General features: G+C 38.5%; 4 protein-coding genes, 1 long non-coding RNA gene and 1 pseudogene across 10 annotated transcripts; 3 read left to right on the forward strand and 3 right to left on the reverse strand.

Annotated features, from left to right (window-relative positions):
- LOC109046906 overlaps window positions 1-25301 on the reverse strand; it is a 65320-nt pseudogene extending 40019 nt beyond the window's left edge.
- A 4826-nt stretch (window positions 25302-30127) lies between these two features.
- Window positions 30128-34689, reverse strand: LOC109061234 (unconventional SNARE in the ER 1 homolog (S. cerevisiae)). The gene is made up of 8 exons (XM_042712408.1): window positions 34530-34689; window positions 34237-34286; window positions 33951-34029; window positions 33709-33861; window positions 32733-32748; window positions 32610-32640; window positions 32364-32526; window positions 30128-31195 (listed from the first exon to the last, which is right to left on the reverse strand). Exons 1-8 carry the CDS (start codon window positions 34629-34631, stop codon window positions 31013-31015), a joined length of 777 nt encoding a protein of 258 aa, XP_042568342.1. The 5' UTR covers window positions 34632-34689; the 3' UTR covers window positions 30128-31012.
- Window positions 34690-38204: 3515 nt separating this feature from the next.
- On the forward strand, window positions 38205-39053 carry LOC109061195. Its single transcript, XR_006153256.1, has 3 exons — window positions 38205-38273; window positions 38503-38564; window positions 38761-39053. It is a non-coding gene; the product is annotated as an uncharacterized LOC109061195 (long non-coding RNA).
- A 9844-nt stretch (window positions 39054-48897) lies between these two features.
- On the forward strand, window positions 48898-60405 carry LOC109047222. Of its 3 annotated transcripts, none has more exons than XM_042712399.1 (5): window positions 48898-49498; window positions 49595-49927; window positions 59401-59535; window positions 59727-59818; window positions 60164-60405. In XM_042712399.1, the coding sequence occupies exons 1-5, from the start codon at window positions 49285-49287 to the stop codon at window positions 60269-60271; spliced, it is 882 nt and encodes a 293-aa protein (XP_042568333.1). In that variant the 5' UTR covers window positions 48898-49284; the 3' UTR covers window positions 60272-60405. The 3 variants fall into 3 exon arrangements, with proteins under 3 accessions (XP_042568333.1, XP_042568332.1, XP_042568334.1); XM_042712398.1 differs by lacking the exon at window positions 49595-49927 and adding an exon at window positions 58886-59218 and having other exon boundaries at window positions 48925-49498; XM_042712400.1 differs by lacking the exons at window positions 48898-49498; window positions 49595-49927 and adding exons at window positions 58697-58789; window positions 58886-59218.
- A 767-nt stretch (window positions 60406-61172) lies between these two features.
- LOC109047221 (renin receptor) lies at window positions 61173-68353 on the reverse strand. Of its 2 annotated transcripts, none has more exons than XM_019064921.2 (9): window positions 68197-68353; window positions 67219-67349; window positions 67004-67132; window positions 66582-66677; window positions 65809-65946; window positions 65396-65449; window positions 64922-65071; window positions 62624-62743; window positions 61173-62244 (listed from the first exon to the last, which is right to left on the reverse strand). In XM_019064921.2, the coding sequence occupies exons 1-9, from the start codon at window positions 68246-68248 to the stop codon at window positions 62050-62052; spliced, it is 1065 nt and encodes a 354-aa protein (XP_018920466.1). In that variant the 5' UTR covers window positions 68249-68353; the 3' UTR covers window positions 61173-62049. The 2 variants fall into 2 exon arrangements, with proteins under 2 accessions (XP_018920466.1, XP_042568331.1); XM_042712397.1 differs by lacking the exon at window positions 61173-62244 and adding an exon at window positions 62284-62521.
- Window positions 68354-72893: 4540 nt separating this feature from the next.
- LOC109047202 (BCL-6 corepressor-like) lies at window positions 72894-121472 on the forward strand. Of its 3 annotated transcripts, none has more exons than XM_042712377.1 (14): window positions 72894-74061; window positions 82315-82394; window positions 83203-86208; window positions 87399-87455; window positions 87846-88053; window positions 89868-90146; window positions 91176-91565; window positions 95020-95321; window positions 97681-97959; window positions 106480-106646; window positions 107520-107665; window positions 117030-117107; window positions 117817-117967; window positions 120108-121472. In XM_042712377.1, exons 2-14 carry the CDS (start codon window positions 82392-82394, stop codon window positions 120400-120402), a joined length of 5361 nt encoding a protein of 1786 aa, XP_042568311.1. In that variant the 5' UTR covers window positions 72894-74061; window positions 82315-82391; the 3' UTR covers window positions 120403-121472. The 3 variants fall into 3 exon arrangements, with proteins under 3 accessions (XP_042568311.1, XP_042568310.1, XP_042568312.1); XM_042712376.1 differs by having other exon boundaries at window positions 72895-74061; window positions 95017-95321; XM_042712378.1 differs by lacking the exon at window positions 87399-87455 and having other exon boundaries at window positions 72907-74061; window positions 95017-95321.
- The last annotated feature ends 22642 nt before the right edge of the window (window positions 121473-144114 follow it).

Consider the following 144114-nt stretch of genomic DNA (forward strand, 5'->3'; position numbering starts at 1 on the left):
ACCAATGCAGTTGTGATTTCACTCATAAGGGACGAACACATCACATACTTGCAACACCAAATGGTCACTAGCTAATCTGTATGTCAGTCTTAAAGCAACAGATCACCCAAAAATGACATCTGAGATGTAGAGGAGATTGTTTCTTCATTGGAAAAGATTTGGAGAATTGCATTACGTCACTTGCTCACCAATGGATCCTCTGCAGTGAATGGATGCAGTCAGAATGAGAGTCCAAACAGCTGATAAAAACATCACAATATTCCACAGGCAATCCACACCACTCCAGTCCATCAGTTAATGACTGGTTCTCAGACAATATATAACTGAAAAATGGTTATTTTTAATCAATGGGACCCGTTTTCTTCCATACTGTGAAAACCAATGGCTACCATCAACTGAATGTTCTTCAAAATATCTTCTTTTGTGTTCAACAGCATTTTTGTGACTCAGGTTTATAATAAGAGATGCTACAAAAATATCTAGTCTCAAGACAATGAAGTATTGCTAGAAATTAGTCTTTAGAGAGCTTAATGGCCCCAAAAAAAACAATCACAGTGTCGCTTAAATGTATAATCACCAACAAATTCAGCACAAATATATCATGGATATTCGAAATACGAAATAAGTAAATGTACTAGGGATGCACCGATATGAAAATTTTGTCCGATACCGATAACCGATAATTTTTTTTATTATTATTTGAAAGCTGATAACCGATATGTTGGCCGATAAATCTATATCCAAATTTTAACAAAAAAAGGTCTCATCATTAAAAGCCACATCCCAAACACTTCAACATAAGCAGCGTAGTTTGAACAGTGTTTTTAAAAATAGTTTTACTCTCCCATTACCAAATTTCATCATAAAAAGTCTTACAAATAAATTAAATAATGCATAAATAATGCAAACAAGTGATCTCAAGTCAAGTGTTTCTGAAGGAAATAATGCATTATTTATCACCTTTAAGATATCAGCCAAATTTTCGATACCGATAACAGAAAAATTTAGCATTTATCAGCCGAAACCGATATGGTGGCCGATATATCGTGCATCGCTAAAATGCACAACATACGCAACGTATTTCAACATCAGTTCACAAGTGACAAATTTAAACCATTTTGTTAACTGGAAAGCCTTTTTTTTTTAAAGAGCCTGACATAGACTTTTGTTTCTTTTTAATCAAAAATGTTCTTGATTCCCAAACAAGCTTGAAAAAAAAAAAATTTAAATACACCAATGCCTAATTTTCCAAGTAAATAAAAACAGACAATAATTGTTATGTTAAAAACCATCAACAGCAACATTGAAAGAAGAATAACCGTAACTTACTTCTTTGGCAATGGTTCTGGTTCCAGCAACGCTCGCCGAAATTGCCGTTGATGGTAGTCTGTCTGCAGGTTATCGTCCCCGTGATGGTACCACCGGGCAAATGTGTCAGAATTTCTGCTCGTTCTTGTTCGTCCTTGTTTGCCACAATGTAGTTGTCCTCCACCGAGTCTGAGATCTTGGACCAGTCGAGAGTGAACAAATAGCAGAGGTTGGGGTTCTTCTCGATGCGCACCGCTCCTCGCGTGATGTTGGTCAGGCTGTGGAGCCCGATTTCCTTCAGCTGGATCATTTCGAACATGACCAGGGCGTAGTTGAAGAAGAGGTTGTTGCCGCGGATGACGGTGAGGTTCGGGAAGAGGTCGCCCAGACTCTCCAGGCCGTAGACGCGGAAGAGGAGCAGGTAGTCGGTGATCACCGTCAGCTTCGGGAAGCTCAAGCCCTTGAAGTCCTCCAGTCTGGTTTTGAACATAAGCAGGATCTTCAGGTGGCCCTCGATCATACCGTGCAGGATGTCTCTGAGCGAAGCTGGCGCAGGTGGCGACTGCATTGTTGCGGATATCTGTGCTGGGGCAAACTACAATGACAGACAGAGGAAAGTTATTAGCAAAGTAATTGTTACATTCTTATTGGATTACATCTGAAAATAAACATTTTTGGGTACACTATCACTTTAAAATAGTTTTTAAAATTAAATTGTTAATTTTGTATGCTTTCATTTAATTGTCACTGTAAATTTGAATTAAACTATAAATCACAGAGTTAAACAGAGTTTCTGAAAACAAAATTTCTTAGGACTCTATTATTATAAACATTGTAGAAAATTATTAAAATAGTAAATTTTTTATTCAAATGATTAGACATGCTTATTATTAAAATTGTATTAAACTATTAAAACTCAAATGAAAAACACAAATTAAAATTGAATTTCTAAATATATAAACGTTCAATAATTTGTTCGTAAATTTTTTGTTCTTTTCGTTTTTTTGAAATTTCTTTTTTTTTGATAAAATTTAACCGTCAAAAAATAAAATAAATAAATATATAAAAATAAATTAGCAATTAAAAAATTTTAAATAGCAAATTTGAATTTTAGAAAAAATAAAACTGACTTCATAGGGCCCTTAAAATGTAGCAAAAATTAACTTTGGACAAAAACTATGGTAGGGGAGTCAATAGTACCACTAAACGATAAAAATTAATGAATAAATAAATAAATGAGAGAGAAAAAAATATGGAATATCCAAAATGTCTAACTGCCACTGTCTGTTATGCTGTTATGATATTAATAAAAAAAAATTAGTAAAACCTAAACATTTATAATAATAAATGACTACATTAATAAAAAATACACTAGTACAAAAATGACAAATGTCTAACTGCCACTTTTTGTTATAAATGACTACATTAATAAAAAATACACTTTTTTTAAACTTTAGCAATATTTGCAAACTACATCATTTCATTTTTGATATTCATTATAAAAAAGCCTTTGTGATGCTGAGACAAATGTATATTCAGCTGCACTTGATATGAACAAAAAATACAAGTGAATTGCAAAACCCACTATTATTTGTACGACAGCTGACCTCCCGCCACAATTTCATGACTGAGACAGCCCTAGCATAAACGAAGAGCGCGTAAGTGCACGTGAAGGCCGTCCTAACAGGAGCATGAAAGATTATCAACACTGAATAATGCTGCTTTTCTAAGTTCATTCATAATCCAAACCCGCACATGCTGAGACGAGGCCGAGAGAATTCATTAGCAAAGCGCTTCGCAACAAGAGAGCATCTGCTAATGGATAACATCAAGAAATCCTTTCAGAGCTGCTCCATTGATTCACCATCAAAAGAAATCTCTCAGGCCTTTTTCACGCTGGAAATCATTACGAAATATTCACCGCTGCCTATTCATCTGAAACGCAGAAGAGAACAGAAACGCCCATTTTAAGACATTACAAGACTAAATCATTAAAAAGAACGGAGGAACGTGCAATTTAGAGATGATGACCAAATCTCAAGTCAAAGGACATTGCTGAAAAACAAAGAGCTTTTCTGTCAATTGTGTTTCTCGAGGAGACAAAGACAGCGTGTGATTTGTGGTGTGAGCAGGTGTCAAAGTCTTTGAGACTCGGCTGATCTCAACGGACTGGGTTTTTCCTCTTTGTTTCTGCAGACGGCAGTTATCAGAGCTAATGCTTTTCACGTCTCAGCCTGAACTGGCGGTTTTACCTCATCTTATGATATGACGGCCTTTATATATAAAACCCAAATAAAACCACCAAGTTTCTGTTGAGGACGCACTTATGACAAATTCACTGAACAAAACTCAAGCTCATTGAGATTCAGGTGTTTCCTTCAAATACAGAATGCAAACGTTTTGGATGAATTTGCCAGGACATATTACACTACGAAAACAAAACAAAAAAACAGAAGAAATTTTGCATAATATCTATATATACACAGTGGTGTGAAAAAGTGTTGGCCCCCTTCCTGATTTTACACTGTTTGTCACACATGAATGTTTCAGATCATCAAACAAATTTAAATATTAGTCAAAGATAACACAAGTTTTTAGTTTGACAGAAATTAAGAACATTTTTAGGATTGTTTAGATCTGAATTTTGTGAACTGTTCTTGTTCTCATTACTGTAATGATAATTTTTAGGATTGTTTTTTTGTGATGAATGTCAATTTATTATTATTAATTTTTTTTTGTTTATTTTTTTTTATTATTATTAATCTTATTTCTTTATTTATTGGGATATGGTCTTTTTATGTTATTTGTGGGTTCCTGGTTTTCTCCTAAAAAAACTGACTCACATAGACACTAGATAAACTGACTGTGTTTCAGACTGACACACAGATCATTGATCTGGTAAAGGTCAGAAAAGCAACATTTGTACATCGGGACAAACTGAAGACCCCTCACCCTACAAGATCCTGACACGAGTTTCTTAGTCAAACTCTAATATTACCACACACACACAAGAAACGGTTACATCAGGTCCCTAAAGATAATTGAGCAAACACCATAAAACGGCAACATCTCTCCATAGCAACACATCCCAGCATGCAGCAACATAGAGCGTCTGCCAGACAAAAAGGCACTTCAGCCTGTTTACCTCTGAGGAAAAGTCTGGAGGGGAAAATAAAAATAACTGGAAAACACAAATAATATCTTGTAACAGTCTGGTGCCAAACGCTAATGGTTTGTGCATGCCAAAAGTGAAGCGATATTCACATCGTGTTATCACTCTAGATTACTCAGTGGATGTTTTTTGTGTCACTCGCGTAAATATTGCGTAATACTCTCCTCCATTTTCTGATACAACCGGAAGTGTGACTAAGCTCTTCGCTGAATCGTAACGGTGTGTGCACTCCAAAAGCTAACTAGATTAATCACGCAAGTAGATAACATACAAAGTTAATGCAAAGATGCCAATTCACGCCAAGCGACACGATTGCTGCGGATGTGCGCTATACATCTCAAACGCATCTTTCGCGAAGTTGAAAATTTTCAACTCCAGCAGAAAATTTGCATGACTCGTTGTCGCACCAATCAGTGGAGAGCTTATTGACACACGTCTGGTTGAATTAGAAAATGGAGGAGAGTAATACACAATGTTTTTATTCACGTGAGTGACATGAAAACATCCCGCGAGTAATCTAGAGCGATAACACGAAGCGAATATTCCAGAAAACAGTCCCAAACAAATTTGCTGAAATATTCCACATTTTCCACAAACAGGGTCAGTTTATTAGGGTAAATTATACTTTTTAATAAAATCAGGATAATTAAGGATTTTAATTAATTTTTTAGTTTCTATTATTTGTACTTTGGGAACTTTTAGAAAATATTCAGTTTTTTTCTTTTTGCAACCCTAAAATATTCAGTAAATTTCAAAACATTCCAGAAATTTTGGAAATTTTCCAGGCTTTTTTGGAATCTTCCAGGGATTTTTGGAACGTTTCCGGAAATTTTCCACCCCTTTGCAACCCTAGTTGTACTACCTTTAATTTATACTAATTTAAAAAAAATTTAAAAAAAAAATATTTTGCATTTATTTTTTTATTATTTTTAATTTGTGTGAGAATCACATAAATCACAACCCTGTTCCCCAATTTGGAAAATGTTAAAAAATATATATTTATAAAACACATTATTTTCTAGCAAAAAACATTAAATTATACAGTTTAATTTGAATAAAAAAAAGTTTAAATATAAAAGTTAGTATGAAGTAATATTTTCCACAAATAACAGTAAATAATGAATGAAGACAAGGAGTCAGAAATGCATTCAATCGAGGAAACATAGTTTTGGATAAGCTTTTTGTTGTGAAGTAATGAATTAGATAGTTTGGTGTTTCTTAAGAAGTCTTCTTTAAAAAATATTTTGTTGTTTATTCAGAAGTTTTTGTGATTTTTGGAGCCTGAGACGAATTTAACTATTTTTTTTTAAGAAAGTTTTACTTAGAAAACTAAATAGAAGTTGAGACATCAATCAAAAACATTTTCAAAACAAATATCAAGGAAGTAATTTTCTTTCACTATTTACAGTATATCTGCAGGATTTTCAGGATCAAATTTAGGGCTTTTTATGACATGCATTACATGCATTTATGTTTGCTGCAAAAAAAACAAGGGTTGATTTCCCCCTCAGGACAGACATGGTCGAAAGTGGACAAGAGAGACCGATTAAAACAGCAAGTGTGAACGGGAATGTGTCTCACCAGTCTATACTTGTGATCCGATCGACCAAAACACATCTTAATACCAGGTGTAAACAGGACCTAACAGAGATCAGAAATTTACATCATCACTTTAAGTTTCCGGATTCTGATTGGTTAAAGCATACAGACAAACTTGGAACATCTCCAAACATGGACATCTAGTCAATAGCATATCTTCACTGATTATCAGTACGACAGCAGGGGGTCCAACTTTAGGAACAACGTGACCCTCATAGGTCACAGAACAGCATTTGCGATGTGTCTGGTGTCTTACTACGCTCATTCCAACACCCTGCGATGCCAGTTGTTCACCTTACACTGAACTCACACATCTTCAAGGCTGAAGCGCTAGGATACATTTTCTCAGAGTCTGAGGTTCAAACAATGGATGAGAAGTGAGTGCTTAAAGTGTGAACTGGTCAGGCAGAGAAGGGCCTGTGTGACCTGGACTGTCACGGTCAGCAGGAGGGTTAAAAATTAAAAACATCACATTCAAAGCCTCTCTAATGCTAAACCTACTTCATTATCGTAAAACTACAGAAGTTCATCAAATCATTTTTATTTCTTAAAAGGACAAATGTTGATTAGTAACTGATCAGAATCATTCAAAAGTATATGAAGAAGCAGCTCCAGAATTGACTCCTTCGCTTTGTCTTCTAATAACTCTGGTAACAGGGTTGAATTGTTAAGCTTTACGAATACAAATACGAATATTTAGCTTTACAATTTTTTACTAATATTTTATGGGAAGTCGTGGCCTAGTGGTTAGAGAGTTTGACTCCTAACTCTGTGTTATTGGTTCGAGTCTCAGGCCGGCAATACCACGACCTGAGGTGCCTTGAGCAAGGCACTGAACCCCAACTGCTCCCCGGGCGCCGCAGCATAATGATACCCCACTGCTCCGGGTGTGGTGTTGTCACGGTGTGTGTGCACTTTGGATGGGTTAAATGCAGAGCACCAATTCTGAGTATGGGTCCACCATACTTGGCTGTATGTCACGTCACTTTCACTTCACTTTTAATATTTAAAATAGGTTTTATTACTACAACAAACTGAATAGTTTTTACACACACACACACACACACACACACACATACACATACAATAAAAATTAACAAAATTTTTGGCAGAATTGTGGAAATTCCCCAGGCAAAATGCATGCAAAATGTGGATATTAACATAATTGTAATATTTTAAAAGTATTTTTTAACTACAACAACCAGAATAGTTTTTCTTTTTTAAACACAAATGCATACAAGAAAAAAAGCAACAAATTTGTAGCCTAATCATTAAAGTACATCTCAAAATTTTTACAGCCTTGGCCAATTGCATGCAAAACTGTGAGATCTTAAAATCATAATACTTAAACTTTTTTTTATTTTATTTACAAACTAGGAACTAGGTTTTTTTTTTAACAAAAATTAAAAGTAAAAAAAAAAAAAAAAAAGCCTAATCATGGAAAGCGCTGTTTTTACAGTCGCAAAATGCATGCACAATGTGGGACATTAAAATAAAATGTAATATTTAAACTAGGTTTTTTACTACAACAAATGGAAGTGTTTTTTTTTTTTGTTTTTTTTTTACAAAACTCAATAAAAAGTAACAAATTTGTAGGAAAGAAATGCAATAAAAAGAAAAAAAATTGTGGCCAAATTCTGAAAAACAAACAAACAAAAAAAAAAACATTTACAGCTCCCATAAATTCCTGTTATGCCACAACGCAACAGCTCAATCTCTATTGCAGCACAGTGCTCAGATCTGAATGAGGACAAGGTTACATTTTATTGTATTGGTCAACATTCCCAAGGTCAGCTGTAAACAGACACAGAGCTTGTTTGTGTGATCGTATGAGACCTCGTCTGTTCACACACCTCCTCTTCTCCCGTACCGCGTTTGGGACGCGTCCTGCCTCAGCCTAACTGAAAGCGGACACCCAGCCGTCATTTAGGAGCCTGATTTATAGGTGTCACTGCGGTGACGTCAGGTTTTAGGTTGCTGGCTGTTTACGCTGTGCTCTGGGAAGGAACAAGGGGGCTTTGGAGATGGTGAAAAGAAGCTGCAGTTGCTCTAGCAACATGCAACAAAATAATGACAGCAACCCTGAACAACAAAACCAATCAATCTGCAGTACAAACAGGTCGACAACTTCAAAACTTTGACAACAGCTGCAGAGTCGTAGAAAGCAAGCGGGAAATAGTGCATGAAGATCCAGAAAGATCTAGAGATAAACAACAGGCAGCGTGTCTGAAACTCAACGCTGGCGCTTATCATGCAAACCCATCAACCCCAGCACAGATGAGTGTCAATGTAACAGCTCTGCATTCAAACACATGCTGACTGACTTGCACAACATCTAAACAGCACCTGACCGCATCTGTGAGGGTCAACCGATGCACCCAAACTGCAAAAAATAGATCAGGGCACATTTTTTTAAACAATAAAGTTCAAATGCCTTATTACTCTTATAAAACTGTTACTGAATAAAGAAAATATTACGGACATACTGTCATTAAAAAGTCAATTGTCCTTGTGCTAAGAAACAATTTTTAAAAAATAAATTAATGAATTCAAATAACATAAAAAAATGGGTAAAAACTGAAACTCCATTAAAAATACAATTTCATCACTCCAAAACTAACTAATATAAAAATAACCACAAATTATTTCCGTTTTAGATAGATATACATGGTATTTAGTAAAACACATTAAACATGAAAATGCCACTAGATAACTTTAGAACATTTTTAGAATTTAAGAACATTTTAACTGAAATAATGCATTAACTTTGGCAGGCTTAAAATAATAAAACAAACTAAAATAAAAATGGAACATGCTGAAATGATAAAACTCACTGACACTGAAAGACTAAAGTAAAAACATCAATTAATGAACAGGTCAACACTAAAATTTGCACGAAACTTTAAAAAATGGGATGAGAATATTTCTTCTTGTTAAAAAAATAAACAAAATATGGGACAGTAAAATAATTGTATGCCTTAAAATTGTTTTTTAACCACAACAAGCTGAATCTTTTTTTTTTTTTTAATAAAAGCTTAACGCACTGAAACGAGAAAACTGCAGAAAATCTGAACAACTAACCCAAAGAAAACGCTAAAGAGAAAACTCTAGAAAAATAAACGAAATATAAGAATGATAGATTGAAAACTAAGGGAAAAAATAAGCTAAACTGAAAAAAAGAAAAGAAATTAAAACTGAACTCAATATAAATAAAAAATATATAGACATAAAAAAGTGACAAAAACACAACAAAATTAATAAATTCTAACTAAAATTTAAATGGAAAACAAAAACTAATTCAAACTTGTAATAGTATCTCAATGATACTAAAACAATGCTGGCCAATCAGCATCCAGGAGTGTTTTATATCTGCATATCTAAAGGTTGATTGATTCTGTGAAGCTTCTTTGGTTAAACGCAAAAGGTCAACTTTCCAAAAACTTCTCAATAGATCTGGGCCAACAGCTCTGAGACACTAGAGCAGGGCTGTTTGTGGCTTTACATAAGGGCCGAGGGGCCCGCCGAAGGGGCAATGCAGGTTAAAACCATTTTTCCCCCCCATCGGCACACATGGGGCCGAATAAAAGAGGGACACTTAAGCTGTAACATGAGCCTCGCTATCCATGACGCAAGGCGAGCGGGACGGTTAGCGATCACACGCATGAATGGATGTGCCAATAGCCTCTTCTGTGAACACAAACACACAGCCAGACAATGCCGCTGGAAATGTGACTTCCATAACAGGCCTGGAAATGAGGCTTGAGGGAGGAATCTTCAGCCTTCAACACCCTCTCCACCGTTTGATTTCACACTCCGAGTGAGCGGCCAAACCTCTGCGCTTTGGCCTTATTCGACAAGAAAATGTAGTAGCCGTGTGACGATCACAATAAACAAGCCCGCAGGAATGACTATCAAGGCCTACAACATCCCACCGTTTACATTATGAGACACTTCCGTATTTTTAGCCTCACATTCCCAATGGAGAATTTAATACGCTGCTAGCAATATTAACCAGCGCTTGGAAACTGGAGCATGATGGTTCTTACGCCACATGTCAGGAAGATCACGGCTGCAGCATTGGCTTCGTATTTCCACAAAGTTAAAGTAATGGTTATAAAATTATGAAGTTCAAGTTTGTCTACCATGGCAGACTCTACTGTTAAAATGAACCTTACCCAAAAAAAAAAAAAAAAAAAAAAAAAAAGTAAAACAACAACTGTTGTCGAAAAAGTGTCAAATTCAAAAATCATTCTCACTACTGTAATGCAGTAATTAAAGGGATACTCCATCCCAAAATGAACATTTTGTCATTAATCACTTACCCCCATATCGTTCCAAACCCGTAAAAACTTTGTTTGTCCAGGAACACAATTTAAGATATTTTGGATGAAATCCAGACCGTTGACACCGTTTTTAATCCAAAATTTCATAAATTGTGCTCCGAGGACAAACAGAGCTTTTACGGGTTTGGAATGACATGGGGGTAAGTGATTGATGACAAAATTTTCATTTTGGGATGGAGTATCCCTTTAAATTCATCCTGTCTGGACAGATACATTTTTGTAATTAAAATCTGAATAAATATTTCAACAATATGTTGAGTATAACAATAATAAGTTTTATGTAACTGCCTTGATGTATACTTATCGTAGTTGACCATTTAAAAAAATAAACTATGCATTTTTTATTTATACTGTAAGTTCAAGTCTAACTTGCTTAAAAAATCGAAAATGTGCTTAATCTGTCAGGAAAATATAATGCAGTGGGTCTAAAACAGGCTTCATTTTCTTGCAAAATCTAATTTATTAGTTTTGAAATGCAAAAAAAAAAAAAATAATAATAATAATAATAAAACGTGCTAAATTGACAAAAATATCACAAATGAAAAAAGTAATTGTAAAAATGCTAAAAATAATTTGTTAGTATTTAAAAGCAAAAAAAATCTGAATAAATGTATTACAAAAAACACTATAACAAATATGGTTGGTCAATTGCAGGATTATTAAAGATATCTAATACTTAAAAAAAAAAAAGTAAAAAAAAAAGTTTCTTGAAATAAAAAACAAAACATTAACTGAAATAATCTAAAAATAAAAATAAAAATCTAAAATATATTATATCAGCTAGTTGCCAAGGAAACATTTGTCATTTGATGTACTAAATTTTATATATATTAAAAACAAATACTGCCATGATGTATACTAATTTTAGTTGACAAGCAAAAAAAATCTGCATCATTTGGAAGAAATAACTTATTAGTTTAAGATTTATCTAAGGTTTAAAGTCTAACCTTACAGTAACGAAAATTGTGAATTCAGAAAATAAGAAAATGTGCAAAACTGTCACAAAAATGCATTTATTTAATTTTTAAGGTATAACCTTACAGTTTTTTTTTTTGTTATATAATTTAGTAGTTTTTAGATTCTTTGGATTTTGGAGTAAAACATGAGCCAGACTGACAGGTTTCATTTGATTCACATACTGAGCTAAAATGAAGCAACAGCTGAGGTTCTGCTTCCCACAATGCAATGAGTCTATTTCCAAACATTACCTTTAGTTTACATAAGTTATTACAGAGAATGGTCTGTTAGTTTGTGCAAAACTCTGACTGACTAAAATGTGGTCAAGTGGCCCTTTAATAGAATCACTGAAAGATAAAACACAACAAACCAGAAACCACTTAGCACTTCCAAACAACACAACTGAAAGCTCCAGAAAATGGCAGAAATGTATTCATAGAGCTTAAAATACTCAAGCTTGAGCTCAAGAACGTCCTAATTTTCTGCATCCTGTAAACGTGTCGTCAGTGGGAGCAATGGAACGAACGGCTTTTTATTTAGGCTAGCTTTTGGGCAGCAGAAAATGCTTTTAGCCTAAACACAGAAAAAAAAAAAAAAATCAGTCTAGGCCTAAAAAGCCAAAGGATTTATCCGTCAGAGGAGTCGCTAGGCCTGCGCGTGACAAACAAGAACATGAATTCTGTCCAAAATACATTGCTTTTTGAGCAACAAATGTATGGCGAAACAGCAAGCGCATCAAATATCACTAGCTGTGGGGCAATTACGCTCTCTCTGAAAGGCTTCTGCCTCCATTAACACTGAAGAGACGCTAGAACACATTTCCTAGTGCTTCTAAAAGCAGCGGCGAGGCCCTCGGGTCATCGAGGACGACAGCAGAGGTATGCTCCTCATACCACACCGCTCCAAAACCAGATGGGATCTGGCATCCTGACTATTTGGCTATTTCTTTCAAATCCGCAGCCTAACCAGAGCAGGCGGCCACGTTTCTAACACGCCTCAGAAGACCATTGCTTGCGTTGATAACCACCACCAAGTACTCCACAGTAACAGTAACAGCTAGTTAGCGAGGTCTAGGTTCCAATTTTTTACTTCTTTGAGAAAATCTGACAATCCAATAGTTTGGCCAGAAACACATGTAAACAAAATTCAAACACTCAATATCGCCAACTGTCTAAGAATGTGAAACAAACCAGCATTACATTATGAACTGCACACATTTTAGAAAGTAAAAATGCCTTATCTCAAAACAAACATATGAGTATTTTTACATTACACGCCGCCTACGAGCTGAACTCACTCCAAAAATTTGCCTGAAAGCTGACAGCTCCAAAGATTTAAGCCAATCTGTGTAATTAAGATTTAAAAAAATACAAAAAATAAAAATAAAAAAATAACCTTGTTCAGGTAACATAGTACCCTATGCTTTAAGTGATGCAGAAAATGTGGATGGAATCGCAAAATCCATTCATAAAAATGGAATTTACTTTATAACGTAAACTGTATTGTACAAGTACCACTGTATTAGATAATAAATTTCAAATTCAGAACTAATTAAAGCGAATTAAAGCTGCCAGAGAATAAATAATAAATAATTGTTGAACTGTGTAAGTTTCATGGTTTTGATTAATAACACACGCTTTTTGATTACTAAAATTTTATTTAAGTTTTAAAATGAAATACAGAAAAATTAAGACAACCCAGAATTTCTTTAAAAAAAAAAAAGTTTTGTCAAAATGTTTATATTAAACTATTCAAATTTAACTGATAAGACATTCTTTTTGATTATTACAATTTAATCATACCATTAAATTATAACAACCCAGAATTTGAGAAAAATAAAACCGAAACCAATTTCATAGCACCCTTAAAAAATTAAATTTTTGTGGAAGTTTTAAATAAATGGTTGTTAAATCACAAAGGGTCCTGGTTTCAATTATTTAGACATGCTTTTGATTACTAAAAAATGTAACCATTAAAATGGCATTCAGAAAAATTAGAACAGAAAAAAAATGGAATCTGGAAAATAATACATTTCATAGAGCCCTGGGAACTGCATGAAATCATATAACCTGGGGAATTAGTTGTTAGCACACTAAACATTGCATTTTTTATTGAAAACTTTGGTAGCAAATCCATCGCTTTCAACTAATTTTCAAAACAATGAGCCTACTGTCAGACTTAAGAAATATTTCAACTGTTCCTCAAGAATTCCAAGTTTGTTCATTGCATCCCATCTAACCATGTGTACAGCATTAATTAAACATGTCACGCTAAACAGCTTTGTGCCATTTTGTCACACTGTGTTTGAACACACAAATGTGTTTTGCGTTGATGCTCCATAAGAAACACATTTCTTCTAGCCGTTGTACTTTTTGCAGTAATGCACAATACCCTCTTACGAGGACAAATGCAACCAAACATGTGTGAGGACTTGTGCTATATGGTGCAGTGGGGCAAGGGAGTGAGTATAAAGGATTATTACGATGTTTTGCTACGTCGAACGCTAATCTCCTGATCCCCATTCTGTGTGAAACGTACAATCCTATCAGCATTTGCTGCAAACGTGATCGCAACGCAGCGTTTTCCACAGCGTCTTGAAAGCAGGGATGCAGCTGAGGAAGAAAAGCTGCAAAGAGACAAAAGCCAATATTGATGAGTTCCTCACTGAGAGCGCTGACGGGCGCAGTGTGTCTGGGTGAGAGTGTGCGAGATGAATATGGCCACTGCAGCGCCGCCCCTCCCCTGGAATCAGTCCACACAGTCACCGCAGGGAGAGGAGCGGCCCAGCGGCTGCAGGGAAACACAGGTCACTTTAATGGACTGTTTGTCTGTTCTGGAGACCACCGGCTCAGACTGACTGCTGCAGGGTAAGACCACGTCTACCCATAAACCCACACGCTCTGTCAGACTCTATGGCTCATCGGGAAGCAGCTTTGGGAAGCGTGTGTTTATCAGGGGTAAGTGAGGACTCTAGTGAACTCTGAGTCGAACAAAACCAAATATTAAAGTAGAAAAGAATTCAATAAAACCAAACTGCTCCGAATAGAAAGATACAGCAGAGCCAAACTTAACAGAAAAAAATATAATATACCGAACTGATCAGAAAAGAATTAAACTGAACAACATGGGGAGAACCAAATCAAACCAAACCCAATAGAATCAGACAGCAAAAAAAAAAAAAAAAAAAAAAAAGAGCGAAAATAAATCAAACAGACATAAACAGAACTGGAATGAACCAAATAAATATCAACTCAAAAACAAATAGAACCAAATGAAAACCAATAAAATAAAATAAGGAAAAATCAAATAGAACTTCAAAGTATTTGGATTATTTTCCAAAGTAACTAATAGAACCAACTAGAATAGAATCCAAAAGAAACCAAATCAAACAGAAAAAAAACAAATAGATCAAATCTGAATACATCAAAATAAAAAAGAAACACAAGAACAAAAAAAAAAGAAAAGAATTAGAAGTATTCGGAATAATCTGAAAGAGAATTGGATGAGAATTGGATTAGAAAAAATATAAAAAAATAGAAAAAAATTGAACAGAAGCCAAAAGAAATTGAATCAATTAGAAACAAACAGAATTGAATTGAATGGAATCAAACAGAAACAGAAAAAACCAAAAGAGCAAGAATCAACAGAATCAAACTGAATCCTATAGGGCCAACTATAATTGAAAAGAAAAAAAAAATGTTAAAATTACATCAAAAATAAATAGAATCAAACAGAAGTTTATCTTCAAGTGAAACTGTCAAATGTTATTCATTTTGCTGCAAAATCCTCGAGCACAAACCTCCACTCCAAACTATTTCATAGCATAGAGGAGCCCTTCATAAACAATGTTCAATATTCAAGCGTCTGTGAATATTTTCTGCAGCATTACACAGCAATGAAATATCAATTCATTACACCGAGACTGGCAGCTCAACTAATATTTCCACTATTTGTTTTTCCGTTTGACTTCCCTGGACACTAAACAGTTTTCGATTTTCAAACACACGGGAGCATGTTGGTTTTTCCATCCTGGAGATCCTTAACCCAAACAAGGTGGACACGTACAGAACCTGCAGATGTGGAGAAAGCAAACCCACAAATCACTCAGTGTCGCCTCAATGGACCCAAAACCCAAGTCTGGATGGACAAAACGGTGCATATTTGGATTTATTTAGCAACAAAGTAGCATCTGCTACACAACAAACGTCCAATTTGTAGAACATCTCTGCAATCCAATGTCAAGAAACGGGAGCAGTTTTGCATGTGACGCCACCTTCTGAGCATCAACTACACAAGAAGCCCGTTCAAATCTCTCATGGATATTTGGGCACTTCACAGACGGATCAAAGTTTGCTGCTTTTAACCGTGTAACATGGCAAACTAATGAGACTAAGCAAAGCAAATAAATAAAGCTTGGCGAGTGTGCTTTACTTTATTAACAATAGATACTCTGTTTCCTTCGCCACTGTAGTAAACCACGGTTAATTTCTCGCCCTGGTTGGCTGCCAAGTGCAGTATGAGCTGTCGCCTCGGCGCTTGGCTCGCTGCAGTGTTTGGACACATTTCTGAAGTTTTCCTCTCACGTTGAAGCATCTGACACAATGAAAGACTAAAACGCTGGGAGAAAGATTGCGTCACGAAACGTTTCTGTCTTAAATGATGCCAGCGAACAGGTGACGTATGGCTGCATGTAAAGATATACAAGGCTCCAAAAACACTGCATTCATCGCATCGGACTAATTTAGTTGCATTTTAGATGTCTTACTTTCAAAAGAATCAAAGAGCTCATATTTCTATACAAATCTGCACACACTGTATAAAAAAATAAAAAAATAAAAATAAAAAAAAATTGTGAAAAGTTTTTAATTAAAAATTTTTTTTGAGTGGTTTTTATTTCCAATTTTTTTTTAGGTTTGGTTATTTTTAATAGTTATTTTGAAGTTGATAAACATTAGAATTACTTTAAAGTTAACATGAAAACTGAATAAAAAAAAACACTAAAACAAATCATTTTAAATACTACAAGTGAATTTAGGCATCATAGCATTATAAATGTAACATCTGATTCATTTATGAATTAACACCATATAGCTATTCATGTCAAAACAATTATGATTACAATGTCATTTCAGTTCATTGTTTACAATAACTTAATTTTGTCTTAAAAACAATCAACAACATACATATACAGTACAGGTCAAAAGTTTGGAAACATTACTATTTTTAATGTTTTTGAAAGAAGTTTCTTCTGCTCATCAAGCCTGCATTTATTTGATCAAAAATACAGAAAAAAATGTAATATTGTGATATATTATTACAATTTAAAATAATTGTTTTTAAATTTATTATACTTTAAATTAGCATTTATTTCTGTGATGCAAAGCTGAATTTTTAGGATCATTATCACAATGATTTCTAAATCATTCTAATATGATGATTCATTATCAAAGTTGGAAACAGTTTCTGCTGCTTAATATTTTTTCAGAACATGTGATAACTCTTTTTTAGGATACTTTGATGAATAAAAAGAAAAAAAAAAAAAAAAAAAAAAAAAAATAAAGCTATGTTTTTTAAAATATAAATATTTTGTAATAACAATATACACTACTGGTCAGTATTTTTTTTTTTCTTTTTTTAAAATAAAATCAATACTTTTTATTCAGCAAGGATGTGTTAAATTGATAAAAAGTGATAGTAAAGAAAATTATATTATTAGAATATATATTATGATAAATGGAAACATTTTTATATTTGACAATAAATGCAGTTCTTTTTTTTAACCTGTTACTTTTAAAAGGCTGGAGTAAAATGCTGAAAATTATTAGACAGCATTTTTTTAACTGTTTCCAACACTCATAACTAAATCAGAATATTTCGGTATTTTTGATCAAATGATTTCTAAATGATGAGCTGTGATAGACTGGATGTTCCATGTGACACCTGAAGGCTGGAGTAATGATGCTGAAAATTCAGCTATATTGCACGACACACACAATAACGACAATTATACACTAAAAATGTTGCTACAATTAGTTATTTGTTGTGATTACTTAACTGTCCAACTTTCACAATATTACAGTCTTCCTGTATTTTTGATCAAATAAATGCAAACCTGGTGAGCATGAGACATATTTCAAACATTAGAGAAAAAAAAATTCCCAATTATTTCTGTCGCATTTATTTTAATTGTTAGTTTAGTATTTTATGTTGACTCTGAAACTATAGACTCAAAGTAGGTCAAAACTTACTACGTATAATCAAAAAGCTACATAAAGAAAAAACTGAGCTTGCTAAATCAAGTTTCCCGACGAGACATTATCTATGCATAACTGGACTGGTGGAAAACAAGCAGCCGATGAAGGTGAATGAGTTTGTGTTCACACTTATAAAGCGTCCAGGGCCGGATTAATGCAGCCGCTCATTGTTTGTACATGTTATCCAGGCAGGATGGGCGCAAATACGTGTTGTGTGAGGGGAAAAACAAACGGTGAATGACAGCATACTCTCTCACCTCCCCTTAAATGAGAAAAACTCCAGGACGACGTGCTGCCTGACAGCAGCGCTCGGGCACCAGGCCATAAACTCACAAAGACACCGGCGCGCATGGCCTCGGGTGGGGAACGCTGCCCAGCGACGGGAATGTTCACTTTTGTAACGTTGTCTATGGAACTTGAGGAAGAATAGAACTAAAAATAAAGCAAATAACCTCTGATTTCTCATTTCACGCCTCTAAGAGGAGAGTAAAACAGGTGGAGCGATCCAAAATAAAGACTCTAAAACTCAATCCAGTTAAAGAGACCTACGCTTCCACACGAGATTACGAGAACAACAAAGACTTGGACGGCGTCCTGCTAGAGTGTGATCTAATTCTTCATCTTCAGCAACGTCTCCTAATGCGGTCAGGCTCAAGACAATGAGATTTCAAGCTAAGAGCAGAGCAGAGCATAATACGACAGTTCATTTCATGAAAGGATCTGAGTTCCACTCTTCTGAAGCCTTTAAATGTTCAAAGGTCAAACAAAAACTATTCAAACCAAACACTCTCAATTACTTTTCACTCTTACCAACTTCTTACCAAATGCCTCCAAAACCAAAGATGCTATTGAAGGCAAAATTAAACAGTTGCAACCTTTTCCATAACATTAGGGATGTAACGATTAACCGCGAGCCGGTTTAAAATCGATTCAAATATGAGATGATTCAAATCGGTTGAGAAGCTAAACAAATCGAGATTCGTTTATGGGTAGGAGTTTATATGAACGCATGTCTGAGGGAACTTACTTGCATTTAGTATTTACTTGCAGTGAGCGAGGCAAGATAATCCTTATTTCACTGACCCACAAAGTAGAACAAATTAATGTCACCCCCTTAACCTTGCTGAAAGGTTTATTGGCAGAATAAAGATGAGTATCATTTAAATTTATTGGTCTGTAAATGAGGGAACAGCCATGTGTTTCAACACACACAAGACAAGATATGCCGTTCAGTACAAAAAAAAAACAAGCCTGTCTTCACCTATTAAACCATTTATATTACACATCCTCTAAAAACAGCACTAGCAGTGCTAACCACTGATGAAAAACCAAGGTTCGTGCGGCTCAACTTATTTAACCCATTTATGTTTCAGTTCCTTATTTATGACTGTTTGAGAGGCAACATGAAATTAATATTGACTTTCGTTTCCCTAACGCAAAATGAAAATGTGCTTGGTTTGATTGCCTGGTTTGACTGCCTGGTCCGACCCCCCCATTGGTCTCTATTGAAAAAAAAAAAAAAAAAAAAAAAACCCTATCCAAGTCAATAGGGAGCAGCAACCTAAGGTGAACTATCCCTTTAATAAATGCAACAATTGAATGTTGCCACAGTTTTATAAAAGCAATAAGCCTCAAAATGAAGACACAGAACTTCAATTTTGATTTCTCCCTTGGGATCTTATTAATAATTAAGGTCAAAAGAACCCAGTTTCTGCCATATGACAGTTCTCAAAATACATGTAAGCCATCAGGTAGCATAACAGAGCTGCCAAAATTCTCTAAAGCCCACAAATGCTGGAGACAAGCTGTCTTTCCACCCTCTCGTACGTGCTGAGAAGGGCCAGACTCAGTCCTGACCCCCGCATTACTAGCATGGTTTGACAGAGACATTATGGCATGAGATCACTGACAGATAAAGCCAGATGGATACAAACAGCAACCGGATCATCACATCAGATTTTTTTAAGAGGCATCAACCTCATTTGTGGCCTACAACCTGACATGGAGAACGGTGTCAATAAAAGAAACAAGCCACCATGAATCTTTAGTTAATGAATATTGAGCAGAGGCCTGACTATGTTAAGACTGTACAAGTCAACAGGGCAGCAGAATACGTCAATTACGGCCCCTGAGAGGTGGAATAAGGGCAGGTTGCTCGGTTCACGCACTGGAACATCTTATTCTTGACAGAGTAAAGAGAGGATGTAGAGTTAAACTTGTGTGTTCGTTACAAGATCACAAACAGAAAGAGTGCTTTAAAACAGTCTAATCTACAGTACATCATAAAACCTTCATTTTCCTTGATTTCTCAGCTATTTAAAACTCATTTTGAAGTTATATGAGTATCAAAAAGGTTGTTGCATGCACTGCATTTTTGACGTCTGTCGCTTTAAATTCTCGAGCTCTTTAAAGCAGGATGGATTGTCATTGGCTGTCAATGTTTATCGTTACTCAGCTGGAAAACATCATTCTGAAAGTGATTCCAATGACATTGTTTCTCTTATTGTTACAGTTTTGATGTGCACTCTGCTGTTTGTTTAAAATAAGAAAAAAAAATGTAAACCTGTATACTTATTATTATATTTACAGTCCTTTGTGTGAACTTGTGTTGCTTTTCAAAAATTCACAATTTTTAAAAGAAAAAAAAAGCGATTAAGTGTTGCTTTGCAAGTTTTTTTTTTTTTTTTTTAATAAACAGCAACTTCTAAAACTTAGTTCACAAAAAGAAAATTATATTGTTAAAATTATCGTCCTTGATGTGAAAGAGCATTAAGCGTTGTTTTTCACAATTTTTTTTATTTGCAATTAAGGTTGTTGTTTTTTTACGAAAAATAAACATGCGAATCTTTCCAAAACATGCCAAACATATTCGCTTCTACACCAGAGCAAAATAATGTTTATTCGAATTATGCACTGCAAAACTTTCCAAAAACATGGCAAACATTTTTCCAAAAGAAACAGCAGCTGTTACTTTGCATTTCTTTTGCAAAAATGTTTTGCAAAGCAATGCTATTGCTGTTTATCTTTTATTAAACAACATTCATTAAAACAAGCACCACTTTTTTGAATGAAAAAAGCAACATCTGTGCATTATTTTATATAAAATGATTTATGCAATTTCTATTACTTTGGAAGTATTTTTAAAACATTGTAATAATAACTAATTTAAAATAAAAAATAATGCATGCATTTTACGCATGTATTTTAAGTTTCAAAGCTCCTATGTGTGAATTTAAAAAAAAGTTTTGAAGTAAGAACGTTTTTAGGTATTTTAATATTTATATTTTTTATTATTGTGTGTGATATTGTTGTGTTTTATAATTTTTTATTTTATAATTTTTTTCTGAAATTACATTTCCACTGACAAACCAATTAAAAAAAATGTCAGATTCAGAGTCACTGTAAAATAAACATTTTTAATAAATACACACATTTTATGAACTTTTTTTTTTTTTTAAATGGACACAGTTTATGCATGTATTTAAAAATATATATATATTGTATGTGAATGCATGACAAATCAGTTTTGTAGCAAGAACTTCCGAGAAAATGGCCACACACCAACAAACAGAAGCCTGCAAAAATGCTCCTGTTTCCTGGGAAAAGCCCACCCTGGAGATTCGCAGAGATGAACATAGAGCTCACATGCTACATGGCAAATGTTCAGACACATGACCTGGAAGACAAGAGGTCAGCAGGCAGCAGACACCGAAATGAGTCCCGAAACCCTCAACGGCAAGAGCACCTACAGGGTGGGCCACTTCAAAGACATTCCACACCCTTGGAATTCTGGGAGACATACCAAGGCAAACTACAGAGTGTCAGAAGATCCCAAACAGGTCCACGGAGTCAGTGAGGCCAACACTAATGTTAAATCTATTCCCGCGCATTTTAATATTCTAATATTTTTGAGTACAACCATAGATGTCTTCCAAAAGAGTAACGGCAACAAAAGATTTGGAAGCTCAGATTTGGAACCAATCTTGGAAAATGTTAAATCTATAACAAAATCGATTTAATCGATTAAAATCGATTATAAAATAGTTGTCAAAATTTAGTAATCGATTCGTTGCTAAATAATTTTTATTTGCCGTAAGCGGCTTCTTTTCGTGCATATTTTAAATCTGCGGTGAGCACAGTGTGGCAGTAATGAGCCACCGGAGGTTTTACTCAGCCAGTACAGCAGGAGAAGTAACTAGCCAATAGCTGGCCTCGTTTTATGTCACGTGCTTCCCGCACAGCGTCTCTCTGCAGCATTCAGCGTGATGGGTGAGGCAGGCGGCAGTGAAGTAAGCTCGAGTAAGAAAAAGAAAAACGCGGAAGATAAAACTAATCGGACGAAGTCATCCAAAGTGTGGGAGCAAAAAGAGAGCAAGCCTAACTGTTAAGCCCTGAATATTTGGACATGTTGACCTTTTTGCACTGCAATGCAGTTTCTGCAGTACAATGTTGTTTGCAAATGTTAGTCGTAAAAGCTGATAACATGCTTTTTAACAATTAACATTTTAAGCTTTGTCGTTTACCAGTTCATAATTCAGTCTTGCAGCCTAATTATGACTGACTGAGAGAGCTTAATGTTTAAATGTATTTGAAATGAACTTTTTTTCTAAGCATTCACTGCTCTTTTTCACACAGCAGGTTTTTTTGTGTGTGTCCATTTTTTTTTCTGGACAACCTTCTGATGGATTTTACTTCAAATTTTCTTTAAAAAGTTCCATTCAGGTTTCAGCCATTGGCACTTTATTGGAAGGATTGTTTACCAATTTCACAGCATAAGCTATAAAGCTGTTTCCCAGGTATAAGCTGTGTGTTTACAGGAAAAAAATATAATAAAATGCAATTTACTGCAATTTTAATTCTGTTTTTATTCTTATTCTTCGTGATAATATGTTCTGAAAGATTCCTTAATAAGCTTTGCTCGGGATGTTAAACTACTTTAGGAGCCCTAAGGACTGCCACGGTGGAAAACATTATTTGAAATCTCCTTGTGAAATTTGCTAGAGTATGTATGGGTCAGTGTTTTGATTGCAGAAGAGTTCGACAAAGGATAACTAACACATAATAAAACACAACTCCAGGTATGTTTTTGATGAGGATATGACAATGCTAAAATCTCTAAAAAGTCTATGTTGAATGATAAAGACCCTTTGTTAATAATTTTACTTGGGAAAAAAAATGGGCAAAACTAAAATATAAGTACATAAACCGATTCATCGATTAATCGTTACCGATTAATCGATTATCAAAATAATCGTTAGTTGCAGCCCTACCAAAAGAGTAACGGCAACAAAAGATTTGGAAGCTCAGATTTGGAACCAATCTTGGAAAAATTGTTTCAAATAGAGCAAAATTGCATGGACATTAATCAGGTTTCTGACAGAAAACAAATCACATCACCTGCAAAAACCTGATATTTTCCAATCTACAGTTCAAATGGCTCACTGAGATGCAACGGTTACCTATAATAAGGAAGATCTAATTATCTCCAGACCATTATTTATAACACTGTGTTACTATTGCAGGCAAAAGTCCAGCACTTTCTTCAGACGGCAGCTCTAAAAAAAAAAAAAAAAACATTAACAGCCCACTATTCTAAGTGTGGTGTGCCCATAAAAGTGCCTATCCTAAATTTAAAATGATGTTCAGAAATGGAAAAGCTGAAAGGGTTTAGATACAGTAGCTATAAATTTCACAGTAATAAAGGATCTAAATGTGTGTAGAAGCTTCTCCAGTTAACATATGAATGAATAAAACTTTGTAACACTTAATAATTACTTGATTACTTTTGCAGGTATATATATATATATATATGATTACTTTTTATACTTTGTAACACTTAATAATTACTTGATTACTTTTGCAGGTATATATATATATATATATCGACCTGGATACATCGATAGAGAGAGGATTATTGTTTGGTGATTCGACTTGTTTACACGCTTCCAAATCGAACGTGTAGAACGTGCGTGTGCGCCTCCGCGACTGGAATCCGGGCGTGCGCGCGCTCGCGAATCCCGCCGAGTCCGGTCGCGAGCGCTAATCTGGCCTTCGGGCTGACGCGCAGAACGCCAGGCCTAAGGAACGGCCCATTTTGAGAGGAAGCGGGGAGGAAACGATTCATAAAAACATACGTTTAACTACAATATTAAGATTTTATTCCACAAATTAGCTAAATGGCACATTTAAGAAATATAGAATACATAAAATGGTTTCGAATGATCAAATTTCAACACATAAGTCATTTTAAAACAATCAAAATCCGTGCGACATCCCTCGCCAACACATGTAGGAGCTGCCCGAAGTCTACATGGAGTGAATTCCACAAGTCCCCTCAGTTGTAAACTACAGTACGCACACATAGCACAATCACACATGCATATTTTGTGCATTAAAGCGAGTTAGAGCATGTCGTGACTTACTTTCTCCATGTAGCGATCCGCAGAGGCACACGATGCAGGCGAAAGTGACCAAAACAACCACAGATGTGTCCAGCCGCATTATGCTCCGCGACACGTTTTAGTTTTCTTGGAAAATAAAATCCACCTCCGGTGTGTCCAAAAAACCGCTGCCGAGCGATAAAAGACAATAAAACCTTGATTAGCTTATATCCAGGCCGAAAAAAGTCAGGGACAGCTTAAAAGAGACCCCCCAAGAAGGGGACCCAGGGGTCCAGCGTGCTTCAGTTAAAGATAATGTTAAATTTAAGTAGTTGTTGCCTACGCAGCATGAGAAAAATCAGCGTTAAATAAAATGATCCTGCACCCTAGTGAAAAATAAATGAATAAAAATCATTTTGAACGACTTTTCGGATTCATCTTTGCGTTCAATAGACCAAGCATGAAAAACGTCCATGCATTTCTTCCATGGAGTCAATCCCACACTTCTAGGGCTGAGGGACCCTTAAGGGTACAGTACATTGCAACTTTTTCACACCCATGTTAAAGCTTGAAAATGCATGCAATGTTAAAAAGAAAAACAGTAGTACTAATATGGCACCCCAGGTTGCTTTAAAAACAAAAATATCTCAGATGTTCACAGAAAAGCTTCCCAATAGTCAAAAAAATCCAATAATATGCCTGATTTGGACGTCTCTGAAGGGAAAAAGCAAAAAATAAAAAGCGTTATTCCACAGGTCGCTTCATGCACTGCCAAATATTCCTATCAGAAAAAAATGGGCATCTCCTCATCTCCATATACACATGCACACACACACAAAAATATTTTTTGCTATTTTACTGTCTAAAAAAATCACCGTCCCCTAATATTAAACATCCACACACGTGTGTGTAAATCCAAAGCGTTCAGAGCCCCTTAAAAATCTGGATATTCCCTTAAAGCCTTTGCTTCCAGAAGCACAATGCTACCGAAGTGTGTAAGCGAGCGTGCGCGCGCGCGTCACGGCCGCGTTGCGTTTTAATCTTCAACGTTAATCAACAGACCAGCGTCCAACGCGTTTCCGGCTTGCCCTTAAAACCACTCAGTACCGTCCACAAGACCCCGGTGTGCGGTTTCGATGAACTCATTGGCGTGGGAATGGGCTGAAAGTGGGAAAAAACTTCTCTCGTGCTGTCGGCGGTATGGTTTCTCTCTCTGTGTACCTCCACCAGTAAACAAGTACTGCCAGTCAGCTGCGGCGGAGCCGAAAACACGGAGCGGAGCGGGGCTCGCTGGAATGGAGTCAGGCGTGGAGACTGTAACGCCCACATAAAGAGAAACCAAGAGTCATAAATTAAATATATTGACGACTTTCCGTTGTATTTAAGTGTTAATGTTAAAATTGCTCCAGTATTTTAGTGCTTGTAATATGATTCAATGCAATAGTTTACATTAAAAATTATAAACTGTAATTAATTGTAAATATTTAGTATTTCTAATTATATGAATTTAATTATAAATTAAAATGTATGTATTTATTGTTAGTTGATCAATAGCACGGACAACCTTTTAAAGATTTTTTTGTTCAAACATATATTATATTATATTATATTATATTATATTATATTTTATATTATATTATATTATATTATATATCCATTATATTTAAGGTTAATATTAAAACTGAGAATTTGAATCCATGCAATACTTTACATTTGACAAATTATATACTTTAAATATTTGTAATTACTTAGCATTTTTAATTACATTTCATTATAAATCGAAATAAATATATCTTAGTTAATAAATGATATGGACAATTTTCTAACTATTTTTTTAAGTATATTATATTACATTATATTATATTATATATTATGTTATATTATATTACCACCTTTCCATTTTATTTAAAACTTTAAAACTGTTAATTTTGAGGCTTAGAATCTGAATCCATGCAATATTTTATGTATTTTAATCTAGTAATTTTGTATTTTTAATCATATGAATTTAATTATGTATTTACTGTTGACAAATGACATGGACACATATTATGTTTAGGTTTATTTTATTTATTTATTTATTCATTCATTCATTCATTCATATTATATTATATTATATTATATTATATTATATTATTGGCTTGCATTGTGTAAAGATTAACGTTAAAGCTAAGAATTTATTTACAATTATTTTGCATTTTTAATCACATGGATTTAATAATGAATGTAAATATATGTATTTAATGTATAGTTGACATTAAACATGGACAACATTTTAAATTTTTATGGTTTAAAAAGCACATATTATATTATATTATATTATATTATATTATATTATATTATATTATATTATATTATATTATATTATATTATATTATGGGCTTGCATTGTGTAAAGATTAACATTAAAGCTTAGAATTTATGTACAATTATTTCGCATTTTTAATTATATGGATTTAATAATGAATGTACATATATGTATTTAATGTATAGTTGACATAAAACATGGAAACGTTTTAATTTTTATGGTTTAAAAAGCATATATATATTCTATTATATTATATTATTTGTTCAAATATAGTTCAAGCAAAGAGAGGAGAAGCTTGAACTTGATGCAAAGTTTGTGACGGTGATTTCACTGAAATGTGACTTGGTCGTACATATGATGATTATAATGTACTAACAAGCTTGCATTAAAATCAATGATTTGCCATTGATCACTACTGAAATGAGTGTTGCATGAAGGCACCTACTGAAAACACAACTGTAATGTAATTGGACGATTTAATCGGCGAAAGCACACAGGAACGGAACATCTCGCTTGCTTTAAATACTCATATACTCAAAGTAATCCAAAACAACCCCCTTTATCAACTCAGCCACATACACACCTGTCAGACACTGAACACACATGTCATTTCCTGTGCAAAATATAAATACTTTATAAGTACAGCAGAAAAGGAAAACTGCTATTGATACAGGCCACACCTGCGCAAGGACTTTTAAGCCATAACTAAAAGAAACACACAAGCAAATGTCAAGTGACTATTAATAAACATTGACGGAGCAAATATTGATTTGCCATTTCATTCCTAACACCCCTTTGTGAATAATGAGAGATTTTTGCCAGTGGGATATTGACACTGTATTAGAAGAATGAATGGATCTGATGTCTATTGCTACACCAATGTTTGTTTAGACACTCCTTATAAAGTGTATTTGAATACTTGCCACATCAAATTATGAGTGCCTTCATTCATGCACATAAAAGAGCGATATTAGTTATTTGGTATCAAGTGAGCTGTTTTTATATTCTTTGGTTAGTTGAAGGATCTTAAAGAAATTGTTAACCCAAAAATAAAAATTTGCTGAGAATTTACACACCACCGTCCAAGATGTAGATGAGTTTGTTTCTACATCAGAACAAATGTGGAGAAATTTAGCCAGTGGATCCTCTGCAGTGAATGGGTGCCGTCAGAATGAAAGTCCAAACAGCTGATTAAAACATCATAATAATCCACACCACTCCAGTCCATCAATTAATGTCTTCTGAAGCCAAAAGCTGCATGTCTGTAAGAAACAAATCCACCATTAAGATGTTTATCATTTCAAATGAGTCCTCTATCTGTAATATTGTTTTCTCCAAAAGTCACCTCATCTGAATCAGGTGAGAAATATGCAAGCACTGTTGCAGTCCAAAACAGCTCTAAACAAATATGTGGGTGAATTTTGATGTGAGAAGACAAAAGGATAATAGACTCATATTTTGACCAGAAGAGACGGATTAAAGTTAAACCATTTTAATGATGGATTTGTTTGCAGCTTTTGGCTTCAGGGTTGATGGACTGGAGTCTTGTGGATTATTGTGATGTTTTTATCAGCTGTTTGGACTCTCATTCTGATGGCACCCATTCACTGCAGAGGATCCATTGGTGAGCAAGTGATGTAATGCTTTACATTTCTCCAAATCTGATGAAGAAACAATCTCCTCTACATCTCGGATGCCCTGAGGGTGAGTACATTTTCATTTTCGGGTATTATTCCTTTAAGACAACCTCTGATCAGTTTACAGTCTACCTGGGAATAACAAAGATGTTTGAACACATTTAGAAGTTGTGATGATTTTAAAAGATTAGCAAACAGCTGTTGCCAATATAGAAAAAAGCTGCATTTTTTTTTTATTCATGGGGAGCTGTCTATAAATATAAACATGTTGGCAGCACATGCCAGCGGGTTTTATCAACTTATTTCAGTTTTCTATATATGGTGTTTTCCTATCTATCATCTAAAATTTTACCTAAACATTACCATAATCAGATATACATGGATGAGATGAGTACACATGGCCACCACAGTCTCAAAACAAGAAGAGGTTATTTACCACAACACCAAGGAGGAAAGACTGAGAAACCAGGTAACCAAACAGCTTCCTGAACAACTTCCTGCGTGTTGCTCACCATTAGTGTTTACAGGAGGGCAGATCCCCCATACCACCCATCCTGGAGGACCTACGGCGTAATTATACCGGCTCCTTCTGCGAGGAGCAGCCGAGGATCAAAGCAGGAGAGCGTTTCCCACACTGCTCTTCCTGCTGGGGCATGTTGCAACAACTTTGTTTAAAACAAGCCCTCCGCCCCCAGCACACCACAATACTGTCTTTACTTATTCACAGACTTCAAAACTTTACATAAACCCGACATAAAATGGTCTCGACTCAGTACATGACTCACAAGCGAGCCAAATATCAGAGCTGTGAAATATGTGTACAAACTTGTCTGTTTCCATTCGTTGGACACATCTGACCTTCATTCCTTCATGTGGAACAAAACAATGACGTTAGAATCCTTGAGAAGATACAACATGCTGAATACAAGCATCAGTTTTGGCAGCCCCGAGCATGCTTTCTCAATCGTGACCAAAAATGACACTCATTTTTTTTTTTAATCAAGTAAAAGCTTTTCCAGTTTACGGTTAAAGATCTACCGAGAAGGCGGCTTTATCTTAATCTCGGTGAACTTGAGCGGTTTCCAGGAACTTTGCAGCACCTGCTGGGTTCCCCCGAGGCCCGCGGCCGGGTGGGGCTGTCGCTTCAATCCCTTCACCCCACGCTAACCTGCCACCTTCCAGCCGGATCACAGCTTTCCCTGTCAGGAACCGCGAAATTAAAACTCTCGGCTGCTTTATCTGCTCGCTTTACTTCAAAGGTGGATCAACCTGGTTTGGAAAAATGAGGCCTTTGGGTTCACAGGAGTCTCGTGTTAGAGTAACAATGATTTATGATGCATTAGGGGACCGCTGAGCTAATAGCGACAGGGGTCGTAAAGAACAAGATTCCAAAGAACATAAATTTCCATGTACATCAGCATTTTTCCTGAGAAATTCTATTCCATTTTTCCACTTCCTGAGAAAACGCAGCTGAGTCATTCCTACCACCACGTGAATAGGCAACTTCTCATGTTAAGTTTTTAATGACACATTTAATCACAAAACTCGGAGTAGGCTATTGACTAGAAAGAGTTATGGAAAAAAATAGTGCTTTTATTATAGTGGGGCATGTTACAAATTTTTATAGAAAAATATAGCTAGGCTAAAAGGTGACATATGAAAATATAAACTAGGCCTATTGTTTAGGCCTAAAAAGAAAGAATTCTATTTAATATAGATTACTACAAAACATCATTTTGAGAAACTCAGAGGTACGAGGGGAAAAGTAGCCTACGTGTGAATTGAAAAATCGTACTGCGATGAAGAAAGTCGGAATTGCAAAATAAACGCTCAAAAATCTGACTCTCTCAATAAACACTCAAAAAATCTAGAATTCTGAATTTAAATCTTGAAATTAGATAAACGCTCAAAAATCTGACTCTCTCAATTTAAATCTTGAGAACTGCATTCCAAAAAGGAATGATTTTCCAAATAGCTTATTTGATATTTTTTAAAATTAGTCAGAATTGTTAGAAATAAACTCAATTAGGCAACTGAGTTAGGCCTACCATTATTATTTTGAAATTGTTTCAAAAAAGTCAGAATTGTTAGAAATAAACCATAGGCCTACCATTATTCGCCCTTACACAACTTACGTGTGAAAAGGATTAAAACAAAATAAACACCAAGTAGGCAGATTGCAAATTATTTTATTAAAACAATGCACACTCCTGTATTTTGATCACAGATAACTTTCGAACACATCTGATTGAAAAAAAAGAAGAAAAAAGGAAAAAGTAAAAAGATGCACATTAGATCCATCAATAGAGCTGTGCACTAACAAACACGTTAACCATATTTGAGCAATACTTAATTCTCCGTCCAAGTGCAAGCACAAATAGATCGTTAGCAGCTAAATATGGGCCATTTACTCTCTGGGTGGAGAAGATAGTCTCCATCTGTTCTTCCGACGGCCAAAAATACTTCCTGCTGTTTGCCAGGACATTTCCTGATCGACAAGGCGAGTCTAGACAAGTCAACCGGATCTTAAAACAGCTCGGTCCGTTTTTATAGCGACCGTACGTGAGAAAGCGACTAACAGAAACTGTCAGTCATTTTAAGCATCTCAAAACTCTCGTATATAGTGTCAAAATATAGTAGCTATATTAAGCAATGTTTTATAAACCTGTTGGAACTGAAGACAATTCGGGGAAAACTTGAACGCATCTTTAAAAAGACGAAAATGCCGGTCTCAGAATTAGTATTAAGAACGTTTGGCGTCAGGTTACGTATTTAAATGACTGACGAACAGTTTATGGTTCACATAGGCTACTTACCGTTCATTTGAACGAACATTCGAACAAATATGCTAAAAGGGGATTCGTTTAAGACGTCATTCACAGGGACTCGGCGCGAATTCATTATGACATCAACAATGGCATGCAGGTAATGGAAATGTTCGCAGGATTGACTGACTGAATAATCGAGCCTGTCAATCATCTTTATTATTACTGGTTAGTGTCTACGTAAACTGTTGTTATATATAAATTAAATCTAGCTGATCTAATGATGATTAACATCATCTGAGTCGCGGGAACAGTCTTATGAAGAGGATCATGCTGATAAACGTGAAGGAGACGACGATGAGCATCAGCCACAGGAACCAGTTGACGGATTTCTTGGCATGTTGTTCCAGACGCTCTGACTCAGTCTTCAGCTTCTCGAAGTTCATGTCGGCCTGACGCATAGACTGAGTGAGAGTCTGAAGAGGAGGAAGAGAGACGTTTACAGCCTGTTAACTGCTATGAGATGCTACAGAAATCTTATGTTAAAAGTTTAATGGTTTTGATAAAGTCATTTAAAAAGCTCATATAAGTTTCTAAACAGTTTTGCAATGCCATGTTTCTGTAGTAACAGCACACTTATGTTTGAAAGCGCAATAATATACTGCTTCCCTCTAGTGGTCACAAAACAAATAAATCACTAATTCATTTTAATAAACCAGTCTTTTCAAGCTGCTACTTTACATTTGTAAATGCACATTAATGTGGTGATTTTCACTAAAAAATGAAATAATAATTATATTTAATAATGATAATAATAATACAATATAATATTACAAGACTTTTAATAATTATTAATAAAATATATAATATTAAACATTAATAACACTATTTTATAATAATAATAATTATTATTAATATTATTATACATTTTAATATGCTGATTTAAAAATAATAAAAGCATGAAGCTGGTGCAAACAAGGAATACAAATATATTTATAGAATACATAAAGAATATAAAGTCACAATATTTGTTTTGTGCTTTAGCTTCGCAAAAAAATAATAATAATTTAAAATTATTACAACCAACATTTGTTTTATTCTTTTGAGCTGAAAATAAGCAGATAAATGGTAAACACTTTGCTAGATTGGTTGCTAAAAAAATCCTTTATTACAGTAATATATAGTATAAATATGCAAAATAACATCAATAATAACATTATTTTATTAATATAATAATATAATTATCAATAATAATAAATTATTATTATTATTATTAAAATTGTTTTTTTATTTTATTTTAAAATTTTTTTTAATTTTTTTTTTTTATTTTTTGTATATTATTAATTTATATAATATAATATTTATCTACAACAACCCAATAATAATAATTATTATTATTGTAAGCACAAATACATTTTTTTTTTTTATATAATGTGGTGTTGGATCTTATATTACAGTAACAAGAACTGACTGTCAATTAAGAATGAGAATGATAAAAATATGTTGATTAAAAGATGTACACTTTTTTCTAAAATGTTATATTCTCTGCTCTCAGAGGATGGGTATTACTGTCATAAATATGCACTTTATGTCGTATATATAACCACCAGATGTTACAGCTGTGTAGAGAGAAAAGCATCAGACCTGGTTATCCTGCTTGATGATGTTCTGGGCCGCCAGAGTGTTGTTCTTGAGGTTGCGAGCGAGATTCAGCATGTCATCGGCCAGTTTCTCCTGCAGGTTGTTATGATGCTGTAGAATAGCATCCAGCTCTGCTGCAGACTGCTGCTCATCTACAGGAACACTCCTGAAAATACAGCAGAAAAAACTGAATACTGTAGATGCCAGTGACACCTTCACACAGACAATCAATGAGAGAGCGCCACCTACTTTCTGTGTCTGAGATCTGTCTCCAATGAACCTAACCATGAAGAACAAAAAAGAAGGCATGATTCAGATATGGAATTTAATTTCTTAAAATAAAGCATTTAAATATAAAAATATAAAACTTACCGGAATTTGACACACCCTGTTAAGAACAGAATAAAGAGTCAGTAAAAATTTACATTTTCACACTGTTAAAAAAATGCTAAATCATTTTCTTAATTAGTTTTTTACACCCTGTTAAGACAAATTTTTTTAAAAAATTATATATATATATAAAAAAAAAAAACAAAAAAAAAAAAAAAATATAATTATATACATTTTTTCCATAACAGTGTTATTTGAGTATTACTGTATATACTATATAAATTAATATTTGAAATATCAATTTTCATTTAATTCATTTTTAGTAGTTAACTTTTTTTAGAAGCAAATTAAACTAAATGAAATGAAAGTATTGCTCTGGCAACTAACTTAGTAGATTAAACAGAATTATATTAATTATATATATATATATATATATATATATATATATATGTATATATATATATATATATATATTATATATATATATATAATATTACTATAAAAATCCTTATTTGAAAAACGAATGTCAACTGGAATAAAAATAATATTTAATATAATTTAATTTAATAATTTTTTATTATATATATATAATTTTAATTATAATTCTGTTTAATCTACTTTAAGTTAGTTGCCAGAGCAATACTTCTTCATGTTCATTTAGTTTAAAGACTTAAGATAACTATTATAAAAAAAAAGTTAACTACTAAAAATGAATTAAATGAAAATTGATATTTCAAATATTAATTAAAACTATAATAGTATACCAATAATACACAAATAACACTGGTCAAGATTTGTACAACACGTCTTGAATTTGGACTATTTTTCTTGCACCTTTTGGTGATTTTTTGTTTTGTTTTTGTTTTAATCATACATATAACAACACTTAGTGATGTTTCTAAAAGTCTAGTCTGTTAAGTTTCTTGCTTCAATCGCTTTTGGGTTTATGAAGGTTTAACATACCATAAAAACATGAATATATATAAAAAGCGCAGTTGAAAGAGAAAGAGAGTCATACGGTGCTCATCAGCTCCTTCCTCATTTCTCCAACACATCGCGCTTTGCTCTGAATGTGCACCGTCTTACTGGCCGGCGTTCTCTCGCTGGATATCGTCGGCGTCCGTCCAGGAGCCAGAAACTGATTGGCTAAAGACTTCTCTGCTGGAGACGGCTAGAAACAAACAAAGCGTTTCCACTCACAATCATAGAACCATGCCTCGTGGTACTGTCACTGAGCATGTGCTGACTGTAACGACTGACCAGTTTGTCTGCCTCTAAGAGACCCTTGAGGAAGTCCACCTTGCGGTTATAGTCCGTCAGTATTTCCGCTGCTGGTTTGCTGAGGGAACGAATCAGAAGTAAATCATGACTCGACATCTACATCACTATCTGTTTATATCACAGCTGTAGGAGAAAATTTTATCTCAGCATCACTTTGAGGGTAATATATTTCATTTTCACACAATAGATGTTGAAATGGTTTATTATTTTTACACTTTTTTTAAGATATATGATTCATTAATGCCTGTAATTTTATAAAAAATACCTGGGAGTCTTTTTAAGGGCAGCAAGCATCTCCTCAAGAGCACCAACGTACTTGAAAAGACAAATGTAAATCTATTAAATATGATTTTCTGCTAAAAATAATAGAGAAGATTGGACTCCACAGCAAAAACAGAAAGCAAATAAAACTGAATGCATGTTGTGTATATATATATATATATATATATATGACGCTGGCAATATTTGTTGTATCATGCAGAATATTCTCTTGTGCAAAACATAAATTTACTTCAAAAGCGCAGAAGTAAACGCAAATGCAGTGTCGTTATACATTACCTTCTCCAGTCTCCATTCTGTCTCATTTCTGCTTTCTGAAGCCAGAGACTCACAGCGCGATAATAATCTGATAAAATTGATCTCTAGTCTGGACGTGGCCATATTTGACGCTCGCAGCGGAAGTCGCTCACAGACAGCAAGGCGGAACAGGGCGACAAATTAAGAGTCCTTCTTGGTTAGACAGGAGCGGTCTGCAAATGTATTAAACATTTAAAAACAAACTTACAAGACACGTGCACTTGTAACACGTTAATATTCATCATTTAAAAATAGGTAATTCTAAAATAGGTAATTCAAGCAGAGAAAAAAGCTAATTGAATATCCCCCGTGATGATGCAATATCTCTTCCCTTACAAAAATTGACATTGGTTTTACGGCAAAGAAAAATAAATAAATAAATAAATAATTAAATAAATAAATAAATAAAAAACATGCTTACTATAGTTAAACCATGGGTTTGCTACGTTAACCATAGTAAAACTGTGGTTATGGTAATCGATACGCAAAAAATAAATAAATAAATAAAACATAAATAAAAACCCTAAATACTAAAAACTAATACTAGAAACAAAGAGACTTATCATGATGAACAAATATGTTTAGAGGGACACAGGATCCAATTAGAAATCAATAATTGTCACTGTTGATGATTTAGGAATTTATTACTGCATAAAAACAGGCTATATTCTAGAGATCAGTGATGTCACACAACAGGTAAGTGAAAAGCTGCAACAAATTTTAATATTTGGGATCTATATTATTATTATTATTATTAATGCAGAATTTAATGCATTTTATTTTAAAGGATTAGCAGTTAAGGCTTTTAGAAGTTAATTTAATAAATGATAAATTAATCAATGTGTGATAAGATGATATGTGATTGGTTGTGTATTTTGATTCATGTATTTTTGTTTTTTTTATAGTGTGCATTTTAAAATGAAAACGGTGCTCGTCTACACTTGTGTTGTGCACTGCTATACGTAAGCCATCCGCCATATTGGAAGGGGCAACTTGACATCATTCACCATAACAGTAACATAAGTTACTAATGTTTCAAAACTTGTAATATTGAGGTAATACATTTAAAAACACAAACCAATACATTCTCACCTGTGAAAGGTTATCCCGTTTCTCCGAGAATATAAATCCCGGTGGTTTTTACAAAAACGGCAAGGATACGCAGAGCAAATGTTGGCAGCCATGCCATCGTTTTCAAAAGTCTCCGTTTTGGTCCATTTAAACTGAAACGCAAATAAAAGGTCGAAAACGCCGGAGTAGTGTACGACAAGGCGTAACTGTAGCAAAAGTTATGTGTTTTTTAAACAAAAATGAACTAGTATAAACGTAGACTCAAACAGATTTGGAGAAACGCAGCATTCCATCACTTGTTCACCAATGGATCCTCTGTAGTGAATGGGTGCCGTCAGAATGAGAGTCCAAACAGCTGATAAAAACATCACAATAATCCACTCCAGTCCATCAGTTAATGTCTTCTGAAGCGAAAAGCTGTGTGTTTCTAAAAAACAATACTATCATTAAGACGCTTTTAACGTAAAATTGTTTCTTCTGGCCAACATACGAGTCCATAATCCAATAATAACACTTCTCAAATGAATCAGGAGAGAAATCTGCACGGATCAAACACTGTTTACAAGTGAGAACAGCAGTTCTAAACAAATACGGTGGTGGATTTTGATGTGAGAAGACAGCAGAGGATGGACTTTTTCACTGGAGAAAGCAATATGGATTATATTTGTCCAGAAGTTACGGTTTAAAGTTAATGATGTATTTGTTTCTTATAAACACACAGAAAAAAGAGATCTGCCATGATTTATCCTCAATTCATCTTGAAAATCTGGCATTTTAAAAAGAGTATGTAGACTTTTTATGTGTTTATCATGTATCACTTTATTCGGTATGGTATAAGTAAAGACAGCAACCATGACTGGAAAGTTATTTTTAACTTCTATAACAAGAACTCGATGAATCTTCAGGATATGATGCAAACCCATAGGGGATACACCCATTCCTAAAGAAAAAGTATATTTTTTTATTTTTCAGAATAGGCATTACTTAATCTTCAGCCAATAGCAGTAAATAAACAACAAGAGCCAGCATGGCCAGTATAAGCTGAACTTGCATCACTTTATCTGATTCATTTGGTATTTTCTGGAGCTCAGCAGAAGCACTTCCTCTATGAAATATCATAAAAGTCACCACCAAACCTGAACACAAGTTCAACAAGCTCACAGAATGAAAACGCCGTTGCTTTCACTCCTCTGTAAGTTTATTTCTGTGTGATTCAGTGTGATTCTGACATGATCAGATGATCTGAATGATCTGTTTTCTGTTTGTTCAGGTCTGTTTGTTTGGAAGCAAACCGCAGAAGCTTTAACTGAGCAACGGCTGGTTTTAGGACAGAATGTGACTTTAGCCTGTGAGTTTAATTTAAAAGCCGTTATTTGGTTTGTGATGAAACTACCAGGTCGTCCAGAGATGATACTGCGAACTTTTGGACCCCCTAAACAGGTGGAATATTACAACAAAAAATTCATCAGCAAATATTCAGAGGGAGACTGGAGCCACTTATTTATAAATAATGTAATTGTTTATGTTTTGGTGATTTAGGAATTTTTTTGTGTATAAAAAGGTGTTATATAGGTGTGTAGTGGTGTTATAATGACTGCACACCTCTGGTAAGTGAGAAACTGCAATACATTTATATAACCATGATCTAGATTATTAATATTCATATTAATATTAATGTTAATATTATTTATGATTTAAGAGCTCTTGACCTGTGATTAGAAGCAAAGGCCTAATTTCTTGTTAGTATGACTTCAATAAATCAAGCACTTGTGCAAATGAAGCAAACTAACATATATCTATATCTTTCATTCCATTTATTCTACGTCTCTTAGCAACAAGAGTACTCCCTCTCTCTTTTAGTTTGTATTAGAATAAAATCGGTCTTGCACTGCAAAATAACCGAGAACGAAACTAGCGAAGTTCGTTATTTACAGCAATTATTTGAGCAATACTTTGACTTTGAACTGATTATTTAGCAGAAGTTATCACTCCACCACCAGCTTGACGTCATTAACGTCAGTTCTCACCAATGTGGATCCAAGGCCAGATGTGCAACATTTCTACTTTTTTGTGAAACAGTCGTGACTAATTTCTACAAAAACACATTGTATGAGCTACTGCATTGTTCGGGAAATGCACCCTTGGTTACCAATGAATGAATCATACATCTGATTTCTACGTTATTATTGTTAGTAGAAGCATCAGTAGGCCTAGGCTATATCATATAATTATTTTTCTATTATTATTGTTATTTATGAAATTATATTTGTGCAAAATTGCTTCCGATCTAAATTTAAAGAATGAATGTCCTTTATTTAAAAAGTTTATTATCCAAACAATAAATGAATTATTTTCTCTAATGCTTTTCGAAAAGAAATGTCTCAAGATGACAGCGATTGTACCAGAGTGCACAGTTACTGGCAACAAATTTATTCAAAATAAATATCTAAATGGCAAGAATGCATGGCCTTTTTTTCTGATTAATTGTACAAAAAGTTATTTTACCTGTAAAAGATAATAGAATGATGTTTTTTTTAGAAAAAAGAGTATCCCCCAAGTGTCAATGTGAAAGAGAGAAAAGATATGAGAGAGCTTTTCAGATTCTCATCATCATGTTCAGCCTGTTGACTGTTGTGCTGTTTGCTGCAGTAATAGGTAAGGAAAAAAGCCAATATTTAAACCAACCACTAAACTTAACCGTTAGTAGAACATGTTTGACATTTATTATATAAATGATATTAAAACATATTTATAATATATCATAAATTATATATAAAAGACTAATTCATTATACATAAATATAATGTTTAAATACATTTTAGTTTGTATTACATTTATTGATGAATTTAGCTGCATTTAATCAAATATTATTGTGCTTTTTCAGGTTTATTAATGATAAACCATAAACTATCTAAGGAAATTTCTGAATATGTCAATGGTCGTCAGGTAAGACATCTCTAATTGCTGTTTATACTAAAAATTCAGTTATTATGACTGCTTTTGCAAACGTTTTATATTCCAGCTCACAATAGTCTGAGCAACAATAATACAGAAAACAAAACAAAAATAGCTGAAAAAGAGCTGTTTTGATAAATGGGAATAAGCATCTAATGTATGTTTTTTTTTTATATAATTTGTTTAGATTTCTACTATGAGGTTTCATGAGAGTAACAGAGGAAAAACTGATTCTGAATATCTAGAGGTGCTGCCAAATATCAGAGGTCCTGTATATGAAACCGTTTCATACTGAGAAGTTGTGTTGATTTATTTCTGTTCGCTTCAAATGATCAGAATTCTGTGCTGCTTGTTAATGTAAAGAAGTAATGATTTGCTTTTGACTGTTCATAATAACACATGACTAAAATCTGTCAGCAATTAATATGTCCATCAAGTTTTATAATAACGTAATGTTTTGAATTGTTTGTTTATGTCTCTTTCTGATAAAGAAGTAATGATTTGTTGCTAAAATCATTTCTGATTTTATTGGGTTGCAGTGTTATTTTTTTATTGCATTGAAGTGTTATTATTTTTTATATTGTGTTATTGTGTTTGATATTTTGATGTTGAATGCAAGACATCTGGATGTAACAAACAAGATCTTATCTCATATAGATCTTTATAGTTCACCCAAAAATAAAGAAAATGTCTGAAAACGTCCTGACCCTCAGGTCATCCGAGATGTAGATGAGTTTGTTTCTTCATCAGAACAGATTTGGAGAAACGCAGCATTCCATCACTTGCTCATCAATGGATCCACTGCAGTGAATGGGTGCCATCAGAATGAGAGTCCAAACAGCTGATAAAAACATCACAATTATCCACAAGTTATACACACCACTCCACTCCATCTATTAATATCTTCTAAAGTGAAAAGATGCATTAAGAAACAAATCCATCATTAGGGTGTTTTAACTTCAAAAAGTTGCTTCTGGCAAATGATAATAATACTTCCTCCAATGATGAAGTCCATAAGTCAATTCCACAAATTAATCTGATGTATTATTTTTGTTATTTTTTTTTTTTTTTATATTTTTTTTATCTAAGTAATGATGGGACTGGGCAGGTGGTGAACAATGATGATTTTTTCTGTGATAACAGTCCATTGCAGTCTTCTTAAATCTGAGTTGCTGGCTGACCCAAACCAGACAGTTATAGAATAGCACAGAACCGACTCAATAAAAGTTGAGTAAAACTGTGTCATTTGTGCCTGTGGCAGGTTGAACTTTTTCAACTGACGAAGGAAGTACAACTTCTGCTGGGTCAATGTGAATGTCCCACTTCAGGTCCTGAGAGATTGTTGTGCCCAGGAACCTGAATGACTCCACTGCAGCCATCTGTGAAGTCCACGATCATCTCCAGAGTTTTGAGTGTGTTCAGCTCCAGGTTGTTGTGACTGCACCAGACAGACAGCTGCTCAACCTCTTGTCTGTAAGCAGACTTGTCTCCGTCCTGAATGAGGCCGATGACTGTAGTGTCGTCTGCAAACGTCAGGAGCTTGACAGAGGGGTCTTTAGAGGTGCAGTCATTTGTGTACAGGGAGAAGAGCAGTGGAGAGAGAACGGAGCCCTGAGGAGCCCCGGTGCTGATGGTGCGGGTGTTGGATGTGAGTTTTCCCAGCCTCACTAGCTGCTGCCTGTCTGTCAGGAAGCTGGTGATCCACTGACAGATGGAGGTGGGTACAGAGAGCTGTGTGAGTTTACTCTGAAGGGTGTCCAGGATGATGGTGTTGAAAGTCCACAAACAGGATCCTCACATAAGTCCCTGGTTTGTCCAGATGTTGGAGGATGTAGTGCAATGCCATATTGACTGCAGCTTCCACTGACCTGTTTGCTCTTTAAGCAAACTGCAGGGGGTCCAGCAAGGGTCCAGTAATGTCCTTCAAGTATGACTTGAAATGACTTCATGACCACAGATGTTAAAGCAACGGGTCTGTAGTCATTAAGTCCTGTGATTTTTGGTTTCTTGGGTACAGGGATGATGGTGGAGCATTTGAAGCAGGAGGGGACTTCACACAGCTCCAGGGATCTGTTGAAGATCAATGTTAAGATGGGCGATAGCTGGACAGCACAGGCTTTGAGGCAGGCTGGAGAGACACTGTCTGGGCCTTATCTTCTGCTTCCTGAAGACTTTGCATACGTCCTCTTCACAGATCTTGAGTACAGGCTGAGAAACAAAGGGGGGGGGGGGGGGTGGTGTTGATGGCTGTGCTGTGAGATGGTCAGAGTGGGTGTGGGGTGTCAGACCAAGCTTTTGTTTTTCAAACCTGCAGTAGAACTCCTTCAGATCTTCAGCCAGGTGTTGATTTGTCTCAGTGCTGGGGGATGGGGTCTTGTAGCTGGTGATGGCTTTCAGCCCATTCCACACTGATGTAGAGTCATTACTTGAAAGCTGTTGTTTTAGCTTTTCAGAGTAGTTTAACTTTGCCACTCTTATCTCCCTATTCAGTGTGTATTTGGCCTGTTTGTTCAAGTCTTTGGCCTGGCGAAGCTGTTTGAGTTTTGCACTGAACCAAGGTTTGTCATTGTTAAAAGTTAAATAAGTCCTGGTGGGAACAGACATGTCCTCACAGAAACTGATGTAGGATGTCACGGTGTCAGTAAGCTCATTCAGATCAGTAGCTGCAGCCTCAAAACACTCCAATCAGTAAGTTCAAAGCAGTCCATCGCTTTGCAGATTTGAGTTTCTGCCTGTAGGCTGGTAGAAGGTGAACCAAACAGTGATCAGAGAGTCCCAGTGCTGCTCGGGGGACAGAGTGGTATGCATCCTTTAAAACAGTGTAGCAGTGGTCCAGTATATTGCTGTCTCTGGTGGGGCATGTGATGTTCTGTCTATATTTAGGCAGTTCACGGGTGAGATTAGCTTTATTAAAATGACAGAGAACGATAATGAAAGAGTCTGGATAACCTTGTTCTGTGTGTGTGTGATCTGATTGGCTATCAGTTCTAGCGCGGCGCTCACATGCGCGTGAGTGAAGGATTTGTTTCCTTTTTTTAACACCTGCATAATCTCCTCAAATCCACTTTGTGCGTGTGTGTGTGTTTAAAATTCAAGTGTGACAAAAGTCCCGAAGTCTCATACCATAATGATCAATGCTTGATTTTAAAAAAAATATCGAAAATCAGAGACGATGAAGGTTGTTTTTCGATTAGTGTGTGTTTCTCATACCATATGATTTTTGAAGGATCAAGTACACTGCTGTCCCCCCCAGATAACACCGTTAGCTTTGCATCACAGAAAGTAATGACATGAGGTAAAATATATAAAAATGGAACTAATTAATGAGGTGTTTTAAATTGTAATAATATTTTTTTAAATCTTGGTGAGCTATAAGAGAGCATATATAGATGGATTTCTGAAGGATCAACGATTGACACATCAAAATGAGGTTTACATACTGTATGTGTGGGTAATATTTAATGATACACACATGCATGTATTTAAAATTTAGCTTTGTTTAAAATAATGTTTAAATATACAATGTATAGAAATTAATAACATATACATTTTATAAAAAATACCATTTATTAAACAAAAAATATGGAATACATTTACATAGATATATATAATTTTAATTGTTTCATTACTGATGTGTGTGTATTTTTATATCAAATAAATGCATACCCTGGTGAGCATATTATGAGATTTCTTCTTTTATATTGGATGTATATATATATATGATATTCGCATTTATACCCCTAATATATAATATATATATATAAATAATTGTTTCATTAAACAAAAATCTAATTTTCTCTATAATATTCTCAGATGTACAACCAGTGATCTGTTACAGTGTAGTCACTTATTTAATGTATTGTTTAGATAATTACAAAACGTTTTAAACTAAAGTAATTCAAAAATCTAATGTAATTTATTTGATTGTCATTTATGTTTAAGTATTGCCAGAGTTTCTCAGTTGTCTGATGTGTTCACTGATCTTTACAGCCCAACCTACTTTTATACAGTAATAAATTCCTAAATCATCAACACTTCACATTACTGATTAATAATTTGGTCCTGCTTCCCTCTTAATATTTGTTATGGAATTTTTCATCATAATAATCAGCCTCTTCAGATCCAAAAGTTTGCAGTATCATCTCTGGACGAGCTAGTTTCATCAAAAAAACAAATAGCTGCTTTACATTTAAACTCACAGGTTAAAGTCACATTCTGTCCTGAAACCAACCGTTGATCAGTTAAAAACTTCTGTGGTTTGATTCCAAACAAACAGAAAACAGATCATTGAGATCATGACTGAATCACACAGAAATAAACTTACAGAGGAGTGAAGTGAGCTTGAACGTGTGTTCAGGTTGTAGTTTATAGCAATCATAGAGGAAATGCTGCTGCTGAGCTGCAGAAAATATCAAATTAACCAAATGACTCACTGAAATTAAGCAAGTTCACCCTGATTCGTTTACTGTAAGTGATGCTTCATTTTGAAAACATAAGGCCCAAACATACATCTTACCTTCATGTTCAAAATCAGTTTATAATTGCTATTCTTAATTTTATAAAATCTAACACACACACAAGTTTCCAAAACCTTTTCTACTGGAAATGATGTCATGTCATATCCTGCAGACTAATAAAAATAACATTAAAAGTAACTTTCTGGTAACGGTTGCTGTTTTTACTCATTCCAGACCAAATGAACAAACACACTAGTCCTTTTAGGAAAAGTGATGCGATTCAGTTCCATCACGTAGTGTCTTAAAATAAAGAGTCTGGATCGTTCACAATTGTGTAACCTCCAGATGAGCTTGATTTTTGTGTGTGTCATTACATTTCAAATATGAAATATACATAGAAAATATCTTTTAAAACAATATATGCTCTTTTCAGTTTAGATGACTAACATGATCCTTCCTTAAAGGGATATTTCACACAAAAAGGAAAATTCTGTCATTAATTACTCACCCATATGTCGTTGCCTTCATTCATCTTCAGAACACAAATTTATATTATATTTTTTTTGTGATGTAATACGGCTTTTTTATGATGCTTAGTAGGCAGTGGTGGAACTACTACACTGGTATCTGAGAGGTGACTGACAGCATGACTCAGTAACTGTGTTTACTCATTTAGCTCGGCTTCCAGAAAAGAAATGTGTATCTGTCTTGTAATAATTCATCTGAATCATTACATAATCAAAAGTTATATGCTATGACGATCACTACTAACTCTTATGTATGCTTAACGTTTATAATTCTTTTTACGGTTTATAGGCATAAATGGTGAAGAGGTAATGTAATGGGTTACACTTTACAATAAGGTTCATTAGTTAACATTAGTTAATGAACTAAGCATGAACAATACTTATACAGTATTTCTTATTCTTAGTTAATGTTAATCTCAACATTTACTAATGCATCATTAAAATCAAAAGTTGTTCATCAAAATTAGTTAATACACTGTGAATTAACATGAACGACTGTATTTTCATTAACTAACATTAACAAAGATGAATAAATAATGTAATAAATGTATTGTTCATTGTTTGTACATGTTAGTTAATACATGAACTAACATTAACTAATGGAACCTTATTGTAAAATGTTATCATTTAACTTTATGTGCTCACTGTAATATATAATGAGCACATATAAATGCTATTTTGTTTGCTCTAAAATGAGCTGTTTTATATGCTATTTTGTTTGGTGTTGTTTTTGTGTGTGTTGTGTTTTTATGAGGTTTGTATTTTATTGAGTTAATGCCTATATATGTATCAATTAAATGGCAGTGAGTCTTCTGGTTTCTCTTTGTTTAATGTATTAATCGATGTTTTTCATTGTCTTGCTGCAGTCGTCTGCTCTGAGTCTGTTTTCTCACAGCTGTGGGTTAGTTAGCTTCAACTCTGGTCTGTTTGATTTGTTTATTTTTTGTTTAAATTTAAAGTTTGTGTAAAGAGTCAGAGCTTGTGGATCTAATAATCTTTACATCTGTTACACTTCATCACTAAGTGTTCTTGCTGGTTTCCTCTTTTATTCTGCAGAAGCATTTCTGCTCAGTTTGGCCTGCATTATTATAATGCACATCATATAAACAACCACAGAATGAGGACTGTGCAGCTTTTACTCTTTGGTAAGTTTAAGTTACTTCGTTTTTATGATTTTAATGATTTTGTCTTGATTGGATAGTTTTAGAACATTGTTTACAATGTTAAATTCAACACATTAATCTGAGTGATCTATGTGTTTCTGTGCAGGTCTGCTGCTGCTTGTGTGTCAAACTGATAATTTAGGAGAAAATGTGACTTTAGACTGTCAGATTGATGTAAAAGACATTTATTGGGTTTTCCAGAAACTGACAGATTCTCCAGTTCTATATAAATATATAAATATGATACCTATATAAATATGAGATTAGCAACTAACACCCTTCTGTAGTTTTCTGAAGTGGAGTTCTTGACGACGTGACGTGACATACAGCCAAGTATGGTGACACATACTCAGAATTCGTGCTCTGCTTTTAACCCATCCAAATTGCACACCCATAACAGTGAACACACACACACCGTGAACACACACCCGGAGCAGTGGGCAGCCATTTATGCTGCGGCACCCGGGGAGCAGTTGAGGGTTCGGTGTCTTGCTCAAGGCACCTCAGTCGTGGTATTGCTGGCCCGAGACTCAAACCAACAACCTTAGGGTTAGGAGTGAAACTCTCTAACCACTAGGCCACAACTTCCCCAGCCTACTTCTTTCGTTACATTTCAAAAACCTAAAACAAAACCTAGACAAACATAATCACATATAAATCATACAGTCTAATAGAAATATATTCTCCTAAATCATGAAAGTAAAATATTCTTGGCTCGCTTTTTGCTTTCAGTTTGACGTTTGCGGAGTTGTATGTTGGCTAATGCAAAATTCCCAAGCTCTTTTCAGAATAGCTTCTTTTTCTTCTTGCCTTGATTAGTAAATTGTTAAAAATGAAATGTTAATACAAGTTTTTTAATAACCTGAGTGATTTGAATATATTGTAACGGGGTGAAGAATCACACGACAGCGAGGAGTGCATTTCCAGTGCAACGCTGATGAGGCATCGGGACACGCGTCACACTCCCCCCCCCCTAAGCGTTGTCCTGGTCCTCTTGTACAACGGTGAGATTGGGGGTGGGTGGGGAGTGTGCCCTGACAGACTTGCGAAAGCTGACCAAATCCTGGAGAGTCCGTCGGCGTTGGCATTGGCCGTCCCGGCTCGGTGTTGTACGCTGAAGTGGAAGTCCTGGAGCGCTAGGAACCACCGAGTTACCTGGGCATTGGTGTCTTTCGCCCGGGCCATCCACTGCAGGGGGGCATGGTCAGTAATCAAGGTAAATTTCCTTCCCAATAGATAATACCTTAGCTTCAGGACTGCCCACTTGCCAACGCCTCCCTCTCCACGGTGGCATAGCGCTGTTCCGCGGGGTTCAGCTTCCGGCTGATGTAGATTACGGGATGTTCCTCGCCATCCTGTACCTGGGAAAGGACGGCTCCCAATCCCGTGTCCGAGGCATCTGTCTGCAACAGAAAGGGGCAGTTAAAGTCTGGGGCCCGCAGGACTGGCTCCGACATGAGGGCTGCCTTGATCCGACGGAACGCCTCCTCCTCTGCAGGGCCCCAGGATGGCTTCTCCGGCTGCCCCTTTCTGGTCAAGTCTGTCAGAGGGGGCTGCTAAGGAGGAGAACTGGGTCCTGGTTCCAATCCATTTTTTTAACAGGTTGATATGGTACAATTGGCTTTCCCGTCTTCGCCCTGGCTGACTCACCCTGTAGGTGACCGGGCCCACCTTCTCGGTCACGGTATACGGCCCCTGCCAGGTGGCCAAGAACTTGCAAGCCGCGTTGGGGACCAGGACCAGGACGTGGTCTCCCGGCTGGAACTCCCGTGGCTGCGCCGCCCGATCATAGTGGCGTTGTTGGGCCCGCTGCGCTTGACTGAGGTGTCCCCGGACCAAGGGCATCACTCTGTCGACCCTCTACCGCATCAGATGGACATGCTCGATCGACGACCGGTGGCCAGCTGACTGCTGCTCCCACGCCTCTCTTGCGACATCCAAGAGGCCCCGGGGCTGCCGCCCGAACAGGAGCTCAAAAGGGGTGAAACCCGTGGACGGTTGCGGGAACTTTTGGATGCTGAAGAGGACGTAGGGCAGCATTTGGTCCAAATCCCGTCTGTCTTCAGCGGCCACACGTCTCAGCATTTGTTTGAGGGTCTGATTAAACTGTTCGACCAAGCCGTACGTCTGAGGGTGGTAGACCGTGGTCCGGAGCTGTTTCACTTTGAGGAGCCGACAGAGGTCTGCCATCAGCCGGGACATGAAGGGGGTCCCCTGGTCGGTCAGAATCTCAGCTGGGATGCTGACTCGGCTGCAGAGGAGGAACAGCTCCTGGGCGATGGCCTTGGCGGTGGCCTTCCGCAGGGGAATAGCCTCAGCAACAACGGCCTCCTGTAGTGAATCTATGCGTTTTTGTAAGAAAAATATCCATATTCAAAATGTAATAATCACTTGAATCTAGCTTGTGCTGAATGTTTTAAATGGAAGCAGTTCCGGGGGAATGACGTATGAGGTCAGCTTTGCGCATGCGCCGCTCATAAGAGACGTACACGGAAACGCAGCAGAGAGATCAAAACAAAACAACGGTCACGAATTAGAAGTACAAAACGAGGATTTGTAAAGAAGAATGTCGGAGGATTTTGATATAAGCCAAGAGGAGACTGGTTTTCCTTTGCTAAAGAAAGGAAACCTTGCTTCCTTTGATCCTGTAAACAAACGTTGGTTTTCACGAGACTCACATGCGTTGTGCCTCCATACGTCATGCTCCTGGAACTGCTTAGTTTACAACAGTGAGCACAAGCTAGATTAAAGCGATTATTACATTTTGTATATGGATATTTTTCTTACGAAAATGCATCGATTTGCTACAGGAGGCCTTTGTTCACCCCCCAGAGCTGTGGAGACACTTATTTTATGGAAGGGCGCTTTTTATTTCACTTCTTTTGGACTGAAGCAATGCAACACCCACAGACTGCAATCATAGAGCTTGAAAGATCAAAGACAGTTTTTAATATAACTCCGACTGGATTCGTCTGAAAGAAGAAAGTCATATACACCTAGGATGCCTCGGGGGTGAGTAAAACGCAGCCTAATTTTAATTTTTGCTAGATTTGTTCAATTAAAAGAATCCAAGAAGGTCCAAGAAGTGTAGGATTCTGAAGGACACAATCTTGCATCCCAGCTGACAAAAAATATGATATAACAATGTTTTACTAATTTTCCCGTCAGTGGAAAACTTTATTTCTTAATGTTCCCTGAACGTTCAAAATGTTCAATGTTTAAAAAAAAAAGATATATATTGGTCATACAAATGTTAAGGGATTATTTCATTTTATAATTTTGACAACATTTTGGGAATGTTCCTTTTGAATGTTCCCCGAACTTTCTGAAACAAGTGTATATATATATCGTCGCTGTCCGATGAAAACCACGTATGTCCATTTTGCCGATTTTGAGATTTTTCGACGGATTGAATGTCCAGGTTCATTTCCGTATACAGTATGCTTCACATATCTAAATGGCCAATGAAAAGTTGTGAAATCATGTCATCTGATTTTCACGTATATCCATCTGGTGTCAAAGCTGTCAATCACGCCGCGTATCTCCCGCCCTGTGGAAGCATCTCGCCGGTCTTGTGAAGTTTCATCGAAGCTCAGCACTGGATAGCCGAATAACACTGTGAGGTAAAGTATCAGCAAATGTTTGTTTTTGACAACTGTTCTCAAGTTTATTATATATTTAATAAACTAAGACGTAGTCTATTTAATAAACTGAGCGTATTCATCTGTCAATATGAAACGCGACTTGGCCATTCTAATTAATGATCGGAAGAACGCGTATCGACCACCGTTACTGTAAAATATGCACGTATATCCATTTAAACTCAATTTTGGTCAAATGTGGATTATATCACTACACTGGCAAGATATTGGTTACATGTAAAGATGCCGTACCAAGTATGACAACGCTACATTCAACTGCTTTTGAAATACAGTGTTTTTTTCACTTCCTAAAAAGTAACTCGTTTTGGACATACGTGAGTTTCATCGGGCTGCGACGATATATATATATATATATATATATATATATATAATATATATATATATATATATATATATATAAACCCTTAGACAAACCTCCAACTAAAACGTTATAGAACAAAAATGTTCCACGATGTATAAATAGTGTTTTTATGCTAACGTTTTTAGAACGTTATTAAGGACCATAACTTTGAATAAACATTCTATTAATGTTACTAAAAGAATGTTTGTTCATAACTTTAGGAGAACATTGGCAGATGTTCTTTACTATTCGGAGTATTATCTGTATCCATGTTCCAGAGGCCGTATTGAATAGCAATGGCGGCTAAAAAGACTATGGCATACTTAAACTTGTACAGTACAGGTATGTCAGAAATCCACACTTGCTAACGTGAACTAGGTCAGCAAAACCAACATGCTGGTACTGTCCGAAATAACCCAGACACATTAGCTTACAAGTTTGGCCTATAAAGTTTTGCTTGGAAAACAAAAAAATCCGCTTCAAAATTAGACTTAGTTCAGGTGCTAAAAAGTAAAACTTATTGACAGTTGAAGTTAGATCGCCAAATCAAACACTTTATCTCATGCATTTTCACCTTCTTAAATGCTTTAATAACAGTAAACAGTCTGGTCAGTGCAAGTTCAGCTTCCTCTTTTCAAGGGTGTCTGGTGGTTTCCTCTTGATTTCTTTCTGCACATATGTGGTAGCTCTTCCACTCAGACTTGTAGAAGTTAATCGTCTTGCTGCATATGAGCACAACAACCACAGAATGAGGACGACGCAGCTTTTACTCTTCTGTAAGTTAATTTCAGAGTGATCTTCACATGACTGAATAGTTTTCAAGATTGATTTCAAGAGTTTTGTGTTTTACTATATGTGTTTTATCTTCACAGTTTTACTGGTGTGGTGTCAAACTACAGAGAGTTTAACTGATAAACAGGTGAATTTAGGGGGAAATGTGATTTTAGACTGTCAGATTGGTGCGAAAGACATTTATTGGATTTTCCAGAAACTGACAGACTCTCCGGTGCTGATAATGCGGACTTTCACATCATATGCTGCATCATCTAATATACAAGATAAAAGACTGAAAGGCAAATATTCATCACTTACTTTGAGCCGTTTATTTATAAGTAACATAACTTCTGATGAAATAGGAATATATTATTGTGCAAAAGCAAACAAAACTCTACAGATCAGCGAAGGCATCAGACTTTACACCACTGGTAAGTATTTCTAAATTAAATTACTGCATATATATTTATTATATGTGTTACTGCAGTAAATGTATGCTTTTACATTTATCTCTGTCAGAGGCGTTTAATCATATTTGGCATTAAAAGCACAAAACTGATACAATTCTTCAATTCTACAATTTAAACAGAATCTGCACAAGATCAAAATTAAATGGAAGACAAATATCAGGAACAAACATGTGAGAAAACATTTGAGTTTTATAAGATTCTGATTCTTACATACATTCTACTGAATGTTGTGCTGATTATTGCAATAATAGGTATTACAAATTAAAGGATTACAATGTAAAAGATTGTTATAGTGTAGACTACATAAATATAAAAATGCCTACATGTCATAATGGATAGTCATTGCATGTATCAATATTAAGCTACCTATTTGCTCGTGCACAAGCACCCTTACGAAAAAGAAGTTTATTCAAATGTGCTATCAGTATACTTCTTTTAAACTAAAAAATAGAAAAGTATACTTTCAGTCTACTTTTTAAGTACTTCTCAGACATGGGCGTTATGTACTTCTCAGAAATAAACTTCAAATGACATTTAAGTATACTTGACTTATGCTTAGAAAAAGTCTAAATATATTTGAGCTATACTTATGCTCCGAGAATCTGTGTTTACATTGTTATATGGTAGGGGGCGCTATTACACATTTTCTGTGAAGAATTTCCAAAAAAATTATTATTTGTGATTCTGTGTTTTGTTTTTACATTGTTATATGGTAGGGGGCGCTATTAAGTTAGCATTTAAGCACTTCCGGTGTAACATGAAGAGAAAACTGGGATGTACAATTGAATGGAGAGTGGAACTATGATGTCACAATTTGTAGGTGAAAACTCGAAGCGAGTTAGCAGTTTAGCCGTTCCGGTTCCATCATCCCAGAGTTAAATACAACTATTTGTGCATGGATTTGGTTAAGGGAGTAAGGCTCGGTGATGTAGTGCATTGGTTTGTTAAGTAGACCCATATTCCCGAATATGCTGGAATTGAATTAACCTTTAACGCATAGCACGTTCCGTACTTTCCAAGCATCCCATTAAAACGATAACAAGGTAGGAGTCAATGGATGTTTGTGTAAGTGGGCACATGGTTACATCTTACCAAAATCAACAACCCCAGAATTTGATAGCTCAGAAAGAATAGGTTAAAACTACTTCATATTTGACGCAAAAATTTATGGAGAATCCCCCCTTATTTCTTTAAAACATTGGTTTGGTTGCTAATGTCGGGGGGCGCTATTACACATTTTCTAGCTAAACAATAGGATGCTTTTTATTCACCTGTGTTCTCGGTAGCGAGGTTGAATTTTGAGCAAGTCAATCAAACCCAGACATCAGGGTCAACCAGTCCTGAGATTTTCACTCTAAATGTTTTAGTGAACATCTACTGTTTTTACTTCAGAATACTTTTTTTTTACATATAAATATGAAAATAAGACGTTTTTACTTTACCCTATTTCCTTTTAGTCATGCATTTTTTAAATTGTCGACGGCTAAACAAGTTAGGCTAACACCAACAATGTAAAAGGGAATGCTTTATTCAGCATTTTCTTTTTAGTTGAAAGTAAGTAATTCGGTCTTTTAATTGAAAGTAATCATTTTACTTTTTGTTTTGTTTTTACCATTCTGTAGTTTTCTGAAGTGGAGTTTCGTCAGTCCCAACCGACCAACAACACTTTTGTTTCTTTTCAAAAGCCAAAGACAAAACCTTGATCATATCATACAGTCTAAGAAAAGTATATATGGATAAATAATCATTGTAAAATATTGTTAGATTGACAAAATATTGTTGACTTGTTTAAGATTGACTGATGTGTATAACCTAAATATGTAATAAAATATTATCAGTATTTTATCAGCATTACTTCTCTTTATTTCTGTCTTGATCTTATAAATGAAATATTAATACAAAAGGGTTTTTACAAACACACACTGATGTAAAATAGCAAAAAACAAAAAAAAAAAACAAAAAAAAAAAAAGGAATATAAAGTTTGGGGTTGGTAAAGTCTTATGCTCACTAACTCTGCATTTACTTGAGTAAAATTCAAGAGACACTTCTCATTATTATGAATGTTGAAAAAAGTTGTGCTGCTTGACACTTGGAAACTGTGACATGTTTTTTGTACACTTATTTAACCATATTCTGGGGACAGTTTTTCGGTGAACTAACCCTTTAACACATACAAAAGAAATATTCAATAATGTATTGTTGTAATTACATACTTACCAATAGCTGGATTTGTTCAGTCAAGAGAATCCAAGAAGGTCCAAGAAGGGTACTGTAACGTTTGATCAGGCTCCAGTCCACCAGAGGGAGCCTTCACCTGAATATTGAACTCTGCCACTTCCTGTTCCTGCCACATCAGTTCCTGTCTTGTCATTTCCTGTCACCCTGTATTTAAGGCCTTTGTTTGTACTGCCACTTTGTGAAGTATTGCCAGTTTCATTACTAAGCGTTCTTTCATTGCTCCATTGATGCTATTTGTTATGACCTTTGCTTTTGCTCTTTTGACTCACGTTTTTGGATTACTGTTTTGGATTTGTCTGCCTGTGGATTGTTTTGCCTGTGTTTTGACCCAAGCCTGTGACCTGACCACGAGTAGTGCCTATTGTTTGGATTTTATGCTCAGATCCTATAATAAAGACCCGCTTATGGAATCCTCTCAGCCTAAACCCTCCTTACAGAATACTTCGCCTGGTGCGGATCCAGCGGAAGTCTCTCAACTCCTTTCTACCATCGAGTATCAAAAGGATCTGCTGAATGGTTTTCAACACCAGTTGTTGACGCTACAAGCCACCAATGAGCATTTGACACAGTACATTCGGTCTCTCCCTGCCCCACGACCTGACCCGGTAAGATTTGCTTTACCTGATAAGTTTGATGGCTCTCCTGACAACTGTATTGGTTTCCTACGACAGTGTTCTATCTATTTCTCTAACCAACCTGAAACTTTCCACCAAGACCATACAAAGTGTTAGTTTATCATGACCTTGCTTACCGGTACCAGCATTAGAGTGGGCTACAGCTGTTTGGGATCATGACACACATATCCAGCAGTCTTATAGTTATTTCACTCAATTGATTCGTGATGTCTTCCAATATCCTGCTGGGGGCATGGACGCAGCAACTCAACTAACTCCGTTACGTCAAGGCAACAGACCAGCTTCTGACTATGCTATCCAGTTTCGCACTCTCGCAGCACAAAGTGGGTTTAATGACGTTGCTTTGAAGCACATTTTTCATTCAAGTCTGTCTGCTAAATTACAAGCGGAATTACTATGTAAAGATGACTCCCTCGACTTCTCCCAGTTTGTTACCCTTGCTATCAAGATTGACAATCTTTTACGAACTCAACCAAGTCCCAAGTCTAACTTCGCTTATGTGCCTACTATTACTGCGCAAACACCATGTCAGTCTGTTCCTACTGAAGCCATGCAAATCGGACGAACTCACTTACCACCTGATGAACGGAGAAGAAGATTACTCAATCAACTCTGTTTCTACTGTGGTGAATCAGGACATCGCTGTTCCGACTGTCCTGTTAAACCTGCTGCAAACCCCTCTTCAAGTTATCGAGTGAGTCACAGGTTCAATACTTTACAAATCAGTTTATGCTTGTCACTTCCCATCATTTTGTCAGTTGCCAATCAAGACCATAATTTTTCAGCGTTAATAGATTCTGGAGCTGCTGCAAATGTGATTCATCAAGATTTAGTTAAGCAGTTGAACATTCCTACAACCAAATGTGAACCACCTATTGCTGTTACTGCCGTTGATGATGGTCCTGTCGGTAAAAGGTCATATCACACATCAAACACTTCCCATAAAACTTAGAGTTGGCCTGTTTCACATGGAAGAAATCACTCTCTATGTTATATCATCACCACGAAACCAAGTTATCCTCGGATATCCTTGGTTGTCTACGCACGACCCACAGTTTTCCTGGAAGGAGAGGGAGTTGGTCAGTTGGTCACCTCATTGTCACTCTCACTGTCTAGAGCTGCCCACCAAGCTTCCAGTCTGCACGACTCATCTAGCCAAGAATCCAATTTCACTACCCACTAATGTCCCTACTGAGTATGCCGACTTAGCCGAGGTATTTAGCAAAGACAAGGCCAACAAGTTGCCACCTCATCGCCCCTGGGACTGTGCCATTGACCTCCTTCCTAACACCTCTCCACCTAAGAGTCGTGTTTACCCGCTGTCTATTCCTGAAACCAAGGCCATGGAAGAATATATTGAAGAAGCCTTATCTTATGGGTTTATTAGGCCATCCACCTCTCCTGCAGCATCTGGGTTCTTTTTTGTTGACAAGAAAGATGGTGGTTTAAGACCTTGTATTGACTATCGTGCACTCAACGCTATCACTGTTAAGAATCGCCATCCTTTGAGGCCAGCTATTTCACTAAATTGGACCTCAGATCTGCCTACAATCTCATCAGAATCCGTGAGGGTGATGAATGGAAGATGGCTTTTCTCACCAGCAGGGGGCACTACGAGTATTTGGTTATGCCATTTGGGTTGGCCAATGCACCTTCAATTTTCCAGTCCTTCGTTAATGAAGTTTTCAAGGATCTCTTGAATCAGTATGTGATTGTCTACATAGACGATATCTTGATCTACTCTTGCTCCATGGAGGATCATATCTCTCATGTAAGAACTGTGTTGTCACGCCTACTCCAGAATGGTCTTTTTGTCAAGGCGGAAAAGTGTGAGTTTCATGTTACATCAATCAAGTTCCTGGGATACAATATTAGCCATTCAGGGGTTGAAATGGATGACAACAAAGTAAAAGCTGTCACGGACTGGCCCATACCCAGCACTGTTAAGGAGTTACAACGATTTCTAGGATTTGCAAACTTCTACCATAGATTCATCTGTGATTTCAGTACCATAGCTGCACCTGTCACCTCACTACTTAAAGGAAAACCCAAGAAGTTAGTATGGACGGAGGCAGCTACTTCAGCAATTAACAAGCTCAAGTCCAGTTTCACCACAGCTCCCATTCTTAAGCATCCAGATCCTAAACTTCCCTTCATCGTCGAGGTTGATGCCTCCGACTGTGGAATCGGTGCTGTCCTCTCTCAGTGTCATGGAACACCCGGCAAGTTACACCCTTGTGCATTCTTCTCAAGAAAGTTAACTCCATCCGAAAACAATTACGATATTGGTAACCAGGAATTATTATCCATCAAGGCCGCTCTGGAAGAATGGAGACACTGGCTAGAAGGCGCCCTTCATCGCTTTCAGGTCATTACAGACCACAAAAACCTAGAGTCTATCAAGGATAGCGTTTGAATCCTCGTCAGGCAAGATGGGCACTCTTTTTCACTCGATTCAATTTCTCAGTCACATACCGTCCAGGGAGCAAAAATAGTAAGGCGGATGCATTGTCACGTATCCATGACTCTGCTAATTCACAGATGAGACCAGAAACCATCTTACCACCCTCCATCATCATCCCACCCATCCAGTGGGATATTATGGAAAAGATTCAACATGCCCAACACGAAGAGCCATCCCCTCCAGAGTGCCCAGCTGGGAAAATCTATGTTCCCACCAGTCTGCGTAACAGAATCATTCAATGGGTTCACACATCCACTGCTTCTGGACATCCTGGAATTAATCGCACCACGGCTTTGGTCAGAAATTCTTTTTGGTGGCACACATTATCTGCAGATGTCAGTAATTATGAAAGTGCTTGTCAGATCTGTGCTCAGTCACGAACACCTCGACAATTGCCTGCAGGACTTCTAGAACCGCTACCAATTCCCCAACGACCCTGGTCAAACCTGTCTATTGACTTTGTCACTGATCTGCCTAACGCTCAAGGATTCACCACCATTATGGTCTCCATTGACCGCTTCTCTAAGTCTTGTCGTCTCATTCCATTGAAAGGAATACCCACTGCCATGGAAACTGCCCAAGTTTTGTTTAATTAAGTATTTAGGATTTACGGACTACCAGATGATATTGTGACTGATCGAGGGCCACAGTTCACATCCCGTGTTTGGAGAGCTTTTTGCAAACATTTAAACATCAATGTCAGTCTCACATCTATCATCCTCAAGCTAATGGTCAAGTAGAGCGTCTTAATCAGGAGATTGGCAGATACTTGAGATCATACTGTAGCCAGGAACAGGAGAAATGGAGCATATTCCTCCCATGGGCAGAGTATGCCCGAAATTCCCTCACTCACTCTTCAACTGGGCTTACCCCCTTCCAATGTGTCCTTGGATATCAGCCTCCTCTGTTTCCCTGGTCTGGGGAGCCATCTGAAGTGCCTGCTGTGGATGAGTGGATTAGAAGAAGTGAACAGGTCTGGGACAATGCTCATGTCCGTCTCCAGAGGGCTATACGATCTCAAAAGATCCAAGCTGATCGACACAGACGTCCACATCCTGAGTATCAGCCAGGTCAAATGGTGTGGCTTTCCACTCGTGACCTACGCCTGAAACTCCCGTGCAAGAAATTAAGTCCAAGGTACGTTGGTCCTTTTAAGATTATACGTCAAGTTAATCCTGTTACGTACCGTTTAGAGTTGCCTGCTAATTACCGCATCTCTCCTTCCTTTCCCCGAAGCCACTGACGAAGAACCGCCTCCACCGCTTGAGATCGAGGGAGCTCCTGCCTACCTAGTCCGGGAGATCCTAGATTTTCGCAGGAGGAGGGGTCAGATGCAATATCTCATTGACTAGGAGGGATACGGCCCGGAGGAGAGATCGTGGGTAACAACTAAGGACATCTTGGATTCATCACTTATCAGAGACTTTCACCAAACTTACCCAGATCGTCCGGCACCCAGACCAAGGGGTCGTCCTAGAAGAACACCTAGAGGTGTTCCTAGGGGGAGGGAATCTGTAACGTTTGATCAGGCTCCAGTCCACCAGAGGGAGCCTTCACCTGAATATTTCCCTGCCATTTCCCGGCTCACATCAGTTCCTGTCTTGTCATTTCCTGTCACCCTGTATTTAAGGCCTTTGTTTGTACTGCCACTTTGCGAAGTATTGCCAGGTTCACTGCCCAGTTCACTGCCTTACTAAGCGTTCTTTCATTGCTCCATTGATTTTGTCTGCCTGTGGATTGTTTTGCCTGTGTTTTGACCCAAGCCTGTGACCTGACCACGAGTAGTGCCTATTGTTTGGATTTTATGCTCAGATCCTATAATAAAGACCCGCTTATGGAATCCACTCAGCCTAAACCCTCCTTACAGGTACACTGTAAAAAAAAAAAAAAATTCTTTAGTTTTTACAAAATAATTTTGGCAGCTGTGGTTGCCAGAATAATTTTGTAAAAAATACAGAAAAACTGTAAACACATTTACGGCCAAAAACTGTATAAAACTGTAATTTACAAACAAGAAAATTTGAATGTAAACCAGTAAATTCTTAAGTTTTGTACCTTTAACATATTGACAACCACCATAATAATCCAGGTGGTAAAAGAGAAAGCCACACGAAGAATCAAAGCTCATTACAAGTAGCTTCGCCGCTATAGAAGGTGCATTCATGCAAACACAAAACACCATCATGGTGACACACATGATACTTAAATAATGCAATAAATTTTCATTAAACAACAGAAGATGTAACATAAAGCCCAAATGTAAAACTATTAAAAAACATGATTATTTAAACAAAATACTTTCAAATGTGGAGCGTCATGCAGGGAATTCTGGGAATATCAGTTTACAGTTTTTGACTGTAAATTATAGATTGATTTGTTCTTTTTTACCTTTTTAAAAACTGTAAAATTAAAAGTATTTTACTGTAAAATTACATTAAATGTCTGGTTAGATCTTTTACAGTTTTTCCCTGTATATAGCTAGTACAAGAACTTACTGTTAACCTATTAACATTTTTTTTCCCGTAGCATTTTTACAAAATTGTACAGTTAAAATTACACTTATTTTTTTACAGTGAGGGATACAATCTTGCATCCCAGCTGACAAAAATATGTTATAACAATTAGTTTTGTCAAAAGACCCGGTACTTCGGTACCAAGTCGGTAGGCCTACTAAAAAAGCGAAAATGTTATGCTAACGTTACCAGTTTTTTTAAGTAGGCTACCGCTGTGCAGATGCGCTCTCCTTTCTGAAGTTAATTATTAGCATAAGCGCGGCTAACGCTTATATAATGAGGATTAGAATCAAGTTTCTTTATTAACTATTTAATAACGTTTTTAGAACATTATTAAAGACCATAACTTTGAATGAACATTCTATTAATGTTACTAAAAGAATGTTTGTTCATAACTTTAGGAGAACATTGCCAGATGTTCTTTGCTTTTCGGAGTGTTATCTGTATCCATGTTCCAGAGGCCGTATGAAATAGCAATGGCGGCTAAAAAGACTATGGCATACTTAAACTTGTACAGTACAGACATGTCTGAAATCCACACTTGCTAACGTGAACTAGGTCAGCAAAACCAACATGCTGGTACCGCCCGAAAACACCCAGACACATTAGCTTGCAAGTTGGGCCTATAAAGTTTTGCTTGGAATACAAAAAAAATCAGCTTCAAAATTAGACCTAGTTCAGGTGCTAATATAGCAATTTAATTAATCAAAAGTAAAACCTATTGACAGTTGAAGTTAGATCGCCAAATCAAACACTTTATCTCATGCACTTTCACCTTCTTAAATTTGTTTTATTTTTTTTAAAGTGTTTGTGGGTTCAAGTTCAGCTTCCTCTTTTCAAGGGTGTCTGGTGGTTTCCTCTTGAATTTTTTCTGCACATATGTGGTAGCTCTTCCGCTCAGACTTGTATAAGTTCTTATTGCATATGAGCACAACAACGACAGAATGAGGACGACGCAGCTTTTACTCTTCTGTAAGTTAATTTCAGAGTAATCTTCACATGACTGAATAGTTTTCAAGATTGATTTCAAGAGTTTTGTGTTTTACTATATGTGTTTTATCTTCACAGTTCCACTGGTGTGGTGTCAAACTACAGAGAGTTTAACTGATAAACGGGTGAATTTAGGGGGAAATGTGACTTTAGACTGTCAGATTGGTGTGAAAGAAATTTATTGGATTTTCCAGAAACTGACAGACTCTCCAGTGCTGATACTGCGGACTTTCACGTCAGATTCTGCATCATCTCATACACTAGATAAAAGACTGAAAGGCAAATATTCATCACTTACTTTGAGCCGTTTATTTATAAGTAACATAACTTCTGATGAAATAGGAATATATTATTGTGCAAAACTAAACAAAACTCTACAGATCAGCGAAGGCTTCAGACTTTACACCACTGGTAAGTATTTCTAAATTAAATTTACAATTGACACAAAAAAGTATGAATAGATTTATAACTAACTAATTAATTATATGTGTAACTGCAATAAATGTATACTTTTACATTTAATTCTATCAGAGGTTTTTAATCATATTTGGCATTAAAAGCACAAAACTGATACAATTCTTCTATTTAAACAGAATCTGCCCAAGATCAAAATCAAACAGAAAGCAACAATTATAATCAACCACATTGTAAAACAACACCCAATTTTCCCCAGATTCTGACCATTACATCTCTCCTATTGAACACTGTGCTGATTATTGCAATAACAGGTGAGATTTCTGAGAGACAATCAAGTTTTGAAAGTACAAAAAACATGATCAGAAGTTTTATTTAAGTTAAGTTTAGTGTATTCCTTTATGAAGAGTTTCTTTGAAATGTACTAAAGTATTGATTTATTATGAATGTGTTTCATATTCATTTCATGACGATAACTTAACCAAAATGTAATGTGCTACTTCAGGTCTGTTAATGCTCAAACTTAAGAAGCCAAGAAAAAGTCGACAACCCCAGAATGTCGAACCAGTGTCGCATGAGGACTTAAACACTGCACAGGTAAGACTTATATTGCTGTATGATTCAATCACCATTTCAGTTTATAGTATGAACTGTTTCTAAAATTCCTGAGCAACAACTAAAGTTCTTCCTAGTGTTTCTCAAGTAGCTGAACGGGTTTCGAAACTCATTAGTTGTGAATTGATGGTGAGAGATATCATTCTTCAGAGTTTACAACTCATGAAGTGTTGCAAACATCTTAAGCAACTGTGAAACACAGAGTTAGCTACAATAACAACTGGATGCTCAATGAATTCATAAATGTTTAACATAATCAACCAAACGTGTTCACATGCATGGTGAAGAGCTTTATAAAGTGGCTAATTTCTGTTATTGTTCTCATAGTATTCTGAAATCGAGCTGTCCACATATTCCGGAGGAGAAAATCCCATTCAGATAAACAGCACTTATCAACTTCTTCAGAAACCAAAGCCACATCCTAGACAATCATGAGAAGAGATCAACACATCTTGCAGTCAACAGTTGTTAATGTGGTAGTTTGACACCTTCTGTGAGTCTACTCCTTTTTTTTTGTTGTCGTAGGATTGTTTTATAAAGGTCAATGTGTTTTCGTCACTTTTTTTTTTGAATAATGTTTTTTGTTTGTTTATTTATTAAATAATTGTTTTTTTTGTTTGTTGCTACAGTGTATTTTATGTTAACAGATCAATCTTGATTGATATGGTTACAGTTTATAATAAGGTTCAATGTGTTAACATTACAATGGATGATACTTATTAATCCTGGTTAATGTTAATTCTACACATACAAATACTACAAGAGTATTATCGGCTGATATAAGACTGTCGCCGATATATCGGAGAATATGTCACCAATATGAACATTTTTTTTACAGATCATATAATGCAGATTAAATGCTTCTGAATGGTGTAATATTTTTAACATTTCAAATTACCATCAAATTTAAAATTCATGCATGAATTAAAATCAACAGTATCAGTATATTATATATGTTAACAAGTATAACTAGTTTATTGTAAAGTAAATTAAGTTTTTGTGAAACAGAGTTGCTAAATGATAAACTTTTTTTATTTTATGTGGTTAACCATGTTGGTTTAAGATGATTTAGTTCTTGAATCAAAGTGCAAAAACATTTATCATGACATATGATATAATACCACGTTTGTATCATGCACAGATTGGTAAAAGCACCACTTCCTGTTTCTGAAGAACAACAGTGAAATGTCTACATGCATTAAGATTAAAATCTAGTTAAAAGGGCAAGGGTTCAAGATTGCTGCAATGTTTCAGGAAAAACATCAGAAGTGTTTTAAACTTTCCGTACAGTGTTTTTCTCAGTAAAGTGTTGTAATATACACTTGACTCAAACACATTTTAAGAGAAGGATGGAGTTTTTTTATTTGGGTTACACTTACACTTGTACGTTTTTTGTACAACATCTATACACAACCAGGGCCGTAACCACCACAGACATCGAGGGAAACAAGTCTGTTAGGATGACAGATCTGTATCGCGATAACTTTTAAAAGCATTTAAGAGTTACACTGTCATCAGTGTCAAAATGATTGATATGAGTCAAATCAAAGTAGGCGGTAATATACTGTTATGCAAATTACTTAACTTTTCACCTCCAAATATGGCCATTTTGGTATAATTTACATGATTCATGTTATTCCTGAAACTGAGTGTGACCAGACAAGAACGTTTTTGCGTTTTCGCAAAATTAGGCATACAAATGAGTGAATGTGTGCATACTTTAAAATATTATTCGCAAATTTAGCATTTCCTTGACCTATCTATTTCTATACTTTACTAAAAATGTTCAATGCTCAAGAAATGGTTACGGCCTTGAACACAACAAACAGTCACACTAAACATTTTCTATAGTTATATTCAATGAAAACGACGTTTATTAAATTAAACAAATGTACATGTCAATGGAGCGATTCCACCATATCCAGTATTCGGAAGGAAAACAGCACAATGAAGCGAACAACAAACAATAAATAGAGTTAGATTTCAATTCTTTACATTCTAACATCAGATTCACAAGATACAACGATTATGAAACTTCACACGCAATTTTATTTCTCCATCAATCAACAGGCATCAATAAATAATCTTTATATCTGTGTTTGATTGCGTCATAAAGACGAAGCATTTATACAAGAAATACTGTGGTGCGCACATCAAAAATAAAACACATTCAAATGCAAAACACAAAATGGAATGGGATGCGGCGGATGACATCAGTCCATTCGGATCTTCTGATTGGTCATCCTGTAGATGATGCTGTCATATCCGGGATCCATGTTCCAGAGGTTGTACGAGACCACGATGACGGATAAAGCTAGCACGATCATCAGCCACAGGACAATGTTAAAGACCACAGCGTAATCATAGTCGTACTTGTAGGCCAGGTTGTAAGGGTTGCCTGTGTTACTCTGAAACAACCACACGCTAGAGTTACATGTAGGTCAGCATTCAAAAGTAGGTCAGCGAAGGGGGTTTCTACTGTACCGTAACCATCTTTTTGTTTTGGAACAAAAAAACAGGTTAAGGGTTGCAAAGGTGAGGGTCGCTAAGATAAAACCATACGCTACCATTTCTAAAAATGATTAAAACGCATACTAGAGCTTGCTAACCAACTACTACTGGCTACACTAATAACGTTACACGTCTTACAGAAGTGGTCTTGAATCGATTCTTTCTTCTTGTACCCTGACAAATAAGAACAACACTGGAAATGTGGACCTGACCCAACATTAAGTTTTTCTTTATAGAAATGTTTGAGTATAGAAAAGCTTATTTCAATCAACTTACGATCTGCTTGGACTCGAGGATGGAGCGTGACTTCCTGGTCAGAGGGGCTTCAAACGTCTTCACAGTCACGACTTCTACAACCGCGTTGTTTGAATAGACATTGGCGACATCGTCTGCGAATTCATACATGCACAAACAAACAGATTTTAGTATAACAGTACTAATAACAGCGGTACTATTTATATATTATTATTAAGTATTATTAGTGTAAAAAACAAAGACATTTTGTAGCTGGAACTAAATAGAGAAATGTATATGAAAATGAATATACATTGTAATAAATGAAACTAATGAATAAATAATGAAATTTAATGAAACAATGATTTTAAGTTCATGACTAGTCAAAGACAAATGAGATAAATGAAGATATGTTTTAATGTCAAGTTCTTAAATGTTTTTGGCTTAATTTATTTTTATTCTTTGTATTTTAACAATTTTACCCAGTAAAAGTGCCAATTTTGAGTTTAAACACAAAAGGAAAATAAAGCAAACAACAAAGCATATTTCCTCTTTTTTGGCTAAAAGTGTCTCAATGCAAAAAAAAAAAAAAAAAAAAAAAAAAAAGTCCTATGGCTTTATTTCTTTTAAAAAAAATAAAGGTTTTTCTTCCCTTTTTATTTTGGAAATATTTAAGTCACAATCACAGAAAAATCTACTTATTTCTAATAGAACATTTTAGCAACTTTGACATGACATCTATGTAAAATTGTTAAATATCATTTGCTTGCGAATAGGTTTTAGAAATAAATTCTGTAATTATTGTAATATTTATTGTGATAATGAAAATTGTTGCCTTGGAAACTAGATGAAGAAAATGTGTTTTTATTTTTGTATATTTGATTTTATTTCAATAAACATTTATTTTATTAAAAGTAACGGAAATTTCATGTTTTAGCAAACTATAATAACTCTACAGCTAGTGTTAATTTCATTAACGAAAACTATGACGAAAAATGTTTTTTCCCCCGACGAAAACGAGACGACGATGTAAAGCTAATAAGGTCATTAATTGATAAAGGAGACTAAATGAACATGCAATATCGCTGGCGAAAAAGACGAGACTAAAATGTAGTTAAAAAGAACTAAAACTTTATTTTTGTTGAAAAAAAAAAAAAAGGGGAGCCAAAAAGTGGAGCCAAAACATTTCAGACTTCTGTGCTCTATTACGCAAGAGTTTTCTGTTAAACAGATACGCATGTATTGCGAATAGTAACATTACTTACGCAACCTCTGTACTGCAATAAGTCTTTTTGCTGTTGTTTTAAAAGAGAAACATTAATGTACGCATGGCTTGTCTTTAAAAAACAGTTGAAAGATTTTTTGATTTTACAATGACAGCTTTTGTTATAGTACTCTGTAGTATACTATAGTTTTGCTGACTCTTATATGCTACTCTTTACTTTTGATTCTCCTTTACTATTTCCCTTAAACATCTGTAACTTTAAGTTACTTTCATTAGGATAATCATGCTTCTGAAAAATATGTTTTTCCCCTCTCTTTTTTAGTAGTCAACTTATTTGTCTGCGTGCCTTTTTGTTTGTTCATGTAAGTGGAGTGGAACTCTGTATAAACCCAACTGGGTTTCGTTCCCCTCCTTGTACTGTATCCATGTGATATCTGTGCAGAACAAATAAATAAATAAAAAATAAATAAATAATGCAATTTGGAATTACATTAATGCAATTTGGAATTACTATTAGGAGTTTCTCTGTTATATTATTTGAGAGTAGATTTTTGTTACGCCAGTTTTCATAACGTAGACATTATTTTCATTATTCATTACAATGTATATTCATTTTCATATACATTTCTCCATTTAGTTCCAGCTACAAAATGTCTTTGTTTTTTACTAGACAGGGTGAGTGTATATCTGAAGTTTTTGGTGTTTATTTAGCCTCTAATTGATATCTGGTTATAAATCTGTACACTAACGTTAGATGAGGTAGAATAAACCAAGCATACGAGTCGATATTCTATTGATTTGTGCTTATTGGTGAAAGAGCAACTTCTGATGAAACGTAAAAATACATTTCCCAAATGACAAGAATCACTGCAATTAAAATTTAGCAAAATAATATATTGTTTCATCATTTTAACCATTATACAGTAAGACAAAAATGTGCAAGTTTCCACTGACTAAAACTTCTCAGACATTTAGTCAACTTAAATTTGACTGAAACAGGACAAACTGACTAAATATTCTAAAAGCTAAAAGTTACATTTGACATAGGACTAAGACTAAATTAAAAATAGCTGCTAAAATGAACACTATCTACAGCACAGACACAGGCTCGTTACCTTCTGCAGAGCAGACGTCAGGATTCTGGTAGCGTCGGTGAACTGAGGGGAGTCTGTGCCGTAGCGGCGGACGATCTCCTCCAACCCCGCGAGCTCTAGAGAGTACAGGTCAGGAGCCGGGTCTTTAGCCAGATGCTTGTGTTTCTGCAACTGTAACAAAATACTTTAACATCACACAATCGAACATTGCTTGCCACAGTAATTTAATCTGATTACAGAGATTTGATTTAGCTTTCTTTTAACCAACATCAAAAGAAAATTAAGAATAAAAAACTAATTTGATTATTATATTGTAGATATTTATGAACTGCATGAGACAAACAAGCAGATGCAAACATTGAGGCTAGATTAAAAAAAATATTTTTTACTAAAAAAACAAAAATGAACACACAAAATCTTGCACGGCTGATTTATATTATGGAACAAACTGTCATAAAGTGCATCTATCGGCTCGGAGCAGACAGAGAAACTCACCAGAGCGGAGATGTCGTACAGCACCTGAACCTCAGAGAGGAACAGAAGATCAGCCTGAAACACACAGAACACCACATAAACACATTAAAACCAGTAGATTTTGACCAGCGTCTAGTTTAGGAGGGGAAACAAAAACCAACAAGCATCTACTGAACGATGGTTTCTATTTGTAACAACTACTTTCACATGTAGATTATTTCGGCAAGGTAGAAGCCACTTCCTACCATGACCGAAAAAAAGCATGTCTGTATAAAGTTTGTGAATACTGTATAAACTAACACATAAATAACAGATATTTTAATGACTTATTTGACATTTATGGACAAAGTCAACCTCAGTTTTGTGGTTCACTAAACCACTAATTTGTGTTATTAGCTATTATAACCACAAGTGTTAAGAGACCATGTCTTCACCTCGTTATTACGACTAAGAGAGACGAGAGGAAGGGACGTGAGGACGGATCCGTCCTGGGACAGACGTCCACGGATCTGTTGCAGGGTCACAGGCAGGTCCTCAAACACTGTGTTGGCCATTCCCATCATATACAGCCTCTGAAACGCACAATCAAGACATTTCAGTATTTACAAACCACAAACAACATATAATTTCATTATTATTTAATTTTTTTTAAGTATTTTTGATTAACATAATTAACACTTTAGACATGACAGTAGCTCTTTTTTATTATTAGTGCCATATCAGCACATAAGACGGATTAAGAAGAGGCATAAAACAAATAAAAAGATAAAGAATAATAGTCAAGACACAATTAGGCGAATCAGTTTCTTATAATACTACTAATAAATATATATATATATATATATATATATTAGTCAAGAATTATATATATATATATATATATAAATAATAAATAAATAAATATATATATATATATATATATATATATATAAAATAAATAATATTATATATATATATATATATATATATAAAATAAATAATATAAAAAAATATATATATATATATATATAATTATATATATAGTAACTACAAGCCTTTAATTTAACATTTGACCAAAAAAAACACACATTTTTCCTTAGAACGGTAGATCTCAAGGTAACTTTGCATTTTACTGCATCAGATTTTAAGCGTTTCTCATGTACATCTTTATCTGCAGAGCACTTGCATGTGGTTAGTGTTTGAGTCAAGAAATTCGAGGAGGTCACACCTCCTCACTTGGGGCAAGCTGCAAGACCACAGGCGTGCTATCAGCAAACAGAGTGTGCACCGTGTTTGCCACACTGTCCAGGGTGAATGGAACCGGCTGAAACCAGACAGACACAGAGATGAACAAAAAGGTGCCATCAGTCTCATGATACAAAATAAGGGAAGTCTTGCAGGGAATCTCCATGGTTAATCAATCCTAAAACATCCTCATTTTCTAGAACATAAAAATGAGCTGTTGAACATTTTCTTTTCTGTTTTCAGGGTCTGAGGTATTTAACTTCACTCATTCATTTAAAGGTCAAACTGACAACTACACGTTGAATCAAAGACATAAAAGCAAGAAAGTGCGAGACAAACCCTTCTTTTGCATTCATGCACCACAGAACCTAAAATAACTCATGCGCGTGAGAATGCATTACTCACATTTTCAAGAGGGTAAGAGGAAATGTTTTTCGGAAAGTCGAGACTGTCCAAGCCACGCACGACGATCAGAGCGTTTGCACGCGGGCGTTGGAACAGCGAACCGGCAGCCAGACCTGGCCAGTCAAGATCCTACAAATAAATACCAGAAGCTTAATACAGAGTTTACGTGAAGACATGATCAGATGTGCCTTTACAGGATTAAACAGATGTTATACCTCATGGATGGAGAAGCCCATGGTCAGGGCGACTAGATCAGGGATCTTTTCTCCTGATATGGGCCACTGTCCATCCCGGAAGGTGACGTACTGCGGGCTGCGCAAAACAGTCAAACTGTCACCCAAAACACCTGATGAAAAATAAAACCGGAAGCAATGCTGATAAAAATTGTCACAATCTTTCTTTACAATAAATCACACTTTTTTTGACATTTTAAAGTCTAATGCAATGCCATACAGATATTTTGAGGTGTGTGGAAAAGTCTACAGAAAAAAAAAATGAAATTAAGATGTTTTGATTTGTGTGGAAAGCATAAATAATAAAAATATGATTTTACTAACTAACTTAATATAAATAAGACTAAAATAATTATATAATGATACAAATATATAAATAAATAAATGCATCAGTACTTCCTATAGTGAGCAGAAAAGAAGAAATATAATGTGACGTGACAAAAATAAAATTACATAATTATAATATTGATTTTTCCACAGTATAAATTGGGTATTTCTACATAAATGTCTTTCAAATTTCAGGTTGCACGAGAATAATGACACTTAATCATCATAATCAAACATCTAAAAGATTGAAACCTCATTTCCTAACACAATGATCGGTTTAAAAACCACAATAATAGTATCATAACCATGATATTAATCAACACTGCAGGATTTGTTATATGAACATGACTGTCACGTGACCTGCTCGGGCTTCCTCATTCACTATCAACATTTAGTAGCAAACCCATTTTTATTTAACAGCATAAAGCAACATTAACACAATATCGTAGCAAATGCACATAAATTATTTTGGATTAAATTAATTTAATTGTATAAACGAGAGATACTGGATCGATTTGCATGACTGCGGATTACGGCACCTTACTACAGTCGACATTATCTCATTAAAAGATCGCTAAAAACACACCGTAAAAACCACGTAGATCTAAAAGATAAAGTATAACGTCAATGTACCTGATAAAAGGGCTAAAAGCGCAAACGCCGTGTTAATAATTGCTCGATTCATCTCGGGAGGATTTTTCTGATGGACTCCACTTCCTCGCAATACGGGTCACATGACCCGCGCCCGCGTGACGTCGTGCGTCATGACGTTGCTGCTGTTCCTGTAGCGCTTCGGCGTTCACTGCGGGACTTTTAAACTCATTTAATTAATCTAGCTAGGGTCTGCAACCTTCAACGTCAACAAAAAAAGAGGCATTTTGGCCCCTTTGCCACCGAATAAAATTCACGTGGAGCCATAAGATATTTGATCCCCAATTATATCATTGGGTAATTATACTGTATATAAATTGCGGACTTTCTGTACGAGAGCGCCCTCCAGCGTCGAGTATGAATAAAACATGCAGCGCATGAGCGTGTTCATCTGTAGGTTGGTGACCTTTCTCCTAATTTTAAATTTGATTTGATAACCTTTTTATAGCCTAAGTTTTATGATTTACATGTTTTACTGACAGGAATGAAAACGAGGCTGTGAGGGATAGAAGTAGCCTTTTTTGAATGGATTGTACTGTCGATAAACACAATTGTGCGTTACATTGTAACGTCCCTGGTTAAATTCACTATGTCTAACCTGACTATAAGGTCTGTCTTCTAATGAAATACTTAAATAATAGCCTACCTATAATTATAGCTATTGATAAATACACTTTGATTTGATTCCATCTACTGCTGCAACTCAAAAAGCCAGAATAATAATAATTAGTAATAATAATCATAATAAAAACATTACTTCAGTTAAACTATAGCAATTTGTAGATCATATAATCTATTTCTTGTTTTTATTATTTGAATACAAAATGAGGAACTTGATCTTGCTTTTCCAAACCCGTATCGTCCTCTTCAACCTTGCTGGTTTTCTTGTAATATCATTGTTATCCTCTTGGAGGAGCTCTTGCTCCGTCACTGAGCGCTGGTTTCGAGCCCCACGAGCCAGAGATCATTTCCCAGCCCCTGTGAGATGATTTTCACTGTCTCCTAAGGCAGACCTTCACCATATGTTCGGCCGAGAAGCCTTATATGACTCTTGATATTTTAAAATAAATCAATAAGTCAAAAACTAATGCACTTGAAATAAAGTCTGGGTTGTAATCTAAGGGAAGAGGCTGCATGCATGCATGATAGTTATTTATATATAGATATCTTCTTGGTGGGCTGCAGGCTGATCATCAGATTCTACTAATGATGAATCAGACACTGAGAATGTGTTTGGTAATTAAATACAGGGTACAGCTGCATATGGTAAAATTATGGCATTCTTCTTTTCAAAAGTAGGCCGTGAAGAGTTGATGCACAACTTTTTATTTTTATTTAGGCTACATCAAAAGCATTGAAATTAACATTAATATTTGGAGTGCATATGGTGCATATGCTATTTCCATCAATGAAAAATAAAAGCTGCATGCATAAATATATACTTATAAACACATAATTGTAAAAGCATTAGCAAAATGATAATTCGCATGTTATATGATAGCCTATAGCCTACTGCAATTAACTGGCTATGTTCAGAAAACAGCTTTGCTCTTTCAGTCAATAACCAACTCGGAAAATCACCCAAAACATAATCCATTTAACACGATCGCTTCAAAAGCAGTTCGTTTCCCGTGTCTTACCCGCGGAGGAGATCTTGTCCTGCACAGTGTCTTGTTTGAGGCGCGTTCTCGCCCTGAGAAGCGGGACTGGAGCGCGCCGCAGCTCTGACTGCTGAGCGCGACCCCGCGACACGCCTCCTCTGATTTTCACATTCCATTAGGAAATTCAATAGCCGACAATTAGACTGACCCAGCGATCGCCCACCCGACGGGACACTGCCGACACACACTGACAGGGCATATCTATGATTCATAAATATATGTTGAATATTTTTTAGGGTTACTCCATGTGACCTAAACATATCTCTCGATAAATATGTGATATTAAAATATTATTATTATTATTATAGTAGCCTCTTTTTTTGTAAAAAAAAAAAAAATAAGCTAAATGTAGGCTACTTGAATATTTTTTTTTTAAAGTTACAATAATAAAATATCGTACCAAGCTAGGCACATCTGTTTTTGACAATAGTGGCCTTTTAGTTAGTTTTTTTTATTTTTTATTAGTATTATTAATATTATATAAGCAGAAATGTATTTATTTATTTATTTATTTATTTATTTATTTTGAAGTTATAATAATAAAACATTGTACCAAGCTATGTAAGGCAAAATTTCTGCTTTTAACAATTTCAGCCCTTTTTTTTAAATTAATTGTGTCTTTGCAAAAAAAAAAAAAAAAAAAAAAAAAAAAATATATATATATATATATATAGAGAGATAGATAGAGATATATATATATATTATATATATATCTATATTATATATATAGAGAGAGAGAGAGAGAGAGAGAGAGAGAGAGATAGATCTTTTCATGTATTTATTATTATTATTATAATTAATAATTCATTCATTCAAACACTTCTGTTTTCAACCATTTCGCCCTTTTAATGAGATTCGTTTTTATTTTTCTAGTAATTATTGTATGTTTCATTTTTAATTGAGTTTTTATTTTATTTTAATGTATTCTGAATAGCAAAGCAATGTAAAGCTTTTTATTTTTTAACTATTTATTTACAGAACGAGAATGATATAGAGCAATAGAACATAGATAGATAGATAGATAGATAGATAGATAGATAGATAGATAGATAGATAGATCTGGAACAATTCAGACGGTTCTCTGCTGGTCTGAAGGGTTTGAAGGACAGATCAGGTCTGCGAGTGACAGTATTGCCTCGATGAGCGGACATTAACCCCGGCGCTGATGAACACTCGCTCGTCTCTGTCCCTTCCTCTGTCTCTTTATTCCGCGAGAGAACGCCAAGCACAGCGCCTCGGGCACTGAACACAATGGAGAGCTGTAGAGGGTGGGACGGGGGGGAGAGAGACCCCATGCATGTATAAATGAAGGCTTCATGGGGGAAGGTAGGGGCGGCCTTGAAGAGATCAGATTAAACAACACAAAAGCCCACCAAACTCGCCTCTTATTTATTTAGATTTCAATGAATCGGGAGCGTTTGTTTCAGCTGAAGAATTCTAATATCCTATAAGACCCTGGCCAGTTTATTTTAGGGGATTCGCTGTTTAAATATGTATGTCAAACTGAACACATCATCAACTCAATACATTCTCACGTATTTGAGCGCTGCTCTCAATGTCTCTTTCTTTCTTATCAGTAGATAAAATTATCGTTGTCTTTTATTATCTCTTCAGAACTGTAGGCTACATTTTATAGTCTTCAAATAGTGTCTGTTTTGACTGAATTTGGGTCTTTTAGGCTACTTGCTACTGGTCAATACTATTTGGATTAATTAATAACAATATTTTATATAGACTAACTTGCTTGAGAGATCCAGATCATTGAGATTGTAAATAACTTTTTCAACGTAGCCTACTTTATTTAGATTTTCTAAAGAAATAACTCAAAATTGCCATCCAAAAACCGGACTTTTACTGCTTTTATTTGACAAAAACACAATTCCGACCAAAATATCAGACAACATCATAGAACTTTTCTGGATCTCTTTAGAAACAGAACTGAATATGATCATTTTAATGGTGTTAGTAACATTTACTTTATAATCTTATACATAAATTAGATTAAAGTATTTTTTACAGGACCCTTGCATCCCCTTATATTTTATACTAGACGTCTTATACGAACTCTGTTCTCTAATTTTGTTACAGCACGAATCGTCCGCCTGTGAATATAGGACTCTGAGCACGCTCCCGAGCTCTTTAAGCGCGTTCCCCAGCGCTGTGACCTCCAGGTCGCCTCCCCCGGGGATGATGCTTGCGCGTGGGGGAAGGGTTTGCCCGTTAGGCGGTGGCCAATACATCCTCCGTCAAAGCCCTGAGCAATCCTGTTACAAACGCAGCTCGCGCGATTATCCTGCTCCTCTTGTGTGTGTGTGTGTGTGCGCGACAAAAACAGCCTCTCGCGCAGAGCGGCCACAAACATCATACACAAACAAATCGTCATATTTACGAACATACTACTTAAATTAGTGCTTATTTAAATGTAATGCACGTCATCTCAGCTAACATATTAATGTTTGTTAATGTTTTAAAATGATGTTTAATTTTTTTTTTTTTTTTTTTTTTTTTTTTTTTCCCCACACATTCAAGTTTAGGTTGTGGGACCTTAATCATTTCACTAGGCCAGGTCATGTTGAATAGGATGAATATTATTTCATATTATATGTTCATATTATTTGAAGTTCATATTATTTGAATTTTCAGAACAATTTGGTTCCGAGGTTGAAAAAAATATTCTTAGCACTTAAAACGTCCTCAGAATTTGTTTTTGTTTTTGTTAAAACGTTCATTAAACAGGCTATTTTAAGAAAGCTTGTTAATGATATTTGTCCAATTTGTCCTTTTGACTTGAGATGACATATTTCTAGGCCCCAGCGTGGTCTGTCTTTTTTTATTATCACATTTTTTATGCAAGCGCATTTCTAATAAAATCCCAATAACTAATATATGACCTTAATTCTCACTTTTTGACAACAAAAGCACAAAAAATGTGAAGGAGTGTTGCCATTTTATTTCGGGTACGTCTTTAAGTGCTCAAAAAGGTGAACAAGGGTTTAATGGCGTTTAAAGCATTTTGTTGAAATTGGATTTAAATGCATGCTCCAGCTTTCGTTGAAAATATAAAATAGAATTTTGTTCTGCTTAAAATAGTCACTTTTATATCTAAATAAGCCATCTATAAGGTTTAAAACACCCTATAAATCCGCCAACCAACTCCTGCGCGCTTTATGATATAAGCCAAAAATGCCGTTTTGTGGTTTTCCAGAAGCCTCTCAGCGGCACTGCCGATTAATTTTGTTTACGCTGTGCGAAACACCCCCCTCTCGCTGAATTCTACACGGGCGCATCGAGTCGTACAGAGGGAGCGCAGCCGACTGGGTTTATGGTAATTGCGGTTGTTCCCCCGACTGGCCTTCTGGGTAAGAGAGAGAGAGAGAGAGACAGAGAGAGAGAGAAGAGAGAGAGAGAGAGAGAGAGAGAGAGAGACACACAGGCGTCTTGCGCTCAGCTTTCATTGCCCGCTGCACGCGCTAACAGAGAGACACGCACACACACAAGCAGGAGTCGCGCGAGCACTCAGCGCGCAAGGGATATCGCGTATCGGAACCGGGACAAAGAGACGGAAGATTTTCCGCGACCAGTCCGTCAGATTAAAGGGAGAGAGAGAGTTCGTGAGGCCGTTTTGTTGGCCAGTGGTGCGTAAATGTGCGCGTGAGGACCGGCCCGTGCACACACGCGCAAACACGCTGCCGCCGTTCTCGCGGCGTGGCTCTCGATCGCTCGTTGTCTCGCCCGAGCCCAACATGGCGCTGCGAGGCGTCATATAGCAGACTGAGTTCAGTTCAAGCAGAGCCCCGGGGATTTTTCGCCACCTGTGCATTCACGCGATTCGTGTCGAAGCCATCAACCTCTTCTGAGTCTAAGGAATTACGCTCGACTGCTTCTGCATGGATCTACATGGATCTCTTCTAAGTGTTCACAGTTTTTCCAGAAGTAGATATTCATATTCGGCAAGTGCGGAGATACTTTGAACTTCTGAAGGACTTCCTTTGAAAACAGAGAAAAGTAGGGTTAGTAGATTGACCTGAGTTATAAATAGGCGACATAGTAACGCAGCTTTCAACAGGAGCATCTGATCCTCTTTGTTTTTAACGGGAATCTTTGCATATCTTAAAAACTCGCATTTAAAGAGGAAACCCCATACTTTCAGTGCGACTTGATGAACAGCAAGCATCGCTACATTCAGGTAAGAACATTTTAAGCTTTGTTATTGATGTTTTCCATGCCTTATCTGCTCATGTTTGCTCCGTTACAATGTGTCCAGTGTAGGCAAATGCGTTCGGTCAGCTTCGTGCGCAAAGAGGGGTTTGTTTTTGATAGCCAAAGCTATTTTAAACTGCACGAATCCCCTCATATAGACTCGTGTTTAGACATTTCTGTGTGAAACTACTGTTTGTTGATAAGTTTTCATTATGTTGTCTCCTGGCTGACTGGAGGCGAGATCGTGACGATGTTGTTGACGTTTCTTGTTGGTTGTTTGTGTGCGAATATTAGACATCGCTTTTTAATTTTATAAATCTAAGTAATCTAACGTTTCTGTCGGTCCTCACGAGCTGACAGACCATTTCTCATGCGAAGGGACTTTCCTTAGTGGCTGACCTTTTTTCACTGTGCGTCTTCATAGCGAAATCACATCGTAGATTTGTGGAACTGTTGGTTTCTGTGAAATTCACGTGTGTTACTTTTCTCGTGTTGAGTAATGAGACTGCAGCGCGCGCTTGAGTTGGCGCGTGGACTTTCTTTTTCCGATCGGGAGCCACCGCGAACGCTATTGATTTCGCAAGCCTCGCCCTTTTCTATGACGGTTGCCAACCTTGTGAAAACTGTAATAAATGATCCCTTTCAGTCTCTGAAAAAGCTTATAGAAAACAAGAACTGGATGTGAGTGTGACCTCCAAACAAGTAGGCTATGCACGTTTGGAGGTCACCTCCATTTCTTTCTTTTTTTTTCCAAGTGAGCTTTGTGAGAGGACTGAAAGGAAACATCATGGATAGAAAAAGCCTATGCATTCATATACAATGAATGTAAGGTTTCCTATGGAGCTTGTGCTAGACACAGAAGCGAATTAGTCCTCAGTATGACCGCTTTGTGGAGACGCTTGCAAGTCCTCCTTTTGTTAATAGACAACTTCGCGAGCTTCTTGCGCTCAGAGTTATTCGGGACGGGAGGAAATGACTTGGCCAGTTCCTACAAAGTGAAGACATTGACAGTTATGTGTATAATCTTTCATAGCGCTTTGAAGTTTGAGAAACCTCTTTGTCCTTGACAGGCGCGGCTGGTTGGAGATTAAAATCCATATTGACGCTATTTTTCTCCACTTCAAATATTTCACCCACTATGTCACGCAGACTGTCATGCCATTCTATAATAACAGACAGTGCTGTGTTGTCTCACCCTGATGCTTTCTTAGTAGGAAACCCTCAGGGTTGTATCCAAGTTGTCAAAGAACTGATGGTATCCGAAAATTTTAAGGTTTAAAATCCCACAAATGGCTGAATAATGAACCTTTATCACTGTGCCTGTAATAAGAGATCGGTAGACTTAATGAGTGTTAAGTCACTCTTGATAAAATCTATTAAATGAATAATTAGCATTTGTAAGGAGTTTATTGAAAATAGACATACATTGGAACTTAGGCCCCTAGTTACTGGCATGCTTTTTGTAGTCAAACCCTTGGGTTAATTTTTCACAGGAGTCTCGTTTCTAAATGCTTGCGACTTGCTCTTCTGCATAATTAAAGCGCTGTGGACGCCATTAATCAAACGTGTTAGAGCATATCCTTATGAATCCTGGTGGAAAGAAAGCCCTGGATCCATCCATGTTTCCACAGGCTTGCCTAAACGACTACCGCAGATTTTTGGCATCCAGTGTCAATTTTAAAAGTGTATTTCAATCTGACGCGCATTGCTGCACAATCTTACCATGTTCTGAAGTTGTTCCTCAACAGCTCTTGTTACGGATTCCCAATAAGACCCATTTGGCTGTGTAAGTTTCTGGGTTGGCCCGTTGGTTCTTTGATTAAAAGACTGCTTGATAATATTATATTTATGTTCCTCATATCAATGTAGGCTATTACTTTTTGGGTTATTTCGTGTAGGCCTAGATATTTTTCTAAAGAACTAGACAGTGAAAAGTTCTTTGTTGCCCTTAAATGTGAAAATATGAAATCATAAAACCCTTTTGGTTCTAATTGTAACCTTAATTCGTCAGAGTGTGTGTATATGTATGTGTATATATATATATATATATATATATATTCTGTGTTAAATTATGATTTTTATTTTAGTAAATAATAAATTGATAATTTTTTAGAGTGGAACTAATGACTGATTTAATGTTATATAAAAGCCGACAATCTGTTCATTATTTGTTCCAATCTGTTCAATACAAATGAATTGAAGCTTCTGTAGCCTACAGCGGTTCAGTTTTTTTTTATTGTCTTAAATGATCCCCACTTTTTAGACTTTTAAGACTTTTGTTGATGCCATTAAAGATTATACAGTGTTTGTACACGAACTGGCATGAATACCGGTTGTTTCCCACTGTTTATTTCGTCCACTCCCCCGACTCGCCCTGCCGAGACCCCCAGCTCTCCGGGTTTGTTTATTTATAGCCCGTCAGCTCAGTGTGAGCTCACGCCTGCATGGTCTCCTCACCCACGGAGCCTGTCTGGAGACAGACCAGCCTATATTCCGATGTCAGCGTCAGATTTGCAAGAGAGAAAGTGTGACATGTCTGTCCCATGTTGTAATGCTCTATACATATACCCGCGGGTGGAATTTAGACAGACAAGACATGGCCTGAGTTAAACCGTGCCACAGAATAGTTCACAGAAGTTCACAAAGATAGTTCACAGATTATTTTCAAGTGATTGATGTTGGCAGAAATCATACCACAAAAATGAGCCACATAACAGAGATTGGCTGCATTAGAGGTTATGGAGATATCATATGATAGGACATTAGAGGCCAGCCAATGCGGTCAACATTTTAGATGTTTTTTTGCTGGTTATTTTGTGTTTAACAACGCTATATAAAGAAGAAATATTTTAGTCTGTGTAAAATGTACTTCAAGTGTGCTCTGGCCTTAAGGTGTATAGAGAAAAATACAAAAAAGGTAAAGTAGCCTACTTGGGGACAAAAGGTTTTTTTCCACTTTGTTTTCGTCTCTTTTTGGCGCTTTGATAACTTCCGTAAACAACAAATTCTGTATTATTTTGCTATTAGTTAGAGTTTTAGTTTGCATTTCAGAAATGAATCTAGAGTAGTCAATAAAAATGGACCCTATGCACACCCATCAAAACAAATCCATTCATTCATATCCTATAAAAACAATTTGCAAAACATTTGGGCTAAATATTAAATATTTTGTAATCAACAGAAGTATCAGCGAGCACACATCCTCACAGAATTGGTTTCTTTACTAAATTGTATTGCCAGAGTTTGCTTTTGTCTTGGCAGCCCATTTGGTTTTATTCGCCAGCGTTTAGTGAGGGTGGAGAGGTGCGCGGGGATCGGATTTCGGAGTTTGGCTCCCGCTGGAGACGTCACGGTTTGATTGAAGTTTCTTCTCGGTCCGAGCGGTCCCACGGGACGGCGGCGCTGAAATGGGAGAGCTCTTCTCTTCACTTCACCGAGCTTTTGTGCCGCAGCAGGAGCCCCTGCGTGCACGGATCGCTGCGCGCTCCCGGAACGACGCCTACCCATGGATACATTTTCTTTTCTTTGAGCTGTGTTTCTTTTTTTTCTCACACGTTAAAACCTGGGAGTTTTGATACAGATACAATGTATTGGAGATAATAGATTATAAATGCCAGTCACTTTAGGTTATAGGTAGAACCGAAAAGGAGAAGTACAACTTCCACAAGAATGTCTTTTTCTCATAGTAAACCATATGTAACCTGCTGGTGCTTTAATAAACAGTTACTAGTCAGTGTTTTATGGTGGAGGATGTTATACTAGATATACGACTAACAGCACCCAATAAGGTGACATGATAAACACCGCTCTCAATTAAAACTGAACCGCACACCCTGAAGAGGTAGTGCTTCAGAAGTAATGAAAGATATATGAAATCCTTTGTGGCTTCATCCACACATTTACCTCTCCATATTAGACGTTTCAATATTTTATCTGCATTACATATGGTCTCTTTTATTAAAGAAAAGCTCCACCCCAAAATTAAATTTAGTCATTAATCACTTACACCCATGTCGTTCCAAACCCGTAAAAGCTTCGTTCGTCTTCGGAACACAATTTAAGATATTTTGGATGAAAACCGGGAGGCCTGTGACTGTCCTATAGACTGCCAAGTAAATAACACTGTCAAGGTAGGGCTGGACAATATATCGAACGATATGACCATGCGCATCTCGTCAGTAAAGCCGGTTCCATGATTAGCGGTAAATCCCCATCACCTGCTTTCAAATGGAGCTGCAGTTAATACACAGAGCCGTAGTTCACTTAGAAGCTACGCTATATCGAGTTCATTATTGAAGATGAATTGATAATGAACTCGATATAGCGTAGCTTCTCAGTGAACTACGGCTCTGTGTATTAACTGCAGCACCATTTGAAAGCAGGTGATGGGGATTTACCGCTAATCATGGAACCGGCTTTACTGACGAGATGCGCATGATCATATCGTTCGATATATTGTCCAGCCCTATTGATGGGGTTTTTAAGATGTATGAAAGTCATCATCAGAATACTCCATCTGCCATCAGACGTGCAATCTGGGTTATATGAAGATGGGAACACTTTTTGTAAGAGGAGACCTTTGAAAACGGAATAGTTGAATAAAGACATTATTTTTGTTTTCTGTGCTTACAAAAAGTGTTCCCGTAGCTTCATGTCTTTTTTTTTTTAATATTACCCAGATTGCACATCTGATGGCAGATGGAGTATTCTGACAATGACTTTCATACCTTTTCAGTCACAAGCCTCCCTGTTTTCATCCAAAATATCTTAAATTGTGTTCCTAAGACGAACAAAGCTTTTATGGGTTTGGAACGACATGGGGGTAAGTGATTAATGACAAAATTTTCATTTTGGGGTGGAGTATCCCTTTAACAGCAGAAATATATTAATATTATAATAGGCCTATATATATATATATATATATATATATATTCATTCATTCATTCATTCATTCATTCATTCATACATACATACAAATATATATTAATAAGTAAAGCTGAACGAGGTACATCCCATTATCTTTTGCATGAGCTAAAAACATTTAGTTGGGGTTAGGTACGGGAATCGTAAGAAATGAGCCTGCGTCCTTAACTCTTAATGAACGGTTCTTTAAGTGCTTTTGAAATATTCGGGGAGAAAGTAATTGCAGATCATATTTACATGTTTTTATATCTTGAGCCTTAAGGACAACTTGGTTAACGATGTTCTGGTACCGCTGAATATTAGCGCAATACTCATCCTTAAAGTATTTTAGTGCAGGGTTCAGTCAGCATCGGCGGAAGTTCAAGGATGCAAGTTCAAGAACCTTTAAAGGATTCGAACCTCACTCGGGTTTAAAAGAGGGACCATTTCCGAATAAGGGTTCTCGGGTCCCAACCACAGAGTTTGAAAGTCTCAGAGAACCCAATTCGTATCGATTTATATTCACAAGCAAGAATAGAAAAGACAGAGAGAGAGAGGTTTTACCGAAAGCCAGCGCTGTAGTCTCTAGAGTGCACGCACGCAATCCACCATTTCAAAGCAGCGCAGAGCGCACGAGGCAGACGGGGAGGCGAGCGAGAGAAAGGAATGGCTGCGGGGGCCGCACGCGGAATGTGTGCCCTGCCAGCGCGTGGGGCTCGCAGCAGTTCGTATTGCTTCTCACAGCTGAATGTCTGCAGGCAAATAATCACTTCTGTATACGTTGCGTCTTAAATATCCGCGCCCTGCTCGCGGAATGTTTTGTTTTGTCATTTTTTTCCATAATGGGCCAGCTAATGCGCAGCACAAGTACATAGAAAATGTAGGCTAAAGAATTGTCTTGTGTTGTATAGGGTTGCGAAACATGCCTGTTGACTGAACCTTTGACTAAAAGATATAGGCTATACACACACATAATATACAGGTACAAAAATGCAAGTTAAAAAAAATCAGATTTAAAATGAGTGAGATAAAATTAGACCTATGAAACGGTCATTTTCAGTTAGACATTGGACGCTTTGGGCTTAAGGTAATAAAGATAAGCTTATACCTTTCACAGCAAAGCAGTTCTTTTTGAAAAGGGGTGCTTTAATGAAAATATCTTATTCACAAAAGGGCTGTATTGCATAGGCTACCTTCTTTTCACAAGTCACGGAGGCATGTGATACATTTTAGTAGGCCTATACATTTCGTGTCTTGGGAAGTTTTGTCCTTGTATTTCCCCCTTCATTTGGCTTTGTTTTTATCTCCTGCTTATGGATATTATAAAACATTTTACTGCCACTTTAAGAGAGAGTGTCTGCGCGGCGGACCATAGGCTTGGCGATCTGCCACAGTTGGAGAGCTGATGGCGGGGCCTCTGGGGCTTCTAGGTGGAGATCTCAGCGGCCTTCCTTGCTCTTCACTTGAGCCTTTACTGCAGAATCTCACACTTCAGGAGATAAACATTTAACACTCTCTTTCATGCTCCGCACACTTTATAACATCATCTCGTGTTTTTCTATCAACAACACCGACCAGATGCAACGGCTTTCACGCCTGGTAGTGCCTTTGGCTGATACGTGCCACGCTGTCGTGCAAAATCTTTGAAAATAATTTGTTTAACTAAGTGTTGTTGTTTTAGTCCTCATTTTTATTTTTGTATACCAGATGACAAATACAAATATTTCTTTCTTTCTTAAAAATGTTTAAAAAAATGTTAAACATTTTTTGTTTGTAATTTCTTTTTTTTTTATATATAGGCTATATACCATCATTTTAATTTGTTTGGATACATGTAGGTACTTTTTATTTGCCTTATATTTTTGCGCATTACCTGCACGCTCTATTAGCTTCGAAGTGAGCTGAACATTACATGCTGCAAATTACAGCATTTTTTTTGTTTTGTTTTTGATCAGTGCAGCACACCATGACACGACCCACAAACCAATTCCGTTCCTATTCCAAGCATTTAATAATGGGGGGCTAAATGTAAAATATGTAGCAAAATTTAACCTTTGTACAGTCTTTTTAGTTTGAACGCCAAGGTGATTAGAAACAAAGTTAAAACAGCCCATGCATGCAGCTCGATTCAGTTTTGGCACACCTGCATTAAATGGCAGACAAAGCACCCGGCGAGCTTGGCTTGTGATTGATGTCTTTGAGAGCGGAGGTTTCATTCCTCCGTGGGGGGTGAGTACCCCTCTTACCGAAGCGCCCCTCAAATGCATAATGTCCTCGCCCCCGCCGGCGCAATGAAAGAGCGGGTCACAGAGGGGACGATAAATGAGAGCGCAGAGAACGTGACTGAATGGCCAAGGCGAGTGGGTTTCTGCTGCGCTCCCCATGGCAGGGTTGGATTAGGCTTTGAGGGCAGGACAGGATGGGGGAAGGGAGGCACAAGCGCCCGGAAAAGGGGCAGAATTTACATCTATTAAGTTTAATGGCGGCTTAATGCTGGTGTAGTTATAGAACAATAATTCAACTTTGCTTGTAAATGCAAGAGGGTTACCCTTCTGCATGTCCTTTCTTGAGTAGGGATGCATCTTATACTGTTTTGCATAAATGCAACTGCTTTTAGTGATAGATTGTAATTGTTTTAATACATTCTACTTATGCACTGAAGCTGTTGTGCAAAGCAGGTTGCTATGGAAGTGATGCATGCACATCTGTGTGTGTGTGTGTGTGTGTTGGTTTGATTGATGACAGAGGGCAAACTGTCTCACACCTTCAATAGCAGAGTCTGTGGCCATGACTCTAGATAAGCTCTGGGTCTGCGTTATTGAAATCTGGGGTCTGTAGAGCCATCAATAACAGAGGCGCAGCTCGCCTACTCAACAAAGCTCCGCTGTAATGTCTTGCCAAGCCGTGGGGCTGGGCTGCAGTATTTTGGAGGGAGGGGCGGATTTTGATTGCTTCTTTCTCCGCTGTAATGATGAACCCCTCACTCCTCTCTTTGCGTTTCTCTGTTTGAGCATGGAACGCAAAGGGATTCCTTATCAGAGCACTTGCTCTGAGATAACAACAAGGCACATGGCCCGGTGATTGTTTGTCGAGACTAAGGCATGTGGAGGTGGAGGCCTCACCATGAAGAGGTCGTTTCTCATTTTCCCTCTCTCTGCTCATGTTAGTGATAGTATGCCAATTTCTTCGCTCAGTGATCAAGGTTCATTTTCACTGGGGTTCATTGTGTTTACCCTGAACTGAACAGAGTATATGAATAAATAATAGAATGTGGTAAATATTCTGCCTTAAGAGCTGCATTATATATAAGATTTTCTTTTCTTATTTTCTACAACAGAAAATTATCCTGATGGGATGGTGAAGACCAGGGAATCTGTTGAGAACTAACAGAGAAATAGAGTCCTCATTCAAAGCATGGTAAGCATTTCATTTAATACATGCACGTCAAAAACAGATATTCTATTCCAGTTAGTCATGTGTGAGAACAGCTTTGTGTCATTTCTTTTATCACAGAGAGACAGATTTCAAACTATCCCCTCCCACATTGAAATATATCAACCTGTCATGCTTGCAAAGACCATTATCACCTGTTTTCTTGCATTAGAATTCTCTATTGTTGACAGATGCATTCTCTCAGAATGCACAAGCTAGGACTGGCATAATTTGACTCCCAGCTCGCTCTCAGGTATGATGGGAAGACCAATCTTTGCTGTCTGCCAGACTTCCCAGAATACATACATCAAAGCTGCTGCGATTCCCGCTCTATAACCTTGCTGCAGCTGACATTTAAAAACGTTTTCTGCATTCACCTGTTCTGACCTTGACTAGTGCAATGTGTAGTGACGTCCTTGTAATTTCCTATTACCTTTTTTAAAGTGGTGGGAAAATCATCAGATTACTGTGTGTGAATCAGTTTGTGATTAGAAAGTGAGATGCTTTTCTCTGACCTTTTAATAAGAAAGTGTGATGTTTAAATAAAATGGCCACTTAGGTCTGTCATTTACTGTGATTCATTTTTTTGTGGTTCTTACCACATGTAGTCTCTTATTTCAGTGATAAATATGCTCTCTCACTTAGTGAAAGTTGAGTGGTATCTCTAAATAAAGATTGGATGGATTGTACCTGTTGTTAATCTGTATTGGCCTTTTGTTCACTTGTCTGCCTGTTGTCTGAATTGTATTGGTCTTTGTTTGTTTAAAAAACACTTTCTGCTTTTTCATCTCAGGTGGATGCGAGTACAACCTGCAGAATGAACCCTCTCAGTGCACTTGGGATCGATCGGACCAGCCTTATGCGGGAGAGCCTCCACATTCACGGAGGGATGGTCTATCCACCAGGAATCCGGACCCTGCCAACAGAAAAGGGCTATGTTGGTGACAGGATTCATGACTTGCTCTACAAACCAGATGTGTCTCTTGACAGCAGAAAGACCGCAAACAGTTACATTGGACTTTATAAAAGTTCCCCTCCTGGGATTCAGAAGCCGCTGGTTGTGCCTGGGTCTGGTGCAGATGCTTTAGGGTTGGATAGACGGGTCTTACCAGCAGATAAGCCCCCAGAACTGAGTCTTAATGGTGGTAGCAGCTATCTGCGGGTTCCCTGGATGAATCCCTACCATGAAGCTGGAATGTACCCTTTCTTAGACTCCAGCAAATTCACTGCTTTGAACATGTATAAAGCATCAATCCTGTCACAACCGCCACATTACCTTCCCCAGCATCTGGCCTACCAGTCTCTATGTGCAGGAACAGGAGGCAGTGCAGCTGGTACAGAGCGCTTGTTTTACATGCCCCCCTATCCCCCTGCACCTATATCGTCGTCCCTTGCTTCTCCTCTCAGGATACCCAATGGAACTGTTGCCCCTGCACTGTCTCCTATGATGCACCACCAGGACAAAACGATACAGAGTATTGGTCCAAGGATTCACCATGAGCACACAGCATTTGGGCAGCAGACCATACATCAGCAGACCCAGACCCACCACCAGTCACCCAGTGATAGGCAGCACAGCAGCAGTGGAAACAGTGCCAGCAACAGCAAGTCCATCCGGACCCCATCTAACAAAAACACAAGCAGCACTAGCAGTAATGTTAGCAGCAGTAGCAGCGTTGGTGTTAGCAGCAGCTCCAGTTCCATAGTCTCAGTGAACTCATGTCCTTCCCTTGTAATGCAGCCACCCCGCCCTACACCACGCCCCGCACAGTCACCTGCAGCACCTCCACCTCCTCTCCCACCTCTTGTGGATAGCACTACCGAGTTCCAAAAGCCTCAGTACAGAAGTCCTTCCTCATCCTCTTCATCATCACCATCGGTTGCTCACACTGTCTACATTAACAGCATGTCCAAAGAGCTTCGCTCTCCAATTCGGCCTACTAGCCAGAAGCCTAAAACCAAAGAGGCAACCATGGAGTCCAACAGAGGTATGGGGAATGAAAGAAAGAGCAGCAGCTCACCTGTTAAGACCTCTTCTGAGAAACCACCTCAACAGGGGCCGATTACCAAAGACCCAGCAGACAAGCCTTTAGACCTGTCTGCCAAAATCATGGACTTCGAAGGACCTACCAATGGGTACCCCCCAAAATTAGAGGCCTTATCCAAGCTTCGCTATTCCCCCACCACCCGTTATGGACTTCCCCCTAACAGGGAGCTTTTAAAAGAGACTCTTTCTCCATCATCCTCCACAGTTAGCACTTCTTCTAAAACTCCAGAGAGGCCTGAGATAATTAGCACTTTACCATCTTCCTGGGTGGTGCCAAGTCCTACCCAGACAATCAGCTCTGAGTCTAGTCAAAACAAAGGCTCCAGCATCATCAAGAATAAGAATCTTGAACATGTGGTGCCACAATCAAGAAGTTCCTCTTGTCCCAGAATTGATGACCAAAACAATTGCTCAATCCCAAGTTCTGCCCCTACTGTCATGACTACAGCATCTCGGCCATCATCTGTCTCACCTTCTCCCAAGATAAATGGTGAATGGCCAAAGTCAGTTCCCACCCCACCAGAAAAGACCACAATAGCTACAAAGCCCTCAAAGACACTCAAAAAACCTGAAACCCCTGAAATTGGCTTCAAGCCTCAGCAATCACATTTAGAGAATGGACATGCTCCAAGCCACCTCTACATGCCTCAGGGTGAAACTTATCTTCCTCACGGCTTAGCATATTCTAGCAGATATCTCTCATATCCAGTACCTGAGAGTCTTTCCCTTTCCCACTTGCAGTTGTCAGGAAAAGGGCCAGTGTACCCTCATCCAGTTCTGCTGGGCACTAACAGTTTGTATTCAGCACGTTTGCCACCCAAGCCTGGCATCCCATATGGAATCCCACCCAGTCATGGTGAATATCTGACTTACCATGACTCACAAGAAATGGTCCATCCACTAATGTCTCCCCACCTGCCCCTGGACCACAAAATCACTGAGCGTCTGGAACTGAGGCACAGACCCCTGGACAAGCGTTGGCATCATGATGAGGCTCCGTTCAAACGCCAAAGCATCACTGACACAGACCCAGGCTACAAATCTGAGAGGGAGTCAGAAAGGCATGAAGTTTTAGGCTCAAAGTCTCAGAGCAAGCCTCGCACAGTGAATAAAGAGGAGATTGTCTGCATTGACCTGGTCCAAGATGACACGGATGGCAGTCCAGAGCCAGACAAACATAGTTCTGTTGATGCCAAAAGCAAAGAGCCAGCTAAGCCAGTCGGCAGTGGGACAGGGATGGGAAATGAGAGTGGCAGTAATTCTGAGGGAAAAGAGCCAGAGCTCATGCAGATTTTGCGCTCCGGCCAGCCTGTCATATCCTGGCCAACTGATTCAGAGCGGAGGGCAGAGGTATGCAGTCCACCTCGGCCACTAAAGCAGTCTGACTCTCCTGTGCACAGCCAGAGTGAAGAAAGCTCCTCTGAGCATAGCCCACTACCTGACACGTTGGAAGAGCAGACACTGCGCTGTGCCAGAACCTCCGGTGAAAGGGCTCGAGCTGATGGTGCTGAATTCAAAGTTGATCGGTACCATGCCAATCGACAATATGCGGACATGGGCAAGGATGTACCAGAAGATGCAGAGTCCCATGAGGATGAGGAGGAAGGACATGGGTTGTCTAAAGGCAAGAGATCCAGCTTGGCCAAGAGAATAGCCAACACCTCAGGATATGTTGGCGACCGCATCAAGTGTGTCACCACTGAGCTGTATGCGGACTCCAGCAAATTGAGCCGGGAGCAGCGAGCCTTGCAGGTGAGTTCCGCAATTATTGTATGTTAGTTAGGATGAATAGGGAAGTTTGTGCAATTATGGAACATGTCATTCAGTTTAAGAAGCATTCGGACCCCTTATGGTCAAGTAAGGGTGCTATAATTTGAGAACACCTCACATTTTCTGTTCCCTGGTCAACACTTCATGAACAAGTAGCTGTGATTGAATTAGATAAAGTTCCCAGCCATTCTGAGATTTACAGCTTCTCTTCCGGCTTTGAACGGGCACCCGTATCTAACTTCTAAACTCGGTTATATTGAACACTTTGCTAATTACAGATCTCTGTAACCCACACTGCGTCTCCTGCTCTCTCTTTCTAGCAGTTTTTTGGCCCCTGCTGTGAATCTGTCAAACAGGCTTTAATGGCAGCAGTTCTACAGTTAGCGTGAGAGAACTTGTGTTTTTGTACAAGAACACATACGTTTGAGTGTGCGGTTCAGTCAACAGCTGAAAGGGTTAACACAAAGTGCCGTCTGTAGCTGTTATGCCCAGTTGTGCGGAAGCTCAGTTGCCGAGTGTTTGTGTGTGTGTGTGTGTGTGTGTGTGCATGCCGTGGCCTTACTAGCACATAATGCTGCAGACAACTGTTAGCCCTGGAGACCGGTGTGTGTGTGTGGGGCATACCCAAACAAAATTGCACACCCTTTCCTACACGCTTCCATCTTGCACTCTGTTCCTCTCTTTACACATGCACACAAACACATGTCCACCCCTAGGCCCCCACTAGCCATGTGCATGGTGGCAGCCCTCCCAGCTTAAGTGAAATCCGGCCCATTCTTTCCTGATAGGGAAGATTAGAGTTCTTACCAGCAGCAGCGAGCAGAGCACTCGCCGAATGGCAGAGTCATTAGCGCACACACACATAATCGCACAGCAGAGGCAGAGCAAGGGAGAGGCTGATGGAAGACAATGCCCTAATTTCAGATAGCCCACACAATTTGGAAAGTACTTTTAAATAAGCCCAGTATGTTCTACGCATTTCCACAAATCTTACATTGAAGTTTGCATCATTTGAACAGTGGCTTTCAAAGCTTTAACATTATCAGATATGTAATGAACTCCCCATATTTTTGTGTGTAAGGGTGAGGTTATGTTTGTTGATGTGTTACATTTGTGTAAATATTCAATTCAAATCATTGAAAAAGATATTGAGCCCCATTCTGATTGCTTAGATGGAAGGATTATCACAAGAGGACAGTAATTTAAGTCAACCAGCTGCGTTTTGGGAGGTCAGTTCATTTTATTTTTAAATTACTTATCAGTTGAAATGAGTAACACTTGGTTTTGCGCCCACAGGCGGTTGTGAAGTTAGACTTTTTGTTTCTGAGGGGCCCTGAAAATTGCATGGTCAAATATAAGTAAAATGAATCCCCTAATCTCACCTATATCAGTTAGCTTTTGTTATAAGTTATTGATATGCATTTGCTGCATTTATCTAATGCGCTTTAGCTCCTGTTCTACTCTGATTGCAGATTCATTTTATTTAAGTTTTATTCAGTTTTTTCCCTTTATTTTTGTTGTACTGGAGCACACGAGAGATGGGCTTTACAGCTGGTGCTCGTAACACTGGATCTGGTTTCACGATTGTGCTGTGTGTGTGTGTGTGTCTGTCTGTGTAGCGTGCGATGATGCATTTCTCGGAGCTGGAACTGAAGGAAAAGGAGGGGTGTGTGTCGTCTGCAGCGCCCGGACTGGGAAGAGAGCGGGAGAGAGAGAGGGAGTTGGCAGAGAGCCAGCACGGAGCGGGAGACTGGGAACGAAGCCAGCTAAGCTCCAGGCCCTCCGCAGCCCTTTCGGCCCTCTCCAATCACACCGAGCAGCACAACGGTAAGATGCGCGTACACACACACTCAAGTGCAATCCCTATTGCTCTGTCTCTCACTCCTGGGCTCCCTTTTATTTTCTTTCTCTTTTTTTGACTATCTTTGTTTCACACTGTCTGTCTTTCTGGAAATGTCTGGCGTATAAGCTATCTCTAACTTTCGTCTTGCTTGCAGGCTGCCTTTTTTCATGCATTTCACTCATCCGCTCTCCTTTTGTCCTATCTCCTGCGATCTTCTGTAACTATCCCAGATTCACAGGCCCTTGCCCGTTCTACAACCCCCCCCCCAGTCCCCACACATTTCCACCCCTTGTCTCTAGGGACGGTCCCTGTGCTATGGCGCTCCATGCAACAGCGTTAAACCAGCGGAAACGACGTGGTAAACATGGCTTCCGCCACCGCCACCCTCAAACAGGAAGCACTCACATAAACACGCACATGCTCTGACTCTCCCTCTCTCTCTCTGTCTGTCTTGCTCTGTCTCTCTCACTCTCTGCTGTTTTGGCTCTTGTTTTTTCCACTTGAGCTTTGGTAATGGCCTAATGCCATCAGATTTCCAAATCAACACTTTGCTGCTATGTGACCTCACTCTCCCTGGTGGCTTTCACAGAGGCGTTTCCTGTGCATGTGGGTCAGAATGTGTGTGTGTGTGTGCGTGAATGCTCGCATGTGTGTCAGCCACACGGACAATTAACAGCGCTCTGGATTACATAAACAGAGTGTGCTCGGCAGAGCGGCAGTTCCTGTGAAGCTTTGAGGGTTTGATCAGAGCTTTGAGTTTATCTCATCTGTCGAAAACCATTCTACTCAACAATCAATATAGTTCAATTGATTTAAGAAACAAAATTGATTACTTGACTTCGTGTGTCCTTTCTGGAGGTTTCATGCCCTTCATTCCTCTCTTGATTTTTATGCCCCATCTGTCCTTCAACATCTCTCTCTCGCTCTCTGGAATGGCCACATTAACTCTCTCCGGGTGACGCGAATGATGTTACCATGGTGATCTGTTTTGGTGCAGAGTTGCTATGGTGCACACATTGCCATGAATTATGGGATGCATGTTGTGTTAGTCACATGCTTTGTGCGTGTCTGTGTGAGCCCGGGGCAGAGTGGGCTGCATTGTTACCCAGGCCAGTATAAAGGTAGTTCTGTTCTGCACTGAGAGCGCGTTAAGTCATTTTGTATGTATGATTATGCACTATTTAACAATATTTTTGTAAATTTTATAGATTTGGTTTGGGCTAGCTGCATAATATGTGTGTGCATGTTTTTAGGACATGTATGTGACACTATATATGGTGGGAGTGTTTGTGTGTGTGTGAAAGAGAAAAGCGGGCGATATGGAGCGTGAGCCCCTAGCGTCTGTCTTTGATCTGCGCTGCTGCTCTTAGCTGCCGGGAGACATTCTCAAGGAGCGCTTTTCACTGCCACACACAGAATGGGAGCAGGAGAGGAAGTGAGTGGGGGGGGGGGGGACTTGAGCTGGGTTGCCGCTTGCGCTCTTGGCACGAATGTTTCTGGCTAATTTAAGCTTACAGGGAGAGCGAGCAAGTGCGTCCCTGTTCGCTGTCTAGCTCCCTGTGTGTGATGGGTGTGGTGTAGTTAGCACTAACACGCAAGTGTCCAGGGTTGGGGTTGGGGGGTTGGGGTTCTGGGTTGTTTTTCTGTACTCTTTTCCTTTCTGTCTCTCTGTCTGCGTCCCCTAATCTCAGCCTCTTCTGGTTTGTCGTGCTTCTTTTGAACTTTAAAAAGGTCTTTATTTGCAAGCCAGTGACGCAATGGATCTGACTAACGCATTTGTGTTTGTGTGGCTATGCAGGTGCTACACCAAACAACAGAGTTCCCGTGCTTCAGCGGTGCGGCCCACCATCCGATGTCCCGCAGTCCTGCCGAGCAGAGGAGAAGAGAGTGAGGGACGTGAAAGGAGAGGAGGAGGGGTCTGTTGGCACGGCGACGGGCAGGAAACGTGCATTGGGTTTGGAACAGAGCCAAGGCCACCCTGATTGCACGCACACCACAGAAGAGAGAGATGGAGAGAGACGGACGAGAGGAGAAGACGATAATGGCATCACGGCGAAGAGAGCGAGACTGATTTCAGGTAGACATCTGGGCTGTCTGTCTCTCCAATGCCCTTCAATGGCTGTCCTCTTTTTCCATCTTTTCACTCCCGTTCGTTCTAACAGCAAGTAGAGGATAGTCTGCTCTGTCTTTCATCTTATCGCTGACCTCCTGTCTCACACTATCTGGCACGTCTCACTCTCTCAAGGTTCAGCTGCTCTTTTCCCTTTTCCTCTGCTTACTCTGGCTTTGATCCTTTCGCTGGCCTTTTCGATTCATCTTGATTTGTGTTTATTGCTGTCACATGGTCCAAATAAACACAACTGCCGGGTGTTCTCTGCCCTACTCTGTCTTTGTGCTCAGTCTAAAGGGCGTTTTCAGACATCAAAACAACCTTTGTATAAACACGCATCACTTAAATGTGTCCCTGAAAGCTTGTTTTTGTCAGCAAAATGTGGGTGTCTGTTCAGCTCTGTACTTCCATTTAAAAGCTATCAAACTTGTGGTTGTTTGTTTTCTAGGAAGAAACTACTCTGTTAACAATTGGAAAACAATTCCTGCTCTAAGTGTGTAACCCTTTGCATTGACACAAGTGGACATCGCTAAATTCAGCTGTAAATGGGTTGCAGTGCATTCTGGGGATGCATTGCAATCGGATGTGCAACTTCTGGTGGTCAGGGAGAGCATTGGCTATAGAGCATTTGTAATTTACAGCCTAATGCATCCTAAATGTGTCAGTCAAGCAACAGCAAATGATTCATATAACCACATACTTATTATGCCAGAAGGAAATAAAAAAAATCTGGGAAAGGTCATACATTTGCAAGACTTACTGGGACAGCTGGGATGCAATATCCGCTTTCTTCCAAACAAATTTGGATACAGTTTAGTATGCAATGTATGTAGTCACAAAATCAGAACCTCCCCTTTTGCAAATCTCATTTGACATGCATAGTAAATCCAGGTGCATGCAGCAATTCGTCCCAGCTGACCACTTAAGATCGGATCGTCCAAGCTCAATGTTAATACAAGGTAGAAACCAATTGCTTCTCTCTCTCTCTCTCCACAGAAGTGTGGCCGCAGCCCTCCGAGCAGGAGGTGAAGAATCTGAAGGTGTGTATCGAGTTGACAGGTCTTCGCCTCAGTAAACCCCGCCACCTCCATAATCTCCAGGAACTGTGGGACCGACAGGGTCAGCTCAACCATGACAGGCCGCAATTCGGAGCTCCCAACATGGGTTTGTCTCCCACATCCAAATCCTCTCTTCCACCAATCCAAACCACCAGGAGGGAAAAGCTTGACCTTTGCCCCCCAGAGGTCCCTAGACTCACCCACGGTGCCCCTGCTGTGGATCGAAAGGTCAAAGCAAATGGATTTGAAGAAAAGGGCGTGAAGAGGAAAGCAGAAGTGGAGAAAGGCTGGACTAAGGACCAGCTGGAATACGCAGAGTCCGACATAGGTACGTCTTTCCGTTATGTCTCATTTAAATGCACCGGATTTAAGTGGAGAGCAGAGCATTCTGGGTAGAACAGGACGGTTGTGTCAATAGGACCCTGGACTAAGGATGGCTAGGGACAATGGTGTAAATGATCCTGATTATCCTTTTATCCTGTTTTATTTGCATGACTAAACAGTTTCCTCGTTTAGCTGTTCAGTCACAAATCATTAAGGTAAAGAGTGCTGATTCAGAGAGTGCTGTTTCTCAAAGTTCCTATATACCCTATGCACCACAACCTACATACTACTCCCTACAGACGGCTTACATATACATATACCCTACATATGCCCAACATACTACCTCCTACATATTGCACTCTACACAATACAATCTTTTTAGTGTCTATCTACTCCCTATATACTACAATCTATGCTCAGCACACTACATTTTACACCCTATTCACAAACAATTCCTTTCACCCTTCTCCTCACATCCAACATAGTTTACAGCCTGTGACCTATACATTACATATGCCCTACATAATACACGCTACCTCCACAATACACACTACAATCTGTACCCTTGAAACTACATACTATGGTCTACATACCTCTCACATCTGACATTTATGGCTTGCGCACTACACTTTACATGGTGTACACTACACCCTACTTAAGTAATGCTCCTTATATACTACAGTCTATACCTTACACATGTATACTACATCCTACATAATATACCTTTCTATACTATACAACCTTTCACACTACGTACTATATTCTATATACTACACCCTACATACTACACCTGGTTTCCTTTGAATGGCAGGTTTGTAAATAGTGCTCTAAGCTAAGAATATGTCTCATTTAGTTATGCAGGTCAGAGAAGGACCCAGAAGGAGAGAATTGAGTGGGGAGACACAAGCAGAAGTGTGAACAAATGAGACGCAGAGAAAGGGAACAAACGGCTGTTAGGAAACAGAGGGAAACGGTGGAAAAGAAGGAGTGAAAGAGATGAAAAGAGGATACAGAGCGCTGAGGGGAGAACTGAGGTGAAAGACGAGAGCGAGGCAGATTAGAGGAAAGCAGAGCACGTCGCCCTGTGTCTGCGGCTTTGGGATAGCAATAAAGATTCCTGTTGATTGACAAGCCACACTCGCACGCGCTCACACGCACACTCTCAGACGCTCGCTTCCTTGTTGGTATAAAAGCATCGCAGAGAAAGCGCATGCCGCAGAGTAATGAGCCATGAGATTCCACAACTGTGCAAATAACAACGTACGTGTGTGTGTGTGTGTGTGTGTGTGAGGCTGCCCGTCAGTATGTTGGCTGCTGGATATTGTGCTGGCGTTCTGTCAGAAGGATTAGAGAGCAGCAAGACGAGAGACAAGACTATTTATCTCGCTCTATCCCTCACTCTGTGCGTGTGAGTAATATGTCCGACACATATGCATTTACTCAAGCTGAGAGATGGTTTGCTAGTTAATGCATTATTGTGTGTGTGTGTGTGCGCATGTGCCCAGTTGCGTGCTAATGGGAGGCTAATATCCCCCAGATGTCCCTGTCAAGATCCGTCTCCCACTGCACACACACATACGTGCTCTCTTCAGCCGAGGGAATTCGTATGCACACGCAGGCTAATTTGTGTTGTCTATGACGAGGTGTGAGAGACAAGACATGCATGTCAGCGATGCACGACTCTCCGCTGTATGCCCCAGGGTGTGTGTGTGCATTTTTAGCACACTGCTTTTGTTCTGTTGATTTTTAAAGGCATTAAGGTCTTTGCTCCCCTTTTGCTAATTGAGTGATTCACTTAGGTTGCAGAGCACGCACACTTCTGCGTGTATGTGTGTGTGTGTGTGTGTGGGGTAGGTGCTGTGAATCTGGTCTCAAGGGTTCTCGGGGTAGGACTTTAATTAGTCTGTTGAAGAAGAGGGGCACTTTACGCAGACTGGAATAGTTTGCCCATGAGGATGGGGTCTTGTGTGATTGGTATGTTTTGGAAGTGGGGATGGGGACGCACACACACACACACAGGGTCTGCACGTTGAAAGTTCTCTAAGGGGCTTTTGTCTCTGGCCGATCTATTAGATCCACCAGTTTCATCTCCACCAAACTAAATCACTGCAGAGACCGCTGATGTGTGGTGGATCAGATTTTGTGGTGAGAATACAATTGGCAAATTTACTGCTTGTGTAGACTTGTGTATGTTTGTGAAGATTTGTAGTAGTGGTCAACCAGTATTATTATTATTCCGTTTTGTTTTTCATCTAGATAGAAGGGAAATGTATGCAATATTTTGTGGTTGAAATTTTTGTTTTTTTTGGTTCAAAAAAAATTCTAATTTTTATTTTACAAAATATTTACTTAATTCACCAAAATGTAAAAATACAAAATTTATAGTTTTTTTTTTCTAAGTCAATATAAAAATGTATGCAGTCGGTGAAACAAAACTTGTACATTTTGTATACATATATTTTTCTTATTTTACTTAAAACTTTAAAAATTTACCAAAAATTAAACCAAATTTGACGCAGTGTAACAAACGAATGGGAATTTTGAATATGTCCTGTTAAAACATTCACTTATCTTGTATTTACACTTTTTTTTTAGCTTTCAAATTTATCTAGTAATAAGGCTGGGAGAACTTTTGTTAGCAAAATTCAGGTTGTCGGACAAATTTTACACTTTGGTATTTGGCCTGACTGATATATATTGGTGCTTTGATAGTTGCTAGTGCGTGTTTTTATTGGCTATGTGGTCTTCCGTTTTTGGCGTCCTCTGTTCTTGCTTGCATGCTTGTGAGAGAGATTTCCTCTGCGCGGTGGGGCTTTCGCTGGCTCAGTGTGCGCGCGACTGAACGGGGAATATGATGAATAATGGAACAGATGTGGAGTGTGCTCGGTTTCTCTCTCTCCCTCTCTCTCTCGGCCTTGCGCTCACCCTTTCATCGTCTCTTTCCCTCACTGCTGCATTTCTCTTTCTATTCTTCCACTTTTACGTCCGTCCGTCATTTCTCCTTCTCTGTTTGCTGTTGCTTCCCTTTTCATTTGATTTCCCTCTCTTATCTTGGTCTTCCTTTCCTGTTTCCTGTCTTTTCCCTTCCGTCCTTCTCTGCCGGTTGATGTTATAACTTAAACGTACCTCTTTTGCTGGAGTTCTGGTCACGTGATGTAAAATAGAAAGCAGACGAAGGAAAGGATGCATCAATATTTGTAAATCTTTTCATCCTTTGTCCGTCCTTCATAAGGCGGTCAGTCTGCTGCTGTCAGTCTGATTTACCTAACAAGACCTTAAGGAAAATTCTGTCGGTTTGATGTGTGTGTGTGTTGCCCGTGATGAAATCTCTCACAAACACAAAACGTAAATCCCAGATTTTTGTTCTTGCAGTTTTTTTTTTTTTGTCATATTTGTTTTGGGATTTGTAATTGAACTATCTGCTATAATCGCTCTCTCTTTCTCTTTCTCTCTAGCAGTTCCTCTTCTCTCTGATGGCTTTTGTGGCGATTCTGTACGAAAGTTCTCCTCCTCGATTCCATCTCACCTCTCGGACAAACGGCAGCGATTAAAGGAGCACCGCAAGTCACTGGGATCCTCCTCACCCTCTCTGGACCCAGATGGCGGCTTCCCATCTCGCTTGCGCCGGCACGGTGACCCTGAAAAGCCAAAGGGCAAGCGGCAGTGCAAGACCAAGCACCTCGGCCAACAGGAGCGCAGGATGCTGTTGCAGATGACCAATGAGGAGTGTCCTGAACTCAGCCCCGCCCCTCAACACAAGGTAAGAGCAGCGGCACATGTCTGTGTGGTGACAGAAGGTCGAGGTACTCATTTATCTGTGCAAGAACGTCCTTTCTTTTTCTGCGCACGCGTGGCTAACGGTGCTCTTTGCTTTGGCTCACAACCCAAGCGTTCTCCCTGGGCTCAGCGAGGAACCGTTTAAAAACGTGTCTCCAATCACAACAATGTTAATCATCCCAATTAGGGAAGCACTGCGGCTCTCTTGGACGGCTCAACGGACGCGGGAGGGGGTCATAGCGTGTGTGTTTAGATTGCAGTTGCTTTGACCTCCTCTCGTGCTGAAAGGCAGACTCCCAGTGGAGAGACGCAACCGAGGGGGAGGGGAGAAGTGAAGGCTGGGTCAGAATTCTGGTCTCTTTCTCTCTCCGTCAAGGAAAATGATTCCCCAGTGAACCCGCTGTGCGTTCTTTAAATAACACTGCCTGCGTTCTCCCCGTTGCGATCTCACACGCAGATGTAGCACACACACATACCCTGTGTTCTGCAGCTGAACACAAAACACATTCAGCGTAAACACAACGTTTACAGCAGACAAACACACTCCTGTGAAAATATTACGTAGGTGTTTACACAATACAGTGTGTGCAGGTTTACATGGTTGACAAAGCGAACTACTTTTTCCGAAACCTGCCTTTGGGGACATACGGGACATCCTCAATTGGGAAAAAATGACTGATAAAAGTTTGTCTGGTGGTTTGCTGGAATTTGTATATTTATCTTTTACCATTTTATGTTTTATTTTTTACTTGGGGAAAAAAAATCCTAAATATTGGAGAAATTATGATGATATGCTTCTTATTATAAATATACATATTTCTCCTAATTCTTCCTATTGTTAATATAATAAATATAAATATTATTCATATTATTATATTTATATTTATTATCGTTGTTAATGTTAAATACATGTAATAAAAATAATGAAATTAATAGTAGAAATAATTACTATATAAATGTTGTTGTTGCTTTTAAATAATTTGATAATAATTAAATAACAATTTAATAATGATAATAATATTTGTTGTTGTTATTGTTATTATATACAGATTTCTTCTTAAATTGCCTAAATGCTATACATAGAAAATAAATATAAACACGTTTATTATTATATACATATTATTATTATTATTATTATTATTATTATTATTATTAAAAATGTAAAAATAAATATTTATCATTGAATAATAATTATTATCAGTACTATAAAATCTTATAAAATAATTAAAATGTATTATTATTATTATAAATAAATAATTATTATAATATTTAATATTTTTATGAAATCGCTTTATTATTTTTATCATATTTTTTTTTTTTTTTAAGAGTCAGATTGGGGGTTGGATTAGTCTTGGTCTCATTTTTAGGTCCTCATTCAGACGAACAACAAAAATGTCAATCGTCATATTTTGTCTGCGCTGTTACGGACCAGGCAGAGCTGTGTATGTGCGCGTGCTCTGTGTGTGTGTGTGTGTGTGTGTGTGTGTTTACTCTGACAGCTGCTGCGCTGTGGAACTCCTCTGGTGTGGGTGGAGTTCCCGCCCCGATCACCCCCCTTCCCGACCTTCAGTCTGCTCGCATGAACTCGCGGCCTACACACACACACACACACAGCTCCCATCCGCCCGCCCTACTGCACTCCACAGATAGAGAACTTGCACACGGAAGGCGGGAGAGATAAAGCGAGTGGGAGAGAGCCAAAGTCTTCCATTGTTTCCTGTTTGACTTTCCCTGCCGGGAAACACGCTCGCTGACGGATCGGTGTCTGCAGCTTTCCATCCAGCTCACAAACAATCACGAAGCCTAGAGCCAAAAAAAAGATGCACTCAGTGTGGGAAGATGCACGTTTTTCTGTTAAAACGTGTTTATGGGACGATTGTACTGGTGTAAATAGTCCCTGTTTGTTTCGGCATGTTTAACTGTGGGCCAAAAATAACCTTGCTGACCGTGCGGGGTGTATGTGTGAGGAACCGTTGTTGACAGTCACACGTTTGTTCTGGGTTTATGGTGGGAAACAGCCTTTCCTGCACTGCTGTTCAGCTACATTTTCCACAGCTGCAAAAAAAATTATATAGGGACACCTCACATTTTCACATTTTCCAAATTTCAGTCTCTCGCTAATGACACCGCAGTGCTGACTATAAACTTGTCGCTGTGATTAATTAGCGCTCCATCCCGCCTGTCTCTTGGCACCAAGCGAGTGTAGCTCTGTCACTCTTTTGTCCGCTTTATCTTTGTAAAGAATGTCTGCCTTTCCCTGTTTGTGCTGCCACGTACTATGACTATGAATCTGTGCAAACTCTGAGCCCTTGTAAAGTAACTCATTTTTATTCCCCTGTCAGGTGGTGAAACGTTCGGCCCAGAAGCAGCCATCATCTCCTTCTGATTACGAGTCTTCTCTGGTCAAACCTCGTGCCCCTTCTCCTGCCTACCAACCCGCGGCACCCCCGACCCCTCCAAGCGCCACTCCGGATGTACCGGTACCTCCGGTTGCCCCCGCACTTCCAGTGTCAGCGGAGCCGCCAGTCAGCAGGCCCATGCCTCCCGAAGCGCGCAGACTCATCGTCAACAAGAACGCAGGCGAGACTCTACTGCAGCGAGCTGCGCGGCTTGGATATGAGGTAAGCGTGCATTTGTGCGAGTGTGTGCGACTGTCTCTCTCTCCGGCTGCCCTCTCCTGCTCTCTTCGCATCTCATTATTTCTGCGTGAGACTGAGTCTGACATGCGAGAGCCCCTGACAGGCACAGAGCGATCGCTTGGCGTGCACACACACACACACAGTTTTTTTTCCCTCCCTCTCGCGATGCAGCTTCTCGTTCGCACATACGCACCGTCTCATCTCTTTCTCCTCTTGGCTTTTGCACTCCCACTCAAAGCTTGCTCGCTCACATTCATTCCCGTGCTTTCACAGGCGCACTGTTTCTCGTGCCTTTTCCGTCTCGTCCTTGCTCTTTCTCTCCGTTGAACTGGAAAACCTTAACCCTTTGCACTCTGTCTCTGATCTTGTAGTCGGTCTATTCGGAGTTTAACACAAATGTTGGTAGAGTGTTTTGACGTTTTTGTAATACTACCACATTTTTAAAGACAACATGAAATTGCATTTGCAGCACATTTATCTTTCACAGTATGGCATGTTTTACGAACAAAACTGAATACTTATAGCAAATATTGCTGCATTTACCTTTTAAAATTTGATTGGATCATTCCATTGATTAGATTTTCTAACAACGCTCTAGCACTGCGACAAATTTTGTGCCCTTTTTTCTGCATAACATTCTATTAAATTTTTGTTTAAGTTTATGAAAACAAACATTATTTTTAGCAAAACATGCACTCCATGAATTATGGATAAGACTAGCGACTTTTTTATTTATTAAAATTCAGATTTCATGTTGTCTTTAAACTTCACGGAGCTGAATATGTCTGCAGTGTTGAGCATTTTTTGTAATGCAACAGAACTTGCACTGATCTCGTTGTTTAGCAGATTCCTTTTTGTTCTGGAACTCGACGGTATTCCACAGTTCTGGAATACGGTTGTTCCACGGGTTCTGGAATGGTGCGGCGTTCCGTGTCCAATTTGTGTAGATTAATGGGGAGCTGGATTAGTTCCGGCAGTGCGTCTGAAAGGACTGGCACGGAGAACAGGAAATGAGCGATTACTGCTGCGAGCGCATGATTTCTCTCCTTCCCCAGCAACCCAAACCCCCCCACCTTCCTCTCTCACTCCACAGCGGTGCCTTGAACTCCACTGAAAGGGAAAGTTTCTCATTGCATTTTACAGAGCATTTGTTAACACTGAGGCAGTGGTGCCATTCCAGAATAGAGCACGCTTTTGTGGCGTCAGAATCAAGCTAGTTGTACGCTTAGATCCCCCCATCCCCATGTTTTTCCCATCTGCTATTTTCCGCTTTTCTCTCATTCTGCCAATAACGTGCATCCACATGTGTCTGCGGGCTTGTTTTCTCGCAGCTAGGGATGGCACGTTCCATTGTGCTCCATTCCTTGCTATGTTTGTGTATTTTGTAAGTTTTGTGCTTGAAGTGGCCAGGCGGTTCCATCACCACCGCATGCTTTCTCTCTCTCTCACACACACACACACACACACACAAGTTGCTTGCTATGTACCACACAATTTCCCTTCCCCCAGTGTCTCTTGTTCACTTGTTTGTGTTTCTTCACCTCCCTTTAGCTCTCAAGCTAAGAGTTTTACTGCAACACACACACTCTTTCATTACATTCTGCCGGTGCTGACGTCTCGCTTGCGTTACGATGCTGCTTATTTACACTTGTGTTTGGTTGTTGCCTCCCTCTTTTATGACTCAGACAAAACCTTTGTGTGCTGATTGAAACCTATCGTTATGTGTGTGTGCGTAAAGAAGAGCCCTATCCATCCCTTCCTCACTCTCTCTCTGTCTGATTCTGCTGCGGTTGCTAGACTCTGTCAGTAATTTTGCTCTCAGGCAGAATGGCTCTTTGCCATTAAGGTCCAATCAGCGATCTGACAAGTGCTCTCCGTAATCTCCACGTTAATTAATCATTCGGCTGAAGGTGCTAAACACGCGTCGTTTTAAGCCATTAGCCGCTCGTTCCGCACACCTCCCGATCTCTCGTCCCCCAAACTAATGCCCGCCATTAACAGCCCACGGAAATGGAGGCTGGTTTTTCTTTAGTTCCAACCACAAAAAAGGCTGACGGTTCTCACAGAATAAAGAAGAACTGGTATTGTGTACATTTTGTATTTTGTTGTTGATTTCCCTGATAGCACACGTACATCACGGAGACGTCTATTTAGTTTTACATACATTTTAAATGACATCTTAAAAATCTTAAAGACATTTTCTAAACGTCTATTTGAAATGTGAGAGGAAATGTCGTATAGACATATTACAAATGAGCAAACACTAAAAAATCTCTGAAATCTTAGAGACGTCTATCAGATGTTTGTACACAGCAGATGCTTTCCAGATGAAGCGATCTTTAACAGAAGTACGTGTGCTATCTGGGTTAAAGTCTTACTTCTGAATAAAACCCAGTTTTTTTTCTATTGCTAGTAGCTAAACTGTTTATGAATAGCAAAACTATCATTTTTATATATAACCAAACCTTATTTAAGAAAAGCGAAACTGTTTATAGTTAAACACCATTTACAAAAAGATATTGTTAGTAGCTAAACACTAACACTTTATATATAGGCCTAGCTAAGACTTGTTTAAAATAGCTAAACTATGTGTGCACGAATAGCTAAACTGTTCTTTACTATGTGTACTATGAGAACTATATTAAAAAAGAAAATTTTTATGCTACTGGTCTCTAAATTGTTTACGAATAGGCCTAGCTAAAGTGTAGCATATGAATAGCTAAACCTTGCTTATGGCTAGCTAAATGTTACAAATAGCTCACTCATAAAACTAATAGCAAAACTACATATTGTCACATTTGTAAATTGTATATGTAATAGCTAAATAATTTAAAACTAGCTAAACTGTGTGTGCATGAATGGCTAAACTGTTCTTTATTAGTAGATAAACTAAGCGTAAGTTAATATCGAAATTTTTTTTTTACTAATATCTAAATTTTCAGAGTAGATATGTTTTTATGCAATTAGCCCAACTTAGTTATTTATATAGGCCTAGTTTAGCTTTGATATTGGCCTATTAGCTAAAAAATGTACGAATAGCTACATTTTTCAGTTATAGCAAATATTTAGTAATAGCTAAAGTGTTTAGAAATAGCAGTACTGTGTGTACGAATAACTGAACTGTTTAAAAATAGCTGAACTGTACAAATAGTTAAACTGCTCTTTTCTAATAAATAACAGTGAACTGATGCCTAATCTATTTTTACTTATAGCTAAACTGTTTTACGGTTAGCTGAACTGTATTTTAATGACATCCAAACAATTTTATTTATTATTTTTTACTAATAGCTAAACAGTTTTTTTTATTATTTTTTTTTTTTTATTAATGAGCTTTGTCTCCAGATTGCGCAGTGGATTTTCTCGAACGCTTGTCTAGAGCGTGGGCTCTCGTTACCGCTGAGTCTCAGGGCTTTGTGATTTTCCCCGCTGGCGCTCGGGGTCTAATTCTGCTCTAATGGCTTTATAAATGCGCTTGGTGACATCGGTTAAAGGCGGCTGTTCTCGCGGGGCTGTGCGTGCGCCACAGATACGGTGGGGGAGCGGCAGAGCGCGCAGCGGAGGGCACTCGGCGCCGATCCGTGCGGTGTGTGTGTGTCAGAGGAAGCGAGATAAAATGTAATCCTTCCCACCCTGTATTCCTCATATCTCTCTCCCTCCCTCTCTGTGTGTTTTCCATCGCTCGTTCTCCTCCCCCTCTACACCCTCACGTCGGCCCTAAGCAGGTGGGGACGGACCTTCCGTATCGCGTGTGTTTTTTTTTTTTTTTTTTTCTGTCAGTCCACATCGGCTTGTTTTTCTAGTCTTCGTTCGTTCCGTCCCCCTCCTTTTCCCTCCCGCGCTCCTGCCTCAGACAGGAAGCTGCTCTCTCGCTGTGTGTGTGTGTGTGTGTGTGTGTATGTGTTTTTTTGAGTGTGTGTGTGTGTGTGTGAGTGAGAGATAAGCCGCGAGCAACGCACTGAGCTGCCAGCGCTCGCTCTCTCTCTCTCACGAGCAGCTCCGCGGCGCTGCCAGAGCTCGGAAATATGACATGACTGCGCGGCCGAACCTTTCAACACAGACCGCGGCAGCTGCTCCGTTTGTGTGTGTGTGTGTGTGAGTGTGTCTCAGAGCGCTAGAGAACGAGAGTTCACACACTTAAACGTGGCACTCCATCTCGGTCCCAGCGCAACTGCGGTAAACATGCAAACGGCACGTAGTTTTGCGCGCGCTCTCGTTTCCATTTTCTCATGGTCTCGCACCTTCAAAACAACCCGTTCTTGGATTGATGAAACTCCCGGGCGCCTTCGAGCGGTTCTCTGTGTGCGATTGAGTCATTTTGGCTTGCATTTGAGGCATTAGCCGAGCGCAAGTGGAAAAACCTGCGTGTTTTCCACAGTTGACTGCATGAGCGTGTCCGCTGGTCAGACTGTCCGTTCAAGGCCGCGTACTTGCAAGCGAATCTTTTGATCTAGATGGCGACCGCAGAGCAGTCTGTGACCTGAAATAACCCTGTCGCATGCATTGACTTTAATCTGATCTAAATTCCCTCTCAGATTATTTGCAGTCTGCATATTTTAGGAAGGAAAAATGATAGGTTGAGGTGGGGAAAAAAGGCGAAAAAGGTGAGGTTGAGTTTATTTAAAGGCATGTGTTGTCATTTACCCCCTCTGTGTAGAGAGATAAACGTCTTAGTGTATTTTCCCCCATAAAATGAAAGTAAATAGAGTTGTCAATGTCAAAACTGGACCCTTATTGACTGGTCAAAAACAGAAATGTACGTACTTCTGTGGAACACAAAAGTCATGAAGGTTTGGAATGACATAAGGGTCAATTAATTATGACAATTTATTTGGGGTGAACTATCCCTTTAAAAGCAATAGTGTTCACTTGTGAATGTTTGCAATTTAGTATCCTGCAGAAAGTGTGTGTAGAGGGTCAGTGTGTGTGTGTGTGTGTCGCGCCCTGTTTTGTCAGTGTCTGCCAAGCCTGAGCAAATGGCAGGATACAGACCTTCAACTCTCAGAGCGATGGTAGTTATATCTCGCAGTCTCCGCCACAGACCCCTCCTGACCACCTAAAGTTATTCACTGATTGCCTGATGCATATTGCACATGAAACTGGAAAGTATTTTCTTGATTTGGCAAGTGCTGACTTTATACAACTTCCGGCACAAAGGGAAGTTATTTGCCTATTATTTAGGTATAATCTATGTCAGATAAACGCGCCCCAAATGGCATGTAAAAACAAACTGTGGTTTGCAAGCTGTCGTTTAGTCAAAGGTCTGGCTGAGCGAGCCACATCACATGTTTGCGCATTTACACTTGTCCGCACGTTCAGTACCGTCCTGGCCGGCTGTCAGGGAAATTCCTGATCCGTTAATGATGCACTTATTCTGTGGAGGCCACCTCAACCCTTTTCCCTCTGTTATCACAACTCCCACTCCAGCCATGGCTCTCTCAATTAAAACCACACTGAGGGAATTTCGGCGCTCCCTTTCTCCCCTCCACATAGCCTGCTCTTTCTTTCTTGTCATTTTTTTTTGTCTGTTTCTATCCCTAGCCGCTCACTTTCCAATGCAACGTGACGTCTGCTCAGTCTGAAGGCTGTTTTTTCCTGAGTTGCATGTAAAATTAGAACATTCGTCAGCACTGTGAGCAGTCAGAGGATCATTAAGCAACCGCTACACATTAGGCTAATAAATTAATAAATAAATCCACACGGAACTATTTCAGTTCTATAGCAGTTTTTGAACTGTCTCAGAGTTTAAAAAGCTTTAGAATTAATCTCAGAATTAACTAACTACTTCTGGCATCTATTTTAGAACTCTTTATCCACTGTAGAGTTGAAGAGTTTCAGAATTCCACAAATATTGAGCAAATGTCTGCGAATTCTAGAACTCTTAGCTGTCTTAGAATTCTGGAATTCTTATAAACACCCATTCTGGAAAGGTTTCTCAACTACCTCAGAATTTATACAATTTGTCATACACTGCATCAAATTCTAGCCCCTTATCAACTACATTGGATTTTCAGAATTTATAAGAAACTGGTTTAGAGCTCCAGAATTTTTTTTTAAACCACCTCAGAATTCTGCAAGTGCCCCTGAATTCTAGAACATTTTATTAGTGGTCTTACAGTTCTGGAACCCCTAATTAAATTGTTTTAGAATTACTATTTAAAAGTCTTAATGAAGTTTTTTCTTGAACCCTTGAGCTTGAACTTGAATCACAGGTTTTAGTGGGGGCTGCCAGCATCAGAATTTGACTCCCGACTATCAGTGACCCAGACTGGTTTCAGTTCAGGTCTGCCTTGTAAAGCTTCCCCTTCTTTTTCTTTTTTGTGTGTGAGTGTTTTTCTCTATGAGAGATGTGTAGTTCTTGCCCTTTTATTTTTTTATGATGTGGGTTGGGTTGACTAGGCTTTGAGGTTGTGGTAAAATGGTCTCATGTCGGGTTCAGTCTTGAGCCGGGCCTGCGCCTTGTTTTGTGAGATTGCTGTTGTGAAGGGGTTAAGTGTCTTGAATGATGCATTGATTGCAGTTGTTAGCTGGGAGTCGTTTTAGCAAGGGACAGCGGGGGAGGAAACGCTACAGCAAAGAGCAGTTCTGAGGAGAAAATCACGACAAATCTTTTCTCGCTAGGCTGTGTAACACTGCTTTATTGTCTGTTTAATGTAACACTTAGCTCTCCTGCCTGCAAACATCCCCACTGAGGAACTCCCTGAGGCAGGAGAGAGAGACCTCACTGGAAAGGGAATGAGGCGATGGAAACATAAACGGAAATAGAGAAATTCTCCCTTGAACCGTGGCTCGCTTTCGGTAATTGAGCGTGGTAGGTGTGTGTGTGTATGTTTTACCTTCCATGTGTTTTGGTCCACCTCTCCAGGCTGACGGGAGCGAACATCCGCACTGGAGCGAGAGTTTCCCGCTTGGGCTCGTTAACGGCTCGGCGCCCCTGCTAACGGCTTGGTTTTTTTTTCAGTCGTGCCGGCGGCATGCCGTATCCTGGATACGGAGCCGGCGGGAAGCGCGAGGCAGAGCTGCTGGCAGCAGCGTGGGGCAGGTCGTACCACTGTGTGACTCCATCAGGGGAGGGGTTGAATGCGCTCTCTGAGATACTGCCAGGGTTGAAGTGCGAGTGCTACGCCTCCTGAATCCTAATGCCCTCATTCGTCTGAGCACTGAGCGGACACCGGCCCTCCCCTCTCCAACCCATCTGTGTGCGCGCGCTTGTTTTTGTTGCCGCGGTGCATGAGGAATCGGCTCGCGGTGATGGATGTGGGAGTTCCTTTAAACCCAAGCTTGCAGAAGACCTCTCCAATTAATTCTGTGAGGGCTCTGTAATTCCGGCCTCTTCCAGACATTGTTCATAATCAGTGTACGCGAATGGCAGGAAGTGCGAACAGGATGATACACATTGATAGCTTTCTGTGTATCAACTGCTATTATGCCAAATCTCAGTAAAGCTATGGTATTATTTTTCTAAGTGAACAGACTTACAATTGTTGCCTGATGGACGATAAAATTGGCAGAACTGAATGATGTTCTCAGAATTCTAGGTTCTTTTGAATTTGAATTCCAGAACAGAACACTCATAGGAACCACATAGCAACGTGCCAATGAGCACTCAGAACACCCTAACAACCAAACAGCAACATGCCATCAATCGCTCAGAATGTTGCTATGTGGTTACTAGCGTGTTCTGAGCGGTTGTTGGCATGTTGCTGTGTGGTTGCTAGGGTATTCTGAGTGGTTGTTGGCATGTTGCTGTGTGGTTGCTAGGGTATTCTGAGTGGTTGTTAGAACAGCCTGGCAATCACATAGCAATGTGCTAACGCTCATATCTCTTACAACCTCATAGCAACATTCTAAGCGATTGCTGGCATGTTGCTGCGTTGTTGCTAGGGTGTCCTGAGTGGTTGTTTGCATTTGTGGTTGCTAGTGTGTTCTGGGCTGACACAATTTAAAATAACCTAGAATTTTATGATTTAAAATCCTTCTTCAAACAACCACATTGAAACATTCTAATGACCGCTCAGAACACCCTAGCAACCGCATAGGAACATTCCTAGCATTTTGTTGGGTTCTTTTGGCTTGGGGTGATGTTCAAAGGCCTCTCTGGTGAGACTTCTGGACGTATCTAGGCTCCAAAATATCTAAGAAGTGTGAAAATATGGAAAACGTGTGTCCAACACAATCATCATGGCAGCTGGTTTTGCACGGGCAAACACCGCTCACATTTCCCCCACCTTTCCAGTTGCTCCTACACTGCTGCTTCTTGTAGACTCACACACACACAGTGCTGTCTCAGGCGTCTCGTATAGAAATTGAACAGCAGGCTTGGGGCAGGATTCGTCTGTAAAGCCCCTGATACCTCACACATCAATAATCAGCTCTGGGCGAAACTGTCTGTCTACTCTCTGCCCGTCTCTCTTTCTCTGCGCTCTTTAATGGTGTTTAATGAATTTCATTCCTCGCTGCACCATAGTAACCGCTCGTCTTCTGTCTCTCTCTCGCTTGCTGTAGGAGGTGGTTTTGTACTGTCTGGAGAATAAAGTGTGTGACGTGAATCATCGGGATAATGCGGGTTACTGCGCGCTCCACGAGGCCTGTTCCCGCGGCTGGCTCTCCATCGTACAGCACTTACTTGAGCACGGGGCTGACATCAACTGCAGCGCGCAGGACGGCACCAGGTAAACACACATGCATTCATGATATCACCTAAATAGCAAAGCCTTACATGCAGAACTAATTTCTGTGACTTCCTGTGCTTTCGTCAAACTGCGTTTGAGAGTATGTGCGTGCCACTGAGGCGCAGATAATTACACGTGCTGACGCACGCACACTCAGTGTCAGTAATTATATGTTTGGTAATAATGGCTTTACAACAACAGAAGAGGCCGAGAATCTTAGCTCGGATAATTACCGCAAGAAGAGCAGATTAGGCGTGCGAGATCCCTGTCTTCGCTATACACTTAAAAATCCAATTTCGTTTCCGATTCCTGTCGGAAAGATGAATGACGGTGACAGGTTTTAATGACTGTTTTATTGGGCAATGCCAAGAGATAAAATTAAGGTAATTATGGACAAGTGAAGTAATTGAACTGTTTAATCAAAAAGAAAATCTCGCAATTACCAAAGAAAGAGAAATTTAAAAAAAAATGAAGATTTTGGTATTTAAAACCATCGGCAGGTGGATGTTAAAAAGAATGATGAATAAAAATGTGTCCAGTTAACTTTATTAAAATTTCCTGATCTTATTGTGAACCATTTGTCAGTGCGCATTATTCCAAAGATGTATTAATTTATTTAAGATTAAAATTAATAATAAATTTAATAATATATTAATAATGTTTGTTTATTTTTTATTGTTGTTGTATATTTTTGTCATATTTTTAGTAAAAATGTACTACATTCTCCAATGAACTTATTAATATAAAATAAGTAATACTTTTCATGATCTAATCAAAATTTGATGGATAAAATAAATATAAACTGCATTATAAATGTTGTTTTTCGTTATTTATTTTTTTGCGAAGTAAATGTTCTGGTCTCTCTTCCAACAGGCCTCTCCATGATGCTGTGGAAAACGATCATCTTGACGTGGTCCGACTGTTGTTGTCATACGGCGCCGATCCAACTTTAGCTACCTACTCAGGCCGCAGTTTGCTGAAGATGACCCACAGTGACATAATGGAGTGTTTTCTGTCTGGTAAGAGAGCCCTGTACCTCTTTTCCACCTCTTTTCCAAGAATTTCCCTCTGAAGGTTCGGCTCCGCTTGGCTATCCGGTTACTAAGCAACAGCTGGAGCGGAGGAGAAGCCTTTAGTACCGGCAAATCAGCTTTCCCTGAAAGGAGATTATGTGTGTGTTCGTCCGTGTGTGTCTTTATTTGGTCATGTGCGCCGTGTCTGTTTTGAATGATGTATGGGTTTTTCACAGACAACAATATTTGGAAAAACTGGGTTGTGTTATTGAAATGGTAATCTGGGTCTAATCTGGAGCCATCCGAGGTAAAATGGGCTATTGTTTTTATGGTTTTAGAAACTTTTGACATCATTTTGACCCCTTGATTTTAAACAGATTGATGTGGTTTTTTTTTTTGGTTTTTTTTTTCTGCTGGCGGTTCCTGAAAGGCCAAAATTCTTGAGTTTAAAAGCTTTGTTAATCAAAGTACAATTTGTGGGGGAAAGTTATGCATCTGAATTCTTTCAAGGATTTAAATCATTGTTACGTCCCTCGTTATTTAGATGTTATTTGTCTAGGAATATTATTAGACGTAACAAAAGTTTTGCATGTGTGTCAATATAGTGACGAGAATCTGTTATTGGAAAGGAACAGACAACCATCCATAACTGAGTTGAAAGATTTTAATTCTTCAACTACAATAAAGTGAAGTAGTAACAAAGGGAAAAATAATAATGAAGAATAATAAAGCAATGAATATTTACAATTAGTACAACGTAGCAAGAGTAACCAGAGCAACAGACAATCTGGGGAAGAGGAAGGAGGCAAAAGAGTGGTGCTTAAATCAAAAAACTGAATATAACAAAAAAGCCCCTTTAACTAAAGTTAAAGAACTAAACTAACTATCAACAAAAAAGGTAGAAAGAAACATCTTCAGCGTACAAGACGCTATAACTAAAACTATACTAACTAAAACAAAAACATACATAATTAGCACCACTCCTAACACTAGTGGCATCTAATACATCTCCGTAACTACGTGTGCAAATGTAAGTCGCGACCTGCTTACCTGGCTCACAACCTCTCCCATCAGTCTACACAATGTTAAACGATGAACTGAGATGAAGATTTCATGACAGCAACAAACATTTAGCAGGCACTGCAAACACGTAAGCTACCAAGGGGCAACACAGTACGCCTTCAAGCGCAAACAAAGAGAACTGATCTAACTGCAAGATCACAAAAGCAGCGAGCCCCGAACAATAATCAGTCGCTCAGACTGGTCTCTCGAACAAGAGAAACCGTCTTCACAGCGTGTGCCAACTCTTTTCCCAACCCAGAGTCTGTTTTCATCCCCCCCCGCCATTGAAGTTAGAGCCATCATCATAAACTACCCGGCGACAGGCGATTGGTGGCGCGATCCCAGGCGTCAGCATCCTACGTCAGCTGATTGACAGGCGGACGCTCCAATCGAGCTTCACACCTGAAACAAATAAAGTACACAAACATACACGCCAAGCATATGCAACAACATACGCACAAACAAAAATTACGAAGCGCGGCGTACGTAAACACTCACCCCCTTAAAACTCAACCTGAAGCAGTATTTAAGCTCTAGATAAGGTGTCAGCAATGATATTCTCTGAACCCTTTTTATGCTTTATGATCAAGTTATAATTTTGCACAATCAACGACCAACGCATAAGACGTTGATTGTGATTTGTACATTCTGGACAAGAACACTAACGGATTGTGATCCGTGTACACAGTAACAGGCAGAACAGATGAACCCACATAACCTCAAAGAATTGCAAAGCCAGAATTAGACCCAAAGCTTCCTTCTCAATGGTAGAATAATTTCGCTGATGTCGGTTGAATTTTCGAGAAAAGTAACAAATTGGATGCTCAAAACCGACATCATCCTCTTGAATAAGAACAGCTCCCAATGCCTAAAGCACTAGCATCAACTTCCAATTTAAAACAACGTGTACAATCCGGAGTAGCAAGAACAGGTGCACTAGTCAACAACAACTTTGCCCCTTCAAAGCTTGTTGACAACGCATCAGTCCAAATAAAAGCATTCGCTGACTTAACAAACTGGTTAAGAGGATGTACTACAGTGGAGAATTTCGGCAGAAACTTCTGTAGTAACCAGCCATGCCTAAAAACGACGTAACTCTCGTCTTGTCGTTGGAATAGGAAAGTCAGCAATAGCAGATATATTTTTGGCACTAACAGGGCGAACTTGACCTTGACCTACTTCTTTGCCCAAATAGGTGATCGTGCTTTACCGAATTCGCACTTAGCCAGATTAATTGTCAGGGAAGCATCAGCCAATCTTTCAAAAACTGTCCGAAGAACAGTCAAATGCTCAGACCAATCAAAAGAATAGATTACTAAATCATCAAGGTAGGCATTACAATTTCTCACTCCTGACAACACAATGTTTTACAAGGCGCTGAAAAGTTGCTGGGGCGTTTCGCAGCCCAAATGCCATAACCCGGTACTGCAGGAAGTTATCCGGAGTAACGAAAGCTGAAATATCCGCAGCTCGAGCGGTCAATGGCACTTGCCAATACCCTTTTCGCAAATCTAATTTCGTCACAAACCTAGCAGAACCCAAGTTATCGATGCAGTCTTCCATACACGTCACTTGAATATCATGCTGCAATACATGCGTTTGAGTCGGGCACATCACTAAACAGCATGGGAAATTCTTGAATTAGCCTCATAACGTCCCGTTTTTCTGTGACTCAAGCAAATTCTCAAGGTTTTCAGACAATTTTTTTTAAAATCTCAGAATTCGAAAAGTCAACCACACATTGATAAAATCATTACGAAGTGTAACACCATCATCAGGATCACACTCACCAAGAGAAAACCGCAACACCTCGTCCTTCACTATCGTAGGATCAGGACACCGCAACAACAGCAGCAGCTAGAACATCAGTAGGAACAGCAACAAGCTTTTTTTTTTTCTCTTCCACAGATTTCTCAGACACACCTTTCGAGAACAATATAATTTCAACATGTTATATGGCATGTACGAAACTTCCGTTTGCGGTCAGGCGTGTGGATTACAAAATCAGTCTCACTCAATCTCTTTGATACCTTGTACGGACCAGAGAAACGAGCAGTCAAAAACTGAACCTGGTACTGGTAACAGTACCAAAACTTCGTCACCAGGTTGAATTTCACGCACAACAGCTTTCCTGTCATACCATTTCTTCATGCCCTCCTGAGCAGTGGACAACGATTTTCGTGCAAATGAGCACGCATTATGTAGTCGTTCTCGGAACCGACTGACGTAATCTAGCACATTTTGTTGAGATGACTTAGTGTCATTCAACATTCCGTCTTTCAACACCTTCAGCGGCCCTCGTACGGTGTGACCAAAGACTAAATCTGCAGGACTAAACCCCAGAGATTCTTGAGTTGCTTCACGAACTGCAAACAACACTAATGGTACTCCATCGTCCCATTCTTTACCAGAGCTTAGACAGTACTTTTTCAACATTGACTTCAGCGTCTGGTGAAATCGTTCGATAGCACCCTGGCTTTCAGGATGATACGGGCTCGAGATCCGATGTGAGATACCCAAAGTTTTCAACACTTGTCTAAAAAACATTAGAAAGAAAATTCGTACCCTGGTCTGTCTGCACGATTTTTGGCAATCCGAACGTGGGGAAAAAAACTTAATCAAAGCTTTAATGATGACAGGCGCAGTTATTCTTCTCAAGTGGGAACAGCCCTCCGGAAATCGTGTCGCAGAACACATAATAGTTAACAAAAATTGATTGCCTGCTTTTGATTTTCGGCAAGGGACCAACGCAATCCAAAATTATAGGGTCAAACGGTTCGCAAATGACAGGGATCGGAATTAATGGAGCTGGTGGAATCTTTTGGTTGGGCTTGCCCATCAATTGACACTCATGACATGTGCGGCAATACTTAGACACGTCGCTCTTCAAGCCAGGCCAAAAAAAAATGTTTTGAGAATGCGGTTGTAAGTTTTTGTCACCCCCAATGACCTGCTAAATCATGATCATGTGCCAAGCTCAACACTTGTTTTCGATAGACAGTAGGTAAAACAATTTGACATACAACATCGCACTCATTCTCCCCATCTCTGTGAGGACGCCATTTCCTTAACACCAACCCATTTTCGATCACGTATTCAGCCGCGTTGACTTTATTAGTTTGAGGACTTTCCGCAGCAGAAAAACATTTAGTTAACGACACATCTTCTCTTTGTGCAGTCTTAATTCCTTCATGAGAAATAGGTTCAGCTAACAATTCAGACTCAGCTATTGCTGTATCAGAATGTCTGTCATGTCTAACATTTTCAGATTCTTTTGGACCTGACCCAAAATGTTCCTCGGTGAACACAGGTGACAAAAAAGTGTCAGCCAAAACAATGTCATCTCCAATTCTGCGTTTTTTGAGCACGCGTAACTACATTAGCAGCAAATACCTCCGGAAAATTATCAGATATATCACCAACAGGAATAAAACAGTCAGGTTTATCTAACGACTTCGAGCACAGGTTGACACTTTACCTCCCGCCAATCGTTTCCGAGAATGAATGCAACACCTTTCACAGGAAAGGAAGAACGTATCCCCACCTTAACAAAACCTGAGACCAGGTCACATTGCAAGTGTATCCGGTGCAGCGGTACCTTTACAACACCCATCTCAATCCCTTGAACTAACACACTTGACCAACAAAACGTCTGCTCCGACAAAGGAAGTGCATCAGAGACTACAAATGATTGAATCGATCCCGTATCCCTCAAGATTTGTACCTCTTTCTGCTCTCCAGGTTTACCATTTACGGAGATTAACCCCTTCAACAAAAATGGTTTATTCCCTGAGTCAATCGCATCTTTCTCTAAAACAGCTTTAGGCACAGTCTTCACAAAAGTAACAGGCTTTAACTGTCCTTGCTGAGCCTGAGTCTTACGTCTCAGCATTAAACAATCAGAAATAAGGGTGTCCCAATCTTGTGGCAATAAAAAACATTCTCGTGTTTCTTTATTCTGTGGTGAACTGATTTTAGCACGGGTACTTGAATTTTTGAGTTGAAAACGAACTCACCATTTTCTCTGGTCGGGGTAAAGCGAACACACTCTTATGCGTTAACACATACTCATCTGCAAGAATCGCAGCTTGTGATAACATGGTGACCTTTTGCTCATTCAGGTACGTGACTACTCGTTCCGATAGACAATTCTTAAAATCTTCTAAAAGCATTAACTCTCTCAACGAACTCAAATCTTGCACGTTGTTAGAAGACAACCCATTTATCAAAAAGAATTCCCTTCTCACGGGCAAATTCCACAAATGTCTGAGCTGACTTTCTTATGGTTCCTGAAACGTTGCCGATATGCCTCAGGCACCAATTCATATGCACGAAGAACAGCGTTCTTTACGGTATCGTATTGCATGCTTTCCTCTAAGGTTAGTGCAGAACAGACTTCCTGTGCTTTTCCAACTAATCGACATTGTAGTAACAGACACCAAACCTCTTTTGGCCAACGAAGTGCAGCAGCCACACGCTCAAAAGCAGCGAAATACGCATCCACTTCGGATTCTCTAAAGTGAGGCACTAAAGCGATCTGTTTACTAACATCAAATGTAGTGGTCGAAAACATCACTCACAGAATTTTCTGAATTTAATGAAACAACAGGATTAGGCTGCACAGTTCGGCCCGAGACAACCGTCGCTGAATCCAACTCGAGCTGTCGCAGTTTCACCTGTGTCTCAGCTTCAATTTCCAGTTTACGGATTTCTAGGCGTAGCTTAATTTCAGCTTGGCGCGTCTCAGCCCGTTCCTGCGCTTCCATCTGGATTTTGGCTAGGCGGACCCTCAGTCGCGCATCACCCCCAGAGCCCACGGAAAGCAGAGAAAGTGGGTAGAAGGGGGGTAAGCCAGCCTTGGGCTCGGCCTCAACCTCCACCTCAGCATTCTCATCTTCTGCTTCCACCACATTTCCCACACTAGTCAAACGTTTTTCCACAGCCGACATGCCAGCCCTCTCACTATCCGCATCTGGAAATAAAAATACTTTTAATTCGACCAAGTGTTTCCAAATTTCATTCTTAATAATGTGCTTTAGAGATTGCCTCACCACAGGAATGCGATAGTATTCAGCTATCTGCAACAAATCGTCTTTTCCTACATCGATCAAAGATTTCTAAAGTTGGATCAGCAATAAATGATTGCAAATCAAAAGTACTCATTGCCAATATTCCACCATACTCACTTCAACATGCACTAATTCCTTTCCAGCGCAGTTCCCCGCACCACACACACACAAAACATAAGCAATATAAAAGTTAGGACGAGCCCCCAAATATGTTACGTCCCTCGTTATTTAGATGTTATTTGTCTAGGAATATTATTAGACGTAACAAAAGTTTTGCATGTGTGTCAATATAGTGACGAGAATCTGTTATTGGAAAGGAACAGACAACCATCCATAAACTGAGTTGAAAGATTTTAATTCTTTCAACTACAATAAAGTGAAGTAGTAACAAAGGGAAAAATAATAATGAAGAATAATAAAGTAATGAATATTTACAATTAGTACAACGTAACAAGAGTAACCAGAGCAACAGACAATCTGGGGAAGAGGAAGGAGCAAAAGAGTGGTGTGCTTAAATCAAAAAACTGAAATATAACAAAAAAGCCCCTTTAACTAAAGTTAAAGAACTAAACTAACTATCAACAAAAAAAGGTAGAAAGAAACATCTTCAGCGTACAAGACGCTATAACTAAACTATACTAACTAAAACGAAAACATACATAATTAGCACCACTCCTAACACTAGTGCATTCTTTTGAATACAATACGATCTCTCGTAACTACGTGTGCAAATGTAAGTCGCGACCTGCTTACCTGGCTCACAACCTCTCCCATCAGTCTACACAATGTTAAACGATGAACTGAGATGAAGATTTCATGACAGCAACAAACATTTAGCAGGCACTGCAAACACGTAAGCTACCAAGGGCAACACAATACGCCTTCAAGCGCAAACAAAGAGAACTGATCTAACTGCAAGATCACAAAAGCAGCGAGCCCCGAACAATAATCAGTCGCTCAGACTGGTCTCTCGAACAAGAGAACCGTCTTCACAGCGTGTGCCAACTCTTTTCCCAACCCAGAGTCTGTTTTCATCCCCCCCCGCCATTGAAGTTAGAGCCATTCATAAACTACCCGGCGACAGGCGATTGGTGGCGCGATTCCCAGGCGTCAGCATCCTACGTCAGCTGATTGACAGGCGGACGCTCCAATCGAGCTTCACACCTGAAACAAATAAAGTACACAACACATACACGCCAAGCATATGCAACAACATACGCACAAACAAAAAATTACGAAGCGCGGCGTACGTAACGGGAAAGTTATGCATCTGAATTCTTTCAAGGATTTAAATCAGGTTTTAGAAATCTTGATTCAGCTTAAATGACTTTTAACGCTACAGCATGTGATTTCTGCACCACAGTCATTATTATGGCAAACTCTCCTGCCATCTGTCAGTGGTCATTTGGACAAATCCCACCCCTAACTACATTGTTGCCATGTCAGTCCACTCCAACAAAAAGAAACTGCAATTCAATTTGGTGCCACTAGCCCTATAAAATAATACATGAATATTTAAAGTAGCTGAATGTAGTTTTGTGGATTTTTGCGTCTTTGGAGCCCCCTACAGTTAAGTGACTGGAATTCACTGTTGAATACCACTGTGGTAATTGCATTGATTAGCGGTACATGCACATTTAATGTTGTTATAAATCAATCCACACTTTTCACTGCAGTTAGTACCCACTAACAAAAATTGCATTCTGCAAAGACGTTTGGGGGGAGCTTGAGAAAGAAATAGAAAACATTCACTTTATTAAAAATTATAGTGCCATCAGAATGATTCTGAAACTGATATTTCAAGATAAAAAAATAGTAGAATTGCTTCACATGTTTTGCTTTCAAAACTGTGCAATGTAAATGCCTAAAACCATACTGTTTGCCAGACCAAAGACTGATTATTCTTTCAAGAGTTGTTTATACATTTATGGTTCTGTAAGTGTTATTTTGAGATTGATATTTAAAGATTTATTAATAGCGCATTGTGTGCATTGTTATTGTTTTGTTGCGCAAGGTTAGATGTTTGCATGGAAAAAGACAAGCTGTGCTCCAGGTGCATGTGAAGATGGCATCACAGGAGACGTGGCATTTACCGCGAAGGCCTTTCCTGTGTTTGTGTTAACACTGACCCCTCTTGCCCGAGCACAGCCTCGCCATGACAGTCCGAAGGAAACGGTCTCTTTCAGTGACAGTAGTCATGTTGTTTGAGGCACGGCTTGATTAATGGTCTGAAAGTTTCGAGCTGAACTAGAGGGCATCGCAAAACAATTTGTACACAGCCAGCATTTGTTCTTGACGGCAGTCGCAAGTTCTTTCACCTCCAAAGCCGTCTTAATAAGTATGTGTGTGTGCGCGTGTGTGTGTGGATTAGCTTCAGGGCTGCCTGTTAAAGGGCAGCTCAGTCACATGCTGGATGTTCACACTGACTGGCTGCGTGCGTGTTTGATTATGCATGAGTTCGTGAGGCAGGAAAGAGCTCGGCCTAGAAGCGCAGGGCAGCATATTGTGTGTGTGTGTGTGTGTGTGTGTGTGGATAGGGGTGGTTGTAGAGTTGTGGTGTCTGCTGCGCTGATTTAAAGACCCTCCCCAAATTTGTTTTCCCACTGTGGGAGCCTTCTAATCAACCGCCCTCTCTCTCTCTTTCTCTCTCTCTCTCCCTCCCTCTCTCTCTCTCTCTCTTTCTCTCTCTCTCCCTCTCTCTCTCTCTCTTTCTCTCTCTCTCCCTCTTTTCTTTCTCTCTCTCTCTCTCTCTGGGTGGAATTGTTAATGGCTGCGCTGGCAAACGTGGCTCCCGTCGCTGCTGGCTGTGCTTCGCAGCGGAAAGGGGCATCTGAGCATACAACCACATAACGTTTGCAGAGCGTCAGAGCCTCTGCTGACTGTAGAAGATAATCTTCTAATCTGTCACTTGGTGAATGCGGTCTGTTTGGCATTTGCACAGTATATCGGTCATCATATCGGTATCTGACAAGCCTTAGCACTTTTTTATTTTAATTCAACATTTATTTTAATGAATACATTTAATTTATTTTAAGCAACTTTTGTTTATTAGTAGTAGTTTTTTTAAAATGTATTTATTAATGATTAGCATGATCTTAAGGTAATATTAGCTGGAAGTTTAGATGTTTTTTTCTTTGCTAGAAAATGAGCTATCGGTATCTGCCAAAAATTCTGTCAGTGTGTCTCTAGTTGCCTCCTGCTTGCATCACTAATGGTTTCATCTCTCTTTCTCACTCTAGATTACTTTGCCGACCTGCAGGGCAGAGTGGACGATGACCCCTGCGTGTACTGGGAGTTTTACGGCAGCGCAGTGTGCGGTGAGTACCACTTTCACACTCAAACGCATACACATATTTACAGAAACGCACAACACACCCACAGTAACAGACACAAAAACATCATGCAAACAGACAGACAGACAGTTGGATAAACACCTGAAGGTAAACTGTAATCTGTGTGAATCATCAATGTTTGTAGACAGTCATTGATCTAGAATGGAAAAAATAGCATCCATGTGTGCTTCTACCTCTCTGATGTTCGCTTAAAATAAATTAATATAAAAAAACCCTTCCGCTGGGTGGTGGGGTCAGCACCGTGGGGGCAAAAATTGATGGCAGCATTTTTTTATTGCTCTTTTTTTTAAATGAATTCTAGCTGCGTAGCGAGAGTTCCCCTGGCTGCCATATATCAGCAGATCGCTCGGTGTGTGTGTGTGTGTGTGTGTGTGAGCAGGCCCGTCTCCAGCTGGCCGAAAACAAACCCACTGCTACTGCACATTTTCCCTTGGATTCCTGGAATAACAAAGCCGTCCAGCTGGCTTTTGGGAGAAGGGGAGCGTGCACGGTGTGGAAGGGAGCAGCTCTCCCTGCAGCGCGGCTATGAGAGCAGCACCACAAAAACATGTCTCGGCGTGGGAGCTTTGGGAGAGGACTTTGAAGGGATATCATGGGAGCAGAATCCATAAGCTCTCAGAGTGTGTGTGTGATTCCATAATTCACACCTCGTATCTGTCTGTCTGACTAATAGAGCCTGCCGACGACTCATCTGGCTATGACATCCTAGCCAACCCGCCTGGACCCGGTGAAGACGAGGATGAACAGCGAGAAGTTTTCGAGTTCGAATTCTCTGACCGACCGCTGCTGCCATGCTACAACATCCAGGTGTCTCTCTCACAGGGGTAAGAGCCTAAAACTTCAGTTTTGACTGACCTATGTCTGTAACTGCTTTTATTTATAGCAAAAACAGTATCTATTTCAAAAATCAATCCAAATTGGCCACAGTACTAGCCTGAAATATTGTAAATATGGAATTGTGTCATAGAGATTCCAATTCCAAGCAAGATGCTCGTAATCGTTTTTTGAATTTGATCATTTTAATTATGTTTGTTACAAGCAGGATGTTTGCAACCGTTTGTCACCAAGTCATTTTTATATACATTTTTTTTTAATATCAGATTTTCAAAGTCTAATAAATTTTTTGATCCTAGTGGAATTTTCATAATTGGGAATTTTAATAATTAAAGTGCTGATTGTTCCCAGAATGTGGTAATTGTCGTTATTGGACGATTGTTTCATTGCACGATGACATTTTATTCTGATCTGAACAAATTTCGTAAATAAAAAAAAAATGACCTCCAGAAAGGTGCTGGTAATTATTGTCAAAAGTTAGGATGTCATTGTAGGATAGTGGATTGTGCTAAAGATGTTTTGTTTGTACGTCAACTGATTGTCGTAATTGTTGAATGTAGCCAATAGAGCTTCCATTTCCAAGAAGGACATTGATGATCATTTGTCGAAATTTTGATCATTATTAGAGAACTGCATATTACAAAGTATTGTATGAAATTGTGCAGTTCAAATATGAATATCTTGTCTGAAGATATTTTGTTCTAATTGAAATAAATTGTCGCAATTAGGAAATTCATATGTAGAGATGTTAGTTGTTGGCTACCAGGACATTGCTAGTTGTTTGCAATGTTTGTAGATGTTAATTTCATGAGCAAAGCCAGTAGTGTGTTTAGGCACCATGCAAACCACGTAATTGCCTTGGAGTGGGAAGGAACGCAAATTTTACCAAGGGCCCTCCCACCCCAGAACACGATTTCTACCGAGGGGGAAGGAACGTGATTTTTACTGATGGGTCCCCCTCCCGGAATACTTGTTTAGGGCCCCTAAAACTCTAAACACGCCTCTGAGCAAAGCCAATTTTATTGATTTTTTTAGAATTCATCAGTTTTTATTTTAACTAATCGGATTGAGTCATAATTTGATCGTGACTTGACAATTGTTAGTTTACATAATAGTTGACAAGAGTTAGCTTTGACCTACATGACAGGTGTTTCCCTTAAGAACTGCACGGCTGCGGAGCTTGTAGACTGACAGCCAGGGGCGACGTTAGTTTAACGTTAGCATAGATGTGAGGCCCGTTGCACTTAAACAGAGCGAGGACAGCGAAAGCGTGCACGAGAGAGACAGTCTAGTGACACGCTGCTAAACAGACACAGCTAATTACCTCCCACTCAGGCTCTTGCTCTGCCGTTACCGCGCTCCGCTCTCTCGCCACCCCTCCCTCGCTCACCCGCTCGCTGTCTCGCTCCCAGGCTCAGCTGCCGCGCTCACTGTTGTGTATAATCTTCAGTCTGCGCTTGTCTCTGGCCTTCCCCTCCCCCGTTCTCATTCGCCCTCATTCGCTCGCTCTCCCTCTCGCTCTCTTTCGCTCGGCGCGGCTGGCTGATGCAGTATTAATGGCTTTCTGCTCTCCTCACATTTCCTCCCCCTCTCGCTTGCCCTCTCTCCTTCTCTCTCTCTCTCTCTCTCCTTTTCCCTCTCCCACTCCATTCAGCGTTCCGCGCTCCGCAAGAGCCACAGACCGCCTCAAGTGCCATCGATTGAGCGCTGCCTGTTACTGCTTTCCCCGCTGTGTATGTGTGTGCGCGCGTCTGACAGGCTCAGTCTATGGTCTTTGTGTGTGTGTAGCCTATTGTGTTCCTGGATGAGTGAAGGCCTTGAGAATCTTTATATAATTTTGTCTAATTGTCTGAATGCCCGTCTGTTCTGGAGCGAGTGTTGGAGTATGCATGTACATTTTTGTTTTGGTGTTTGTGCACGTGTTCTGACACATTTAGCCTTGGTGTTCATGTGGACGCTGCAAATTTGCTCCAACTTCAAGCATCTTATTTTTAGTATGATATGAATAAAACTAAGCCTAAATAACCTGTTTTTTACAGCAAAGTGGCATAAACTTGCTGCCACGATGCTAGCATAAAAACCTTGCTTTCTTTTTCAGCCAATTAATCTTTCTCTCGCTCTTTTTCTCAGACCTAGAAACTGGTTGCTGCTCTCAGACGTCCTCAAGCGCCTGAAGATGTCTGCCAGAACGTTCCGCGCTACGTTCACGCACATTGAAGTAGTGACTATAGCCGAGGCGGAATTCTACAAGCAGGCTTCTCTGAGTCAGCTGTTCTCCTGTCCGGAAGAGCTCGAGGGATTCATGCCTGACAGCAAGGAACTCTTGGATCTGGTGGAAATCAGTGCCGACCTGGTGGCGCTGCTGGGGTCGTCCCTCGAATGCTTGGACGACCGCTGGGAGCCAGTATCCAGACCTCGCTTGTGAGCTTCTGCACATGCACGCACACTCATACTGACTCTCGGACAGACCCTTGGAGACCCATGGACAACTAGAAGCAAAAGAAAAGGATATTCTGAGGCAGTTCTTGACATTTCAAGGAACTTCTGGACTGGTAGCCAAAGGCGAAATTGGGTCCCAGTGCAGCTGATCTTTCTATTTGGCTTCAAGAAGGTTTCGGAAGATCTCGACATCTCTTGCGCTCTCTTGCATACTAATTCTCCCGGTGACGATGCAAACCTGTACATAGTGTACATTCTGCAGATAAAGAAAGAGAATGGTACTAAGATTTGGACCACTATCTCTGGCTAACTCTGAGATATGAAGCTATGCTCGCAGCGAAGAACTCTTTCATTTAAAAGAGATGTTTTCTAAATAGGAATATAAGTATATATACAGTCACTGTATTTTATTTGTGTGTATTATATATAGATATAAATATATATATAAATATAAATAAATATATATATATATATATGCGCTGCCTTTTTTGTCTTGTTTAGTCAGGTCTTTATTTTATAATCGGAGTTACGATGTTGTAAATACATAATTGGGCTGAATTGGGGTTTTAAACGTAATGTCAACGTTAGAGGATTTACAGAGGCTGTAAGCCCCTTCGGTTCATCAAGAGTTAATTAGCGCACTTCGTCCGTGATTTTCCTCACCTGGAGTAGACGTTTTTATGGTGTGGACCAGTAACCAGTGTGGGATTTTTCGGTCTCCCGTGTTAAACTCTAATCTACAAAGCTGTTTCATACCCTGTATGCAAGCTGTTGCTTTGACTAAGTCACTTATTTATGAGTAGAAATTAAGATATTTTAATGTGGCTTTTCTTTGTAAAATATTAAAGTAATTGTAAAATACTAATCTGACGCTTTGTTAGGCAAAGACATGCTTGAACTTGTAAATAATGGGTTGACTATTTCAGTAACTTGTTTCTGACGTGTGTTATTGTTTTTTGGAGAAGTGTTCGGACTTTGTAATTACATACCTATCATTTGTATTTATATTTTACCAAAAAAAGTTCCTTTAAATAAATGGCAATAAAAGATTGTGTATATCTTGTGGACTTCTTATATTAGTCAACATTACATCAAAAATTTATCATATTTACTTTTTGGTCTTATTGTGCACGTTATTTTAAAACCATGGATAAAACTTTAGATAAAAATTTGTTTGACGCTGAAATATGCTACATTGCAGAAGTAAAAATGGGTTGGGAATATAATTTCATGTTGTTAGACCAAATTGAGCATGAAATTATAGTGCTTCTCTGATTAATTCATGCACAAACAGATTATTAAACATCCGTGTTTATTACTATGTTCGGAGATTAAGGTCTGAATTCCATAGCGACTTTTCTGCCATCAGATCAGCCCTTTACAACAGAAGAGAGAGAGAGCCATATCCTGTGCTGCTGGACAAAACAGGAAATGAAGAGTCGCCGGAAATTAGAGGCCTTAGGCAGGAGTGAGGGAGGCTTTTGTTGGTCTGATAGCAATACAGATAACATGGGTTTTGGTTTACATTCCTTAACTTTAATGTAATTGTCACACTCCTTTCTACTACCCTAACAATTCTTTGTTTCCGAAAACTAGCGTTCCCAGAACATTCTTTTTTAAGGTTCATTTTTGGTTAGCAAGGAAAGATTTCTTTATGGAAATAGAACGTTTTTGGTCTGTTTAACGTTATTTTAACATTCCCTTAATGTTATTATAACGTTCCCCATTGGGGGTACCCAGACTTCTATCTATATATATATATATATATATATATATATATATATATATATATATATATATATATATATATACCCTCAACACTGCACATTTTAGATGTTTCCCTATTCAAACACACCTGAGTCAACTCATCAGCTCATTAGTGAAGACTCCAAGAACTAAAATGTGTGTCAGATAAGAGAGACACCAAAAATGTGCAGTGCTGGGGGTTCTCCAGGACCGGGATTGGTAACCACTGACGTAATCCATTGACTCATATTTCACGTTCACTGAAATTCCTACCTCCAGAGCAGCACATGAGCAGAACCGGGTAGCTATGTGGACTATTTCATTGTGTCAAAGAATGACTAAACCTCGAGCCAATAGCCTTCGAGTTTGAGATGTGATAGAGCATGTGATTTGTTGAATGCAGTGAACGAATACGCCCTTCACTGAACGAGTTTCTTTTGAGTCTGAACGATCAAGAGATCTCGTTTGTGAATGAAATGACTGAACTGGTACATATCTTGTTTGTGAAAGAAATGAATAAGAGTGTACCAGGTCAGTCGGCTATTTAGCATGTCAATCTCCATCAGCAATCAGCAGAAAGCCAATGTAAAGCTCAGTTATAGGTACTGTGCACATACGCTTGTTTATAAATTCATATTTAGCATACAGAACATAACTCCGTGTTTAATCCCATATTTATGAATGTGCAATTGTCTCACCAAACAATTAAAATGTTAATTATGCAAGAAAACCTTGTGCTTTGGTCATCTGAACCACTTATTTAGACTTTATTTATTTAATGAGTAGATTATGCACACATTTTAATAAAGCCAAACCAGTTTTTGTAATAGTGAATGCGTTTGTTGACTTAAAGGGTTAGTTCACCCAAAAATGAAAATTAGCCCATAAATTACTCACATTCATATCACCCTAGGTGTATATGACTTTCTTCTTTCAGACGATTCCAGTCGGAGTTCTGTAAAAAATTGTCTTTGATCTTTCATGCCACTCTTCTGCCAAGTCTTTAAAAGAATTTTAATGGACTCTTGTGAGAATTGATAAACGTTGTGCTTGTAAATAAATATGGAAATAGAAATGGCTCAGATGAACATGTCAATGACTTATTGGCAATTTCTGTCTCTCTGATGTGTCAAATGTAGCTCAAATGTTGCGTGTAGCGTAATTGAGGACTGCGAACAGAGCCACATAAGACCGAACGCAGTGGAAGCTGGACTGCAGGGAAGAAATGTGGCCATCTAATTAAAAAACAATTAAATTACATTAGGCTTGGTAATTACACCACCCCCTTCCCCGGGTTCTGTGTTACGACGGTTAATCCGCTCTTTATCTATTAGTCAGAGCTGTGACATTGACGGGTCTCGACTATCAGAGCACGCAGAGAAAGACAGATGCGTCCGCCTCACACCTTGTCAACACTGACGCAAGACGCTTTATTTGCCCTGTTCTGACATAAAATAATTTTACACACAAATATTAGAATTGAATCATTGCTAATAGTGATTATGTAATTGTATTAGACTTTAAATAAATATTAGCTTGTTAGTAGGCTCCTTGTGTATTCTTGCAGTGTCATAAACCTCAGCTAGTTTTAAAAATGTCAATAGTTTAAGTTTAACATAACCTGCTCAGCAAGATTCTCTTGAGAATGTTGCTCAGTCATGACATATGTTGATCTGAAAGAGAAAGACTGTAGATAGTTTATGCTAATTCTGGTTATATCGCCTCTTGTGAAAACGCTGAGAATACATTGTGTAGATGCGTTCTTATGTAATAATTGCGTGAAATCCAATAGCAACATTGGGCTTCTTTTATCATAAATCATGAGAAAAAATAATTTCTAATTCAATAGACAATTTATGAAGAATGATTTTTTTTTAAACTAAAAAATATTATTTTGGCAACATTTGCTTGCTGTGACTCTCTGATTGGTGGAATTTTTGCACAGCATCATGGGTAATGTAGTTTTTCACCACAAAGTCTACTTATTTTAAAAATAAGTTTAAGTAATATGAATGTTGGCTTCAGCACAATCAGGTCTGTCTTTAAACATTTATCATTAAAAATCTTTAAAAGTAGTTGAAAATCAATTTCCCTATAGAGAAAACTGAATGAAGTTTTTACTTCCAGACTTTATTTTGTTGCATTTTCTGCACTTGTCACCAAACACTGCAAACTCTCAATAACAATGACCGAATTTACATTGCATATATTGCATATAGGCCTACGTCTTGTCTGTTTGTTTAACTATGCATGCGTGCATGAACTACATCCTTGTCGCTGATCCCTGGCATCTATGAATCTTTAGGCTCCTCTCCCGTGGCCTCATGGGATAGCATGACTACTTCAGAATCTCAACAGAAGTAATCTGAGTACTTTCACCTATTATTTATATATAGGCTACATACAACTAATTAATTTTTGCAAACTATACTGTTGAAAATTAGGCATATTCAGTGCAATGTAAACGGTAGGGTAGTACTGGGTAGGGTGTGTTATATTCAGGGGCAGACTGGTCATCCACTTTATTGCAGCTGTCAGAAGGTTTTGTGTGTGTGTGTTCCAAGGGTCAATGCTGTGCCCATCTCTGAGAGGGGTTTGGCGTGGACACGCACATTTCTAGTTTGAGGGCAGGCAGGAAAAACGCTCTCTGGCGGATTAGGTAACCTCTACACTAATTAATTCTGCGAAGGGCCTTTCAGAGCGCCGCATGCAGCTCTCAGAGAGAGAGAGAGTGTGTGTGTGTGTGCGAGAGAGCGAGCGAGGGAGGCAGGCTGAAAGGATTGCATTATTCTGCGCTGCGAAAGGAAATCAGAGAGCGCCGGTCTCTTGGGGCCTCGGCGGCACGCTCTAATAGCTCAGCGCGATCTCTGCTTGGATATTGCTGCCCTCGAGTGTGTGTGTGTGCGTGCCGGCAAGTGGGGGCTGGTAAGAGTGTATGACGATATTTTTAGGGAATACACAATGGATACGCATATGAGGATAAGAGAATAAGCAAAGAATGAGACACGGTTGACATTTTTGGATCTGTTTGGTCGTGTGAGTAGGGCTGGGAATCGGAATTGGAGAAAATATAGTGGAACCGAATGATTTTCATGACATTCGGTTCTGTTAACGGCTCTTGAATGCCTATGTTTTTCCCAGAGGTTATCCACAGCGCTACTGCAAATAAAAAGATGTTTTAGCTCTCAGTCTGAATTGAATGTGATAAGAGAAAGACAATAAATAGACAAGACCAGCGATATCCGATTCTTTTAAGTGAATTGGCCCAAAGACTTAAATATCATACCATATGTTATGTTTATTTAAGGATGAAGTGAGTAATTTAGACTATGAAAAAAAAAAAACTAAACATTGACTCAGGTACACTTATTGGCTGGACAAACAACTGTGCCGCCCTAAACTCACACCATTGGTTGATTGGATGTTGATGACAGTTTTAATTACCTTAATACTTTATAATGATCGTTTTATTTATAGTATAAATATTTAATGTAGGATCGTAATCCACATGACATTAAAAACAGCATACTATAATTTTTATTACAAACACACACTTTTACTTACTATACTATCACATATATAATACACACTGGAAAATTTTAGTTGAAAATATTTTCAGATGAATAGTTTTAGCATGTCACACTGCAGGACACTGCTGTAACTGCAAGTCAACTTCCCAGATACACCAGCAAACAAACACATTGCACAAGAGAGCGTGTCCTGAGTGAATGGCCCCTAACGCTGTCAGGAGCCACTCCTTTAGTTCTCTCTATATCGCTCACATTCACACACACACACACACAGACACACACACACACACACACACTCACAGATCGTGTAGGAGTTGTGCACTCCAGTAGGTAACTGTGATCTTGCCATCTGTCCGTGCAGTCAGACGCTGGCAGCAGCCGTGGCTTGAAGGCGTGAGCGATGGCGAGCTGGAACAAGGACGCGGGCATGCGGCCAAAATGAGAGAGAGACAGAGAGCGAGAACACACGCTATTCGGGTCTCAGGTTGCAGGAAACTCTCTGCATGCTGCGACGCCTCCAACAGCAGTTATAAATCAGGTCTAGTGCACAACCACGTATGCACTCGGCAAGATCCACCTGTACGTCATTATAGATCACAATTTTCATAATATGCACGTATACGCATTTAGATTAAGAAGTTCACTTTGCTAACTGTGCTAAAATGTCCTTTTAATTAGAGAATGTTTGAAATTCATGTGTGGTTTATTTTCGATTTTTCAGGCAGCCCTAATCAGAGCCATGAAGCATAATTTACAATTTGGTAGTCAGTTCCAGTTCGTAATATAGAAAATTCTCATTCCAGAGAGCTTTTGATTAGGTGAAAATCAGTGTAGTGCAGGATGATGTCATCAATACCTTTGCTCTGCTTTCCAGGAAATAAGAGTATACATTTTATGTGTACAAATGCTAAAAACGAATTTTGTTAATGTTCAGGAGTACACTAGCATTTAGTATTAAGACTAGCCTTGACACTAATAGACATGGACTAAAAGCTGCAAACTTTACTTTAACAATGTGAAAAACAATGAATCGTTCACAGCAAGACCAAGAATGTGCTTTAACAAAGTATCTAGAGTTGTTTTTGATTCCATGTCATCTTTGAAGCATAAAAATTGTGTGCACGAGACAGTCAGATGTTTTTTGGATTGCACAGTCCAAGCACATTTAGCTATCGACAAATCTTAGCACACACTCCAATTTCATGCTCTTGCGCGCACACACACCTACTAATTACCCCACTGGAATGTTACCCAACCTTTCTGGGCTACGTCGGTTTAAAAAGATTTGTGTCATCCCTACTTTCATCCCAAGGGGGAAAGAAAATCTTGTTTCTGTTTTTGCCCGTGTAGTTTTATTCTTGCTCCCTGAGCGGTTTGTGTGTGCGCAGGCGTGTTTACGACCAGTATGTGTGTGAATGTGCGTCAGGGGCAGCAACCTTGAGACCGCGTCTATAAACACGGTCATGTGGGCCGCCTGAAGAAGCCACTAGTGCAATCTCAACTGCTCTCAGATGAATACAAGCCAGAAAGAGAGGCGGGGTGGGGGTGGGGGGGATAGCAGATGTGAAAGTGAGAGGACAACGAAATACACAACATCCTCTCATTTCTCCAGACTTGCTTGCCTTGTATTGGCACAGTAGTTATATAGAGAATTTTCAACTCATAGTTGTTGCATTCAAACAAAGCTTCTCTGCAACAACAGCCCAAGCATAAAACATAAAACTACTGAGTTTAATTTTTTATTTTTTTCAGAACTTGAGTATTCAATTTCAATGATACCACAAATTTTGAGGCCTCTCTAAGAGAGAAGTGCTATTACTTTTTTAACTGTTCAGAATTTTCACTTAGTGGACGAGAAAACAAGTAAAGAAATTCCATGCACACTGAAGAAAAGACCCGAGGCATATATAGAGACCAAAAATCACAGAAACTTGAAGGTGAGCACTTTCGTCTTGGGTCAGTAAGCAACAACATAACAACACTCGAAAAACCACACAGCACCTAAAAACCATCTAGCAATGCCCTGTAAACTATTTAGAACATATAGCAACTATGGATATCGTTAAAAAATGTTTGATATTGATATGGATACCTTCACTTTGATAACATGATTTATATATATGAGTATTAGTTCTATGGGGGTCGGACGCTTACACACTACATCTTCATGTGTGAGCCATGTCTCTGGGTGTCAGCGTAACAAGTAGGTGTGTTCGACTTGACATGGCACTGCACAGACTGATCAGTGTATGACATCAAAGAACCACGAGAGCTATAGTGAGCAGACTGCTTGGTAAGCTTTCGAATCGCTCTTGCGTTACTTTGAATCTTGCTACCGAATGACAAGACAATTTTCGATACTCAATGGTATAGATACAATTCGGTCTGTGCCTAAAAAGTATCGAACTCGATACCCAGCCCTAATAGCAACACCTTAGAAGACATCCAGAACACCCTAACAACCAGCTAGCAACTACATAGAAACTATTTAGAATTACTTAAAATACACTTAGCAGTGTCCTGGAAATTATTCAGAACCCCACTGACATACACCTAACAAAGTCCTAGAAACCATCTAGAACGCACTAGGAACCACCGAGCACCACAGGGAGATGCCAAAAGACCACTAAACCTGCTGCCTTAACCTGACCTTACATGCTACTATATGGATCCATTCAGAATAACTAAACCACTGACCAGTGAATAGTCTAAAACACCTTTAGCTGGCATTCATTATAAAACACTTGTGCTTTTAAGCCAAATACATGTTGAAAAGAATAATTTACTGCCATCTGGATGTGAGTCACTATTCTCTCTGCCATCTCTGATGAAATAGTCCATGTTTTCTCTCTGTTTTGAACTTATTACTTATTACTAATGCATTCTCTTACTGGATCCTTGAACTTTCCAGAAGTTTACCAGTTTCAAACGACCTCCTGGGTAGTGTGCTTTATAGTGTCATTTCTAATCACCCCGAGTCTGACGCTTTGACTCAGTACCGGCAACATGTCAGAAGTGCCGGTATGCACGAAAAAGTGCCAGTATGCTAAAGACTAAAATATTGAGGTGCCGGTAATGCTTACTGGCCCACTTCAAGCACTGCACCTACCAATGCACTAGAAAGCAACCAGAACACACTAGAAACCACATGGCAATGCCCTAGAAATCATTCAGAACATCTTAACAATCACTTAGAAACTCCCAAGAAACCAAACAACACACAATAGGAACCACAATAGGAACAAATGCTCTAGAAACCATTCAGAAAGTCATGACCACCTAGCAACATCCCAGGAGCCACCCAGAACACCCTGACAACCACCTAGCAAAACCCAAGAAACTACCCAGAACACACTAGCAATGCCCTAGAAACCATTCAAAACATCCTAACAACCATCTAGTAACTCCCTAGAAACACTGCTCAACTAGTAACTAGTTTTACTGCTTGATGTCATCGGAGAACGTTCAAGTGCTGCAAAGAACCACTTAAGAACCTTTATTTTTAAGAGCACTGTACCGGTTTATCATGCTGAACACTATCAAGTCCATAACCCTAATCCCAGCTCTATCCCAACAGGAAAAGCTGAATAAAAGCTCTCTTTGTTTAAATACTGAACGAAGGCTGACACTTTGACCTGTCAGGACCTCCGGGTTCCAGAAAGCTCCATCACGTGTGGCTCTCTGTGGGGTGCTCACTTACTCTAAAAAGGGATTTAAAAACCTGGATGACGTTTGAAATAACACGTTCTTACATTTTAAACTCTTTTTCTTAATCTTCAGATCATTTGTTCTTTACTCTTTATCTGCACAATCAGCCATAAAGGGCCATTTCTGGAGAGATGTTTTCTCTACCTCCAGTGCTTTTCTGGAGGTTTACGTATAGGATTATAGATGGACCTGATGTATTATTGTTTGAAGCTTGAAAAACACAGAACCTGGGGCATTTGTGGGGCATCCAGATCTTCAAAACACGTGGCCCGTGTTAAAGGTCCAGCTGTTAGAAAGATTCCCTCAATCCATAAACCATTTTTCTGCTTTCTTGCGCTTCTCTCTCTCTCTCTGCGCTCCCAGGAGACTATTTTTCTTGGTCTTGCCCGAGTAGCGCAGCCTGACCGGGGCCCCGTGCGCACACACATTCATCACTCCACCCCTGCCCCAGTGTGCAAATACGCTGTTCTGCGGCTGCAGAGTCAACAGCACAAGGGTTCTCCCTGCTGTGTGTATGCCTTGATGTGCAATTCAGTTTTCTAATGAAGGATGGTTACCAAGCAAGTAACCAAGTGTCTATTCAAACCATGCATTGTGAGTTACAACTGTGCAGATGTGCAGCATATGTGAAGTATTAAAAAAAGGATTTGATTTGAATTGAGAGATCAAATTTTGGAAGGGAACTCTAGCAGCTATTACCATAAATGTCTTAATTTACAGTCAGTTTTCTCTTTCATGTCATTTACTGTCTTAGCAGTTTACTGACTTGGCAACTGTGGCTGTGTCCGAAATCATATTCTGTCTGAGTAGGTGCTTCTTTTGAATAAGTAATTACTTCACAACTGCTAAAAATGTGTGTTCTATGTAGTATAAATGTGTGTAGTATGAATACAGTCCGGACATACTATGTTCGCCAGTTTAACATTATAATGTGACCGATCAGCATCAGTTGGTATTGACAAATCACCTCCCGTGGGATAGTAAATTGTCCACCAAATGCAACTTTAATATCTCATTGGAAATAGTAGGTCAATAGTTATGCCTACGGTTTTATGAATACTGTGAATTTGGGCATACTTCTCTTTTCACATACTTTTTTTTTATAGTAGAGAATTATGTTTAATGCAACTTACCTGAAGTGCGCAAATATTTGAAGGACACTATTAACCCCTTGAGTACTGGGGTAGTGTTACTGCCAGATCAATGCAAAAGTTCAACAGTATAAAGTACGTTTTAAACTTTACTTGCATAAAGAATGTTCATGACATGTAAAATAAAGGCACACAGAATGCATTACTGCATTAAAAAAAAAAAAAAAAAAAAAAATATTTGTGGAATTAAATGCTAAAAACAAGTTCTGTGTGAACCAGCCCTAAGGGGTGCAAAAACTCAGTCCGAACATGTTTTTGTGCTCTCTCTAGTTTTGGACACAAAATGTATCATAGAGCTTCACACAGCTGGAATGCAGTATTAGCCAATCAGATACCAGGAATGGAACTGTGGATTTTAAAATGCTTAGTGTTTGTTGTTTTCTAATTTCACGTCACTTTGATTCATAAATATTAATATTTGAATTAATATCAAGTACTGATGGGTTCAGACTGACAAAGTGTTAGTTAATGGCATGTCATTATAAACTGTCACCACAATATTTCACAGGGAAGCCAGTGTTGTGTATCCAGACACCTGGTTCATAACTGAGGCCCATTAATTGTTAATTGCCTTGACATTGTGTGCACAAAACTGGTACCAGAGCTTTTCCCAACAGTTTCAAAATCCCTGACGCTGCTTGCCCACAGCATGTTTGCGTTACAGGCTACTTGAGCGGTGAGAGCAAAGAGAAGAAGAAAAGTGCTCAGGGGGATGAAGAGGAGGAGGAGGAGGGGAGGACAGCGTGCTTGGCAGTAAATTTGAGCACTGACATGAATTTCGTGAGGGGCCGGTCCCTCTGGAAACTCCCCCGTGACAGCATTAGAGGCCTCTCTGTGTTATTGCACGCACACACGTGCATACATCGGCTGTGCCTCTAAAAATCTGCACTTTTCTTAGCCAACCCCTATAAACAATAAGAGTACTTGACTGGAGCTGAGAAACCTTTGTCATTTTTTTGTGTGCTTCTGCTCTAACTTGCTGAATTTTTACCAGAAATTATAAAACAGGAGTATTTTATTTTATGCTTTATCTCCCAACAGTAATTATTATAATCATATAATAAAAACAGATTTTAATTCCATTCAAATGCATAAAAAACAGAAGCCTACCTTTTACGAAAATATTACTGTGATTTTACTATGGTACAGTTATAGTATCAGATCAGTACTTTAATATATAGGCTATGGTACTCCAAGGTAAGGTAAAAAATCACTATATATACAGGTGCATCTCAATAACACAATCACAATTAAAAGAACCAAAGACTTAAACTACTTCAGTCTGTGTGCATTGCATTTATTTAATACACGAGTTTCACAATTTGAGTTTAATTACTGAAATAAATAACTTTTCCACAACATTCTAATTTATTGAGATGCACACTGTATATACACACACACACACACACACAAAGTACAGTTTCCACAAAAATATTCATAATAAGAAATGTTTCAGGTTTGCATCACAGGAATAAATTACACTAAAATATATCGATCTAGAATACCATGGTCATAATTTAAAAACATTATAACCCTATGATACTTATTCAAGAATGGGTAGCAGAAACAGACTGTTCTAAAAAGGGTTCTGGTTTGATTCTAGAGCGCACACGTGAGCTGATTGCAGATTGTCGCTCTGGCTGCTGTCGGGTTTAACGAGCGCAGCGTGTCGTTAAAGCGCCGGTTTACGAGGCTCCTTTATCGTCCCACTCACACGCATATACGCGAACGGCACACAGACTGCAGAACCCCTAAAGACTCAGATTTAATGCTTCCTGCCCGGGCTGATCTCACTCCCACCGTCAGCTGCTGCTTTCAATTTCCCCCTCACGCTCGCTCACACTTCCGCACGCGCTATCTCTCTTTGCTTTCTTCAGCGCTTCAACTCGCCGCTCCCTTTAGCGACCAAATGTTTTCAAACCTGAGGTGAGAATACAGCACACACACACACACACACACACACACACACACACACACACACACACACACACACACACACACACTTGTGTATCTATAGCTACTTCAGACTCATCAAACAGCACCAAAGTGCTTTTACAGTGATGTATAGAATTATATTTCGGAATGATATTATGTTCATATCATGTTATTTATTTCAAGCTACGTCAAAGAGATGGAAAATCATAGTAGCCTATTAACAAGCAAACATTGTAGGCTATACCTTGGAAATGCACCATGGCATTTTCAAAGTACCTTGGTTTTACCACTACACTACTTTTTAAGGTAAATGTAAGTGGTATATAGGCCTATCAAAGTACCAATATTTTTTTTTTTTTTCTATGAATGTTCCAGTCTTTTGAAAATGTATTTTATTATATTAAAATAATATATATAATAATATATTAATGTTAATTTTATCAAAAATGTATAAATATATAAATACATCATTATATAAATTCATAAATATATATAATACAAAAAAATAAATGTATAAATAACTTATAATAACATATAATAAAAATAAAGTATTAACCTTTTTTAAGTTAATTTAGTAATTTATGAAATTTTTTTTGTGAAATTATGTTTATTTGTGTTTATTTTTGTTTTTATTTTTTTATAAATAATATATTATTTATTTATTATTATATGTTTTTTATAATATGAATTACATTATATTAATACAACAATATATAGTACGTTTAAAACAATTAAAACTTTTTGTTACATTTATTTAGTAATTTATAACCTTTTTCTTTTGAGGATGTCCCCAAAAAGATCTTTTCACATTTACCTAAATTCTGGTGACATTTTTCAACATTTATAGAAATAATAATTTATATAGCTCTCTATCTGTCTGCCACACACACACACACACACACACACACAGAGAGCGCTCACGTTAATCCGTTTGTCACGGTGAGTGTACTTCCTGAGAGCTGAAAAATTATTCCTCTCCCTTTCCCTGCGCGATGCTCCAAGAGAGTTTGCTGCGCGATGCTCCACGGACGACAGGGGGGTGGGGCAGACAGGCAAGCAGCTGCAAATGTTAAATTGTATCCAATTACTGCCCGCACGGCGATACGAGGGGAATAACTCTTTCCGTATGACAGCGCGATTCGATTATTCCGCACACGAGAGATGCTCCTTATAACTGCGTGAAAAACGTCCCCTGCACGTTCACGCTGAAACACACAAGCAGCCTGTATGTGTGTGTGTAATGATGCATGCCGTGTACTTGTGTTACACTCTTGATTGACAGGGAGGAAGAACTCATTATGGTCCGGTGCTTTGAAACACGATGGCCTGTGTCAGACGTGTCTCTAAAGGTCAGTGACCTCTGACCTCTGACCTCCACCTATTTTAACACAATTAGACCTTCCAATAACAGTGTAAGTTTTTGAAACGCCTCAAGGTTGAGCAGTGTTAAAGGAATGACTCTCAGGTGTCATCACAACAGATTATTCAGACACATCGGTCACAACATATGTGGTGACATCATATTTAATATGCGGAAGCCCAAATGACACTTGAGAGCTACAGTGGATAGCAGCTTCAGTTTTAGCCTGTTGTTCACACCAATCAAATGTATGACCTCAAAGACTTGTGCATATATAGTGCAGGAGAATATGAACCAAATTCAGGAATACCTTTAAAACACCATTTTTGAGCAGCTCAGAGATTCTGCTAAACATCTCTTTTTGTGTCCTACAGAAGAAAGAAACTGGAACCTGAGGGTGTATAAATTATTTTATCTTTAAGATGTACTTATTTTTTATGCATTTCTAAAAAAAAGAAAAAGCTTCTATTTTTGAAATGGGTTTTGTAAATGTGATAATATTTGATTAGATGCTTATAAACATTTACAAAAAGTACTGTGGTGGCACTTTCAATGCATGGAAATGTTATGGTACTTTCAAACTTACAGTGGGGCTGAAACTCATGTGGTATTTACCAGTGTTATTTTAGTATTATTTTTGCCATTATAGTATTTATTGATATTTTAAAATAACTTTATCACTTTTTATTTTAATGTAAAAGTTAAAATAATTATGCTCTTGTCAATTTTATAAAAAAAATTTTTTTAATTTAATTTAACTTTTTTTTCAGTTTAAGCTTAGTTTCTCATCTAATATTTATATATATTTTATATATTTATTTCAGCTTTATTTGTGTTATTTAAAATCATTTTTAATAGTTTTAGTTTTAGTTACCAATAACAAACACTGGTATTTACACAGTCATCCGTGGTACTTTTTAAATATATTATAGTACCAATTAAAAAAAAAAAAAAAAAAAAACCTAGCTGTACCATGGTACTTTTTGGTTATTTTTGGGGTAGCACTTATTTTACAGTGCTCTTCCACATATACATTCTATGTAAATAGTTTAGCAATTACCATAGCTGGGTAATAACTTGGTACTAACCCTAAATCTACCCCTAAACATAATCTTAACCTTGTAGTTACCTTGTACTCCCCCTGCTTGAGTTAGTACTTGTACTGTAAAAGTGTGACCATGTGTAAAAACCATGATGTTTTGAGATTAACCATAGTACCATATGATTACTATGTTCATATACCATGGTAATTACAAAATTTACAGCTTTACAGAAATGGTGCTTGACTACCATATATTTTGGCATGTGCTATGGTAGTACCTTGGTATTGTTGAGGACCATATAAACACCAGAGTTTCTGAATTTCAATACCATTGCAAGTTTGAGAGTACTATAGTACATGCTATTACTAGTACATGTAAAACTGCTCACGGTATTACCACGGTATGTTACCAAAACATTACATCAATTACAACAAAGTACTGGTGCCTGCAAAAATACCATAGTACTACTATGGCACATGTTCCAAAATGCATGGTATTACCATGGTACTTTTTAATTAGAGCACATTTTATGAACATGGTAACCATACAATATCATGGTATATCTGTATATCTCAAAATGGCATGGTTTAACACTTATAAAACAGAACACATTTACATTTACTGTATTACTGTGGTCAGTATCCAAAAACATGGTATTACCATGTTCCAAAGAGCAGTTGTATTACCATAGTACGTGTCAAAAAACATGTACAGTATTACCATAATGCATACCCAAAAATGACCATATCTATGAGTGTATAATACTTTAGAAATTCAAAAAAAAAAAAAAAACTTCAAGTATTAAAAATGAAAAGACAGGAACATCACAGGCTGTAATCACCCAGACAATCTTAATTATTGCCCTTTTTTGTAGAGGACTTGACGTTAAGAGGAAGCTAATGTGTCATCTGGCCAAGACATCTGAACGACAGACCCAAATCACACCTGCTCTGCTCACGGCCTGCTCTCCTTCACTGAGAATAGATGAAGCAGCAAGACCACGCCGTAGGCAGGCATTGGAAACGCGTTCACAAGGTCATACATCACGAATGTGACAACAGCGGAGCAGCTCTGGACAAATGAGAGTGGGGAGAAAGATGGAGGGATAATCTCAAGGACATCAGAGAGCCTGGACGTGGATGGAGGCAAGAAAGGAGAAGGTTAAAGGGTTGTGGATGGGAGTTCAGCCAAACAGATAGTGGTGGTAGGCTGTCAGCTCCCATTATCCATTCAGGCCCTAATATTAAAAACCCAGAGAGAGTGAGGTTAGATGAGGAAAGACGTGCGAGCCACAGGCGCTTCACCTTGCCTTGTTCCTCTGCGCCGTTGTGCACACATATGACTGTTTTTTTAATGTAATGTAGTGGTGGCAGCAGACGCCTTGGCAACCTGGCAGCCCTCACATCTGCTGTCTGACTGGCAGCCACTTAGAGACTCCACGAGTGTGTGTGTGTGTGTGTGTGTGTGTGTGTGTGTGTGTGTGTGTGTGTGTGTGTGTGTGTGTGTGTGTGAAAGCAAGCCCTAAACCTGTAGCACACTAGTGTGTGCCATCATATGCGCTAGTTCAGAAATCTTCTTCTGGAGTTCGTGTCAGTTACAGCTGACATACTTGAGTGGTCTGCACTTCTTTCACTGCTGTTGCAATACCGAAGGGGACGATAGTGCTGCCTTTATATATCCATAGCAAATTATTTGGGTAGCTATTTTGAAACATTTTGACTTTACGCAAATGTGTCCCGTGGCAACACTGATAGCACAACATGCACATTTGCGTGATGAATGGTGCTCTGACAAATTTTAAAACTATCAACACAATATTTTAAATATCGACGTGTGAAAATGAATGTGCAATTTGAAGCATCTTCATTCACATACTTACGAAGAATACTTTTAATTCCTTACTCATGACAAGACAAAATATCAGTAACTGGATTACTACCATTAAAAGTTTTCGAGTATTCACTAAGTATAACTACCCCATATAAGTTTGTCCGGTTGACGGACACCTTAATTTAAATTTTGATGCGCATAAAATGACATTTGCAGAAGTTTCTCATGTACATGCGAAAATGTCCCCATACACACAAATTTCTTTTTAATGTGATTTTTTTTTTCTGCAAAATATGACTATGCAAATGTATGCTATAGTGCCCCCAGTGGCAACACTGAGAATGCAACATACGGTGACCAATGAGTTGCTCTCTTTTTGTTTTAGACATATTCTAAAACATTGATGTGCGAAAATAAATCTGTGAATGTCTTCATTCACATACTTGCAAAAAGCATATTTAATTCCTTATTCTGGGTGGTGGCAAGACAAAATATCAGTAACTAGACTGCTACCACTAAAGTTAATAGTAATCACTTTAAGTATTTGTGTTAAGCACTAAGTACAATGTTTGTTTGGTTGACAATTTTTTTTTTCATGCCCTTCATGCCTTTTCAGTCACAAACAGCTTCTGCAAAGTAAATTTTTACACAAATTTTATTTTTATTCAACTTTTATTTTACAGCCTTACACATATCATAAAAGATGTCTTAATGTACACAAACACACACAACTTTTATTTTACAGCCTTACACATATCATATATGTCTCTCTCTCTCTCTCTCTCTCTCTCTCACACACACACACACACACACACACACACAAACACTTTATTGCACTCTTAATTTACGCATGACATTTACATGTGACGCCTCTACACTCATGGTTATTACCCTGAGAGCTTCAGTTCAAAAGTGCTTGAGCCAGCAACCTGACCACACACACACACTCGAGACTCAATCAACGCCTCCACATCGGAAAGAGATCCCTGTGAGTGCAATTATACTCAATCACTTCCATTGTATTTTAATCACAAAATGAATATGTATTAATGTCTATAATAATAATAAAAATAATAATAATTATTATAATTATAATTATGCATTCATTACATTTGAGGCCAAGTATGCAGTAGTTGTGCAAATTTGCTATTTAAAATGCACTCACACACACACACACACAATTATGCATTCATTAAATTTGAGGCAAAGTATGAAGTGGGCGATTATAGTTGTACAAAGTTATTTTTTATTACTTTTATTAACCATAATAGTAGTAGTAGAATTAAGAATAAGAATGGATTGTATTATAGATTATTGTATAACAAAAATAAATAACATATATTACATAAATAACATTTATTTTAATAATTAAAATAAGTTAAGTAAAAAATATTCAGTCTTAAAAAAAAAAAAACAATTCTAATCATTTGTAATGCCAACCACTTTCAATCAGTTCCCCGGACTAAAGATGATGAAGGCCAAATATTCAAGAAAACTCTACTTTTTGTCATTCTTTCACGTGTCACACACATACACTCATCTTTAAGATGACAAGCCAGTGTAAACGTGAAATGAGTCACACACACTCATTTACAGAGAACTGCAGAAATACGTGTCTACCAGAAGAGAGAGGAAACAGTGATGTATGTCAAAGAGAAACTGAGATCTTTTTAAGTCTGTTATCGTAGTGCTATTAATGTGTGTGTGTGTGTGGGCTGATACATCGCCAGCAGGCACAATCTATCATGTTTATCACACACAAACACACACACACACACATACTTTCGTTCTCTCTTTCTTCATATACACACACGCAGATAAGCCATTTTCGGAAATCAAGGCATCAAATAAGACCTCACTTTTCAGCTCGGCTGCGACTTACTCACATACACACACACTATCCTGTATGCATGTGTCCCCAGCACATAAACAGCCATTAATCGTTGCTCACACTGCTGACATTTGGAAGAAAGGTCACACTTTCCTGTCTCTCTCTCTCTGTCTCCCTCCCTGTCATTCCGCCCACCCTCTCTGAGAACCAGCAGACAGGCCACGACTCCTGGTAATTTCTTGCCTTGCGCCACTAATAGTGCGTTCGCTGTGCGTCTGCAGGATTGCCTCATACACGTGATTCAACTAGCATTCAGCAATGGGTAGTTTGTCTGTCCACAATGTAAAAATGCTGTGTGAAGCAGTTACCACACAGACAGTTAGAATATATTTGATGATAACTGCATAGTTATGAGGACCAAAATTCTGAACCAATCAGATTTCACAGTGGCTACCTAGCTTTAAAGGGATACTCCACCCCAAAATGAATTTTTTTTCATTAATCACTTACCCCCTTATGTTGTTCCAAACCTGTAAAAGCTTAGTTCGTCTTAGGAACACAATTTAAGATATTTTGGATGAAAACCGGGAGGCTTGTGACTGTCCCATAGACTGCCAAGTAAATAACACTGTCAAGGTCTAGAAAAGTATAAAAGACATTGTCAGAATAGCCCATCTGCCAACCGTAACCTTATGAAGCGACGAGAATACATTTTGTACACAAAGAAAACAAAAATAATGACTTTATTCAACAGTTCCTCTCCTCTGTCTCTCCTCACAACACCGTAGCGCCATTTTGATGAATATGAGCTGGACGCAGGCGGCGTACGCTCTTCTGTGTCAGCCGCGACACAAGGATACGTCTCCAAAATTGTGATATGGGGAGACCAGGCAAGGTGCCAGAATTTTTTCTCTACTGGTGCTAAGGGGGGGGCTAGACCAATATGTGGGGGTGCTAAGAAAATAAATGATATTGATGACGGCAGATTTTTTTCAACATTGCAACGAAATGATATTGATGACGGCAGATTTTTTTTTTTAGGACCACAGAGAGAAATCACAGCTTCAGTGCATTTCTGTGGCTAACAAGCCTGGACAGTTTGTAGGACACCCGCTGTTGCGGCCTCTTGTAAATGAACCTCGTTGTTTCTCGTTCTCGGCAGCGTTCTTCATTCCTCGTGATTCCTGTCAGTCTGTTAGCGAAACAATAGCAGCGTTTCATCGTGAGATCAACCCGCGCACACACTCGGGCCGTCAGAGGGAAGAGTCGACGGGGAATCTAGTAACACAGGAACAAATGATGAGGATTACAGACAGAGGCGCGCATTATACCGCTGCCCCCTCCGAGCCTGTCTCACTCTCTCGCTCTCCGTGCTCATTCCACATAATCTGATTCCACGTCCTTGCCGCCAGTAATCTCTCCAAAACTATTTACACCCCCCCCAAATGCACTAAACGGTTGCGCCACACTTGCATGCAGAATTTAGCATGTAGCACCTGGATTGATGGTTTCATTCTAACGCGAAATCCAATCCTTCATGAACATTGTGCTTTTGGGTTTGAGCGTAATTCAGTTGCATCATCTACACGAGAATCACTGCGATTATAGCGGCAGCTGTTTACTACTGTCATTTACAGCCAAATCTTTGCAATTTTTTTGGCGTAGATGTATTACAAAAGATAAAAAAGTGAGATAAAGAGTGCAAAGATGATAATTAAATGTCAGTCAAAATGGGTCACCTCCAATTGGATTACTATAATTAAATAAAAATAGGTGTACTACAAATGGCATATATTTTAATTAAACATCTATTTGCTGGCGTTTTTGTTTGTAAAATATTTTTATTGACAAAACACTTGTGTAACTACGGATATACTTGTTTAGTAGTTTATTCATTTTGTAATGTTTTTGGAAAAAGTAATTTATGCTCAGCAAGGCTGCATTTATTTGATCAAAAATACATTTTTTTTTAGCGCAAACAGCCTTTTGCTTGTAAATTGTTTATTATATGTTCATATTTTTATTTTTATTGACATAAATTGCACTTTTTCCTTATGTAATTATAGGAAGTATATAATTAAGTCTGATTATAAATATATATGATATTATTTCATTTATTTACTACAGTTCAAAAGTTTGGGGTGTGTAAGATTTTTTTTTTTTTTTAAAGAAGTCTCTTGTGCGCACAGGCTGCATTTTATGATCAATACATTAATAAAACAATATTGAGAAATTGATTTTATGATGAATTTTTTGATAAATAAATATTACACTATATTAACAATATATATATATATATATATATATATATATACACACACACACACACACACACACACATAAATGTAATATACTCTTGTATATAATTTTCAGCATCATTACTCCAGTCTTAAATGTCTTAATTGCAGGATTCTTTAATGATTACAAAGTTTAAAAGCACAGAGGTAACTCTTTTGTAACATTATACATGTCTTTTCTGTCACTTTTGCTGAATAAAAGTATGTTCTAAATATATATATATATATATATATATATATATATATATATATATATATATATATATATACACACATACACACACCACACATATGTATAGGCCTACTGTTCACATCTAACTAGTTACCCGTTTCTCTACTCGTGCCTAAAAATCACGTTTTCTCTATCCACCCAAGAGCGTCACATTCAAACCAAACACACGTCAGTCGATTTGTGTGTTCTTGAGCGGCAGTTTTTCTGGTTGTGTTTGTTTTGTGCGTCTGCGGTGAGCAGCCCACACACCTCTTGTGTGTTGACACTGCACGCTTGGCCTCAAACTGCAGCGGAGAGAGAGAGAGAGAGAGAGAGAGAGAGAGAGAGAGAGAGAGAGAGAGAGAGAGAGAGAGAGAGAGAGAGAGAGAATGAATGAATGAATGTCTGGCTACCCTGAGCTCCGCGTGCCAGACTTCAGGGCTGGAACGGTTTAATGCCGAGTACAGCTCCAGAAACGACTCTCGCCGTGTCTCATTTGATTCATGGCTCCTGAGGCATCGCTCCATATCAGCCTGAAACTGCGAGTGCGACACCGTGTTGTTTTGCAGCACAGCTTTTGGCGTTTAAAGAGTTAATGCCGCAGACGGCAGCAACATGCAGCGAGCATGTGGGCGTTTGGGTGTGTTCGCACCGCGGTGGAGAGGGCAAGAGAGAGAGAGGATGTGTGTAAACGTGTGCGTGTGAGAGAGTGTTTTTGGCTTGCCGTCCCGTCGGAGAGACGCGCTCCGCGGCAGTACTCGTCATCTGTCAGAATTGCCCGCTTGTACGCCCAACCCCTCCAGCGCCGTGACCTCGAGCGATCACACTAACGCAGCAGGGTTCACTGGATAACCGCACGCACTCGATTTTTTCTATTTGCAGTTTAAAGTACTTTAAATCATGATTCTGCTAACACATTATATTACAATTCAGTATACAATATACTACCAAAAACAAGCATTCTCTTTCTATTTCGCTGTCAGAAGAGAAATTGCAAACTTATAAATACTATAGACCTTAGGCCCCCTATGCGCCAGAGAAACAAGCGTGCACCCATCTTTAGAATTTTTTCTTTGAACTAAGTTTTTTTTTTAATATAGGTCAAGTCAGTAATTGATTCTGAGGGTCAATTTAACTGAAATTGATGGGTAGCCTAACTGTCTTCCCAAGGATGCATTTCAGCATCTTTGTGTGTAAACATAGTCTAATAAACACACCTAATCTAAGAGTGCGGAAGGCAGACATAAGACTCTCGTTTTTCCCTTCGACCCTTAATTTTTCCCCCCTCCACAACATCCTCCTATCCGCCCAGAAGTAAGTATGATTAGAGAACGCAAGAAATGCAACTTCCCGAAGAGAATGCCCGTCTAAACAACTCTGGTTGCTTGTACAAACATCCCGTCTCCTGCAATCTGTAAAATAAACTCAAGACACACACACATATGAGTTTCTCACAGGGGAAACCCCGGCGAGAATTTCAGTTCTGTACTTGAGACTGTACTTGCCCCACAAATACACACTAACACGTTTAAACGGTTTCCTATAGGAAAGAGAATCGCAAATGCAATCTCTTTAATATTTCAGCTGTTTCTCCTTGATTTTTAAAAAAAGACCTAATGGTGATCAGATGGACACTGTCATGATGTTTCATCTGAGAAGATGACCCATGTAATCTTGCAGTGCATTTCCTATGGAGTTTTATGAGATGTCTAAATAAGGTCTCGAGCTGAACTCAAATACCAAAGTCTGCAATCAAGTGTAAAATCTTAATATAATCTCATTAAATTCTCCCAAGACCAAATGTTTTGATCTATGCAATCGATTTATTTTTTATAGCAATATATACTTACTGTATGTCAGCATTCGTGTCTGAGGAATTGTAAGAGAAATTTTGAGACCAAGTTGATTCTTTGATGCAAAATGAAACGCTACTGAGAACATAAAAAGAATGAATGATGGAAGTCGTGTTTGCAATGACATATCTATTCTTCTGGGTAGCATTTAGTGTTAACGTTCACAAGGGGAAAGGCAACAACATCTGATGCACAGAAGTTCAAACATTAACTGGGTAAGAGGAACACGAGTGTGAGTCAAGAGCGAGAAAAAAACAAGAGAGGGAGGCTGTGGTGAGTCAGCCTATGGTATAAAAGAGATCGGAAGACAGCCAAAAGCTGTCACGGTTCAAGACACACACACACACACACACTATGGTATAAAAGAGATAGGAAGACACGTGCTCTTGTTTCTCAACACAGTCTCGCAAAGCATAAGAAATGGCTCACTCGAAGACAACAACAGTGGTTGTGTTTCATATACAACCACCAAACCAAAATAAAAAAGATTTTTTTCCCTCCAATTTTTATTTTTATATTTATTATATCATTTTTCGAACAAGATAAAATTTGATTATTTTTGCTAGACAAAGCAATGCATGTCCACACAACCAGGAGCTACATGGTCTTTCAATAGCACTCTTGTCTTACTGCCCATTTTAAGTCTATCTCTCTTTTTGCATCACGTTTTTTCTCTCTCTGCGCAGGCAGCGGCATTTAAAAGACCCTTACAGCTCTGCCCTGACATGCTCTTGGCCTTGACTCCGCTGAGAGAACCCGTCGAGTCCCTTCCTCCATACATCCACACCTCCACCTTTCTCTTGCCTGTCTTCGTTTTCTAGATTTCCTTGATTTTTCTTCTACTTTCTTTTGATTTGTCTATAATGGTCAAATCATTTTAATTGGTTTTGAAAATCTATATCTTGTGGCTGGTAAAAATACCACAATACACCACAATATGTTGCAGCGTTTGAGTTATGCGGCAGCTTATGATACACCCAGATAGAAACAATGGCGAATGATTGGAAACTAACGTAGTGGGAAAAGGAGGGGAAATCGGAGGCCACAAATCAAGATGCCAACTGCATTATTATATAAGTGGGAATACCAATATGCTGCAGTTTATGCAACTTTTAATGCATGCTTTGTCAATTCATTTGAAAGCAACATCGGAGAATGGTAACTACAGTAGGAAATGAGCGGGAATGGACTTCATACCGATTG

Source organism: Cyprinus carpio, chromosome A22 (assembly GCF_018340385.1).
Source record: "Cyprinus carpio isolate SPL01 chromosome A22, ASM1834038v1, whole genome shotgun sequence".
Lineage (NCBI taxonomy): Eukaryota > Metazoa > Chordata > Actinopteri > Cypriniformes > Cyprinidae > Cyprinus > Cyprinus carpio.

What these genes read in the sequence shown, in the direction of transcription:
- LOC109047221 (XM_019064921.2), bottom strand. Translation starts at nt 68,248, where the DNA reads ATGAATCGAGCAATTATTAACACGGCGTTTGCGCTTTTAGCCCTTTTA. An exon ending in GCTTTTAGCCCTTTTATCAG is followed by an intron (nt 67,350 to 68,196) that starts GTACATTGACGT and finishes ATTTTTCATCAG; the next exon opens with GTGTTTTGGGTGACAGTTTG. An exon ending in TGACGTCTGCTCTGCAGAAG is followed by an intron (nt 62,744 to 64,921) that starts GTAACGAGCCTG and finishes TGCATGTATGAA; the next exon opens with TTCGCAGACGATGTCGCCAA.
- LOC109047202 (XM_042712376.1), top strand. An exon ending in CTGCGCGGCTTGGATATGAG is followed by an intron (nt 97,960 to 106,479) that starts GTAAGCGTGCAT and finishes CGCTTGCTGTAG; the next exon opens with GAGGTGGTTTTGTACTGTCT. An exon ending in AGCGCGCAGGACGGCACCAG is followed by an intron (nt 106,647 to 107,519) that starts GTAAACACACAT and finishes CTCTTCCAACAG; the next exon opens with GCCTCTCCATGATGCTGTGG.
- LOC109061234 (XM_042712408.1), bottom strand. Translation starts at nt 34,631, where the DNA reads ATGGCCACGTCCAGACTAGAGATCAATTTTATCAGATTATTATCGCGC. An exon ending in CAGAATGGAGACTGGAGAAG is followed by an intron (nt 34,287 to 34,529) that starts GTAATGTATAAC and finishes TGTCTTTTCAAG; the next exon opens with TACGTTGGTGCTCTTGAGGA. An exon ending in TCATCAAGCAGGATAACCAG is followed by an intron (nt 31,196 to 32,363) that starts GTCTGATGCTTT and finishes CCTCCTCTTCAG; the next exon opens with ACTCTCACTCAGTCTATGCG.
- LOC109047222 (XM_042712399.1), top strand. Translation starts at nt 49,285, where the DNA reads ATGCATTTTCACCTTCTTAAATGCTTTAATAACAGTAAACAGTCTGGT. An exon ending in GACGCAGCTTTTACTCTTCT is followed by an intron (nt 49,499 to 49,594) that starts GTAAGTTAATTT and finishes TTATCTTCACAG; the next exon opens with TTTTACTGGTGTGGTGTCAA. An exon ending in GCTGATTATTGCAATAACAG is followed by an intron (nt 59,536 to 59,726) that starts GTGAGATTTCTG and finishes GTGCTACTTCAG; the next exon opens with GTCTGTTAATGCTCAAACTT.